Raw genomic sequence first — 125,217 nt, 5'->3', positions numbered from 1 at the left:
ACAGCATAACAGTCGGTTCCTGGAGTAAAAACTCCATAAGGAAATTGAGCATTCACCATTATAAACCTTTAAAGACGGGCCTGTGAGCTCCGAGGCTGTTTATCAATGGTAGATGCTTTTGTTGAAGCCATTCGTTTGCATTATTACAACTTATTTTTAAAATAATCATGCTTAACAGCTGCCATTTTGAAGTGCGCTCAACTTCTGAAATTACTAAAACTTGAAATAAAAATGAAAAAAAAATTGGTAAAAACCATGTAAAAAAAAATTACTAAAATGGAAATTAACTAAAAAACTGAAAATAATAAAAGCTTATTCAAAATAATACTATAATGGAACTTCTTCTTACATACTTTATTTTTACGTAAATTATCATTTGATTTTAGTAACGTATAGTTTTTATTAATATTTAGAATATATATATATAATTAAAAATAATAAAAACTACATTTTAATAAAACTAATATTAATAAATATTAATAAAACTAAATTTAAGAAGATATATATTTAATATATATATATATATATATATTGAACATAAATGTATACAGTCAAACCAAAAATTACAGACATTTTTGATATTTTTGATATATTTTTACTAGTGTGTGCAGGACACTATAGTTAATTTCTGTGAGGATAGCAAAATAAAGTAAACTGTGATGTATTATACCCAAAAATTCTTCATACAGTGGACTACCAGTAAAATTGATAAAAATTAAGGACCAAAAATTATCCAGACACTTTGACCTGACTATGTTTAAGTGTTATCTGACATAATTAAGATTATTTTTTTCTCACAGTTATTTCTGACACAAACTCTGAGATCTTGTCATATTTTATTACCATTTTTTTTTTAAACTATAGTGAATGAACTGAATTAATGAATGAAATGTTCAATAAATTTTGGTTTGACTATATATATATATATATATATATATATAATATGCAGTTTTTATTAATATATTTTTTATTATTTTTAATTCAGTTTTAGTTTGTTCTTTTGGTACATCAAAATAAACTAAATGGAAATGAGAAATGATGCAACTAGCTGAAAGGTTACTTTGTTTTACTTCAGTTAAAGTTTATTCTATTTCAAGTAATTATTTTTTTTTTTTTTTGATTTTAGTTTTAGTTAACTATAATAACTGCTGCTCTGGTGTCTGCGCTGCTCTCTAGTGGACATATCTGCTCACAGAACTGCAGAAGTTCCTGGTGATAATAAGACCCAGGGTGTCCAAACAACACAAAACACGCTCATGATGCCTCCTGCTACTACTACACGGTTTCTGTAGACTCAACCTGAACACACATGGGTTTTGAAAACACAGGATCCAGTTGTTTACCTCCAAAGCTCGAACACATCTGTCGGAGAGGACAGGAGAGGCTGCTGAAATCATCACATTCTCCTCACACTTCATTCGCATGCTTCCCGTGAGCTGAACAACACTTCTCCACAGGTATCCGGCATATCCTCTGAGGAGGAGGAGGAGGAGGAAAACAGGAGGATGTGTCCTGAACAAACGTCTGTAAGTGTTTTTACAGCGCAGCAGGTTATGTGTGGAATGTCACATCCTCATAGACGGATACCTGAAAACATCCAGGAAGGAAATGTGTGTGTGTGTGTGTGTATATGTGTGTGTTCAGGTGAGCTGCTGAGAGTCAAATCCACAACAACATACTGGATGAAAGATGCAGCTTATTATTATTTCTGCTGGACAAAATGTGTCACCATTTGCAAATACCTTTCATAACCTAAGATATTTCATTCTTGAACATTTTGAACAACTAAACATTATGGTGCAAACAAATAAAACAGTGTTTTGGAGCCACGTTGGATGTTGTCGAGGGGGGCCTTTATTTATGCATCCTTACTAAAAAATGCTCCAACATCAGTGAAACTGAAAATGAACAATCTTTTGTCTCAAAAATATACAGTATTTGATAATTTCAGGGTTTTGCAACTCAAATTCGTTCGTTGCCACCGCATAGATTAGTGCTATACGAGAGAAAATCCATCACCATTTTGCAAATACTTTTCATTAAGCAAGATATATAATTACTGAACATTTTAAAAAATGAAACATAATTATTCAAATGGTTTTCACAAGGGACTTTAGCCTCAACAAGGTGGCTTTTATTTATGCAACCTTACTGAAAAACTGACAATCAACACATCTTTTGTCTCAAACATGTACAGTATGTCATATAACTCAACTTTATTCCTTGCCACTGCATGCGATGACCTCATGGGTCAAGAAAACTGTGTTTACATACATATGTTTTCAGTCTTACAGTCAGTAAATCATAAATCAGCATCAGTAAACAGGCTCAGTGTGACCTCAGTCTAAACAGACACATCAGGAGTAAATTCCTGCCTGTCGCTCGCGTCCTTGCCCGGATCCTCTGAGGGTCATAAGGAAATCTAGGACCTCGTGCAGACACTTTCCCTTTGTTTAATGTGTTGTTTGCTGATGACATGGAAACAAGTGGCACCGCACTGGAAGCCGCATTCAGACAGACAGACAGAGCAGCGTTTCCTGTGATTGACCGTGTGTGGACGGGATACGTGCAGAATGCGGCTTCATGTTGTTTGTCTACGTACATCAGAAGCAGCTTTGAAGACTGAAGGTCACACAAACTCACTTTTATGTCTTTAAAACAGCCACATCATTTCTAAATACCGAGTGGACATATCCTTGTTTTCTCCACATGTGGAGAATGTGAAGGTTCATCAGAAATTGGTAACAGTCAATTAAAAAGGTTAAGTCAGTTTCACTTAAGAACTTGTTCATAAAGGAGTGTTCACTAAATGCACACAGGGCTTGTTGATCAAAACTGATAAGTTGATTCTCTTCAAACTCTTCACAACTTTTAAACATTCTTTCATTGAGTGAGCCATGTGCAATATGCCATACGCAAAATGATTAATTCAGTTGTCAAAAACTGTCAGACATGCACGTTTCATTCCATAAATATCTGGCATGGAATGTTTGTAATGTCCGCTAAGTTTGCATTGTAATGAAATAGGAATCACAATATTGCCAATCAACCAATAAAGTTTGGAATCATATATATGGAGTTTGCCCAGCACAATCACTACCATTTTTGAACATGAATAGGACTGGAAATTCCTCATATTGTGATGTAGGCAAAATACATTTTTGGCTATATATCAGAGGAAACACTGTTTTAAAAAAAACACTGTTTTGGATAGATAGATGGCAACGGCAATGGCAATTTGTTTATATAGCACAATCAAATACAACCTACATTGTCCAATGTGCTTTACAATAGCTAAAAACACAGAACACTAAAAGTAAAAAAAAGACAAAAAATTATTTAGCAATAAAACACATACACAGAGAATTGTAAAAACATACCATAAAATCGACTAGAATTAGTGCTTCAGCGTTAAAATATAACAATAAAATACAATGTAAGAGTGCTTCAACATGTATTATATGCTTTGTCAAACAAAAATGTTTTTAACTTAGATTTAAAAACAGATAAAGATGAAGCCAGTCTAATCGAAATGGGCAAATCATTCCAGAGTCCAGGGCCAACTACAGAAAAGGCACGGTCCCCCCTACATTTTAACCTTGATTTAGGGATAGACAGGAGTCTCTGATTAGATGACCGAAGTGATCTTGTTAGATGGTGCTCAGTCAAAAGGGTGGAAAGGTAAGGTGGAGCCATTCCATTTAGAGATTTATAAACGAGAAGTAAAATTTTAAAATCCACTCTGTAGTGTACTGGTAACCAGTGTAGGGAACATAAAATAAGAGTGATACGATCCCGCTTCCGTGCACCCATCAAAAGTCTAGCTGCCGATAGATAGATAGATAGATAGATAGATAGATAGATAGATAGATAGATAGATAGATTCAGTCTATTTAAATGAGGAAAAAATTAAGATAACATCAGTAAATTATGGAGTGCCACAAGGATCTGTGTTAGGCCCTCTGTTGTTTTCAATAGATAGATAGATAGATAGATAGATAGATAGATAGATTTTGTCTATTTAAATGGGGAAAAATTTAAGATAATGTCAGTAAATTATGGAGTGCCACAAGGATCTGTGTTAGGCCCTCTGTTGTTTTCAATATATATGATAGATAGATAGATAGATAGATAGATAGATAGATAGATAGATAGATTTTGTCTATTTAAATGGGGAAAAATTTAAGATAACGTCAGTAAATTATGGAGTGCCACAAGGATCTGTGTTAGGCCCTCTGTTGTTTTCAATATATATGATAGATAGATAGATAGATAGATAGATAGATTTTGTCTATTTAAATGGGGAAAAATTTAAGATAACGTCAGTAAATTATGGAGTGCCACAAGGATCTGTGTTAGGCCCTCTGTTGTTTTCGATATATGCTGCCACTTGGTAATATTATAAAAAAAAACATGGAATTAGTTTCCACTCTTATGCAGATGCAACTCAGTTATATATTTCAACACGACCTGATGAAATCTCCAAATTATCCAAGCTGGCAGAGTATGTTAAAGATATAAAATGTTGGATGACCTGTAATTTCTTCTGTTAAATTCAGATAAGACTGAGGTATTACATACTGGACCAAAAATCTGCACACAAAATCTCTTACATTTTGCATTTAGAAGGATGTACTGTTACTTCATCATCTACAGTTAAAGACCTGGGTGCTATATTAGACAGCAACTTGTCCTTCGAAAATCATATTTCATATGTTACAAAAACAGCCTTCTTCCACCTCAGGAACATCGCCAAGCTACGGAAAATGTTATCTATTTCTGATGCAGAAAAGCTAGTTCATACATTCATGACGTCTAGACTAGATTACTGTAATGCATTACTAGCTGGTTGTCCTGCATCCTCAATAAACAAGCTACAGTTAGTCCAAAATGCAGCTGCTAGAGTTCTTCAAGAAAATATGATCATATAACACCAATTTTATCATCTCTTCACTGGTTACCTATGAAGTTCCGTATCGATTATAAAGTATTGCAACTGACCTATAAGGCCCTAAATGGTTTAGCTCCTGTGTATTTAACTGATTTTCTATTGCTCTACAATCCTTCACGCTCTTTAAGATCACAAAACTCTGGACTTCTGGTTGTACCTAGGATATCTAAGTCCACTAAAGGAGGGAGAGCGTTTTCGCATTTGGCTCCTAAACTCTGGAATACCCTTCCTGATAATGTTCGGGGTTCAGACTCAGTCTCCCAATTTAAATGTAGATTAAAGACGCATCTTTTTGCCAAGCGTTCACATAATGCATCTCATAACCTTGTACTCCAGTTATATCAGATTAAATGCACGTGATTATCTTTGTTTAATGTTATGAACAGCAGCTACGCTAATTATTCTCCATTTGCACGTCAGCTCCAGTTTGGATCCAGCCTCTTATGAAGACTTCAGATTCCTCAACACCCATGAAGAGATGACCCAACCCCTGCGAGGACTTCAGATGACACAAACTCTGGATTAACACGCACCAATGCAAATTTTTCTATATATCCTAATCATTTGTTAACATGAATTCATTACTTCAGTGAGCTCATTGTTTCTACATTGTTTAAATGAATAGATTGTTAGCTACCTGCATGATTTGTATATGTACATTTCTGAAATGACATAACTTGCCAGTCACCTCTGATAACAGATCACTCTAAATTGTAATGTTGACATGCATTCTCTGTAAAGCTGCATTGAAACGATATGAATTGCGAAAAGCGCTATACAAATAAATGTGAATTGAATAGATAGATAGATCGATACGCTAATAAATTCGAAATAACATTTACTTTTTCTTTGCGCAGTATATTTTTGTTATTTTTAGCCGATAATTCATAATAATTTCAATGAGCAGCAGAATTCAAACTCTCACAAGGAAATGAGTCGCACTGAACAGATAATCAGGGCCGGAATACATTTTTGGCTATATATCAGAAGAAACACGTTTTTAAAAAAAAAATAATTAAACACTGTTTTGGATAGATAGATACATACATACGTACATACATACATATATACATACATACATACAGTAGATAGATAGATTTTGTCCATTTAAACGGGGAAAATTTTAAGATAACGTCAGTAAATTATGGAGTGCCACAAGGATCTGTGTTAGGCCCTCTGTTGTTTTCAATAGATAGATAGATAGATAGATTTTGTCTATTTAAATGGGGAAAAATTTAAGATAGCGTCAGTAAATTATGGAGTGCCACAAGGATCTGTGTTAGGCCCTCTGTTATTTTCGATATATGCTGCCACTTGGTAATATTATAAGAAAACATGGAGTTAGTTTCTACTCTTATGCAGATGATACTCAGTTATATATTTCAACACGGCCTGATGGAATCTCCAAATTATCCAAGCTAGCAAAGTGTGTTAAAGATATAAAATGTTATTACTTAATAAAATGTAATAAAATGTATTACTTATTGGACCCAAAACCTGTACATAGATAGATAGATAGATAGATAGATAGAATAAATACTCTAATAAATTCAAAATAACATTTTCTTTTTGTTTGCGCAGTATATTTTTGTTATTTGTAGCCGATAATTCATAATAATTTCAATGAGCAGCAGAATTCAAACTCTCGCAGGCGGATAATCAGTGTCAATAACTGTGTTGCGCCTGAAGAGGGCGATTCATTAGAGAGACATGCAGTATTTAGCCCGTGAGAACGTCTGCGCATGCCCAACAATCCTCTTCATCTTCATCAATCAGTTCATCCGATCATTATTGATTAGTGTATGTAAAATGCATGTGATCATCACTCCATATGTATGGTGATTTGTGCACAGGAATGAGGCTGTGTGTTGTTGTGGTGTGTGTGGCTGTGGGAGGGTCAGTGTGCTGACGTCAGTGCCGGGGGTTCAGCTGGACTGACTGACCGCTGGATCTGCCGGATCACTGGAGGAGCTGCTCACTGTGCGCGCGCCCGTGCGGAGTTTCCAGCGCAAGGTAAAACTCTTTCTCGTGTTTTCTGCGTTTGTTTGTGACCATAGAGGTCTTTGCTTTCATCTGCTCGCTCTATAATAACTTTCTAGATGCGCCGTAATGAACTTTGAACAACTTGGTTGAAAGCAGTACAGTTCAGTGTCTGATGGTCAGTGTTATGAATCAGATCTGGACTGTCTCAGGATTACTCTAAGTCACGTTAATTGAGACTTCAAAACATGAATGTCTATTTACATCGGGATTATTATTTACATTAGGTGTTAAGTTATTTTGTAAGATTAAGCTCCTTTAAAGTTAACAGACAGGCATATTTAAATATAAAATCAGTATAGTATGTTGTATGTTAATTTAGTCTATAATATGTATGTTATAGACTATATTAATAAATGTAAAAGTGTCTGAATATCCCTAACTCAAGAAAATGATATACATATATATATATATATATACAATTAGTCAATACTGCCATCAAACTAATGTTGATTTCTCTCTCAGGAAGTTTTGAGTGTGGAATATTCTGGTCACTGCTCTGAAATCTCAGCCGAATCGAGTCCATCAGAACAGACACTTTAACACTGAACATGAAGAGCTTCACATGTCTTATAGCTGTTCTTCTGTGTCTGAGAACTGCAGCTTCAGGTAAGAGCTGATAGACTGACATATTAATACATGTAATGGCAATTTGTCAAAAAATGAAAACTGAGATGTGTTGGTGTTTTTATGAATTATGTAGATAGATAGATAGAGACCTATCAGACTGTCACTATTTTGTCTGTTTAAACGGGGAAAAATCTAAGATAACATCAGTAAATTATGGAGTGCCGCAATGATCTGTGTTAGGCCCTCTGTTGTTTTCAATATATATGATAGATAGATACTTGATCTTAGTGCTGCGTTCGACACTATAGGTCATAAAATACTCTTAGATCAACTACAAAATTACATTGAGAACTGAGACATGCTGGTGTTTTTATGTAGATTATGTCATCAAATGTCGAAGCAAAGAGCCATTGGATATCTAATGCCAATTTAACCTTTGTATATTGGGCTGTCAGGTTTAAAATTGTAAAGGCAACACATGTAGGATGAGTGAAGGATGGATTCTTGATTGTGACGTTAATTGAAAACCTTTGACGCTTTGAGATTGAGTCAGTCCAGTTTGTTTCTACAGGTGTTTTGTGTTGGTCACTATCCAGCTAACGACGTTCGCTATCCAGAACGTTCTGGCAAAGTTCTTTCAGTAACATTAATAGAACAAAAGTTGTCTGGTCTTTAATAACATTCTCAGAATGTTCGTTCATGGAGTGTTTTTTCTGAATGTTACACATTGTTTTAGAGAACATTCAAAAGTAACAATTCCGTAATGTTTGCAAAATGGAATGTTCCTTTTAACATTCGCACATTTAAAAAAAAAAATTGAACGTTCAGAGAACATTCCGAAATAAGGTTTTTCGTTTGGTCCCACTTACTTACATTTAAATTAATCACTTGATACAATGCACTTATTGTGTACATACATGTTTTTACATTGTACTTATATTTTAAAAATGCCTGCACGTAATTGCATCTGTAATTAATTTCTGTAATTACATTCGTAATTATGCTGCTTACACCTTAACCCACCCTTAAACCTATCCATACCACCAAACCTGTCTCAAACCTTACCCGTATCCACCTCAATAGCAGCACAAGTGTTTTGCAATGCAATATGAACACAATAAGTACTTATGTTTTGACATAAGCACATAGTAGTTCATATAAAGTATGTTTTTTCTCGGGTGATGCTCAATGTCTGGGAGTAAACACAGTGATCAGATGCATTAGTGAGAAGACATGAAGCTTTCGAGACACAATCATCTGCATGTCTGAATGATAACCGACAGCATTGTACATACTTCTGTCTTCCAGTCTGTACTGTGTGTCATGAGTGCTTTACTTGTACTTTCACTTTGCATTTTACTGGAACAGCTCTGCTCAGCAGTTTTTTTACAAAGTGTTTTTAGTGTTTCACTCTTGTCAGCTTTATTTCTATAACGCTGTATACAATATAGATTGAAAGCAGTCATATAATAGAATCAGTGATGCAAACTTCTTATCAAATATGAGACAATTAGTGTCATTATTCAGATCAATTCAGTGTTGATTCAGTTATGAAACGAGTTAATTTCAGCTATAAGCAGCTCAATATGAAACAAATCGTCGATTATGAAACAAAGTCGGTCTGTTTGTGATCAGAGAGGCTCTTTAGTCACTTCTGGGCAGCGGGGAAGTGCTCAAGATGTGCTCAAGATGTGTGGATGTTAGTGACTGTTAACCAATGGAAAACAAGTGACATCCTCAGGAAGAGGAGCGTTATGTAACTACCTGATAATACAGTCATCGTTACTTTAGCAGCACAGACACCATGAGAGAGAGGGAGAGACAGACAGTACCTCAGTGAATAAGCACAATGATCGTAACAGGAAAAATCCCCGTGTTAAATATGGCGTGTAGCGTTTAAATGAGGCACTTCCGCCCGCTGAAGGACCGCCGGCTGGTCTGGGTGGCAGTGAGACCCGGTGACGCGACCGCATGGAGACCGATTTCTATCTCGCGCTCGCAATTAACAATCTGTTTTTTTCCTCCTCTGACTGCGAGCTTTTTTCCCCCTCATTCTTCTGGTTGTACTTGAGATTTGCTGGATAAAACGCTTTCATTTCTCAAATGTTTGAATTTGTCGTTCAGGCTTGTGTGCTCAATTAGCACATTTTTGTACAAACTGGAAGCTGTTGGAAAGCTTCTGCTGTAGAGACGTGAAGAAGTGTGAACAAGAAGATCTTATTAAGACGAGACAAAACATCAACGAAACACACACAATCCTCAAATTAGGCCACACACAACGTCTGTTCTCCACATATCCATCCAGATTTATGCTCCTCACTTTTAAACTCTAGAGGATGATCTGAATTAAGGATAACACCTTTTTTCAATAGTATTACTATAAATAACTTTGCATCTACATGTCAACTAGCAGTCAGTAAGTTAAGATTTTTTTTTTTAAACTATGGTTACACAAAACCACAAAACACACACTCAGCATGCAAAACATCACACATATCTTTCAAAAGCAAACACTTTTTAGCACAAACTATTTTAGCTCTTCTAAAAATGGTATTTTTGTGTTGTAACTCTACAAACAAACATCAAATGATTAGCCACATAACTACACACAGATGTGAAAAGCATAAAACACTACTCTTTTGTGTCTTTTGTATGTTCAGAGTGCAGTGGAGTATACAGGAGTTTGTCAATGCACATGTATATTCACAAATACACTGTATATACAGTATGTATACACAACTGATGAATTTTACACAGGTATGGAACTGAACTGAATCAATACTGAACCAACTTGAGTGGTATAATGACACTATTGGCTTGTTAGAGCTTTACAGCAGAATTTACAGCTTTTTCAAATTGTTTACACACTAAAAGTGGTACTTGAGGCCCACTCAGTGAAATCATTCACTCACACATGTACCGAATCTTCAGACCAAGTTTGCAAAACTAAGAGACTGAAAACACTCAGTGTGCAACTGTAAATGCAAGGGGGTAAAAATAATTTCTGTCTTTCTCAAAACACACATAATCAGGAAATTAGTTTGGTATTTAAATGGCAGCGTTTCCCAAATAAAACACAAGAGCTGTTCGTTTTGAGTGATGTGTCTAATGTAGAGAACAGTGTTTAGAGTTTTGCAAAAAAAAAAAAGTTTGTTTTACAATAGCAAACTGAGTGTAAAGCAAATAATGTGCTTGTAATTTTGCAGACTTTGGGCCCTATCATACACCTGGAGCAATGCGACATCAGTTGCGACGCAAGTGTTTTTTGCTAGTTTCAGCCCGACGCAGTTATCATTTTCACGTCCAGCGCCACGTTGTTTAAATAGCAAATGCATTTGCGCCCATCTGTTCGCCCATGGGCATGCTGGTCTGAAAATGAGGTGTGTTCAGGTGCATTGTTGGCGTATTGCTATTTTAAGGCAAACAATGTCAATGGCGCAGTAATTTTTTGTTATTTAAAAGGCGTGTTAGTAATATGCGCCTATATGCGCACAACGCACGTACACTCTGCTTGTTACACACACAGGGATGCGCAGCAGCACACAAACATGCCAAATATTGAAAAATAAAAGGATTACAATGTAAAAGATTATTGTGTACATAAAGATAAACATGCCTACATGTCATAATGGATAGTCATTGCATGTATCAGAATTACCTATTTGCAGTAATGATGAATGAAATTGGCTAATTATTTGACCAATCGTGGAAATACACATATTTAAACTGACTCGTCAGGTTGAGGGTGTCTATATACCACCATGTAAATAGCGAATCCGCCATGGTGCGAGAGCAAATGGCTTTTAAAGGGAATGGGAGATGAGACTCTGATTGGTTTGTTGCACGTTACACCCAAAACACACACATGACTCATTAAGAGACTAGGTACAACCCTTTTGGACCATTCTCCTGGCGTGCCGACAATTTTTTTCGTTGTTAAGCTAGCTAAAGTGGATTCGGACACGCACTAAGTGCACCTACGCCATGCGCTTCAGACCATGTGCTTAGATAAAATAGGGCTCTTTGTCTGAAGATTCAGTACACGAGTGAATGGTTGAGTGGGCCTCAAGTAACACTTTTAGTGTGTAAACGATTTGAAAAACTGTAAAAGCTGCTTCACTTTAAAGTCTGAGATTTTCTCCATATTTGAGGTACTGTTATTTCATCCAAAAAGGGACAAAAACCTAGTGATTGCTGTTGTATGCCATCCTCCAAAGCCAAACAAAGACTTTAAAAATGAGTTTGCTATACAGTTTGATAGACTTTTGATTGTCGGGGATTTAAATATTCATGTCTGCTGTGATACAAATCCGCTGGCTAAAGAGTTTATCAGTCTTACTGACTCTTTTGACTTAATTCAAGTGGTTACGGGGCCTAACACACTTACTCGGCCATACACTTGATCTTGTTATATGGTGTCACTATTTACAATCTTGAAGTTTTTCGGATCACAAACCTGTGATGTTCACCTGTTCTATTTCAGACAGAAGCTTATTATTTGGTCGCGTATGTTTAGCTCTACTTTTAGTGAGGATTTTACTTCCCATTTCGATGAGGCATGTCAGCTGGTCTCTCTTGACTGTCCCTCATATATCTTAGATGCTGAACAGCAACTCATTTTATTTAACTCTACCTGTTCTGAAATTTTAGACTCTATTGCTTCATTTCTGAGTAAGCAAATTAAACCTAAGGCAGAACCGTGGCTTAATAATGATACACAAGTATGTTGTGCGCAGAACAGAAGTGGAAAAAAGATAAGAGAGATATTATGTACTTCATTAACAAACGATCAAAGAGTACTTTACAAACAAGATACGTGACAATAGACAGCTTATTGTCCCCATAAACTATGATCCCTCCTCTCTTCCAGTTTGTACTTCATCTTTTAATGCCTTTGAAACTATTTCTAAAAACTCTCTTCATGAACTGTTTAAGTTAAAACTAACCAGATCTGTAACTGACATTATTCCAGTGTACTTATTCACGTTTTTGATGTCATTGGGCCTTATATCCTGTCAATAATAAATAAGAGTCTTTCTGTAGGATTTTCTTCCAGAATATTTAAAGCATTCTGTTGGTAAACCTCTGCTGAAAAAGTCAAACCTTGATGTGACAGTTCTCTTGAATTTTAAGCCAATTTCTAATTGATCTTTCATTACAAAAATCCTCGAGAATGTAGTTTCTGTCAAATTATTACATTTCAAATTGAGTCTTTGAATCTTTTCAGCCTGGTTTTAGGAAACATCACAGTACAGAATCTGCTCTTTTAAGAGTGTCAAATGATATTTTATAATATGTTGATTCTGGGAACTCTGTAGTACTTCTTTTGTGTGGTCGATCATGATTTTCTTATTTCTCCTCTTGAACATTCAAGGTAATGCACTGAATTGGTTCAAATCCTATTTGAACAATAGAACTTTTTCTGTCTATATAAATGGACGTTTATCCTCCAAATCACGTTTGACCTGCAAGGTTTCCCAAGGGTCTATTCTTGGCCCCATTTTGTTTTCTTTATATATGCTTCCTTTGGGTTAAATTCATTTCATTGTTATGCAGACGACACTCAGACATATGTGCCCATTAAGCATAAAGACAATGCTGGTCTAAGTGCTTTAACTGCTTGTTTGTCAGACATTAAAGGGATAGTTCACCCAAAAATGAAAATTCTGTCATCATTTACTCACCCTCAAGTTGTTCCAAACCTGTATGATTTTTTTCTTCTTCTGCTGAACACAAAAGAAGATATTTTGAAAAATATGGGTAACCAAACAGTTGATGGTCCCCAATGACCATTTTCATAGTATGGAAAAAAAAATACTATGGAAGTCAATAGGGACCATCAACTGTTTGGTTACTGACATTCTTCAAAATATCTTCTTTTGTGTTCAGCAGAAGAAAGAAATTCATACAGGTTTGGAACAACTTGAGGGTGAGTAAATGATGACAGCATTTTCATTTTTGGGTGAACTATCCCTTTAAGGCATGGATGTTCAATAATTGTTTACATCTCAACGAGAGTAAGACTGAGGCAATTGTGTTTAGACCGATAGCTGTCTCTGGCAGCTTAAATCAAGTGTTGGGCAGCTTAGCTGCTTATGTAAAGCCATCTGTTAAAAACGTGGGTGTTTTCTTTGACTCTGCCCTGTCATTTGATATACAGGTAAATTCAGTAGTCAAATAGTGCTTTTTCCAGCTAAGAATACTGGCTAAAGTTGGCTAAACTTTTTAACCCCTGCTGAGTTTGAGAGAGTAATACATGCATTTATCTTCTCATCTAGACTATTGCAATTCAATTTATATAGGCATTAGTCAATCCTATATGAACCGTCCTATATTACCCGTCTTACTCTCTCTGCATTTGCTGCTGGTGTGTTTCAGAATAGAGTTTAAGATTTTACTCTTTGTTTTTAAGGTCTTAAATGGGCTGGCACCTTCTTATTTATCTGAACTTGTGACTGTTAACATATCTGCTAGATGTTTAAGGTCATCAAATCAGAATCTGTTTGAAGGTTCCCAGATCATGGTTAAAAAGAAACAGAGACCAGGCTTTTGCCATAGTCAGCACCAAATTGTGGAATAGCCAAACGTTATCTGTTAGGGTAATCGTTACAGAATCTCTGTTTACAGCAAAACTTAAAACTTACCCTTTAGAGAAAGCTTATAATATGTGAGTTATGTTGTTTCTCTGTATCTAATATGTCTTTGTATGCGTTTTTTATTGTTTTGATTGGTGTTTATATTGTTTGTCACATTTTTTGTACAGCACAATGGTCAGTGACTGTTATTTTATTGTGCTATAGAAATAAACTAAACTATTAGTAGACTGTCTGCTTAATATCTGCTAACACTTTATTTTGATATTCTACTGACTCAAACCCTAACCTAACAGTCTACTAATACTCTAATGAGAGTTTGTTGACATGTAGTTGCAAAGTTACTTATAATTAGTAGAATGTCTAAAATGGATCTTCAAAATAAAGTGTAACCGAAGTAAGTTCTGGCATTATAATTAGATATATTTAAAAAAATAAAGGTTTCATTGGTCCTAACAAACAGAGCTTTTCAGGGAATCTGACTTGACTCTGTGTATTATACTGTACACCTTTATTGCCTTGTTTTATATCTTAATATTTGTGAAGGAATTGAGGGCAGAGATTGAGCAGGACTGATGAGCAGCAGAGCTGTTTTAAGATTTTTTTTTTTAAAGAAAAGTCTCTTCTGCTCACCAAGGCTGCTTTTACTTGATCAGAAATAAAAACAGTAAAATTGAGAAATATTATCACGATTTAAAGTAGCTGTTTTCTGTGTGAATATATAATAAACTGTAATTTATTCCTGTGATCAAAGCTGAATTTTCAGCATCATTACTCCAGTCTTCAGTGTCACATGATCCTTCAGAAATCATTCTAATATGCTGATTTGCTGCTCAAGAAACATTTCTGATTATTATCAATGTTGAAAACAGTTCATGTTTCTGTGGAAACCGTGATGCACTTTATTTTCCAGAAATCAATGATGAATATCAAGTTCAAAAGAACACTGTTCATTTGAAACACAAATCTTATAAAGGTCTTTACTTTCACTTTTGATTCTTGCTTTTGATCGTCAGTGATTTGAATGATGATTTCATGTTGACTTTATATTACCGCAACCCGTGACTCTTCATCTCTTTGGAATCTCTGAAGTGCTGCAGATAAACTCTGGACTAGGACACTCAATCCTCATTGTGGGTGGCGTCTCTGTGTTTGTCTGTCTCACGGTCTGTCCCGGGTCCCTCTGGACGTGTCCTGTCTCTGGGACCGCAGCTTCAGGTCTCTCGAGCCGACCGGCCGTAGCGTGACTCATGAATGGCTCATTAGTGTCAGACAGAGATAAACTACAACGCTCTGAAACTCAGCACTGCCAACGACTGCCGCACCGTCACTGATAAGAGCTGCGTTATGAGCGCTTATCACCGCCCGTATGACCCATACACTGATCTAGAAGCAGCTCAACAGAATAATATAGTGACTGCCTCAGAGGGATGTTTAAGAAAAAAGCATCAACAGAACTGAATAAGAACATGTGCATAAAGTCGTTAATTATCAAAAGATATCACCTTATTGAAGGAGCAAACTGCACACTCAAACATCACTTATCGCATTCTGCATTTTTCACATTCGCTGCTAATTATCTTATCATTTACTGCCAAGACGGCGGTGATGCGACCAATAAGCCTGTCCATGAATCTGAGTTGGGTCAAAGTCATTAGCAGCTTCTCCAGGAGCGCCGGAGGGATATCTGCGGTCTCCGTCGATGCTTTGGGAAGCATATGTTGTGTGAAGCTACATCAGATTTGAGTGATTAGAAGCCCCTCCTGTGCGCTGAGACCGGGTCGCTTCCATCTGCTCGGAGGAACCGGCGAACAGCCTCCACTAAATGAGCCTTTCCTCCCCGAGTCGCCACGCTAATTAAGGCAGAGAAGATAGATCGACTCTCTGTGAGGTGCATCAGAAATATCTCATTATTTGCTTATTTATGCGTGTGTAGTTTGCATGTTAGTGTGGAATATCTGCAGAAACCTTGTACGTTTTGTGTGTGTGTGTGAGTGTGTGTGCCTGTAATTATAATGGATCGCCTAATATCCAAAAACCTGAATCAGAGAAAGCATGAAACTTGGAAGATAACTTGCAAACTTGCTTTCGAGTAGAAAAACGCCAGCAAATGCAGTAAAATCTGCAAGCAAATGCAAGTATTTAAATAGCATTTACAGAGGGCTGAAGCAGCTTTTATTTTTTAGCAGAGGAAGAAAGCACGTGTCAGGGGTGGACAGCTATTGTGCTCCTGCCTCACAGACAGAAAATGACTAACTAAAAAAAAAACAGTCTCTTTTTTCAGTGTGGCTTGACACAGCCTTGCCGTGAAGTTTAAAACAGTTTGAAGGTTCGTTTGAAGTCTGAAGGTCTTATAGGCCTTCTGTAGTCTGAATACTTCAGTGGTTTGAAGAGATTTGAAGTCCGAAGGTTATTAAGACCCTCTGTAGATTAAACACTTCGACAGTATACACATATATATGTGTGTGTGTGTATGTATATATATATATATTGTACAGATCTGATAGAGCCTGTAGATGTGGTGGAGTAGCCACTTATGTTTCTGTAAATCTTATTTCTGAATGTGTTATTCCTAACATAGATCCTGTTAACTTTGAGTGCCTTTTTATTATAGTTACTCTTCATGTTAACAAAAATGTAACTATTGGTAATATCCACAGTTGAGGTCAAAAGTTTACATACCCTTGATTCTTAATACTGTGTGTGGTTACCTGGATGATCCACAACCTTTTTTTTTGTTTTGTGATGTTGTTCATGAGTCTCTTGTTTGTTCTGAGCAGTTAAACTGAGCTCTGTTCTTCAGAAAAATCCTGCAGATTCTTCAGATTTCCAGCAACTTTTACGTATTTAAACCCTTTCCAGCAGTGACTGAATGTTTTTGAGATCCATCTTTTCACACTGAGGACAACTGAGGGACTCAAACACAACTATTAAAAAAGGTTCAAACATTCACTGATGCTCCAGAAGGAAACACGACGCATTAAGAGTCGGCGGGTGAAAACTTTTGAACAGGACGAACAGGATAAATTGTACTTTTTTTGTCCTCTGGGAAACACATAAGTATGTTTTGTAGCTTCCAAAGGGCAGTACAAAATGAAAAAATATGATCTTTAAACAAAATAAGAAAAACTTGCACATCATCTTTTTGTTCAAAAGTTTTCACTCTCCGACTCTGAACTCTCAAAGGCATTTGATATGGTCAGTCATTACCTTCTTCTTGATAATCTGTATTCTGTTGGTGTAACTAGAAATGCTCTTCTTTGGTTTAATGCTTATCTTCATAACAGGCGTCAGTGTGTTGTTTTCCAGGGTTTTTAGTCTGATTATGTAATTGTTGAAAAAGGTGTTCCTCAAGGTTCTATTCTGGGACCATTACTTTTTTTCTATCTTTATTATTGATTCACCTCAAATAAGTTTAAATTGTTCTGTACATTTTTATGCCGACGACACTGTTATTTACACCACTAATTCTGATTTGCTACAAATTCAGGATTCTTTACAATCTGATTTTAACTTGCTTCAAAAATTGTTTCATAACAATATGCTTATGTTGAATAAGAAGTCATGTTGTATGATGTTTGGTCTTCTCCTTTTGATTTGAATATTATTTTTGATGATGGTTTGTCTCTTGATAATGTTGATTCATTTAAGTATGTTGGACTTTGGATTGACCCTGAACTTTTAAGCCCCATATTGAACATGTTGTTTGCGTTTACTTTATCGGTCAATTAATTGTTTTATATTTCAAGTCAGTAAAATAATTGTTTCTCATTTAATATTACCTCTTATTGCTTATGACCCCTTTTTTTTGACCCCATATAGATCTTTTATTCACTTAGACATATGCAATATCCTTTTTTTCTTGTTCCTAAAATTTTCAGTGAAGTCGGTCGTAGGTCATTTCAGTATAAAGCTGGAATAATCTTCCTCTTTCTTTGAAATCTATTACTTCTTTTAATCGCATTAAGCTATATTTATTTGTGTGTGTATGTATATTTTTTTATATATATATATACACACACACAATCACACACTTAATTATTTGACATAGTTTATATAATAAATGTATAATGACTCTATGATGGGTCAGTCCTCTAGTCTGGGGTTAGAAACAGGGCAGCAAGTTTAAAATCTGCCCCACACTTTGTTTGTTGCTCTGTTTATTTCCGACACGATGCGACGGCCGACAGTCGGCTCCCCGAGGTTTACACAGACCTACACAAAGACAGGCCGTCTCCACGAATCCCGGCGAGCCGTCTGGGTGAAATCGTTCCTCGGCAAACCCTTCCAGCGGCTCCTCGATGACGACTCGTAACTGCAATGATAAGGAGATGAATCTGGGGGGATTTGTGATGTGGCGGGAGCGGGACGGCCGCAGGGGTTAGAGGCCACGGGACACTGCAGGGCTCTGCGCGCCACTGATAAGAGTTTGTTTGTCTTCCTGTGGATGGTTAGGCCTCAGTCTGCAGCCGAGGAAACGCTGGGACAATAGGTGTGCTGAGCAGCCTGTGACCTCCCTCTCTCCCGCTCTTCCTCTCCCTGTCTCTCCCCCCGTCCACACCTCACCGTTTCTCTTCCGTCTTTGCCTGCAAAAAACACTTTCATCAGCCTCCTGTCGCCTCCCCCTGCCGTCTGACCGCTTCAGAAGCAAGGATAGTCAACTACAGCTGAAACACTAAAACTAAAATACATCTCAAATGTAACTTTTTTTTAATTTTTTTTTAAAAAAATCATCTTGTTGCCAAAGCAGCATTTCTCATTTTCGTTTAGATTAAGTACTAAAAAAAATAAATAATAAAAAACGAAAAATAAAACCATAAAGAAATGCATTGCTTAAAATAAAATAAACATTGACTGAAATAAAATACAATATAAAAAACCCCGTAAACGTACTTTTTCATCTTGTTGCCAAAGCAGCATTTCTTGTTTTCATTTGATGTAAAAAGTAAAAAGATTAAACTAAAATCATAAAAAAACATTTTCATGACTTGAAATAAAATAAAATCCCCCCAAAATATTACTTTTTTATTTCTTCTTGTTGCCAAGGCAGCATTTCTCATTTTCATATATTTTAAGTACTAAAATAAATAAAACAAACAAACAAAAACAATTAAACTACAACCATAAAAAAATTTATTACTTAAATACTAAATAAAAGTTTAATTTGAGAATAATTTAAGTACCAAAATAAATCAAATAAAATAAGCTAAAACTAAAACTTATATACACTATATATACACACATTTAAAAAACTAATAAAAAGGACAAACAAATTTACTAAAACTTTAAAATTAAATAGTCCTGTCAAATTGAATAATCATTATTATTAATCATATTTAACATAGAAGTTTGTATGTATGTATATATATATATATATATATATATATATATATATATATATATGTGTGTGTGTGTATATGTATATATATATATATAATTTGTATGTATGTGTGTGTATGTACACACACACATATTTACAAATACTTTTTCATTAAGTTTAAGATTTTCATGATTAAACATCTTAAAAAAAATATAATAGTGCACTAATAACACTAAAATAACATTGTTCAGAAGAAAGAGCAACATAATCATAACTAGTTCCTTTTAAACTGTCTAATTCACTGACAAATGAACAAGAGATGCTCCAGATCTGCTTAAAATGTGTTAGTTTTCAGAACAAACGACGAGACCTGTTTATTGCCCGAGTGTTTAAACTGAAAACACAACATGTTCTGCTTGTATCTGCTGAGGAAACCAATCAAGAGAGTAAAATATGTGCTTCCTGAAATCTATTTCTGTAGCGGAAATGTAAGTGGAGGTGTTTTCCACACAAACTGCAGAAGGTTTTATGAGTTTTACCTTCAGACCCTCCCTAACCTTATCTGAACTCAACTTGATCCACGTCAGTGTCGTTCCACAGACAATCCTCCCAATCTCGTATTATGTTCTTGACAGGAAACATTTGTCCGGTTAACCGGTAAAGGAGTTATTCATATGAAGGAAACCGGCTGCTGGTTGAAGAGGATTCTGGCGCCTTTGACCTCTGACGAGACTCAGAGCCGGAAGTGAGCGTTTCCAGGACGCCAGATCAACATGCTTTCTTAAAAACATCATCGTTATCTGAATTGCTCTTGGACTGACTCAATACTTTTGCTGTCTGCTGTTTTTTGACCTTAAAAACAAGGAATGATTATGTGAGAAGAAGCTGACACATAGGCTTGAGCAACTCTTAACTCTTTCCCCACCATTCAGATTTTCCATCATTTATGACCAGGCATTAACTTATGACATTAACACCCCCCAAATGTGGGTTGTGGGTTGAATTTTATATATAATGTATACATTTTTCAATTGTAGTCTTTTAAAAGGCATCTGAAATAGTAAACTAAGTGCAATGTAGTGTTGTCAAAAATATCGATTTTTCGATACATATCAATACTGAAATATCTTAAATGCTTCCAATACTCATTTTCCACAGAATAGTTACACAATACCAGCTATGCTTTCTTGCTTCGAGTGGACACACAAACCTGCTTCGTTTCATTTGCTCCGGATGAATATTGTCGATGTTACAGGGCTTGAATTTCGGCGTGGGATTGCGCATAATTTTACTCATTACCACAGATTTTGTTCTCACACCCAAAGCGAGAACACATAAAGCCGTCTCTCAGTACTAAATTGAGTTATTTTTTGCTGCTTTTTGCGCTTAAACAGTCAAATACACATAAAATAATGTCAAAATGCTGATCTTGGCGAGTATTCATGTAAACACAGTCAGTTATGTTTAAAGTGAACGTAAACAGTTGAGAAAGAAAACGCACGTGTCACAGTATATTGGATCCGTGCATCAGGTCTTAAAGTGACAGCAGCCTAATATACCTGCTGCCAAATTATGAGATAATATTAATAAATTAATTAATTGACGAAGTTGAACACACTTCAAAATGGTGGCGGGGAAGTGCTTAGGAAAATTCTTTATGTCTAAAAGTGGAGTTAAACGCAGCCCAGAAGGAGCTAACATGATCGTCAGACATTCAACAGCATATAAATCAAAACTGCCTAAAGTTACTGAATGAAATGTCGAACCTATGAAGACATACACGACTGTGAAGCTTCAGGGGTGTTGATGGACTCAATCTACTCCATCTGTGTTCTGATCGTTCTGAATCCCATCCGGATGAAGTCTTCCACAGAAATGGGATTTTCTCAGCTTTTTTGTGTGAAATGTTTACCCACATTTAAGTGTTTATAAAACAGAACGAACTAAGCTTTAATAATTTTAGTTTAAAAGCAGAGACTCTGTACTTTCTATTGATATATTGACTGTTTACATATTCACACGACAAAATATTCATGAAAGTTTTATGGAAATTCTGATGGTGGCGGGGAAAGAGTTAACATCCATACCTGACTTGAGGAAATAAATGCTTCTATGGTATTATGAGTGTGATCATGTGATGTCTGGACAAGCTTCAGGACAGTTACTTTGATTGATTTGATGCATTTTCCCAAAATTTGAAGCCTTCGCTGGAAACCCACAGCACTGCGTGACCTTCTCTCGGCTCATAATGCTAGAAATGAAACTCATCTGTTGGTGCCCTACTGCTGTGCGTGTGTGTTTTCCAGTATTAAGCAATTCCTCTGTGAGCCGCTCTGATATTCAGCCGAGTTTGTGTATGTGTGTGTGTGTGTGTATGTGTGTGTGTTGCTTCAGACGAAGGCCTGAGGGTCAGAATGTAAGATGAAGCCTCTCTCACACACGCACGAGGGCAGAGAACATAACAAACGAGGTGGTGTGATGGATGGCAGGGCATTATTTGTGTCTGGGCTCAGAGAAACAGGCCCGATTGGATGTCTTAAACAGCCTTAAACATTTCATTGCATGGGAAAGAGCCATCGCCGCTTCTGATGAAACTAGATAAAGCCATGGCTTATAGCTCATTTAACACAGAACCGCTTAGTGAAAGCTCTGGCATTTCCGGGTCAGCGCCGCCACCAGTTACGTCCCACGAGTCCGACTGATATACGTAAGGTCATTCATTATGAATGTCAGTCTGTCTGACGGCCCATCAAAACAGTGTAATGAAGATGTACGAAGAGAAACGCTGGTGTGTGTTTTGTTAACAGTTTTGTGTGGTTTTATATGAAGCCATTCAATGACTGGATGATGGTAGTAAGATGGAAAGACCAAAATTGAGAGTGTTTGAGGCTATATTCAGAATGGTGGTCAGTCCATATTGGTTTTAAAATGTTTAAATCTATCAATCTATTGCACAGTTTAAAAAAAAAGTTGTTTCTTTAACTTAACTTTTTGAGTTATCTTTTTACATTTACTCAGTTAAGTTGTATTTACTTAGAATTTTAACATAAACTTAAAAAAATAAGTTCACCTTACTTTCATAGTTATTCCAACTAAACTTTATAAACACAATTACCTAAATTTGTCAAGCTGAAATACTTAATATTCTAAGTAATTAAAACTTAAATAAGTCAGTAAAATTGGTACCTCAAAAAGTTAAGTTGACTGAACAAAAAACATAATTTACAGTGAACATTTGTACTGAAAACTTAAAAAAGTAAGTTCACCAACATTAAGTTTTAGTTAATCCAACTAAACTTTATAAGTTCAAACAACATTAAATTTGTCGAGTTGAACATACTTAATATTCTATGTAAATACAACTTAACTGAGTCAATGCAAAAATTGTACAGTGTATATTGTTGGATTGGCAGTTTTTTTTTTCGTTTAAAGTAAAAACAGAGTTGCGATAGTCTTTTCTTCCCTATTATGGCGTATATCCTAGTGAAATGGCTTCTCAAACAAGAACAAATGTAGGGCAGGGCTTGATTTTATTCGTGGGGAGCTGATGGTTGTGGTTTGCTATTGGTGGATCTCATGTGAGTGACAGGTTGCCCCGCCCTCATCTTTAGAGAAGAGATGTCGCTGAGAGAGGGAGTTGAAGTTTTCTGATTCAAGATTACGAGGAACATGAATTTAAAACAATAATGATGTGCACAGATATGCAACATTCCATAAAAAATAAGAATTGTCAATTTTGATTTCATGATTTCAAGTGCCATCATATGCAGTTTAGCAGGTTAATGCACCTTTTTTTTTTTAGATATTTAGATATTTTTGCTGGAAAACAATACAAAGATACTCATTAAGAATATGCCGTGTATTTACAGTGTTTCCCCATTCAAACTGTGCTTACATCCTTGATAAGCCCGACTTACTAATACAAAGACAAAGCCTGGATTGCCGTCACCATCAGCTTGACGTCTAAACATGGCACTTCCTGTTGTCCTTACAGTTGTTGTAGCTTCCTGTATTTCCTCCCACTCTGTCCTTTGTAAAAGAGCAGAGAGTGTGTGCAGTGTTGTGTTTACCTGAGTCACTAAAGACACATATACACTAGTATTTCTGAAAGAGTCTCTTCTGCTCACTAAGGCTGCGTTTATTTGATCAAAAATACAAGTGTAATTTATTCCTGTGATCAAAGCTGAATTTTCAGCATCATTACTCCAGTCTTCAGTGTCACATGATCCTTCAGAAATCATTCTTATATGATGATTTGCTGCTCAAGAAACATTTCTGATTATTATCAATGTTGAAAACAGTTGATCCTTTATTCATAACTACTGCTTGTTCAGATTCATATCATTAAGCTTCATTCTCCCTATAATTACATTATTTTGCTTCTTTTAGATTAATTTTGTGCATATAAGTTGTTCATTTAGCCCTTAAAGCCTTTGTGTAGATTTCCATTTGACTTTTGCTAATGCTGGATCATTCTTTCACACGATGATTTGTCGAGTTGAGTGATGTTTTCTTTAGCAATGCTGCATGTGTGATTCATCGTTTTACCTGTAGATCTTTTGAAAACAGTTGAAATTGATTTGGCACATTTATCTCAGTTCGTTACACATTTCCAACAGAGTACAGGAATCATTTACTGGAGTCAGAATAAAAATCATCAAATTCCTCACGTTTTCTGTCAAATGAAGTCATCATGGTGAAAAAAGTTTTTAGTGTCTCTAGGTCACGTTTGCAGTCGTGGCCTAAATATAAGACTTAAGCATTTGAATTGCACATAACATTTTCATGCATTTGGATTACATAAACTTAATGTGATGCATATTTGTCAGTCATACATAAGTGAAATGTGTAATATTTCTGAACTAAAAAAAAAAAAAATAGTTAAATGATCATATATTCAAAATGCATTTTCAAATGGCTTCTGTTCACTGTGAAAACAATGACCCTTATTCAGTTAAAAAGTATGAACATGGTTAAAATATGGCTAGCTGTTGAATGAGCAATATTCAGTTGAGCCTGAAAGAAATTGGATTTGATATTAAATATGTCAAACTGATTGTTGTGTGTTTAAAACACATTCAGATTATTAGTGCTATTACAGAAATCTGACCTGTTTCATTTATGCATGACTGATGAATGTGCATCACATGTTGTTTATGCATCGTGTTTATGTTAAAACTGTCCAATCCAAATGGAGGGAAATTTCATATGCATTTCAAATTAATTTAGGTCTAAATATTTTTTAGCATGCCTTAGCTCTGATGGCTCCTGACCCGTGTCCTCCAGAGGAAGGACGTGGTTTATTCTGGAGATGATTTATGAGCTGCTGGCAGGATATTTTTCCCCAGGGCTGCAGATAATTTCAATAACTCTTTTATTCTCTTTAGACTCCAGTGCGATCTGTGAGCTGGAGAATGTTCAAGGAAACAGCAATGATTGGATCGACCTGCAGAAAATGCATCAGGGATGCTGGACGGACTTTACCACCCAGGACGGGGCAGAAGTCCACATCCTCAGCCTGCTGTCCTCAAAAGTGAGTTGGCTTTGGGATCACTGTGTGTTTCATGGATCCAGTACAAACCAGCTGCTAGACAGACTAGCTCAGACCAGCATGAAGTGGTTCAGTGCTGCGCTGGTTCAGACTTTTAAAAAGAGTACTTAATACAGAAATAATATACTTCATTGTGTACTGAAAATGTACTATAGTTTAAATTATATGCAATTAGCTGAACTTCAGAGTGTTTTTGACCTACTTAAGTAGGACTTAAGTACATCGTAATGCATTTTTAATTACACATTTGTAATGATGAAGTTGCAATTTGGTACTTTTAAAACATATTAACTTTAAATGTAATATTTCAGTTTACGTTGCTTTACGTGTAGTATGTTAGTCAAAACATCAAAATACATGCACTTCTTTAAAAGATTATTAAAAAAAATGACAATGGACATTTTAAAAGTGTGTTGAGAAACTCTTTTTAAGTGCACTTAAGTGGCCTTTTATTTCCTTCATATTATATTATCTGCAAGTACAGTTTTTTAAATACATTAAAAAACGCTGGGTTAAAGACAACTCAAGTTGGGTTGAAAATGGACAAACCCAGCGTTTGGGTTGTGTATTAACCCTGCAGTTGGGTTAAATGTTTGCCTAACCTGCTGGGTAGTTTTATTTAACTCAACTACTGTATTTAAGCCACATTTAACCCAACCGCTGGGTTAAAACAACCCAGTTGCTGTGTTTGTACATTTTAAGCCAACTTGGGTTATTTTTAACCCAGCATTTTTAGAGTGACTTGTAGGATTTGAAGTACACTACAAGTGCACTTTAATACAATTAAGCGCACTTCTATTTCACAAGTGTAGTCGTGCTGTTTACAAGCAATACTACGCTCTAAAACATGCTGCGTTGTTTCAAACCCAAATTTGGGTAAAATTTTGTTTTTTATTTATCCCAACCATTGGGTTTGTCCATAGCTGACCCAAATTTGGGTTGAAACAACCCAGCATTTTTTAGGGTGTAGGTTATCTGGTGATGCTGGCTTGTCAGTGATCAAAAACACAATTAGGCCTTTGTTAGAACACAGCAGATTGTAAAGTCATAATGAATCTCTCACTAACAAAAAAGAACCAAAAGCTAAAATAACAGTTTGCTGGAAGCCGAGCACAATGACTAGCAGATGACCCGATTTCCCATGATGAACATTTGGGACATCTCGTTTGAGCAAGAACATCACTAATACACTCCACGTGGGGTTGAGAAAGACCAATGCAGACCATTAGTAAGCATCTCCCATGATGCAACACTCAAAGCAAGAGGGTTTTGTGTGTCAGCATCATCTTTTTTTGTGTCTGTTTGCTCTTTAGCTACACTCATCACGTCGATGTTGGATGATTAATTATCAGCATCTGACAGCTGGAGAGTAAATGCCTTCACAGCGTGAGGATGATGAGAGGGATTTTAGGATGATACACAGTCGAGACACACTTGTTTCTTCATCTTTGATGTACGAGTAAATGCATAATAATTATTTCAACACAATGCTGTGGAAACATCCTGTCCTTTAAAGGGGACCTATTATGCCCCTTTCACAAGATGTAATATAAGTCTCTGGTGTCCCCAGAATGTGTCTGTGAAGTTTCAGCTCAAAATACCCCACAGATCATTTATTATAGCTTGTCAAATTTGCCCCTATTTGGGTGTGAGCAAAAACACGCTGTTTTTGTGTGTGTCCCTTTAAATGCAAATGAGCTGCTGCTCCCGGCCCCCTTTCCAGAAGAGGGTGGAGCTTTAACAGCTCGCGCTTCGGTCGCTCAACGACAACAAAGCTGGAGAATCTCACGCAGCCAAAATGAGGATTGTCAGTAGGCGGTGTTCAGCCTTACATTGTTCAAACCGGAGTCGACACTGATGGAGAGACTCAGGAAGAAGTTACAACTTTTAGACGTTTCTGAATGGTTAGTGGATAAATTTATGTAGTTGCTGTGGAGTTGATTCAACTCATCCACTAGCATGTGCCGTCATGTTAATCTTTTGTGCAAAACCTGTATGGGCGCCCACTATACATTTTTGCCAAACAGAGCCATATACACCAGGCTAACGTTTATGATTGCTATCGAATGCTGTGAATGGTTGAATAGTTTTTTCCAAAATATCGCTCGGACGGAAACGCTCCTTTTTTAGCAATCGAGCTTGCCAGGGTCAACTTGCAGGCTATCCAAGCTAACGAGACTCTAAATAGTGTTCAGTGCTCGTCTGTGCAGCCAATGACAGAACAGTTATCATGCTTTGCTCCAACTTTTGTTTTGCGTTAGAACTGGTACACCGTTGTCACTTGCGAAAACAAAATGGCGGCGCCGTGGGTGGAAACGTGCAGATTAAGGGGCGGTAATATTATAATAAGATGCCTCTTCCTACGTCACAAGGGGAGTGAAATCTGAGCGGCTCGTTTTTTCACATGCTTGCAGAGAAAGGCTTACCAAAACAAAGTTACTGGGTTGTCCTTTTTCACGTTTTCTGTATTGGTAGATGGACCAGGCACCCGATTATAGCACTTAAACATGGAAAAAGTCAGATTTTCATGATATGTCCCCTTTAACTTCCAGAGTTCTGGAGTTGAATTCAAAAAGTTGAGTTGTCACATGTTTTGGAGGAAAAAATAAACATCTTTTCTATTCTGTGATGTTCATTCGAGACACAACTCATTTGTGTCCAGTTTTAATTCTCTTGAGGAATTTTGTGAAACTGTAGAAGATATCAGCCGGTCCAGAGAGCACAGAGAGTAGCTTTGGTGATGAAAGCAGATGGTTATATGAAAGAAACTTCTTTGTTCAAACACACTGCATAACTGATAATGGAGCAGATCTACAAACCAGCAAGAGCTCAAATAGAAGTGCACTTACTGAATGTGTACTTGCAGTGTACTTCAAATCTTCAAATAATATTTAAAAAAAAAAAAAACTGTACTTGCAGTTAATATATTAAAGATTTAAAAGGCCACTTAAGTACACTTTCATGACTGTTTCTTAACACACTGAAGTACACCTTTTTTAAAAAGTGCACTTTATAATAATGCCAAATTAAGTTTTTACTTTAAAGTACATTTGAAATCATTGTTATCATAATCATAGTGCACTTATTTTGATGTGTTGACTAACATACTAAAGCACATGTAAAGCACTTGATTATAATTTTAACTATAGTGTGTTATTCAATATTACATTTAAAGTTAATATATTCAAAATGTACTAAATGCAACTTTGTCATTACAAATGTGTAATTAAAAATAGATTTAAATACAAGATTTAATAGAAATGACATTAAAGTATATTTCAGTTTACCATAAATGCTTGTCATTACATTCAGCACTTTAACCATATTTCAAAGACAATAGAATTATGATATTAAAATATAAAATGTACTACTTAAGTGTTAAAAAAAGCACTCTTAAATTCATCTCATTTGATATGCATTTAAACTATAGAACATGCACTAAAGTGTCTGAAAACGTTACATTCATTTCGCACTTAAGTGTATTATTTTAAAGCATATTATTTCTGTAACAAGTACTCATGCTAAAGTGCACATCTTTTTCACAAGAGCCTCTTCTTCCAGGCAGATGTGTTTCATCATTGTTATTTTTTATGTGAATGATACCTTTAATACATTGGAGGAAGCCACCAAACACACACACGCGCACACACACACACTCACACACACAGAGGAGTGGAAGTGAGTTGTGCTGGAGTGGGCGGAGCTTCGGGCTTCATTGATGTCACTGTCTGGCCGAGAGCCGAGTCTGGAATACTGGAGCCGACCCGGGTCGAGGGGAGAGCCGAAGAATAACGGGAAGCTGTTATGCATCAGCAAAGCCCTGAAAAAAAGTGCTCTTGAGAAAAAAAATGTGCAAAAGGAAAACAATTGTATCTTGAAAGTACAGGAACAAAAATAGCAAGGGCGAGTGATCAGGCACCACGGTGGACATTGTTTGACCCAAACGGAGTGAGGTGGACAGCGATGGATTATGGGAGGTCTGCATTTTTGTAAACACCATTGAGGATTGGTGCAGATTATTAACATGGCTGGATTGTTTCCTTCAGCACGCAGTTTCCATATTAAATATAGAAGCTCGCTCCTGCGGAAATCAAACTAAAGCCGTTTGCAATGAAAATTCAGAGATTCACACTCATGATTCAAAGACACAGATGAGTCAGTTAGTAATGCAAAGGAGAAGAGTTGTAAAATGTTGTCAAATGTATATGTTTTCTCTGCTTAAAATACATTTATAACTAAAAAACTAAAAATATTGTAAATATACAGTGTACTACCATACTACATTTTGGAGTCAGTAAGATTTAAAAAAAAAAGAAAAGAAATGAATACATTTATTCAGCAGTCAATTGATCAAATTAATCTAAAGTGAGAGTAAAGACATTTATAATGTTACAAAAGCTTTCTGTTTAAAAAAAATGCTGTTCTTTTAAACTTTCTCTTCATCAAAGAATCCTGAAATAAATAAATAAATAAAGTTTTCAACATAGATAATTATAAATGTTTCTTGAGCATCGAATCATCATATTAGAATGATTTCTGAAGGATCATGTGACACTGAAGACTGGAGTTGTAATGATGGGTCGAATGCGTGAGGATCCATTTGCAGCTTGTTTATTAAAAGTACTTACAGAGTAGACAGGGCAAAGGCAGAGACACAAACAGGGACAGGCAATGGTCGAGGCAGGCGGCAGACAAGCAGAGTCCAAATAACAGGCAAGGATCAGGGCAGGCGGCAAACAAACACAGTCCAATAAACAGTCCAATGGCAACAGAAATACAATCCACAAGAAAACGCTCAGAAGTGATCACCGGGGCAAATCAAGACTTCGCAATGAGGTGGTGTGTGTGTAAGTCCTTTATAGTCCAGGTAATGATCTGCAGGTGTGTGTGGCAATTGGTGATTGGTGCATGTGATTGGAAGGGAGGATTATGGGAAGTGGAGTCCAGGAACTGACAGGAACAGACAGTGATCGTGACATAACGCCCCCCTTCCGGAAGGCGCGTCCTCGCGGCGTAAATGGCACAGATAGGGAGGGGGGGTGGGTACATTGGAGACCTGTTGGCAGACGGGAACGGGGTCTCCAATGCAGGTCCAGGAACTCGGGCAGCCACGGGGGGTCAGGTGCCACGGGCAGCCACGGGGGGTCAGGTGCCACGGGCAGCCACGGCGGGTCAGGTGCCACGGGCAGCCACGGCGGGTCAGGTGCCACGGGCAGCCACGGCGGGTCAGGTGCCACGGGCAGCCACGGCGGGTCAGGTGCCACGGGCAGCCACGGCGGGTCAGGTGCCACGGGCAGCCACGGCGGGTCAGGTGCCACGGGCAGCCACGGCGGGTCAGGTGCCACGGGCAGCCACGGCGGGTCAGGTGCCACGGGCAGCCACGGCGGGTCAGGTGCCACGGGCAGCCACGGCGGGTCAGGTGCCACGGGCAGCCACGGCGGGTCAGGTGCCACGGGCAGCCACGGCGGGTCAGGTGCCACGGGCAGCCACGGCGGGTCAGGTGCCACGGGCAGCCACGGCGGGTCAGGTGCCACGGGCAGCCACGGCGGGTCAGGTGCCACGGGCAGCCACGGCGGGTCAGGTGCCACGGGCAGCCACGGCGGGTCAGGTGCCACGGGCAGCCACGGCGGGTCAGGTGCCACGGGCAGCCACGGCGGGTCAGGTGGCTTAGGCAACCACGGCGGGTCAGGTGGCTTGGGCACCCACGGCGGGTCAGGTGGCTTGGGCAACCACGGCGGGTCAGGTGGCTTGGGCAACCACGGCGGGTCAGGTGGCTTGGGCACCCACGGCGGGTCAGGTGGCTTGGGCAACCACGGCGGGTCAGGTGGCTTAGGCGCCCACGGCAGGTCAGGGTCCGTAGCCGGCCACAGCAGTTCACAGGCGGTTGAAGACCGTGGGCGTGTAAGGTCCCCACCCGCAAGCTCAAGCAATTCGGAGGCCGCTGATGATCGCGGCCGTGCAGGGTCCCCACCCACAAGCTCCCCACCCTCAGGTATATGGCCCCCCCCCAAAAAGTTCTTGGGGAATTCAACGGAGGCCGTGGCGGTTTCGTGGGTAAGGAGCTCAAGTGACGCCGGTAGGGCAGAAAGCTTGGGTGGCGCCGGCAGGGCAGACCAAGGGGGCTCCGTGACCATATCAGGGAGAGCGGGCTGCTCGGTGACGGCCTTCGCGGGTGAATCAGGAAGAGCAGACTGCTCTGGGACGGCAGCGGGCTGACAGACTGGTCCAGGGTCGAAAGAGCTTGAGTGCGACCTCCAGGCACGCAGGACCACCAACACGTAGAAGGTGAAGATAGCCCTCTTGGCCATGACAGGACTGACAGGAAGAGCATGCAGGGTTGGAGCGGACTCCCGGGCTGGAGCGGGCTCTGAAGCGGACTCACTGGCTGGGACGACCCCTATGTTCACAGACACTGGCGGGGCGGCCATCTTGCCCGTGGGCACTGGCAAAGCGGCCATCTTGTCCATAGCATCCCGAGAGTTTGAGGGCGTCGCAACCGGCGAGCTTGAGGGCGTCGCAACCGGCGAGCTTGAGGGCGTCGCAACCGGCGAGCTTGAGGGCGTCGCAACCGGCGAGCTTGAGGGCGTCGCAACCGGCGAGCTTGAGGGCGTCGCAACCGGCGAGCTTGAGGGCGTCGCAACCGGCGAGCTTGAGGGCGTAGCGGCCGGCGGGCTTGAGTGCGAAGCGGCCGGCGGAGGCTTAGGAATGCCAGCCGCTCGTGCTGAAGTCAGCGGTGGATCAGCCACACTGGAACGCAACCCACTCCGCTCCCAAACAGATCCAGAGACGTGATGTAATTCTAGAAGATCAACGGAGACTTGACTTGGCTCTGGAAGATCAGCGGAGACATGATGTGATGATGTTGTGGCCGCCATTTTGTGAATGCTCTCTTTAGAGGCAGCCATTACATGGGGGGACGAGGTGTCGCGTTCCTCCGCGACACCCACAGTAAACAGTGAACCAACAGTAAGCAGAGCAAAGTCCAGAAATTCCACGAACGACCCTCGGGGACCATTAATAAGTAAGTAGTCCTTCAATGGTTCGTTTAATCCATAGCCAAAGAAGTCAATGAGGGCACAGTCAGGCAGGTCAGATAAATAGGCAATGTCTAGAAACTTCTGAATGTGGTCCTCGAGTGTAGAATTACCTTGCCGAAGGCGGACGAGACGTATTGCTGGGTCCATGCTGGGGCTGGAAGCGCTCGTAGAAGCTGCTGGATCGTTTGATGGCGAAGTCTTCTGTAATGATGGGTCGAATGCGTGAGGATCCATTTGCAGCTTGTTTATTAAAAGTACTTACAGAGTAGACAGGGCAAAGGCAGAGACACAAACAGGGACAGGCAATGGTCGAGGCAGGCGGCAGACAAGCAGAGTCCAAATAACAGGCAAGGATCAGGGCAGGCGGCAAACAAACACAGTCCAATAAACAGTCCAATGGCAACAGAAATACAATCCACAAGAAAACGCTCAGAAGTGATCACCGGGGCAAATCAAGACTTCGCAATGAGGTGGTGTGTGTGTAAGTCCTTTATAGTCCAGGTAATGATCTGCAGGTGTGTGTGGCAATTGGTGATTGGTGCATGTGATTGGAAGGGAGGATTATGGGAAGTGGAGTCCAGGAACTGACAGGAACAGACAGTGATCGTGACAGGAGTAATGATGCTGAAAATTCAGCTTTGATCACAGGATTAAATTACAGTTTATTATATATTCACATAGAAAACAGCCATTATGAATTGTAATAATATTTCACTATTTTTACTGTATTTTTGATTAAATAAAAAATATTATATTTCTCTTTAAAATTAATTTTCTTCTTTTTTTAATGATTTATTTATAAACTTTATCAGAAAGCTTCATACAATTAAAGTCATAACTTTTTCCCCATAATAACCATTTCCACCGAAATAATTAAACACATAAAATATTAAGGCAACAATATTAATTAAAAAAAAAAAAAAAATTATAAATACAAATGGTAAATAAACTTTAAATAATGTACTTATTTACATATAAAGAATATCACTGTAGGAAAAAAAAAAAAATAATTAAAATAATAATTAAATAAAAATATATAAACAATAATACAATTCGAATCTCTGACATATTCGTGGTCTGTAAATAATTCTTATTATTAATAATTACAATGTTCAGTAGTGTATTCCGAGAAATTCTGTAATCTTTTTTAATTTTCTGTAAATTTGACATCTTTTTTTTAATTTTATTTATTTATTTTAACTATTTTCTATATTTCCTAGAGCTATTAATACTGAGAGAGATCTCACTGGTGGTTTGTCCCCTCAAAGGCCTCACACAGGAAAGATTCTTCTGGATTTGCTTCTTAGTGCTCATGGACGTCTGACAACTTTCCTCCAGTGAGATTAATTAATGCTCGTCAATCTCACGCTCACTGATGATGTTTCACACTCACACTCCACAGAGATCAAAACTGGGATCTTCTGGGAGCGTTTGACCAAGAAACATGCACTGCTGAACAAAAGCTGCTTTGTTCAGATTAGACTTTAAAATGTTCTACACATTTGTAACATTCAACACCGAAGAGAAATGTGTAGTTTTTAGTTTTGTGTGTGAAGTCAAGCATCACTGTTACTAGAGCTCAGACTGAACAACCTCATGCCTCAAAGTACTAAAGATGAGCAATTGCAATATATTTTTTTTTTTACAGTGGAAGATCTGGTTTGTGACTCTTTTCACACCAGACAGGAAGTAAACAAGTAGAACATCCTAGCAACCAAGCAATGCCCTAGCAACCACCCAGATTTTGCTCAAATCTACAGATATCTCTTATATCACTTCAGAACCTTCATGGCGTTTTCATACACACACACACACACACACACACACACACACACACACTTTGTCCTCCCTAACGGCCACCACAGATGACTGCGTGTGTGCGAGTCGAGCGCAGCGGAGAGTGTGTGTTGAACATGAAACACAGCTAGACTGACCGCCGAGTGCCTTGATTAACGCAGCGGTGGGACGGCGCGGCGCGGAGCTCTTTGTGAACCTCTGGACCGGTGGGAGGCTGAATCCTAGTGGAAACCCTGCGGGCAGACGCAGCACGCTGACGACCCATCGATTGAATGAAAGCCAAACAATGTTTGCCTCTGCTCTGTTCCTTCAAGCAGAGCGCTGAGAGCTGAAAGCCCAGATGACTGACAGGTCAACAGATTATGATCTGAAAGCTTCACTTTTAACTGCATGTCAGTCTTAATTATCAGGTAGAGTTTCTCTGAAGTGTTAAAAGCTCAGTAAAAGCCAGCATGTGCTTCCTATCAGCAGCTGCGGTATTCACAGGAAAGCACTCTTTTTTCTTTTTTTGAGATTAGACTTTTTTATAAATTTTTTTTTGTCTCTATTCCATGTTGAAATACTACTGGGCCCCTAAAGGGACATTGTGATTGAAAAAAAAAAACTACATTTAAATACTTCTGTGATTGCTCATGATAATCATTGAGTTCCCCCAAGAAACTTTGCATTTGCTCAAATAACATTTGCATTTTCTCACAAAACGGTTGCGTTTCCCCCCAAAAATTTGTGTTTGCTCTAATAACATTTGCGTTCTCTCGCAAAACTATCGCGTTCTCCCCAAAAGAAATTGCGTTTCGCTCTAATAACATTTGCATTCTCTCATAAAACATTTGCGTTCTCTCGCAAAACTGTTGCAGTTCCCCCCAAAAAATTTGCGTTCGCTCTAATAACATTTGCATTCTCTCATAAAACATTTGCGTTCTCTCGCAAAACTATTGCGTTCACCCCCAAAAAATTTGCGTTCGCTCTAATAACATTTGCATTCTCTCATAAAACATTTGCGTTCTCTCGCAAAACTATTGCGTTCCCCCCAAAAATATTTGCGTTCGCTCGAATAACATTTGCATTTTCTCCTAAAACATTTGCGTTCTCTCACAAAACTGTTGCGTTCCCCCCCAAAAATATTTGCGTTCGCTTGAATAACTTTTGTGTTCTCTCGCAAAACTATTGCGTCTCCCAAAATATTTGCGTTCGCTCAAATAAAATTTGCATTCTCTTGTAAAACATTTGCATTCTCTCGCAAAATATTTGCCTTCTCTCATAAAACATTTGCGTTCTTTCACAAAATTATTGCGCTCCCCCGAGAAACTTTGCGTTCTCTCGCAAAAAAAATTGCGTTCTCACATAAAACTATTGAATTCATACGAGAAACTTTGCATTAACTCAACAGCGAATGCACAACTTTTGTGAGAGAACGCAAACGCATTAAAATATAATTTATCTTATCAGAGGCTCTGTAAAATACAGCATCTTTGTTTCAATGCACTTGCACTGCGTTATTTTATATTCAATGCATATATAAACAGCATTCAGACACTTAGAGCATGAAACCAATGATGAATTTAACACGTTTAATGCATGCATGTCACTCATCAAACACCCTACAGGTACACATAAAACATAATTGCCTTACTAACAATGGCATAATTATTTCCCAAGCACCATTAAATTGTATGTGAACTGTCATTTTCAAATCAATCTCCAGGTTCTCCATTGATTGTGTGTCCTGAATGAAATACTAGCATACTGCATGCAACAGTTTCCCTCATTGTAAACAGTAATGTGTTGCATTAGTGTCACATGACCTTATCATGTTGCATTGCTGCTTTATTCAGACAGTGGCGTCCAGTTATCATCTCTCAAATAAGCAGGTTCTTTTGCATTTTTAATGCACTGTTCCCAGTTCAGTCAAATAATGAGCATCACGGTTGATATTACTTCATGCAGCACGCTGGAAACCGAAGCTCAAGTCCAGCAGATTGCATTATGGGATACAGTACTGTATCCCACGCAGTGCGCTCTGTTGCATAAGTGACCTGCACGCAGCACATCATGCATGCAAAAAATTGGTGTACTGTAGAAATAGAATGAGTAGTTTACTGTTCTGACCACAGCCAGTGTCAGGTCAGTGTCCGGTTGGAAGTGTTTTAGTGCATTGCATCACATTTCGCCGCAGGGTTTAGCTGTAATTAGCACATCATTTCCTGCACTCATGAATCTCCAGAGCTTGGCGCTCCCATCATGCTCCACTGGATGGTTCTCAGCGCTCGGTGTGTTTAGTTTGTGCTAGACATGACATGTTTCTCTGGGGTTCAGTGCGGGTCCCATCAATCCTCGTCTACATTCTCATGTGGTCACAACTCTCTGTTGGGAAACTCCAGCTGAAATGTGATGAACGTGTTATTTCAGTCAGATTTATGAAGTGTGTATTATTGATGTCTCATAGTTTCTCCATCTCTGTCAGGGAGGACTGAAGCTCTTTAACACTGCTGTAGGTCTCTGTTTTAGGGCAGATTCACAATGTTTCTTTAACTCTGTGTTTGGAGGAAGCCTTTATAGTTGCACTGAATGGAAAGTTTCTTGGTGTAGTTGCACAGTTAGTGTTTATTATTGCACATGTTGATGCTGATCTACTAATGGAGGTAAAGTAGGTGGTCCAAAGCAACAATCATTACATTACAGTCGTTCTTCTTCTTTGCGTATGACTTTTGTAAATGTCTTTGACATTGTAGATGATCTGGTGTTCTCCAGGGGGCAGTTTGTAGTTTTCATTTACTCAGACTTCATTCCTGTGCTGATCTGGTCTAGTGATGAGGAAAGTGTCGAGATTACGAGATTCGCTCCCAGTATGAGCGAGCCCGGGTTTGGCTCGCCTTCTGATTTACTCCAGATGGAAGCTCTTTCTCCAGACTGACACAGTAGTTGCTCTGAAATCTTGAGAGATGGATTTCACCACCTGACAGTCAATATGCTCAAAGTATGTTTTTTTGAGGATGCGATGCATTAACATGATCTGATTGATCAAAGATGATGGATTGTTCCAGCTGTACAGCATGTTTGTGTATTAAGGAGTGCCGTCTAACACCACATCCTAACCAGACACGACATCATGACATGAGATAAAGGGCATCTTTTCCATGTTAATCAAAATTTTTGTCCAAATCAGCCATGACAGCGATATGCAATGGGTGACAGGTGATTGTGCAGAGAGACTCCGCCCACACGCTCTTCTGATTGGCTGTGATTTTTGATTGATTTGGTTGTGAGTGCAGTACGCTTGCAGAGACTCCGCCCACACGCTCTTCTGATTGGCTGTGATTTTTGATTGATTTTGTTGCGAGTGCAGTGCGTTTACAGAGACTCCGCCCACACGCTCTTCTGATTGGCTGTGATTTTTGATTGATTTGTTTGCGAGTGCAGTGCGCTTGCAGAGACTCTGCCCACACGCTCTTCTGATTGGCTGTGATTTTTGATTGATTTGGTTGCGAGTGCAGTGCGCTTGCAGAGACTCCGCCCACACGCTCTTCTGATTGCCTGTGATTTTTGATTGATTTGGTTGTGAGTGCAGTACGCTTGCAGAGAGACTCCGCCCACACGCTATTCTGATTGGCTGTGATTTTTGATTGATTTGGTTGCGAGTGCAGTGCGCTTGCAGAGACCTCGCCCACACGCTCTTCTGATTGGCTGTGATTTTTGATTGATTTTGTTGCGAGTGCAGTCCGTTTGCAGAGACTCCGCCCACACGCTCTTCTGATTGGCTGTGATTTTTGATTGATTTGGTTGCGAGTGCAGTGCGCTTGCAGAGACTCCGCCCACACGCTCTTCTGATTGCCTGTGATTTTTGATTGATATGACTCGTCTGGTGTGGACAGACAAACTTGCCTGTTGCTGGAATCTTATCGTGTTAGGTCTGGTTAGGTGACGGTGTAAAAGCTACACAGTGGACAGTGTCTCAGTCTCGTAGAGTCAGATGTCGATGGTACAGCAGCTCTGATGAGACACCGAACACACCGTTTCTCTGTTTATTCCTCCATAAAACATTCATGGCTGCTCTCCGCTCACAGTCTCTTCGATACATTCACTGCATGATAGCAACAAACTTCTCAAAGAAGCGTTTCTCTCAAACATGGTTGAAGCGCCGGCAGCAATCGATGTGCTGCTCACTGGGTCACTTGTGCTGGGATTGGCCTTCTGCTCATCTCCTGCACTTCACAAAGTCTTGTGTTTTTACAACCCAGCCAGGAAACAAAGTACACAATTCACCAACCCTTTAGGGATGTTAAAAAACATAAATATGTTCTGTATATTTCAAAATGCATTTTATCTTAGGTCAAAAGAAAACTCTCAAATCCTTGATGGTTTTATTTCTGAAAGTTTACAATATTGCTACCAGGTTTGGACAAATCAGAATTTATGAACCATCTCCTTTCATTGTGAATTTGAATGAAATTGGTCACTTCACATTAAAAATTATTTGGATGGAGAGGAGGAGAAATTCATGCAATTGCAATTCAAAGAAATTCAACAGCCCCTTTATTTGTGAAACACAACAAAACATAAATAACTACAGCATTCATTTTGACTAATTAAGCTGATTTAAAGGTGCACAATATGTAATTTTCGCAGCTAGAGGTCGCTTATTCAAAGCAAAGGCGTAGCTTGATGATGCCATGAATGAGCATGGAATCATGGGAGTTGTAGTCCCCGCCTCCACAGCCAATGGAAAGCAATCCTGTTTTCCAATTTAGAAAGCATTCTCAATTCAATTCTGAAGGGCTTACAGTCCTGGTATACTGGGTACAAACTTAAAAATGTGTTATTGTGACATTTCCAGCTTGTAGAAAAATCTATATGCATTTATTCATTTAAAGTCAAACTTAAAAGAACTCTTGCTGCATTTTTCTTTTTCTTCTAGAACCATTAGTGCATAGGTAATATCTTGCAGCGTCATATTTTTGTGCGTTAATAGTATTTGACTGTCATCTTGATGCATTTTTACATATTTGTCAGCAACTTTGATGATGTAATTAACACTTTTTTGTGGCATAATGAATAATATAAATCTGAAAACAGTGGTCATAATGGGTCAGTCGTGTTACTGTCCGCTCACCAGCTCCTCGACACAAACTAGTATCTCTTTTCCCAATAAATGATGCATCTTCATTTTCTCTCCATAACTCATCCTCCCGTCTATCCCGAACCCACACGTGTGTAACGCCACCATTCAGCAAGGCATCATGGGAGGCACTGAAAGATCAAGATCATTCATGCTTCTTCAGTGTCAGTGTAGCTCTCAATGCTGACCTGATAACTGTGAATCAATGTCATGAAATATGGAAACTAAAGAATGGCTTGTCATTCAAAGGGGACATTGGATGGAATTTTCACTTTTTTAGCTTTTTTTGTATTTAGTCAGGTTTCTGGCATGTCTGCCAACTGAGAAACGCTGAAAAGAAAATACGCAGCCAGTTCGTTCTGGGCTGTCATGAGTCTGAAACTGTGTCAGGGAGCTGTTTCATTTTGCAGCCAGTTTCTACGTAGATAGCTAGCTATTTGAATAAGACCATCCACGACTGCTGACGGACTCTGCCGTATTAGCATAGGCCCCGCCCTTAGTGAGTTGTATATTTGAAAACATATTTTGTGTGATGTACAATAAACTTCATAAAACTCATCAGTAAAGTAAAACGGGGTCCAGTACAACAGGCTTGTACTAATATAGTGGTAAACTAAACTATACCTGTTCTGTCTCCATGCAGCATATATTCTCTGGTTCTGTAGGCATCATTGTCTGACTCCGGTTCGAACTGAACACCGCTACTGACAGTTTCTGACATTTTCAATGCGTGGGATTGTCCTGTTTTGTTGTTGTCGGTATGCTGGAGCATGAGCTCTTGAAGCTCCACCCACTTCTTGAAAGGGGGCCGGGAGCAGCAGCTCATTTGCATTTAAAGGGACACACACATAAATGTGTTTTTGCTCACCCCCAAAAAGTGGCAATTTTAACATGCTATAAAAAATGATCTGTGGCGTATTTTGAGCTGAAACTTCACATACACACTCTGGGAACATTAGAGACTTATTTTACATCTTGTAGAAAGGGGCATCCGATGTCCCCTTTAAAACAAGATACCATATATTTATAGTCTTATTAATGCCAGTCATTTACAGTCTATTACAGCGAAGCATGTCAATATTCTGTTGCACTTGTTGACCCTGTAAAGTCTTATTTTTTTAATTGAATTTGAAACAGTTTATTGAACCTTTAGACAAAATATTTATGATATAGTGAAGACATGGAGTAAAAAACACCTCCGTTTTATTCAGAGGCCCAAACTGAGCAAAAATATGCAATTTGGTGCAGATGCTGATATTTATATGGCCAAAAAGTAAGATGAGTTTATCTTGTAATGTAAATTAATGAGATCTTTATAACATTATACCAACTACTTATATAAAATGCATATAAATATCAATATCTGCCAATAATATGTCTTAGTAAGATATTTAAATGCTCTATAGTTTTAAAACATATAATGAAAGGCAATACAATGATGATTGAGAGATGAACAAATAAAAAAAAAGCCTGATGATCATATTTGATTCTCATGATTTTTCTAATAAATTATGTCTGGATAATCATGTAAACCAAGTTGCTTCAGTCCAGTTGAAATGTTACTAACAATATCAAAGTTATTCTTATGTTTACTTAAAAATCAGTAAAGATTTCACAGCACAGACACGTGAAGCACAAGCTGAAGGAGGACGTTTGTACAATTATACTGAAAGAGTTTTACTTGCTAAAAAAGTCTAAACTATCAGTGTTCAACAGGTTTATCAGCAAATCATGTTGATCATTTAAAGGCCTTAAAAATTTGGCTTTATAGGGTTAAAACTGACTTGGCTTGATTAAGTCATAAGGTTTGTGCCAATTTGTGTACTTATGCACTATTCTTTTCCATTGTTTAGTATAAATAGTGTTCCAACAAGAAAAAGTGCACGTGAAATACCCGGATGATGCACTTAATTAACCAAAAAAAAGGAAGTGAGGAATGTTGGACACTTCATACACTCAGTCAATGCTGGATGACAAAATAACTTTATAAAATTCATACACTAGACAGTTGAGTATAAGTGCATCATTTAGTTCAGTTGTACACTGTGTTACCGCAGTAAAGCAGGAAGCATGAGGTAAAACTCGGGCTGAAGCAGAGCAGCCGGGCTTCCACTCCTCACTACAGCGCGTCTGAATGTCTGCAAAACAACAACGGCACTGCCAGACCAGCACAAATGTTTATGGTGCGTGATTTCTGTGCTTCCTAATCACAGGAAAAGTGCCTGTGGGAATTTCTGCCGCCTGGATCAGATTGTGTCTCATTTACTCCAGCTATATGCTGCTTTCAGACCCCTCGTTCTGTGCATTTTGCAGGTCTTCAGATTCAGATCATCAGCTGGTAAAGAAAGAGCTCCGTGATCTGAGTGTGTTGGATAAGAAACGTGAAATGTGCTGCGGATCAAATCACTGAATTGTGCTTTTCTCTGCTGCTGTCGTTTGAGTGATGCTCTGACTGTTACATAAGAAAACATACAAAAACATCTTCACAATCACCCAGTGCACTCAAGATTATAATGTTTTCTGAAGAAGAGTATTGTTTGTTCATGCAAAACTCACCGACACAATTCTATTGTGTTCTGGAAGGTTGCCAGGACATTGCTATTGGGTATATGTTTTTAAATGTATTTTTGAAAAATGTAAATTCTTCATTTTTTCCTGATATATATTTGTACAACATATACAGTGTCTGTGTATATATATATATATATATATATATATATATATATATATATATATATATATATGGTCACACTTTAGTTTAGGCTGCATTTCTCACCATTAACAATTAACTACAGCTTTTCCCTCAATAAACTCCTAATTACTCCATATTAATAGTAAGGTAGTTAAGTTTAGGTATTGGGTGGGATGTAGAATATGGTTATGCAGAATAAGGCATTAATATGTGCTTTACAAGTACTAATACACAGCCAATATCTGTATGCTAAAAAGAAACTAGTTCATAGTGAGAATTGGACCCTAAAGTGTGTGTGGTCCAGTTCTGATGCTCACTGTTGGTGCTTTCGGCGGTGGACAGGGGTCAGCATGGTCACCCTGACTGGTCTGTGTCTATGCAGCTCCATACACAACAAACTGTGATGCACTGTGTATTCTGACACCTTTCTATCAGAACCAGCATTAACTTCTTGAGCAATTTGAGCTACAGTAGCTCGTCTGTTGGATCGGACCACACGGGCCAGCCTTCGCTCCCCACGTGCATCAATGAGCCATGACCCTGTCGCCGGTTCACCACTTTTGATAGATACTGACCACTGCAGACCGCTTTCCTGCTTCTAACACAGACTTCAGTTTTTTACAACATATTTGCAGTTGGTTAAAAAATATATTTTTTTTTCTGCCAAATGGGCTAAGATATTAAATTCAGGAACCATTCTTGTATTTTCACAGGAACGACACGTGATGTTCTCACTCAACGTAACTGCGGAGAACTGTATTCTGATCATCACCTCCACCAGCACACAAAACTATGTCCAGCTTCAGCACAACCCCACAGTGAAGATCTTCGTAAGTACCAATGCATTCAGATGAAAACAGTCAGTGTATTCATTTCTAAATCCTGCCAGAGTTCACTAAAAATAAGAGATGTTGTACACAAGCATGCATCCACATTTGTTGACGAGCTGCCAGCACAAAGACACTTCCATCCACGTCTTTATATTTAACAGTGGAACAAATGGTCTGCCACGTGGGAGCCGTTGGCAGGTGTCTGACAATAAAAGCAGCTACAGCTGCGCAGTTTCAGCTCTGTTTCGAGAGGCAATTAACCCTGTTTGTTTAGCCTGTGACCCCATGAGAATTTGCAAACAGACTTAACTAGTGTAGAATATGGATGTGCCAGAACACTGAAACAAAACAGCCCGGTATGACAATTTGTTTCTTCAATTTGTTCTTTCCACCGTCGAACCTTGTTAACCTTTATTAGATTGCTGTGGAACAAAGCACACTGGAATTACAGTGCAAACCGAAAGGGAGCGAACGTTTATTTCAGCTCCACCCCAAATGTGAGTGAATTCTGAGCCAGGCTGCAAAATATTAAAAATGTAGTGTTTTATGGTGGGAGAGTTTAATGGCCTGGAGGAGAAACAGCTTGTTCTTATCAATGAGACACAAAGAAACACTGCTGACCATTTCCAAGCCCAAATCCATAATGACCCCTTCGCTCAAACACATCAGACTGTGTAGGTTGTACAGTTTATATACAGAATATATCAACACTGTTTTAACCAGTCATTAGGTGTCTGTAACTAGTATGTATTGACATAAAAAATAAAAAAAATAGCATGTGAGGTACAATGTATTTATTGTGTTGATGTTGTATTGCAAAACACTTGTGCTGCTATTGAGGTGGATACAGGTAAGTTTAGGACAGATTATAGGTAGGTTTAAGGGTGGGTTAAGACTGTAATTATAGATGTAATTACAGAAATTAAATATAGCTGCTAGCAGCAATTATCAGGGTCCAAGTGCTTTAAGGCCTTTATGCACATGCGGAAATGTTTTAATTAGCAAGTAACCATCTTGATCATAGATGGAAAAGACCATTACAGCAAATACAGGCAATTTACCATAAGAAATACATAGTTTTTAAAGTTGTTGGGTGACAGAGTTGTTGTCAACTCATGTAGTGTGAAACTCCCTGTTGCAGATCATTTACGTAGTGTCACCACAGCGACTTCAAGACTCCACAGCACGTCATGTAGTCTGAACAGCACAGCGATCTGCCGACGTTTAAAGTTCTGTAGTGTGAACTTGGCATAACGGTGATGTAGTTATAGCCATTTTCATGTGTCTTTTTCACACGACCACATAATGAGCTCTTACATATGTGTGCTGAGTTTGGTGAAAATATCTCATTCTGTTCTAAGCCATTTTAGTAAAAGTGGCTCCACCCACTTCGAACGTTTTGGCGGCCCTTAGGGACCGTGAATTGAAATTTCAACTTTTTTTTGATAACTATTGACAATCAGACTCCAGAAAATCTCACTGCACTGGTTTGGTTCTGATCAGGCCAAAAACCTAAGACTAGTTCACAAAAGTAGGTTTTTCAAAAAATCCAAATACCCAAAAGAACGAAATCAGAGTTATGAGCCATTTCATACTTTTGACCACTGCAGCGCCCCCGTCAGGCTGATCGGGGTGAGCCTTTGTGACGTTGTAGATGGTGTGAGTACTACCAGCCCTCAAAGTTTCAAGTTTCTACGAATTACGGTTTGGTCTGCCCGATCACTATTAGGGGAGAATGCTGATCCTTGGAAATTTTAACAATTTCAATAGTTAATAGTTAAGGCTTGAACCCCTAATTACAGCTAGAATAACATGCAGATATTTTTGAAAGATGAGTGTAAAAACAATGTGCACTGTATGAAATTATTAATTTATATGTTAGTTCCTAGTAGTCAAAGACACTTAATATAATGTGAGACCTTAATCTCTTTCTGGTAGAATCAATATTTCACATTTATGGTACACTGAATATTGTCATAATTTATCACTTTATTTTTAGTCATATATCACAAAAAATATACTACTGTATTTTCTTGTAACATTTAACAAAAGCAAAAATTATGATGAATTGATTGTGCCTAAAAATGAATTTTTTGTAAAAAGTTAAGCCTTTTGAACATTACTAACTATCGCACGCTGCCCATGACATTTTGTTTTTTGAAAGATGTCTCATGTTCACAATGCTGCATTTATTTGATCTAAAAATAGTACATTAATATGAAATATTATTACCTTTTAAAATAACAGTTTTCTATGTGAATATATAGTAAAATGTAATTTATTCCTGTGATCAAAGCTGAATTTTCAGCATCATTACTCCAGTGTTCAGTGTCACATGATCCTTCAGATCCTTCACATGATCATTCTAATATGATGCTGAAAATTCAGCTTTGATTACAGGAATAAAATACAGTTTACAACATATTCACATAGAAAGCAGCTATTTTAAATTGTAAACATATTCACAATATTACTGATTTTACTGTATTTTTAATCAAACAAATGCAGCCTTGAGCAGAAGAGACTTCTTTAAAAACAGTTTAAAAATTTGACCAGTAGTGTGTGTGTGTGTATATATATATATATATATATATATATATATATACATACATATATATATATTTATTTTTTTTTTTTTTTTTTTTTCTTTCTCTGACATTTTACTGTAATAAACATTCCTTTTCAAATGTTTGTCTAGCAGGCAGACAGGTAAATGCTGCCAACTGTTAAACACTGCCATCTAAGAGAAAGTGTCTGAGTGTAAATCACAGTCTTTAAACAGCAGTGCAGATAGTGTTAGGAAAAAGATTATATTAAGTAATGGTTTTATTATTTGTATTTAGTATTTTGAGCCTCCGCACCACAGAACTCTTTTCCATCTATTTTACAGGTGACGAATGGGACTGAAATAAAGTTTTACCCAAAGATAGGATCTTCAGATACACTAGCTGCTCCGTCCGCAGACGGAGATTCTGAGCTTCTGAAATGGGCAGTAGAGAAGTTTGGAGGAGTCACATCCTTCACCGTGGCACAAGATCCCACAAGCATCACTTTCACTGGGATGACGGGTAAGATCTCGCTCTCTTCATCATTGGCTCTGAAGTTGTGTACGTTATCAGTGATCCAATCAGTGCCTCTTTCAGGCAAGCACGTCCAGCGACCCTCCACATGTGACCTGCAGCCGGAAACACCTAAAGATAAACACTTCATCAAGCTGGAGCTGTTTGAGCCATCGAATGAGCTGAGATCATGTTACATGAAGCATCCCGGAGTACAACTGCACGTGATTAATATTCCTGATGACGACAGAGCAAGGTAAATGTTACCTTGGAGGTTGTTGGAGGAGGTTTCTAAAAATGGCATGCTAAAATAAGCATCCTTAATTTCTGCATCACAAAATGCTTTTTCGGGCTTCTTCACTGGTTACCAGCACAGTTCCTTTCAGTTGTTGCTGTTGCGGTCCATTGTTTAGCTCCATCTGACCTGCTCTCACATCTTTCAATGAATCTCTTCTGTCTACACAAAGAGTCAGAAGTTTGAAATAATTAAAGTGCTCCTATTATGCTATTTTAAAGGTTCCTACTTTTGTTTTGGAATCAATGAGTTTACATGGATCCAAAAAAACAAAAACAAAAAAAAACACTTTCATTTTCTCATAATATCCACTGCAGCATCAGCTCTTTTCTCAGTGTCTGAAACGGTTCAATCAAGGATTCGGTCTCTCTAAACCCCGCCTTTCTGAGAGCTGCTCTGCTCTGATTGGTCAGATGGCCCAGTCTGCTGTGATTGGTTAGAAACCATACACTTATTAGCATATCTGAATTTCAGCTCTTCCTCTGCGCTTGATACTCAGTGATACGAACAGTAACGATGGCGTCGGTTTTACCGTATCAATCTTATCAAAGTGGATTTGCTTTGGCAGCAGAAAACAGCATCTTCTCGACATGAACAACACGAACCAAACTCTTCCAGTCTCACATACAACGACAGTGATTGAGGGCGGGGCAAAGCAGATGCTGTTCAGCCAATGAAGACCAGAGGCTGGCATTATGCAAATTAGGTTCGTAGGTTCAGCAGGAAGAATTACTGACGACTCATTTCAGCTCAGAATCACTTCTTTCTTTTGAGAGACAAAAACTCCATTTATTTGCACTTTGATCTGTGAAACTTTGCAGAGCTTTTACATTCACAAACAGCTCTATTAGACACTACATGAAATATATATCCCAAAAAGCATAATTAAAGCACTTTAAATCCAGCCTTGAGCATAAGGTCATCTTGCAAAAATAAACTTTTGACCGGTAGTGTAAGTCTCACTGATTTTTGAAAGATGATGTGGCATTTTCTTTCAGGAAGGTGTCTGTGCATTTGTCATCTGAGTCGAATCTACTCCTCAGAGGTCCACCAAAAACTGAGTGGACAATCCACACGAATCACAGTATCAAATTTGTGGTGAGAAAGCACATCAAAAATGAACTACAAAATAAATATTATTTTTATGGTAGAACCTAACAAATACAATGACAAGTATCCTGTAGATCAGCTTCTAATGCGTCTTTCCTTCTTACAGTCTAACAATCTTATAACCTTCAATGGCAGAAGTGTACATCTAAAGAAGGAGATCTCAGATAATGCTACAGACATCAGACAGAAGGTGATGTCACTTTTCAACAGCACCATCAGCAGCTACTCTGAGATCCGTCTGAACGCGCCACACATCCAGCTGCGGATCACAGACAACACCAGCTCCTCAGGTAATGTGATGTGGATTTACCTTCTCTCTCAAATGTGGTCAACTGTACTTGCTTGACGCGTGAGAACAAACCTCGTTGGTTCTTGCGCATCAAGCAAGTACAGCTGAGCTTCTTTTGACAATATGTAAGTGCTCTACTGTATGTACCTGTGCAGCTCCGTCCCAGACCGACATAGGCCATACAATTCATACAGTTGATTGGTGATGAACATAAAGCAGGGCAATAACTCACTGCGTGATGAAGCCCATAGAATGCTGTTAAAATGCCCGTAAAATTCAAGATATCAGGGCAAAAATGCCCCTGATTTTTGTCTCATATTTATATCACATGATATAGTAAAGCAATGTCACACGAGTACTGTTTTTGTCCCGAATAGCACGAGTGCAAATGTGATAGTGATTTTATACAACAGTTCATAGTTAATATTGTGTTATTTTAGACACAATATTATATCTTTTTGCTCAGTTTTGCCAATGAAAATATTACCTATAAAGCCAGAGCAGTGCTGTTGTCCGTCTCTGTTTTGAGTGAATCAATTTTAGCCATTTACTTCATTCCTGAATGAATCAGCCGTTTGAACAAATCAAATCGAATGAATGAATGACTCAGTGACTCACTCATTTAGATATTTACCGCAACCTACTGGCAGTTTTAGTTTCTTATTTAGAGTATCATTTCATTAAAAAAAAAATAAATAATAAAAAATCATATTTTGGGGATAGTTTGACCAAAAATGAAAATTCTGTTTACTTACATTCACTCACCTTCATGTCGTTTCAAACCTGTATGACTTTCTTTCTTTTGCGGAACATAAAAGATAATATTTTGAATAATGTTGGTAACCAACATTTTTGTCTGTAAATATTTCTAAATACCAATTCAGATGCAGCTTCTGAAATACATCATGGCTGTTGTAGCATACACGTTTATGTGTAATAAATTCTATTTTGAATCAAATCAAATATTTCTTTCTAAAGCTACTTTTTGTAATGTCTATGTGATGCTTTTCTCATTTAACACAATAATAACTTTAAATAATCTTTTGCCGGTAATTACAAACAAATTACAAAGTTGATGTGGGATTAATTTGCAATTAATTAGATTAATTATAATCAGCACATCATGTGATTAATTAGATTAAAAATTGTAATCGCTTGACAGGCCTAGTCTAAATTAAATCGGTTCATCATATCATGTGAACGTGTGTAAAGCATCTCTTTATGAATGTTTTGAAGCGTCAAGGTTCTGGGTTCTGGGACTTTCAATTTTTCAGTCTTAATCAAATCTAAATCTTGATGACAGATTGTTTTCATTTTTGGCTGAACAATACCTTAATGATTTTGTAATGTTTTTGAAAGAAGTCTCTCATTTCACAAGAAGTCTCTCATCAGTTTTTCACTGAAATGAATGTGGATAGCAGCTCAATTCATTTAATCTGGGAAAGTCTTGAGTTCATACCGAATCTTTTTCTCAGGAGAAAAGCCAAAGTAACTAAAGCAAAAGTCTCTGTTTAATCTCATTGCTGTCTAGGAGAAGCAGCTGAGATGTTAAATATATAATCACATCTGAAGAATTCCTTTCTTTGCTCTTTTAGCAAAACCAGTGTTTCCTCACAGGACACTCAAAAGCATTTAGGGTCAATCTGTTGAATGCTTATTAACATGCATGAAGACATAGGCTTGTTGATCTGCTGCTGTCGTCTATCAGCCCGTGGCGCTCAAGTGTTCCTGAGTTTACACGGCTTTTAGCCTCCAGCTGCAGAAATGTTGCTTTTCAATTATGGAAAGGGGTTGCAATTATGTTACAAGAGTTGTAAACCTTTATTAAATCTATCATTGCATCATTATAGTTGACTGTCTCTGCTGTCCATTTTCTGTCCCTATAGTACCAGCAGAAGTGAAGTGCACCACACCGGCACCCACTACTTCTTCGGGTCCTTTGGAGATGAAGCTGTACTCGTCTCCAGACTACAAGTCACCTCTGGATCCCAGCAGCAAAGTTCAGCTTGACAAAAGGGTCTATGCGGAGGTAGATTATTCTCATGTGTTCAAGGGCTCATTTTCTATATTTATTCTACTTATATTGTGACGCATGACCCATCGTTGCAGTGTTCAGTAACAGGCATGTGATGAGCTATAGACAAAAAAAAAAAAAAAAAAGCAAAAACATTTCCCCCCGATTCAATATGCCTACAACATAATTATTATTCTTCTTATTATTGATGTTGTTATCAATATAATATAATATAATATAAAAATATATTTTTTTCAATAATAATAATTTATATTATTTGATATATAAATATAAATTTTTAAATTATTATTATTCAAAATAATATTTTAATAATATAATCAATATTTTTCTTTTATAATATTTTTATTATTTTGAATACTACTAATAATAATAATTGTATTTAACTGAACAAAAAAAGTAAAATTACAATAGTCTTAATTTCTTTGCTTTCTATTTCTTTGCTTATTATTGTTAGTATTATTTTATTAATCAAAATAATATTTTATTTAAAAATTAATTAAAAAAGAAATATATTACTGTTGAAATAATACAGTTGTACTGTCAAAAAAATAGTATTTAATAATAATAATAATAATAATTGCATTTTACAGAACAGAAGTAAAATTACAATACTAATATTTATGGCTGTCTTCATTTCTTCTCATTCAATTACTTTGTGTATTATTTTTATTATTCCAAAAATATTTTATTTTTTTATAAAAAAAAATATATATATATATATATATATATATATATTACTGTTGCAAATACTATTGTACTGTCAAAAAAAAAAATAAATAAATAAAATAATAATAATAATTATTATTCTATTTTAAAGAAAAATACTAATAAATTGTTTAACTTTAGAGTTTTTATTTTGGCAGAAAACCACTGGGAGACTTTGCATTTCTTTTGTTGAAAATAGATTTATAAACAATCCTCATTACACATTTGGGAAGATGGTTGCGTTGCGTTTTCAAATGCATGTTATAAGCGACTGAAGAGCTTGCAGAGATTGAGTTCATGAGGATCAGTGTTTCCTGTGAACCGCGACGCTGAAAACACCGGATCATGAGCTGCTCGTGTGTAAAAGTCAGACAATTCACGTATTTGAAAACAGCAATTTTTGCCTTGGTTTTACACAATTTATGTGGGTCGTACTTCAGGACAGAAAATTCGGAAAAATCACATCCCTGCGATAAATGTTCTTTATTGTGCTGAAACACACTGCAAATGCCGTAGAAAATGCAAAAATCTAGTTTGATGATTGAGGTTCTGTGTGCATATATACCACAATCCAAAAGGAAATATCTTAGTTTGTTTGAACATGCATGTCTTTCTCTTCACCAGATCTCATACACTGGAGACCTCAAGTTAAACATTATGGTCAGCAGCTGTTTGGTTCATTCCATGCCAGAGGTGAGGAACATGCCGTTCAAAGAGGAGGCGTGTAACAATAAAGATTGTCCCAAGAGACTCAGCTTCTCCTTGGAAATGCTTCAGGACTTGCCATCCAGCTCATGGGACCTTGAATGTGCAGTTAAACTTTGTTCGAAGGGACAAAACATGAAGGTTTGTGGAGCTCTGTTCTGCACACAGTGTAAAAACAAGACTCTTTACAAAGACCAGATTATACAACCATCTCTTGTTGTTTTCTTTTGTGATTTTAGTGTGCAAGTAAAACAATGAAAGTCAAGAGGAACTTGCAGGTCAAGCCATATATACCAACCCTTATACCAAGTATGTATGACTTACAAAACATCAAATTTCATCTCAAATATTTCTGAAGTGCAAAAAGAAAAATCAAATTAAAAGTCCATTTAAAGCACTGCTCGGCATTCAAATGATATGGGGTTGGCAGTGCCAATAACTGCAGGGCCAGGGGCGTAGCCATCATTTCAGAAGTGAAATGCTTTTAATTTGAAATCAATTTGATTTTAATAAGAAATCAAATGAACAATAACCAATATCTAATATTTTTTTCCCTATATTTTATGACAATTTTATGTAAAAAAACAAACACTTGTGCATTAAGTCCTCATGGATTTTATACAATGTAAAAAAAAGAATATTAGTGTCAGAAACAGGACTTTTATTTTGACATCCAAAACTTCTTTATTCATGAAAAATATTACAATAGGACTACAGAATCAAGAAGTTGTAAGATGTAATGTACAAGTCATTTTTTTTATTTATTTTTTTTTTATAATCAAGATCAAAATAATTTTTATTTTATAATTTTCTAAATATTTCTAAATTAGGTTTATATCTAATTATGGACACTCAAAACATTAAACATCCTTTAAATTGCTTTTATTAAATGGCAGTGTGATAACACTCTAATATTCAATGAATAATTACAATAATTAATAAGAATGACGGAGCACAGTGCATCAGTGGGTAGCACTGTCACAAGTCCCAAGTTTAAGTCTTTCCAAGTTTAGGTTCTCCCAATAATAAGCACACAATCGCAGTTTGTTGGGTCATCTGTGTGCGTCAGCTGCTACAAATTAATGTCTCCGATATTCAGGAAACTTAGGATACCCTATAACCTTGAACCCTGTTATGCTGGATAACCTTGAGTCCTAATTTGGAAACATACAGGAAATAAATCCTCCCATTCCATTCATTTGAGAGCACAACAATGGGACGACACTCCATTGTCCCAGATTCCAAAAAACTCCCAACTCGCCTCAGCAAAACTGGTGCTATTCTGGTGGAGCTGGAGCTGGTGTCGCCCACCTCCGGCTGACGTCATCAGTCGTCATGTAGATGAGGTCGGGAGACGAGGACGAGGAGGACGGGAAGGGGGTGTTTATAGGAAGGCCTGCTCGCTGACCTTGTGGCCGCAATCAGAAATAATGAGCCAGTAGGGGATTTATTGTGTCCGAGGTCTGGTATGTGTGGCCTTTCCGAATACGGGGCCTGGGTCTCTATTGTCAGCTGCACACAAAGAAGGGAATGTGTTGTTCTTCAAAAGGGAAGACGGTCCCCAGGAAGATGAGTCAAGAACAAACCCTTGCATTCCTCGCCACCGGCCATAGCGAAAGCCCACTGCTCTCTGCACAAACACTGACATGGGGTCAAGTTTCTGCAAGACACTACGTGCTCCAATCCGTCTTCATACACACGTTTTTTCCTCCACTGTTGTCCATTCGAGATAATGGACGAGGCTTTTATAGTTTGGTGCAGTTCTTGTTGTGTACTCTTCTCTGGAGGCGTTTCAGACCTCATCCATGGTACACTATTTGTTTACATTTAGCCATCTTAATTCAAACTCGCCCCTTTCACACAGTAATCCCAGTAAATTAATGTAAAATTACCAGAATGACTTTACCGGTAAAAACACAAATGTGCTGTTCACACAAGCAACAGAGTTCTGTTTTTTTAGTTTAAGAGACTGTTCACACATCAGCACCAAAACTACCACTAAATTATGTGATGTCAGTCATCAGAAATGATCTTCAAACGCTGCGCCGTTGTCTTCATTCGCCCGCATGAGGAGAAGCACTTTAGTTTCACTATGTTCAATTTGACACCAATTTTTTTTTTTTTTTTTTTTACTTCTGAGTGACAGGTGTAAGGGGATAATCACACAGAACGCATTACAAACACGAGACGCTAGGGATGTAACGAACAGTCACAGTACGGTGCATACATTCAGACGACGAATACAGTCACAGGCGATTCACACTCCAATCCAGAAGGGGGCGCGCGGTAATGCTACGCTGTTTGCTAACTGCCACAACAGGAAAAAGCATAAAAGAAGAACAACAAACGCAAAAGTGTTTCAGTTGTGGAAAGACATCAATAAAACAGCTTGAGAATAATCTCTCACATAGCATTACATTCACCTCAGGCAAGTCGTTTGGTGTCCACAGCATGTTAGTTCACTAGAGAAATGAACTCTAGAGGAAGCATTTCACAAAAATTGTATGCACTATATTGGCTTATATTTTCATTATATTTACTTTACCTGTTAGTAATGTATTATTGAATGTGTTTAAATAAATTTGTCATGAAAACAAGTTATGACAGTAACTGTGTAAATGATTACATTTTAAAAATGATTAGATAATGCAAAACCTGCCTTGTGTACAGTTTACATTTTTTTTTTTTTATTTGAGTTGATTATTATATCTAAAAATAAATAGCAACTGAATTTAATAGTTTGGGCTCTGTTGTTAATTGTAACCTTAATATTATAGTAATGAAGAAAGGGCTCCCTGTATATAGTTTACAGCATTAGCTGAGATACATTTTTATCATTAAGAAAATGTTAATTATAATTGAATTTATTTAAAGAGTTTTCTCCCCCCTGCTGTACCGATCCCTTACCGAACCATGACAGAGGTATGTACCGAACGGTCATGTTTGTGTACCATTACTCCCCTACAAGACGTGCATAATAATATCCAACTGCAGAGCCGCAGCGCTAATGAATGGAGAAGAAGGCAGGGTCTCGAGCGCAACATGCTGAAAAAGCTGTGAAATGCCCATCTAGTGCACATTTACATAGAAAAACTATTAAAAATCAGCGGTGCTTACTGTAAACAGCGTGGAGTAATCGTCATCTCCATAAGAACTTTATGATTGGCCCAAAGCAGACTTCTTATGCCAGCGTGTTCAGACCTCGTACACGCTCATACTGGTAATCTTCATTTTCATTTCTTCACACACAGCATCCTACCATACTGGTTATGTTACGACTTCTCATACTGGTAAATTGCCAGAACCAATTTACTGGTATTTTTGAAAAGGTCCTGTTCACACATAATCACTTAATGGTAATTTACCAGTACAGTCTTTCTTTGGCATGGCCGCCACTGGTCCAGAGATCATCACTGGGACACGGTCAGTTCAAAAGCTCTAGAGTAGAAAAAGGACTTAAGATCTGTTAGTAGTCACTGTGTTTTGGAGGATGCGAGTCCTCGGGCTGTCCTTCCTGTTTGAGGGGCCGAAGTTCATCCCCTCCTGACCACTTGCTCGGTCGTTTCCTGCCTCTATTTGCTCAGCTCAGACTTTCTGACCAAACACACAAATAAAGCTGATATTTGGTGGAAGCTCTGCTGCTGACTTAGGGAAGAAAACAAATAAAAAGGGACATAAAACAGACCCTTCCTGTGGCACCAAACCAAGAGTTCTTCAAGGCCCTTGGGAAGCATTATTTGAGCAGCCGAGGTGTTTTTGGTAAACACTCTTACCGTCTTTGCTAAGGAGCTTGGCCTTTAGCAAACACCTTGCCATCAAAGTGCACGATTACAGAGAGACATTCAACTTGAGCGAAAACAAGCAGCTGCCATTGACCTTCCTGCTTCCCATCATTGTCATGGAGAGGAAGATGAGAGCGTGTGTGTGGAGCGGCACACATGGACACTGGAACGTGGAGGTCATACACTGGAGGGGTAGAGAGGAAACCACAGGAGTCAATCCACCCAGGAGACAAAAGATCAGCCTTTAATTCACTTGCATCAACGCCTGGACCATTGAGAAGTTCTGTTCTTGATATCATCCAGTGCTGGCGAGTAACTTACTAAAAGTATTTATGCTACTAGCTCAACTACATTTGCCAGTAGCGTGACTGTAGTTCAGCTGTTTTCAAATGAGTGTAGTTTTTTCCAGCAACAACACTCAGAAAAAAAAAAAAAAAAAAAAAAATGAGCAGTAAACCTTTAAAGGAAAGGTACAACAGGAACAACTTCGTACCTTATTTGCCCCTAAAAGGTTCATAGTATACCTTAAGGGTACATAATACCACTCAACGGTACTAACATGCAACTTAGTTAGGGTACAAAGTCTCTTTAAGGGTCCTGCCCCAGTGATGAGCTACTGAAACTCTGAAAGTTTATTGCACATTTTCTTTGACAGTGAAGCTGTTTTTTCCTGCGAGTAGTGACGAAGCACTACTCGGCTTCACAGCTGAACAAACATGGCAATAACCCCGCAAAGTGAAGGAAACAGTTTGATCAGTCGTCTGAGACATGAATGATTGAATAATTTTTGACTGTGTAGTTTTTTACGAATCACAGTGTCTCCCTTGTAAGGGATAATTCACTTGTTGAGCTTAGATGAAATTAAAATTTCACCACAATAAGACTGCTTTAATTTGCATCCTGTCTGGGTTTGATATAGAAACAAGTGATCAGAAACAAGAGCTTCTGTTGCATGGCTTGCATTAAAATGTTAATAAATTGTATAATGAGAAATAGGGTTGGGCAATGTCTACCAAATTGGCATCAGACAATGTCTACAGTGACACATCTCGATGGATGATTCCAGCTGACATCGGTGGAATCACGATGCCGGCTCAACATTGTGATGTCTGTCAGCCATCACTGATGGACGATGGCATCGTCTATTGTCCCAACCAATAGGGGATGATTTTCTGTAAAGCTGCTTATGCAGTATGTCTTGTGAAGAGCACTATATCAATAAACTGGACTTGACTCTTCCCAATAACTTTAGTATAGCTAGCAACTTTTTCAAGCTTCTTTCAGAGTAATTTCACTGTAGATGAACTGCCCTATTTTATGAGCAGCTTGTAGCTTGACAAACTACAGTTTCAAAGTAACTTCCCTCACACTGATGTCATCTAATGCTGACTGGCAACAATAATCAGTACAGCTTAGAGTGAGGGTATGACTCTTGCCATGTGGTACCAGAGGTTTGAATCCCGGACGAGCCCCCAATCTATGTTTGTCCTATTTATTATTTTCAACTGATCCATGGGGAAGTTAATGGGTTTACAAAGTCATGAAAATGCTGGATGACAATTGCCTTACACTGAATGAGGGAAACTGAATGCTTTCTTTGTTTCAGATCCGTGTTTTGAGTTCAGACTCTCGGCTGTTCTGGGAATCGCGTTCGGAGGATTCCTGATCGGGGTTCTCCTCACCGGCGCTTTATGGTTCATTAAGATACGCACAGGTAAGTGGAAAATGAGTTGTGTGTAGCGGAGGTTGTGACTTATAAAAATACTCAAGCGTGAGAAGATGTATTTGGTAGAGTTTTCTCTGCTCCTTTAGCTTATGAGGGAAGAGGTGGAGAGAGCTGCTCTAACAAGCGTCGCGATGATTTGCCACTAGAAATAAGATGAAGCAGTTAAGTAAGGCTGCTGCCGCAGTATCTCCAGACTGATGATCTGGACTTTTCGAAAAGTCCTGAATATAAGTGATCCCTTCATGAGGTTTGTAGACTCATGATATGTTTGCATGTGTTTCAGGGCATCCTGTGGCTCTGGGAATGAGATCAACAGCGGCCGAGCTCTCAGGTAAACCTCAATCTTTTCTTCTGCACACTTCCTCTGCTCTTTTCCTGTCGCATTTCCTTTTCATGGTGCGATCACTTCACCCGATAGTTGCCGTGGAAATCTGTCCTTATTTGTTTTTGTTGATTGTGCTCAATGTTCCCTGTCTTTTGTCCAGTCCTCTCTCTATCAGGATGCCCATGTGGTCTGACCAAACGCCAGCCCGTGCCCACCCACTCGTCTCCCTCAGAGGACAGCAGTGCCAACGCTAGCATCGGCAGCACCCAGAGCACGCCCACCAGCAGCATGGCATAATGCCGTCGCCATCCGTCCCTCCACACCTAACACTCCCCCTCTTGCTCCACGCCTCCCATCGTCCCGAGCGAGAGAAAACAAGAGGCAGTCCTGAAATGTTCCCTGTACCTCACACTACTCGATTTGCTCACCCGGCTACGGGAAGTCAGCAGGGACAAAGAATAAAAAAAGAAAAAGCTTGGCTCCCAGAGACAGGAAAAACAATGCATAACCCCCAGGAACTAACAGGAAATTCATCGCATTCTTGCGCCGGTGCCTCTCTGATGGAGGCGAAATAAGATTTCACAGACAAACAGAGGTCTGACGCATCAGTTCGCTTTCAGACACGGCTAAATGTAGCTCAAAGAGACGACCAAACAAACGTCAGACCGCCTCGTATCCAAACACTCAGCTGTGGAGTGATATGATGAAACATTAAAAAAATCAAAACAGTGGACACCAATAATAAAAGGAAGCATTTTTATGTTACTGAAAAGGCTGTCTCGCATGGGACAGACTGGCTACCTCGGAGTCTCTGTGGATGTAGATTTGTTAAATATTTACTTGTCCAAAACTAGAAACAGTGGCTGAATCTCATGAAATCTGCCAAAACACGTCATATTTAACCCTCAAATCAATACAAAGACAAAATAAATTGCATTGCAATCTCATTTTTTTGGATTATAGTAGTATTTGTTTAAATGCTTTTAATTTGCTAAATTGAAAATTGTTAATTTAAATAAAATATTATTAATAATATTATTAATAATAAATTATAATAATCCATTTTCTTTATGCAAAATGTTTTTTTTTTTTTCTTCTTTTGATTATGGGGTGAAATATGACCCAACATGTTTTCATGAGATTTGTATGTTTTTTTTGTTTTTTTTCCCCTCTCAAATCAAACACTTACCAAAGATTAAATGGTATACTCTAAAAAATGCTGGGTTAAAAACAACACAAGTTGTGTTGAAAATGGACAAACCCAGCGGTTGGGCTAAATGTTTGCCCAACCTGCTGGGCAGTTTTATTTAACTCAACTATTGTTTAAAAATGACTATATGACTGGCTTAAAATGAAACCAAAATAGGTTGGAAATTAAAAATCAGACACATAATTACTAGAGGCAACAATAATAATCAAAAGGTGAACATTTATTAATGAGCAATTTAATAAATGTTTATTGTTTAATTATTATTCATTAAACATATTAATAAATGTTCATTTATTAAACATATTAATAAATGTTCATTTATAGCAAGAAATATAGTAATTTTTAAACAATAGTTGGGTTAAATAAGACTTCCCGACACGTTGGGCAGACATTTAACCCAACCATTGGGTTAAAACAATCTAATCCCTGGGTTTGTCCATATTCAACCCAACTTGGGTTGTTTTTAACCCAGCATTTTTTAGAGTGTATGTTCATTAAATTTTGTAATTTTGTCATGGAAATGTTGTAATTAGCAATAGTAATTAAGCAACTTCAAATATGTTTGTTTTTGTGTGTGTGAGACTATAATATGTTTATGCTGTAGATTCAGTATATAGTAAATTCATGACTTCAGCAGCTGGCCTGAGGTTTTTATATTTTGAATATTTGAAGAAAAAACATGTCCAGTGAAAATGAGCCCAACAAAACCAAAAACTCTTGTGATGTAGCTTATTTTACAACAGTATACTGTATACTACACATTTCATGTGAATTTATTCATGTATTTGTAGATTAATTTTATTTGTCTGTGTATGTGGGAAGAGCACAAGAGACATAAAGTTGGTCAAAAATTAAAGGGTGGTTCACCAAAATCATCATCAATTATCAACCCTCATGTTATTCCAAGCCTGTATGACTTTCTTTGAAAGGAGACGTTTAGCACAATGTTCATGCTGCTCTTTTGCAGACAGTGACCAGATGCTGTCAAGCTTCAAAGAGCATAAAAGTATTCATGCACCACATCCCATGTCTTCTGAAATCACGTGGTAGTTTTGTATTGAGGAACAGAGCCAAATTTGAATCGTTTTCAGTGCGTTGCTGAAGTATATATGAAGCGTACAGCTGTGAACTGTTCCTTTAACATCAGGTGGATGTGAAAAGCAGGAAAATGCCACTTGAGCATTTGTGCAATATCTGTGGTATTATTTTATGTCCGTATAATTGTTTGTGTCTGTATGTAAACTTTTATACTGCATTTTTATATTAACTTTTATAAATAATATTTGTACTGCATGTTCTGTCCATTTCCATTTAAAGCACTTACAGAATGGTCATTATCTGAAGTCATATTTGTTCAGTTCCACCCCATTTTGAAGAATTATTTTAATCCAATTTGACATACTTTAAATTAAATCATGAAAATAATGTTCTAGCATGTCTGCTTGATCAATTACCAAAGAAGCATGTCAAATTATTCAGGAAAATAAGATTTTGGATAAAATATTGTGTTGCAAAAATGTGTCAACCCTCCTGAAAGTTATTAAATAAAACTAAATAAAAGAAATTTTCTGGTGTAAGTTTAAGGCAATTTTTGATCAACAGGTAAGTATTTTGAACCACAACATTTAAATAGTAATTTCTTGACAATTAAAAGTGTTATATAGCCCACTGAATCATTCTCAGACTTAATGCTGACAACAGTGGAAACACTTGGGAGAGAACTGTCATGAGACTTATTTCTTAGCACAAAAGAGGACAGTGGTACAAGAGGATTACAAAATCATTGTTTTAAGTGTGAAAATATAGCAAAAGTGGACTTGTGACAAGGCCCTTGAAATAATCAGGTCTTCATTAAAAGCTTTCATTTAGTTATGAGGGATTTTTTTGCTAGACAAAGAGCAGGAGAAATACCAAGCAAGTGTCTCAGAGCCAGCAAAAGCTATAAAAAGAGTGACTGTTTATCTCACAGAGTAAGATGCGGCCTGCAGAAATGACATGCATGGTTGTTCTCATTGGAACTACCTACTGTAGCCAAAGCTCAATAAAGTCATTTAGCTTTTCCCAAGGCCCATATTTACAAATTATAGACTTCTGGGAACCCATGCTCTGGTCTCATGAGACCACGTCAATCATTTTGGATCTAACAGCATTCAAACTGTTATGGTGTTGCTTAGAGGAGGAGTACAGTGAGAAGTGCCTGGTTCCCACAGTAAAGTTCAGTGGTAGTAAAGCTCTTATATAGGGATGTTTGAGTGTTGAAGCTGTGAGGGTCTTGTGCTTTATCAATGCTGTCATGATTTCACACACCGTGTGATGTAATACAAAAACTTGAAACAGATGTTACACTCTCCTCATTCCCTGTGTTGTTGGGCATTTTTTCAACATGACAATGATGACATGTATTCTGCCAAGGTGAAAACCCTTCTGTGGACATGTATTTCACCCAATCTTAACACTTTTGAGCATCTGTGGAGGATTCTGTAGAGACGAGTTGACCAACACTCCACATTAAAGATCAGGGCATTTAAGGAGGTCGTCCTCCAGGAGTTAAACAGGACAGATTTGTCATAAACTTGTACACTCCGTGCCAAGAAAGGTCAGAGCAGTCTACTTAAAATAATGGAGGACATACTAAGACCTAGAATATTATACATTTGTTGAATTAAATCTAGGGTGTATTCATTTCTGCACTCCTTCATTTAAAGAAAATTGTCTAATTTACTTATTTTATGGATATTAAAGGATTAGTTCACTTCAGAATGAACATTTCCTGATAATTTACTCACCCCATGTCATCCAAGATGTTCATGTCTTTCTTTCTTCAGTCGAAAAGAAATGAAGGTTTTTCTCCACATAGTGGACTTCACTGGGGTTCAACGGGTTGAAGGTCCAAATGTCAGTTTCAGTGCAGCTTCAAAGAGCTCTACACGATCCCAGACGAGGAATAAGAGTCTTATCTAGAGAAACCATTGGTAATTTTCTAAAAAAATAAAAATAAAAATGTATTTAAAAGAGATTTTGCTGTTACTTTCACATTCCATTATTCCACCAGAATTTGGTGATTCGGGTAGTCAGGAATAGTTTTTTAGCCTTTAGTGAGATATGAGTGTTATTTCTATTTCTTATGCATTTTTTTTGTGATTATTTTAATTCCTTTTCTATGTAAATCACTTTGAATTATCATTGTGTATGAAATGTGTATGTAAATAAACTTGCCTTGCTATTATCATTAATTTCACACATATTACCTGATAAAATCCAGAATCTGCTGCTTAAATATTAAAAATATATTCCTCTGCTGATGCTGTTAAAACCACCAATGTTTTTAACATTTTGAGATCGAAAAGAACACAAATACATGAATAATGACCCAAACAATTACTTCACACAGATGCTTTTGTTGTGAACATCATCACGCTCGTGATTGAACACATTATCACACATGATACTCTATCAAGAGGATGATGGGAAATGAACAAATCAGAAATATTGTCATTATCAGTGTGAGATTCATCCCAAACCCTCTGCAGGGACAGATAGGAAGTTAAAACAGACAAGAGAGTGACACATATCCTGTTTCTCACAGAGATAAAGACGGTGAGTGGAGACAGACAGCGAGTATCAGCTGATATTAGACACACGTTTCCTCTGAAATCATCCAGAAATCAAGAATTCTGGAGTTTCTCTCAGACACAAGACTTCTCATGATGGGTGTCTTCTTTTATGTCCCGTAAGCTGATTAGGTAAAACTTTATTTTGGTGACCCCAACAGACATTCTACTGACTGTAAGAAATATAATTATTTGACATGTAGTTACTGACAAGCAACTAAATGTCAAATTATTCTAATAACCTGAACCCTAACCTAACAGTCTACTAATAATGAGAATTAGTTGACATGTAGTTGCAAAAAACAGACCAGAGTCAAGGTAAATGTCACTTGAACAGAATCATCTCCATTCAAACTAGCATAATGACAAATGGTGCAAAAAGTGTGAAAATATGAATTAATTTGGAAATGTATCCACCTTATTCCTGACGAGCCTACTGCGTTTTGAACTATGGGGGGCACTTCTGGTTTGGGGAACTTCCATTCAAAAAAACTGAAAAAAAAAAAAAAAAAAAAAATCATTTAAGATCATAAGGTTGCCCTAAAAATAAAGCTGATCCGTCAGTTTGACTGAATGAGCTGTCAATTTTCCTTCATGTTTTATTTTCAGACATCATGAGAATGATGTAACGTATTTTAACGTGACGTATGAATAGCTCTTTTCAGTCGCTGCATTCTTTTCCTATTGATGATTTTTTCCCCTTTGCATTCCACTCTAATAGTATGAAAAAGGACAACCTACTGTATACTGCACATTTGTGGTCTGTTCTCCCGATTTAATTCACGGTATATCCCAATAATAATTCATTGGAATGCACAAAGAATCTCTCGTTTTTTTTCCCCCTCAAATCCTTACGTCTCTTTCCAGGTTTGTTTTCACAGGTAAATACAATTTATTATCTGTTAAAATGATGGAAATCACTTTGAAATAGTATCACACAATGCTGAAGTTAATGAACATTTTTGATTAAGGCAACATATGTTACATAATACAGATATATATTACTACAGTGATATTTATCCCATCCGTTATTGCTGTGGAAAGAATCACACTTTTGGGGTTATTCTTCATCTGTTGAAAGTACCTTGTTGATGCTTTTACACTTTTAAATGTCTTTTTTATGCTTGGTGGTTGAAGGGTGAGTAGAATAATGTCATCTCATTGTAACCAGTTAAAAAACAAAAAAGCGTATTATTGCATTAGTAGAGCTATGGAAACTTGTTTCCGCCATGAAATAAAAAATAAAAAATGGTAATTCCGACTTTCTGAGAAAAATTCTGAGAAAAATGTCAGAATTGTGAGATATAAACTCACAACTGTGAGTTATAAAGTCAGAATTTTGAGCTTTAATGTCAGAATTGACTTATAAAGTCAGAATTGCGAGATATAATGTCAGAATTATGGTCAGAACTACGAGTGCGAGTCAGAATTGCGAATTATAAAGTCAGAATTGCGAGTCAGAATTGCGAGATATAAAGTCAGAATTGCGAGTCAGAATTGCGAGATATAAAGTCAGAATTGCGAATTATAAAGTCAGAACTGCGAGTCATAAAGACAGAATCGCAAGTTATAAAGTCAAAATTGCGAGATATAAAGTCAGAATTGCGAGTCAGAATTGCGAGTCAGAAAGACAGAATTGCGAGTTATAAAGACAGAATTGCGAGATATAAAGTCAGAATTGCAAGTTATAAAGACAGAATTGCGAGATATAAAGTCAGAATTGCAAGTTATAAAGTCAGAATTGCGAGATATAAAGACAGAATTGCGAGATATAAAGTCAGAATTGCAAGTTATAAAGACAGAATTGCGAGATATAAAGTCAGAATTGCAAGTTATAAAGTCAGAATTGCGAGTCAGAATTGCGAGTTATAAAGTCAGAATTGCAAGTCAGAATTGCGAATTATGAAGTCAGAATTGCGAGATATAAAGACAGAATTGCGAGATATAAAGTCAGAATTGCAAGTTATAAAGACAGAATTGCGAGTTATAAAGTCAGAATTGCAAGTCAGAATTGCGAATTATGAAGTCAGAATTGCGAATTATAAAGTCAGAATCGCAAGTCAGAATTGCGAGTTATAAAGTCAGAAATGCGAGTCAGAATTGCGAGTTATAAAGACAGAATTGCGAGTCAGAATTGCGAGCTATAAAGACAGAATTGCGAATTATAAAGTCAGAATTGTGAGCTATAAAGACAGGATTGTGAGTTATAAAGTCAGAATTGCGAATCATAAAGTCAGAATTGTGAGCTATAAAGACAGAATTGTGAGTTATAAAGTCAGAATTGCGAGTTATAAAGTCAGAATTGCAAGTTATAAAGTCAGAATTGCGAGATATAAAGACAGAATTGCGAGATATAAAGTCAGAATTGCAAGTTATAAAGACAGAATTGCGAGATATAAAGTCAGAATTGCAAGTTATAAAGTCAGAATTGCGAGTCAGAATTGCGAGTCAGAAAGACAGAATTGCGAGATATAAAGTCAGAATTGCGAATTATAAAGTCAGAATTGTGAGCTATAAAGACAGAATTGTGAGTTATAAAGTCAGAATTGCGAGATATAAAGTCAGAATTGTGAGTCAGAATTGCGAGTTATAAAGAGAATTGCGAGTTATAAAGACAGAATTGCGAGATATAAAGTCAGAATTGCAAGTTATGAAGACAGAATTGCGAGTTATAAAGTCAGAATTGCAAGTCAGAATTGCGAGTTATAAAGTCAGAATTGCAAGTCAGAATTGCGAGTTATAAAGTCAGAATTGCGAGTTATAAAGTCAGAATTGCAAGTCAGAATTGCGAGTTATAAAGTCAGAATTGCAAGTCAGAATTGCGAATTATAAAATCAGAATTGCAAGTCAGAATTGCGAGTTATAAAGACAGAATTGCGAGATATAAAGTCAGAATTGCAAGTTATAAAGACAGAATTGCGAGTTATAAAGTCAGAATTGCAAGTCAGAATTGCGAGTTATAAAGTCAGAATTGCAAGTCAGAATTGCGAGTTATAAAGTCAGAATTGCAATTCAGAATTGCGAGTTATAAAGTCAGAATTGCAAGTCAGAATTGCGAATTATAAAATCAGAATTGCAAGTCAGAATTGCGAGTTATAAAGTCAGAATTGCGAATTATAAAGTCAGAAATGCGAGTCAGAATTGCAAGTTATAAAGACAGAATTGCGAATTATAAAGTCAGAATTGCGAGTCATAAAGTCAGAATTGCAAGTTATAAAGTCAGAATTGCGAGTCAAAGTCAGAATTGCAAGTTATAAAGTCAGAATTGCGAGTCAGAATTGCGAGCTATAAAGACAGAATTGCGAATTATAAAGTCAGAATTGCGAGTCATAAAGTCAGAATTGCAAGTTATAAAGTCAGAATTGCGAGTCAGAAAGACAGAATTGCGAGTTATAAAGACAGAATTGCGAGATATAAAGACAGAATTGCGAGTTATAAAGACAGAATTGCGAGATATAAAGTCAGAATTGCGAGTTATAAAGACAGAATTGCGAGTTATAAAGACAGAATTGCGAGATATAAAGACAGAATTGCGAGTTATAAAGACAGAATTGTGAGATATAAAGTCAGAATTGCAAGTTATAAAGACAGAATTGCGAGTCAGAATTGCGAGTTATAAAGTCAGAATTGCAAGTCAGAATTGCGAATTATGAAGTCAGAATTGCGAGATATAAAGACAGAATTGCGAGATATAAAGTCAGAATTGCAAGTTATAAAGACAGAATTGCGAGTCAGAATTGCGAATTATAAAGTCAGAATCGCAAGTCAGAATTGCGAGTTATAAAGTCAGAAATGCGAGTCAGAATTGCGAGTTATAAAGACAGAATTGCGAGTCAGAATTGCGAATTATGAAGTCAGAATTGCGAGATATAAAGACAGAATTGCGAGATATAAAGTCAGAATTGCAAGTTATAAAGACAGAATTGCGAGTCAGAATTGCGAGTTATAAAGTCAGAATTGCGAATTATAAAGTCAGAATCGCAAGTTATAAAGACAGAATTGCGAGTCAGAATTGCGAGTTATAAAGTCAGAATTGCGAGATATAAAGTCAGAATTGCAAGTTATAAAGACAGAATTGCGAGTCAGAATTGCGAGTTATAAAGTCAGAATTGCGAGTTATAAAGTCAGAAATGCGAGTCAGAATTGCGAGTTATAAAGACAGAATTGCGAGTCAGAATTGCGAGCTATAAAGACAGAATTGCGAATTATAAAGTCAGAATTGTGAGCTATAAAGACAGAATTGTGAGTTATAAAGTCAGAATTGCGAGATATAAAGTCAGAATTGCAAGTTATAAAGTCAGAATTGCGAGATATAAAGACAGAATTGCGAGATAGAAAGTCAGAATTGCGAGATATAAAGACAGAATTGCGAGATATAAAGTCAGAATTGCAAGTTATAAAGTCAGAATTGCGAGTCAGAATTGCGAGTTATAAAGTCAGAATTGCGAGTCAGAATTGCGAGTCAGAAAGACAGAATTGCGAGATATAAAGTCAGAATTGCAAGTTATAAAGACAGAATTGCGAGATATAAAGTCAGAATTGCAAGTTATAAAGACAGAATTGCGAGATATAAAGTCAGAATTGCGAATTATAAAGTCAGAATTGTGAGCTATAAAGACAGAATTGTGAGTTATAAAGTCAGAATTGCGAGATATAAAGTCAGAATTGCGAGATATAAAGTCAGAATTGTGAGTCAGAATTGCGAGTTATAAAGAGAATTGCGAGTTATAAAGACAGAATTGCGAGATATAAAGTCAGAATTGCGAGTCAGAATTGCGAGTTATAAAGTCAGAATTGCGAGTCAGAATTGCGAGTTATAAAGTCAGAATTGCAAGTCAGAATTGCGAGTTATAAAGTCAGAATTGCAAGTCAGAATTGCGAATTATAAAATCAGAATTGCAAGTCAGAATTGCGAGTTATAAAGTCAGAATTGCGAATTATAAAGTCAGAATTGCGAGATATAAAGTCAGAAATGCGAGTCAGAATTGCGAGTTATAAAGACAGAATTGCAAATTATAAAGTCAGAATTGCGAGTCATAAAGTCAGAATTGCGAGCTATAAAGACAGAATTGCGAATTATAAAGTCAGAATTGCGAGTCCTAAAGTCAGAATTGCAAGTTATAAAGTCAGAATTGCGAGTCAGAATTGCGAGCTATAAAGACAGAATTGCGAATTATAAAGTCAGAATTGCAAGTTATAAAGTCAGAATTGCGAGTCAGAATTGCGAGCTATAAAGACAGAATTGCGAATTATAAAGTCAGAATTGCGAGTCATAAAGTCAGAATTGCAAGTTATAAAGTCAGAATTGCGAGTCAGAATTGCGAGTCATAAAGTCAGAATTGCGAGTTATAAAGTCAGAATTGCGAGATATAAAGTCAGAAATGCGAGTCAGAATTGCGAGTTATAAAGACAGAATTGCGAATTATAAAGTCAGAATTGCAAGTTATAAAGTCAGAATTGCGAGTCAGAATTGCGAGCTATAAAGACAGAATTGCGAATTATAAAGTCAGAATTGCGAGTCATAAAGTCAGAATTGCAAGTTATAAAGTCAGAATTGCGAGTCAGAAAGACAGAATTGCGAGTTATAAAGACAGAATTGCGAGTTATAAAGACAGAATTGCGAGTTATAAAGTCAGAATTGCGAGTCAGAAAGACAGAATTGCGAGTTATAAAGACAGAATTGCGAGTTATAAAGACAGAATTGCGAGATATAAAGTCAGAATTTCAAGTTATAAAGTCAGAATTGCGAGATATAAAGTCAGAATTTCAAGTTATAAAGTCAGAATTACGAGATATAAAGTCAGAATTGCGAGTCAGAAAGACAGAATTGCGAGATATAAAGTCAGAATTCTGAACGCAGCTCTAAGAAAAAAAAAAGTTATTTAGTGGCAGAAACAAGCCTTCATATAGAGCCTTTAACTGATAGTTTACAGCTTAACGGAAGTTACACCCATAATTCGCGCAAAGCGCCACTGGGCGTAGGAATAAGGTTGATAGATCTTCTGTAGCCCCGCCCCTTTTCAGCGGTGCGCTCGTTGTGTTCTGTCTTCTGGTTTGTATTTCCACAGCATGAAGGTAATATGAAGGCATGAAGGATTTATGAATGAACCACTTGTTTTAAAATCTTCCCTTATACTGACATTTGTTATGACATCCGCTTCAAACATTACAATGCTTATGATAAGTAAATCCACTTTACCAGCTAATTAGTCATTGACAGCGATGCCATGGAAATATACAGAGCTACCACAAAAACTGAAGTTCAAAGACAATATTTCTAAAGATGGCTACACGCTGTTTCTCTGTTGCAAAAGGTCTATAACAGGACAGAAGTCAGCCACTTTAGGCTATTCCAAAACTGTCTAAAATGCATTTTCATCACAAGTGTTTTATTAAGATGTGACAGAAACAGTAAAAATAACTTCATGATTTTCAGAAAAAGAAGTCAGAATTCTGCTGTGATCATATTTGTCTTTTGCTGGATGTTATTAGTAGACAGATGAAGTGAACTAGTGAGGGAGTGAAAGTGTGTTTAGGAGAGTTTATTTTCTAAAAGTCCATACTGAAGAAACACTCATATGCTGCATAATGAATGCTATTGCCCTGACTACAATTCATAAGCAGCTTATTTCCACTTTTCCTTTTTTTTTCTGTAATTGGATTTTTTTTTTTTTTTTCACATATATATATCACCAGTGTGTAGAGGAACAAATACAGCACGTTTCCATCAACCTCATGCGGCGTCTGTGATATTCATAATTCATTATTTCTTATTAATGAACTTCATTTCACATGCAGGAGACTGCAAATGGAAAGGAGGAAAATATGATGCTGCAGCAAATCCATGTCTTTCTTACTTTGGGAATAAAGCAACATTTATAGTCTTGAGGCAAGAGCGGTGTGAAGAGAGGGAATATTAATCACAGAGCCTTTAATAAACTGCACGCTGTTTAATTAGAAATGAAAGCTGCTGTTGAGCCCGTGAGACACATCTGGAGGATTTGTTCTGCCCTCCTGTGGTGGATGAATGTATAGCTGTTTGCTCTCGAATCAGTCTGCACTGCTCTTCCATTCAGCCCTGTATAGCCGAGTCATTATATTAGCAACAAATCTCATTCATATTGAATAAATATTATGGTGTTATGGTATATAACATGCATTTTAATAATAATCTTGAGAATCCTTGTAGGAGGCTCATTCAGAATACACATTATATATATATATATATATATATATATATATATATATATATATATATATATATATAATGCAACTAAATAATTGAATGTAATATAATACATATGTATATAATTCAGAAATTGTATTATATTACTATACATATTCACTCTAAAAACACTGGTCTGGAAAAAAAAAAAAACAACACAAGGGCTGGGTAAATAGGACAGAACACATATTGGGTTAATTTTACCCAGCAAATTGGGTTGTTTATTTAACCCAGCATAATATTTTTACTATAACACTAGTTTTTCTTTTTTTCTTTTTTTTTTTTTTACTTCATACATGAATTAATGTATACAGATTAATTTAAATCCTATAAACTTCTTTTACACAACCACTGGTTTGATTGATAACTCCTTTATTTTCGATCATATTTTATAAATTTTTTTAATACATATTGCCTACATTTAAGCTCCTTTAACAAATATTAGAAGTAATAATTAAACATTTAGATGTAATGGACCAGTCTCTGTTGTCCAGTTTCCACCGTGACGACGCTGGATCTCGTGCCAGAGACGGCTCGCATTAGGCAGGGGAACTAATAACTTCAGACCACCGCCTGGGTTTCACTCGTAGCCGAAAAAGGCTGTGACTGACTCCATAACCTGTCCATAAATAATCAGTGTACAATTCTGAGAACATATTTTAAAATCCTAAGTATTTATATTCTGTATCTTTTTGAATAAAATCATACAAGCGACACTCGTTAAGGTGACTCACATCGCTCCCCTGTATGTTGCTTTACATAAAATTAAATGATATACAGAACAATAATGAATTTTTTTTTAGATAAAATAAAACAAACCTGTATTTTACCAAAGACATGTACCAATTTGACGGAGCTGCGTAACACAAAACTACCCAAACACTGGTTTGTTACATCTGACCCAGGATCTGAGTAACACAAAAACTACCCAAACACTGGGTTGTTACGTCTGACCCAGGAGCTGAGTAACACAAAAACTACCCAAACACTGGGTTGTTACGTCTGACCCAGGATCTGGGTAACACAAAAACTACCCAAACACCGGGTTGTTATGTCTGACCCAGGAGCAGGGTAACACAAAAACTACCCAAACACTGGGTTGTTACGTCTGACCCAGGAACTTGGCAACACAAAAACTACCCAAACACTGGGTTGTTACGTCTGACCCAGGATCTGGGTAACACAAAAACTACCCAAACACTGGGTTGTTACGTCTGACCCAGGAGCTGAGTAACACAAAAACTACCCAAACACTGGGTTGTTACGTCTGACCCAGGATCTGAGTAACACAAAAACTACCCAAACACTGGGTTGTTACGTCTGACCCAGGATCTGGGTAACACAAAAACTACCCAAACACCGGGTTGTTATGTCTGACCCAGGAGCAGGGTAACACAAAAACTACCCAAACACTGGGTTGTTACGTCTGACCCAGGAACTTGGCAACACAAAAACTACCCAAACACTGGGTTGTTACGTCTGACCCAGGATCTGGGTAACACAAAAACTACCCAAACACTGGGTTGTTACGTCTGACCCAGGATCTGGGTAACACAAAAACTACCCAAACACTGGGTTGTTACGTCTGACCCAGGAACTTGGCAACACAAAAACTACCCAAACACTGGGTTGTTACGTCTGACCCAGGATCTGGGTAACACAAAAACTACCCAAACACTGGGTTGTTACGTCTGACCCAGGATCTGGGTAACACAAAAACTACCCAAACACTGGGTTGTTACGTCTGACCCAGGATCTGGCTAACACAAAATCTACCCAAACACTGGAAAAATAACATCCCTAAAAATGACCCAACAACACAATTTCCAATATCAATGTGTGCGTGTGTGTGTGTGTGTGTGTGTGTGTGTGTGTGTGTGTGTGTGTGTGTGTTTGTATATATATAGATGGCATGATCCCAGCCTGTGTTTCCCTGTCTGGTGTAAGGACTTTTGTGTTATTTCCTGTTTCGTGGCATGTTTTGTAGTCCTTTGTAGTTTTTCTTGTTGATTAGTTCTTGACTGTTTCCATCTGTGTATTATTTGCCAATAACCCCTTGTGTATAAATACCCCAGTGCTTCTTATGTTCCTTGTCTAGCGTTGCCAATATATGCTTGTATCGTGTGTGTTTGTTGCAGTTGCAGCTTCATGTTCATGTGCCTGGGTTCATCTTGTTCCTTATTTCATTTGTCCTGTTTCAATAAATTTTTACTGCATTTGTATCCAATGCCTCTTGTCTGCAGCAGCTGTGTTACTATATATATATATATATATATATATATATATATATATAAACTTTTACTGTAAGTCATTCTGTATTACACTCTAATCAGAGTTAAATCAATCAGAGGTTATACGTTGACATTGTTACACTCAGGGCTTTACATTAACTTTTTTGCTCACCAGCCACTGTGGCTAGTGGTTTTCCAAAGTTACTAGCCACTCAGCATTTTCACTGGCCACAATTTTGCTGTTGGGAAATTACATTATATATGATTAAAGTTGACTTTGACATGCTAAAATTACTTGATTTTGAGTCATTTTACTTGATTAGTTAGATTTAAAACCCTTTCAAACTTTCAAATGCAGACTGACCACCAAAATCAAGACAAGGGCTACTTGGTATATCAGCTGGTATGTACAGGTGGGCAAGGGGTGGATAATATGACCATAATATAAGTTATTTTTGTTAGGCTATATAAAAAGAACAAAGAAGCAAATTAGCAAATTACAAATACAATAGTAAATTAAATAGCCTAAACTCTTTTTTTTTTTCCAGATACAGTACATTTATTTAACTTTGTTGTTTGATTAACATTAATGACAGACAGGTATTTAATTGGGCTGCTGAATGCATGTAATATACTGACACATATCCTGTTTTTACCAACCTGTTTACGTCCACTTAAGCCATAACTGACTGTATTCACGCGAGATATTGCACATGATGGACATTTTGACATCTGTGTGTGCGTGTATTTGACGCAAGGAGATCTGATCGTGCGCGACAGAGAGAGCGCTTTTGTTGTGTGTCATTCAACGCGATCCCGCCTTCACTAACTGCAAGTTAATCGATAAGGAATTCTGATCGGATTGTAATTTTGTGCTACAACGAGCTTGGCTACCTTTGATTAGGCTGTAGGCTGAAATTATATTCAACCTGCCAAAGTAGCTAGTGGGAGTGGCTGTCCTACCCGCCACAGCTGAAATCTACCCGCATTTGGTGGGTGTTAATGTCAAGCCCTGGTTACACTGTAATTACATAAATAATATTTTGGCATAAAGCATTCTTTAAAATTGAGTCAAGAACCCTAGAGTTCTATATAGAACCCCACTGAACCCTTATTTGTAAGAGTGTAGAATCAGGGTTAGGGTTTGTTGCTTCTAAGTATGCATAATTTACTTTTTATTTTTTTTATTTACACATTTAAAAAAAGTGTTACCTGATCAAATTATGTGAGTATATTCAGTATTAAGTCACGAGGACACACATACTGTTTCTTAAGAGCGAGAAACTGAGTTAATTTGCGTGCGTGGTTTCACATCGTCTTTACGCTGCTAGAGTCTCACTTACACTCCGCATGAATCCAGCAGGATCTATTGCTATGCTCCATATTAATTAAAAAAAGACTGAAATTAAAATCAATTAGCGCTGATGTAAACAGATGTGTGTTTCTGAATGTTAAAAGAGTTTCAGAGGAGGTTTCTCCAATGTAATTATGGCAAAGTTAAGGTTGATGTCACTGATTGTTAGTTAGTAAAAAATATTTCATGACATGATTCTCAGAAATATTGGGCTGTGTTCCATTTACACAAATAAAGAACAAGTGGATCATTCCACAATGGCTGTATAATCCATTATGAAAGATTAATGTTCAAAGGGTTTTTTTTTTTTTTTAATTTTAAACATTCTGTCAAGAATGTATTTAATTGGATTGCAATATATGCTTTGAAAGTTCATAACGTTCATACTTTTAATAACCCTACAAGTTTGATTAAACCAAAAAAATTAGGAAAATCATTTATATTTGCCCATAATTGTCCATAATAAAGATACATCCACATACAACCACTGTCACTGTTTCTACCATGAACAAAATTACCAAGAGTAGGAATTTCACAAGCCCTTCATGAACTATTCCTGAGAAAAGGAAACGCGTGTCACCCGGCCTGTCATGCATATGACATTGAACAGCAAACTAGGTCAAAGCTATAGAGAAGATAATAACCTTCCCTTTAGGGAGAATGTGAGTGTATGTGTGATTTGAGAGTGTGTGTGGGAAGCAGTGTGTTTTTGTATTAATTGTGTATTACAGTGCTCTCAGCCTGAAGTGCTGCATAACCATCTCCTTCTATGCATCTGATCAGCCTACAAACAACCTTCAAACGGTCTGTTTTCACAGAGCAGCTGCAAGCACATATACAAACAGATATGCTGTAAAAGTGCTTATGCCACATCAAACTTCTTTTTCTTTATAAGCCAGGCTGTGGAGTGAGCGAGTGAGGAGGTGAAGAGTGCAAAGGCCTGATTTTCCTGAGGTTGTACAGCATGAAGCAACAATATCTGCCAGATGACTGTCCTGCAATATTGTCCACAAAGGAGGTTTGGTCTTCTAGGATGAAACAAGACATTATACATGACCTGGAAGTGTCTACTTTGTGACCATCTATTCAGGTTGACACAAACACTTGGGCAAATCAAGTACTCGAGTAAAAGTACAGATTTCTTATTAAAATATACTTATTTTCATATTTTTCTCGAGTAAAAGTAAATTACTTGATTTTTAATGTACTTAGGTTTTAAAAGTAAAAAGCTCTGATCGATGAACCATATATTTATTCTAGCTAGGACGAGTCAGTAGTCTGCACTAATAAGAAAGATTAGTGCAGACATTTAATGTCTTTCAAATAAGCAAACTTTTTATTTTATTACCAACACTTATTATACACTATCAAAACATTAAACTTTAACATACTAGAGCTGCATGATTCTGGATAAATTGAGAATTACGATTTTTTTTGTTGTTGTTTCAAATAAAAAGATCATGATTCTCCCACAATACTGAACACACAACTGAACAAAATGACATCTAATTTACTAGAGGTTCTGACAAAATGTTAATTGATGCAGCCTATTTAAAAATGTTTAATTAATTTGAACGAATTATCGGTTTGAATGAATAATTCAATGACTCACTCAAAAAGACTTAATTTGTTTTATTACTGGATGAATCAGCGTTTTTGAATGAATCTCTTGAATGAACGATTCAATGACATACATTTTTTAACAGTCACTTGTCACCACCTACTGGTGAAACGATGTAATTGGTACAATTTTTATTTGAAGTATCAAGTTACTTTCAAAAGGTGATTTACTCTATTTTGATTGCTACTGTAGACATCAGTGTTTATATCCGAACTATAAACTTTTATCCCACTACTTCTGTGATAATTTGAATATTTGTAACAGAAATAACCATACTGCGATTGTTAAAAAGATATTTGTTAAGCCGTTTCATACCTATACATGACAATTGCTCTCTCTGGATCAGAAAACAGATCTGAATGTTCGCTGTGATCATACTTGTCAAAGGTTTAATAGATGAATAACAGTGCAAGCTTTTAACGATTGATCATGTACACTATATTGCCAAAAGTTTTGGGACGTCTGCCTTTACGTGCACATGAACTTTAATGATATCCCATTCTTAATCCGTAGGGTTTAATATGGAGTTGTTCCACCCTTTGCAGCTACTCTTCTGGGAAGGCTTTCCACAAGGTTTAGTAGTGAATTTATGGGAATTTTTGTCCATTCTTCTAGAAGCGCATTTGTGAGGTCAGGCAGTGATGTTCTATCGGGTTGAGGTCAGGACTCAGTGCAGGCCAGTCAAGTTCCTCCACACCAAACTCGCTCATCCATGTCTTTATGGACCTTGCTTTGTGCACTGGTGCGCAGTCATGTTGGAACAGGAAGGGGCCATCCTCAAACTGTTCCCACAAAGTTGGGAGCATGAAATTATCCAAAATGTCTTGGTATGCTGAAGCATTAAGAGTTCCTTTCACTGGAACTAAGGGTTCAAGCCCAACCCCTGAAAAACAACCCCACACCATAATCCCCCTCCACCAAACTTTACACTTGGCACAATGCAGTCAGGCAAGTACCGTTCTCCCGGAAACCGCCAAACCCAGACTTGTCCATCAGATTGCCAGACAGAGAAGCGTGATTCATCACTCCAGAGAACACGTCTCCACTGCTCTAGAGTCCAGTGGCGGTGTGCTTTACACCGCTTTGCATTGCACTTGGTGATGTAAGGCTTGGATGCAGCTGCTCGGCCATGGAAACCCATTCCATGAAGTTCTCTACGCACTGTTCTTGAGATAATCTGAAGGCCACATGAAGTTTGGAGGTCTGTAGCTATTGACTCAGCAGAAAGTTGGCAACTTCTGTGCACTGTACACCTCAGCAATGCGCTGACCCCGCTCTGTGATTTTACGTGGCCTACCACTTCGTGGCTGAGTTGCTGTTGTTCCCAATTGCTTCCACTTTGTTATGATAACACTAACATGGAATATTTAGTAGTGAGGAAATTTCATGAATGGACTTATTGCACATGTGGCAACCTATCACGGTACCACGCTTGAATTCACTGAGCTCCTGAGAGTGATTCATTCTTTCACAAATGTTTGTAGAAGCAGTCTGCATGCCTAGGTGATTGATTTTATACACCTGTGGCCATGGAAATGATTGGAACACCTGGATACAATGATATGGAGGGGTGTCCCTATACTTTTGGCAATATAGTGTAGCTCTAATACTAAAATATCAATTGAAGTTAATGATAATTAAGTGTGAAAACAAGTGAAATAATATACCATATAGTATTTCAAAAATGGGGGAAAAAATAAAACAAAAATTATGTAAATATGTGGCGTATACTGTAGTACTGTATAAAAACACAAACGTCACATGGGGCAAAATGCATTATCATTTTAAGAGGAACACTATGCACATACTAGTTTATATCATTTGATATCGCTACAACAGTGGGGAAGATGCATAGGCATTAATTTACGTAATATTAGACAAATTGAAATCACCCCATACAGATGGTGATACAGAAATATGTCCACATTCAAGCATATCTATGTGCTTTAACTGTTTGCCCTTTTACAGGAGATTTACTTCACAAATAACTGACAGTCATGACCTAATATATGATTTCACTGACAATAATCAATAGTAAAATTAATTAGTAACTTACTTTTCGTGCCAGCATGCACATTCAAGCTCTGGATCATTGAATCAGTGAGTTTTTGACTCAAGAACAGATGAAATCGGATCAGCCCAATTCACGAATTCATGCATTGTTCAGTGTTATTTGTGAACCAGTTCAGCAGGTTCATTTGAAAGAATCAACTCATTCACAAATCGGAGACCACTTGTGCATTCCAGAAGAGATGGCGATTTCTCCACTTTAAAATAAATATGTTTTTATGGAATGTATTGAAGTAAAAAGTATGATATTATGCTTTGGAATGTAGCAAGTAAAAGTTTTTGATGTTATACTTGAAAAATATCTAGTTCAGATATGAAACTCTAGATGGCATAGGCTGATAAGTCCTTTACATGCAGTCTGCAAGCAAACATATCATTGCCGCATGACACAAGCTGATTGGCCTCTGCTGATCCTGCAGCCAATGAGATTGCTTGCTCAACATTCAAATAGTCTGGTTCAGTGTTTGCTGTAGGCGCAGAGTTCCTCTGAACCACTCCACCTCCTCAGCTCCACCTGCCTAGATCTAATGTGGGATTGATGTATGCCTATTCATGCAGCAGCAGCATATCTTACATGCATAAAGCAACATGTTTGTGAATCTATTAGCAGTAACAAGTCCAGCAGCAGCAATAATCAGCAGCAGCGCAGCAGATCTAGTCCGCCAACACATTAACATTGCCATTCAGTAAAATGCTAAAACTATTCAGAAAGTTGTCATGTTTGAAATGTGGTCCATTTAAAACAAAACAACCTGTTTGAGAAATTCCAGTCTGGTTTCTGCCCCGGCCACAGCACAGAAACTGCTCTGGTCAGGGTGACAAATGACCTGCTGATAATGGCAGATGCTGGCTCCCTATCTCTTCTTATCCTCCTGGATTTGACTGCAGAGTTTGACACTGTGGACCATAACATTCTCCTTCACTACCTACACTCCACCATTAATCTTTCTGATTCTGTCTACAATTGGTTTTCATCCTACCTCACTGGGAGAATTGAGCATTTCGCATTGGGAGAGGTTAAATCCATGACACACAATGTCACCTGTGGTGTTCCTCAAGGCTGTTTATCCTTTACATGCACCCCCTCGGTCATGTCATCATTCGGCATAGAATTTCTTTTCATTACTATGCTGATGACACTCAACTCTACCTCAGGACAAACTCAACCCCCTCTGCTGCCCTGCCATCTTCCACTTTGACCACCTGCCTGGAGGAGATAAAGGCATGGTTAAAGCCAAACTTCTTGCAGCAAAAACAGCTCCAAGACTGAAGCCATCCTAGTCAGCACTCCAAACCGGGTCGGGACAACTCTCTTTTTCAGCATTACCTTATCTGGGAAGGATATTCCACTTTCAACATCAATTACTAACCTGGGAATTAAAATGGACTCTCATCTGACCTTTGAGGCCCATATCAAACATCTGTGCAAGACCTCTTTCTTCCATCTTAGGAACATCTCCAAACGCCCCACACTCTCTCTTGCAGATGCAGAAAAGCTTGTCCATGCCTTTGTCTCCTCCAGGCTGTACTCCTGCAATGCGCTCCTCATTGGGATCCCCAGCATAAGCCTCCAGAAGCTGCAGTACATTCTGAAAAGCACTGCAAGGATCCTAATGAGCAAAATACGCGCAAATACGATCATACCACTCCCATCCTCAAATCACTCCATTGGCTTCGTGTTTCATTCAGGATTGAGTACAAGGTTTCCCTCCACACCTATCAGTGTGTCCATGGTGATGCGTCCCCCCATACCTCAAGGAACTCCTCTCTCCACAAACCTCCACACATGCCATCCATTCAGTTTCAGCATATCTCTTGAAACCCCCCCAGGACCAAGCACCGTACTATGTGAGATAATGCTCTCCCTGACCACCTGAGGACACCACAGTCTGTGGATGCTTTTAAATGCAGCCCTAAAACCCACCTTTTTAGCAGAGCTTTTGGTTGATTTTTAACCTTTTTCCTTGTTCTTTTGTTTTGTTTTGTTTTTTAACTTGTAGCACTTTGGGATTTTGTTAAATATAAAGTGCGTTACAAATAAAATGTATTGTTATTATTATTAAATGTACAAATACTTTGTTACTGTCCACCACTGCACTTGGAGAGATGGCTTGGTGGCCATCGTACCGCTTACAAAAGATTTATATTTTACCCACTATAAAAAAAAAAAAACGAATACAGGAAAAAAACCCATGAAAATCCAAATATCCTCCCTTCTCCGAAATGAGAACAGTCAACTATTGATGTACTGTCTCCACCTCTGACATGTGTAGACAGCTGTGCAGATCGGTGCCAGGGGCGGGTTTGATTGACTGAGATGGAGACAGATTTATTTGAATTAATAGATACAGACGACATCTTTCAAAATAATTTCAAACTTGATGCTCAGCATATGACAGACAAAGCTTTATTAATAGCATCAGTCCATTAAGTCTGAACGAAGCGGCCTTCCAGCAGTGCAGTGGAGCACATTGTATTTTTATTCTGCTCAGTCTTTCTGGTAAATTACTTCTTAAGCCTCTGTTATGCTTGATGGAGGGCAGGAACGTGTCAATAGCAACGGCAAAATCAGAAGAAAATCCATCCTAAAGGAATGAGAGAGCAAATGAATTTGAGGGAGAGTAAAACTTCTGGAACTGAAGTGATTGCTTTTGATATTGCTTCAGACGGGGTGGTCGCACTACACTTTGCATTCCATGCACTTCCGTTCACATGCAACATGTTTCATAGATGTTTTTGTTGCTGTGCACCAAGGCTTGAGTTTGGTGAACTCTGACCTGCGAGTTTGTGTAGTGAAAAGACATGCATGACCATTCAAAGACCCATTTGAACCAAAATTCTGTTGGTACACAGAGTTAGATTTTATGTATTATATGTACTGATTATATGTATGCGTGACCTTATGAAACACCAAGAGCCCTATCATACACCAGGCGCAATGCGGTGCCAGGTGCGACGCAAGTGTTTTTTTTTTTTGCTAGTTTCAGCCCGTGCCACGTTGTTTAAATAGCAAATGTGTTTACACCCATTTGTGTGGCCATGGGCTTGCTGGTCTGAAAACAAGGTGTGTTCAGGCGCATTGTTGGCGTGTTGCTATTTTGAGGCAACTGAAACTGACTGCGCCATTGACCAACTGAAACCTGCTCTAAAGTCAATGGCACAATATTTGTTTTGTTATTTAAAGAGCACGTTAGTAATATGCGCCAATAGGCGGGTGCACAACACGTGTACACTCTGCTTGTTACACACACAGGGACGCACAGCAGCACACAAACATGCCAAATATTAAAAACAAAAGGATTACAATGTAAAAGATTATTATTGTGTGCATAAAGATAAAAATGCTTTGGTGGAATCCAGCTTGTCCCGTAGATGGGTCCGTTTCCTCGCTAGAGAAGCGCTCAATTTTTCCTCTTGCAAATTCCACCATTTAAATAGCGAATCCGCCATGACGTGAGCACAACTGGCTTAGAGATTAGTTTATTGCACGTTACACCCAAAACAAACCCATTACTCTAAGAGAATTGGGACAACCCTTTTAGACCATGCGCCAGGCACGCCGACCATTTTTCCCGTCGTTAAACTAGCAAAAGTGCACTTGCGCTTTAGACCATGCGCTTAGATCATTAAAATAGGGTTTTAAGTGCATAGGTTATTTAAAGACCCCCTGTAGTGAAAATCAAGTTTTTAATGTTGTTTATATGTCTATGTGGTGTTTTTAATATGCTTTGAGACAAACCATGTGCAAATTCATCAGTCAACATTGCTGAGTATTTTCTCCTTAAAACTCCAGTGAACCAAAGGTTACAAAATGGTTACAAATATGTTGTAACCAATCACGCCTGCATTGGTGCGGCATATTTTTCTGTATATTCTGTATGTAATGTTCATATCCCGGAATATTTTTCTGTTGATATGAAAAATCGGTTACATTTAGCATCATAGCGGGTGAATTATGTATATGGTGTGAGTGAGTGGAGGCGGGGCTAATTTGCATATTCATAGGTCCGTGTATACTAAATGAAGCAAGGGTGGAGTTACATCTAAGCTATTTTACCGCATTAAGAAATCTTTTCCACAGGGGGGAACAAAAAAAAAAAATAAATATATTATGTGATTTTGGTGAACAAAGATGAGTTTAAAGGGATAAAATTATTGACTAAATGTGGACTTTAAGACAGTATTGGCTATGACTCGATGACAGATGCTAGACTGAGACAGACAAACTGTGTGCAGCACTTGATTCACGATAGAGGCGGTTTGACTGACAGTTTGAGGAGCCAATGGAGTTATGAGGTTTAGTCACAAGCTCTTTTCATTTGCAAAACCCTCAAAGAGGCGTAAAGTATGATCTATAGTAATGATTTATGAAAAAAATAAATAAATAAAAATGATGAAATAATATAAGATGACAGCAATTATATGTTGCCTTATCGGTTGATTGTTGGTGAGTGGTGGGGAAAGAGTTAACAGATTCAATAATGCATGTGTTTTGATGATTGGGAGTGTTCATGACACAAAGATAGGAGCATGCAGATTATGTGTGTGTGGGGCGAAATGCACAGCCATCGAGATGGTTGGGAATGTGAACTGGTTCTTGCATTTCTCTTCATCTTATATGCAGTGGATCTAAATGTTGATTTGGCACAGCAGTTCTGCTGAAGTGGCTTATTTTGTCTCTCGAGTCTGCAATTGCATCAGATCCATCATACACTCCATATACATTTTCTCCACAAGCCACCCAACCTAAATCTTTTTATTTGGTCAAGAGAAGCAAAAATGTTCTGTTGAATCACCAACTCATTATTCATAGTAAAGAGCCGTTCTGCCCACTGACACACTGTACGTTTCTCTCTCTCTGTCTGTTTCCAACTATATCAGAGACACATCTGAAAATAAAAGACATCCATATTCAGGATTTGCTTAGAGCGAGGAATATATATTTCATATGCCCTTCAGCAAAGATTAAAATGAAACAGGAGCAAAGCATTCACCTCAATACAAACGAATCTGCAGAGCTGCAAATACTCACTTTTTAAGCATGTCCTCTATAGTCCAATGCTAGTTTGAGCTTGATGGAAAAGGCAATAATTATTCTGATGACATTATAATGATAATCAGTAGATCATTTAGTTTGTAGACAGTCTTCTTTGTCTACAAACTAAATTGAACCACCAAATATACAAGAAATTAATTAGTGTGGGATGCATTAAAAAAAAAAAAAAAAAATCAAGAAATGTTAAAGAAATACAAAGTAATTTCCATTGCATTAATTAAAGAGTAAAAGTTATTTTGTACAGAAATGATATATATAAAAATCAGCTTTTTGCAGTTTTGTAATTCTTCAACTTCAGGGACTATTTGTGCCATGGGCTAATGTTTCTCAAAAAAAAAAAAAAAAAAAGGAGAGAGAAGAGAGAGATCGCCTGAGCAAGCATTAACTGTGTCTGATATAACATTCATTTTTCAGGTTGATGTCCACAATATTAATGTTATATCCATTATAAAAATTCTCTTGGATGTCCGCTGAGGAAAGCGATCTTTGTATTTGTCCTTTTTACAGTTAAGAGAATTTTTCATAGCAGCGCTAAAACAACATCCTGTTTACAAAAGTCCCTTTCAATTTAAAAGTCTCTTGCGACTGACTCATTCACTCATAAAGTTTGCCGCCATCTAATGGCGTATTTATGTAACTTTAATTCAATCCATATTACGCACTAATGGACCCTGTTTCAATCACAAATACAACATATTTATATAAAATAATATTTATTGAACAATATTAAAATTAACAACAATAGCCATTATAAATGACAATAAGAAATAAACACAATTGTACAATTCAGTGAAATGTACAAAAGCAGTGCTCTACAGGATGTTAAATATAGCCTGAATATTAAATTATTTAATTTAACAGTAATATTCAATTTGCTCAGGAACAAGTAATAGATTAATAAGACCAAAGATTGCCTGTTTTATGTACCTAAAATGAGTTATATCTCATGTTTAACCACTATAAGAGAGAGCAGCAAATCCCAGAAGCACTGGCCGAGATGAAGCTGTTCTCGGCGGGTACACGAGCACTGAACGACTGAGCTCACATCTCCGAAAACGTCCAAACAAATTGTAAAATAGGCGCTATGATTAAATATGAGTCACATATTTTAGGTCTAAACAACTACATTCTCACCTAAAAAAAACTTAAAACTACAGTTTGTGGTGCGACAAGTGTAGTATTTGTAAAAAAAAATACGGTGGATTTGTTCGGCCGCCATGACAGTCGCTTCAAGTGGAGTGATACAAACGGTGAAAAGTGCTGTTATCACTAGAATATCACACGGCTCTCAGCTAATCAGATTTCAGATTCGAGAACCAGAAAGAACTGTTGTGTGTGTATATATATATTTGAAAAAAAAAAAAATATTCTGAACTTAAATGATCTCAAAATATATATATATTTTTTGCACACATAATGTATTATGTGCACAGATAGAGGTTGCACAATCTCCTTACACCCCAGTGATTGTGGACGTTCATGCTCACGTTTTGTCAACAAATTGTATGTTTCTGTACAAAGCACATTAAACTAATCACCATCTCCTAAAATAGTTACGTTTTCTCATAAGATCATTTAAGTTCAGAATAATCCCTTGATCATATACGTCCAAATGTAGACACTGTTCTGAGACTAACTAGTTAGAGTTCACTTTCCTAAAGTCCACAGGGTTGAAGAAACACCCTCTAACAGACTGACAACAGTAATAAATATGCCTCTGAACATAAACGCTACGACATGCTGCTGAATAATTAACTTGTTCCAGACGCTTCTTCCAGACTCTCCCACATCTGAACGTATTCAGATTATTTCAAACGCTTCTATCCATCCTCCCTTATTTTTTTAGTCGGCAAACCTTATTACGGTGAGAGAAAAACATGATTGATGTCCCTCCACCCGCATTCACATCCCTCGCAGCAGATATGGAAATAACAAGGCAAAAACATAAATGTAAATTAGTAGGAGTTGCTTTAGGTAAACCTTGAGCTGTCTGTGAAGACGACTGGTTTCACTCTCAGAATGCTAAGCAGCCGCAGCCGCGCGTAAACAAACCGGCCTCTATTCAATTTCAATGGCCGTAATTAGAATGAATGAGACACGCGCTTCACGCCGAGAACAGGAGAAGAGAGCAGCAGACGGAGGCATGGACTGAGAGATAAAGACCCTAAAAGTGATCTTGCACGCACACGATAAAGAATAAACGGTGCTTTTTGATGAACTTTCAGAGTCTTGTAACTGGATCACAGCGTGGAGTTTGCCGATTCGCTCGCTGCATGGCTGAGATACTGTTTGCAGTCAATGTGACAAATGAATTTGATTTGCCCACATGCATTTACAACAACATGAGCTCTAAATTGTGATATGCATCATGCATTATAGAAATAATGTATAGGAATAATGTAGGACTGACAGGAGGAAATGTGCCTGGTAATATAACTTAATTTGGTGTTGGTGTAACAGAGTCAGATGATGCTTCAACTGTTCAGTATGTGTGGTTTTGACTGGTCCAGTTAGCTGGAAAAATGAAACGAATGCTTATACAATGTTCAGGATAATGCCGGAAGAGCCTTTCTGTACTGTAATGTCAATGTGTCATGCAAAGAAAAGGGATTCATTCAAAAAATAGTCTCATTGAGCCAGATCTATATAGTCTATAGTTTCAAATATAGGTTATAATCAAACTATCATAACAGTGTAATTTTATTTACCTCATCTGTCGACATGATTCCGGTGAATCACATCACTATGATCAGATGCTTTCTGAACCTCTGTTTTCTCACTGCTGCCATTTTTGTGTGTTTATTTTGTTATTGAGAGGAAAGTGCAGCACATATTTACATATTCATCTAAACGTCACTCTCAGCAGCATGGACGGTGTCTGGATGTTCATTACAGTATGGGACTGTTTACACCTGGTCACATGCGTTTTCTCTGATCAGATAGCTATCCGATCTTGAAAAGACAAGGTGTAAACGCCCTACGAAACGGATTTAAATACGATCTCTCAAACCACTTCAGGAGGTGGTCTGGAACGCATTCCAGTCAAAACTGAACAAGTCTAAATGCATCTGGTTGTTGAAACCACATATATTAATTTTACTCCTCCCAAAAATACTAAAAAATAAACTTGTGAGAGCATGTTATAGGCTAAATAACATGTTATAGCCAGATATGACAGCGCTACTGCAACACGCATTTATGTGGTCAAGTGTAAATGGAACAACGCTCACAACCAATTTGTACGTATTTTATGAGGTGACGAATTTATACGATTTGTCTAAACCCCAGTGACGGGTAGGTTTAGGGGCGGGGATAGGGGTAGGTCATTCGTATGATTAGGTTGTTTGCAATCACGTGGTTCTGGTGACGCAAGAAGTTCGGGTGGAGGGCAAGAAGTGAAAATTAGAATGGAAGAGATGGGGGAAAATCTGTACTGTGTTGGTTTAGAAAGATATAAACAGAAAGTCACAACATATGTTCGACGTGATCCTTCTGTTATGAAGAGGAGCGATTTTTCTACTGAATTAAAGACTTTCCTGTCATCGAGGAGGTAGATATAGAGAATGTGAAGCTGCCGTCAAACCGTGTTCAGTTGTAGTCTGGTTTGTTTATATCGCGCCGTCTTTCTGCTAGTGACTTTAGGGCAGTGTTTTGATTTTCTGTCGTGATTGGGAAAAATGTCGTCATTGTAGGTCATTTGCTGAACCGAGAATTGCAATAGGAACGCACATCATCGTTCAGGGAAAAAAAAATGGATAAATTGTCTTTTCTACATGTAAAAACACTAAGAGAAGCGGGTTGACGGGAAGACGTTGTACAGCAAATCTAATAATGTCACTGATTAAACCCACTCAATAAAATAATCACATAGCTGAGGGTTTTTGAAAGTGTTGTATTTTGTTTGGTTTAATAATTAACATTACATTTGTGAGTATGACTCTCACTCAGCTTGTGAATGAGTATAACTTGCACACAGCCACTTCACACCTGTTCACGAGCTTCTATGGGTTTGATTTTGATTGTCATTTGCTGAAATAAATACAAAAACATACAGTGCGTCGGTGTCTGTCTGCTGAATGTCACCCTGAATCTCCTCCGTGGTCATATGGGAAAGTGAATATTTACAAAGACAACATTAAAACTACAGTTACATTTACACCCTTCCAACAAAGAAATGGATCAACTTCTGTCAGCTTGTTGAACACATTTATTTATTTGGACATTTTCTACCATATGATGGCTGAAGCAGCAGCGCGTGACACTGTTTTCATGGTGAACAGATTAACATTGTGAACGTAATTCTACAAAACTTGAGTGAAAACACCAAATAATAAAGCAATAGGATAAAATAGCTTCTCTTCCCTGCAAACGAGAGCATGAAGAATGTGAATATTTAAATCAAGTCAAACAAAGAGGTAAGCAGGTATCCATAGGTATTCATTTCAGTATCAGCTGACGCAAAACGCTATTAAAGACGACAACTTTTAAAGTTAAAAAACGATAAAAAAAATTACGTAAACGATGAAAGCTCCTTGTGGTTTCTCGGTTTGATTGATTTAAGCAACCATAAACGACGCAAAACATAGGAATTTTGAGTTTGTGATAGCGATTCCTATATAGAAAATTCACCCCCTGCCCTCCAGCCTCATTTCGCGCCACAGCAATGACGTCATGTGCAAACAACCTATTCATACAAATTTGGAAAACTGTAAAATACGTACGATTTAGCAAAAAACATACAAATTCGTACAACCTCACTCAGACGAATTTGTACGTTTTTTGATAAATCATACGTATTTTACGAGTTGCCAAATTCCACCTCATAAAATATGTATGAATGGCCATGAGATCGGGTTGAAGTGGAATCGTTTTGATAAATCAGATAGCTGTCCGATCAGTAAAAACACATGAAGTGACCAGGTGTAAATAGTCCCTATATCACTATTTCCAACTTCTTTTTTACGTCAAAGCGAATAACAAAAAAGATCTTGCACGAGCAGTAAGTTGCTGGCTGCAGTTCACTTAATGACCACTGGTGTCACCAATAACAAGGATTTCTGAATTATACATACAATCCCTTGAAATGTAATTGGAAGTGAAAAGGAAAAAAAAAAAAAAAAAATCATATAATTTACAGTTAAAGCTGTGAACTGACATTCCCAGGATTCCTTGTGTGGCACTTCACATTTGATTGTTTTTAATTTAATAATTATGTTTTTTTTTTTTTAAACATTTACGTATGGTTTTATGCTCATCTTATGTTGTTTAATGAATGGTTATTGCATTATTTTAGTGTCATGTGTGTTACCATGATGGTGTTTTGTATTGTTTTGTGGACTTTTTATATATATATATACTGTATTAATACTTACCTCAGCTGGAAAATCTACTTGTGATTCATTATGTCTTTTTGTTTACAATCAGTGTTATTATGGTGGATGTCAGCATATCTTAAAGGTACAAAACAGATTTTAGTTCTATTCAGCAGATTTTGTTTAATTTTTTTGAAAATTACAGTTTTAATTTGTCAAATGTACAGGTTTCTCTATCAACATGTTTGTATTTTTACTGTATTATTACTATTATTATTATTATTTATTTATTTTTATTTTTTTACAGAATTACTCTGGCAACCACAGCTGCTAGTTATTCCCTGTACTACAGGGTTTAGTACTGTAGTTAGTACAAACTACAGGGTTTCTTACACTGTGCGTCTTATACTTCTCCTGTCTGCTGTGTGTGACGTCACAGATGTGTTTGTTGTTGAACAGAGACCGTGTGCTAGTGGAGAAACAGGCTTTTTGGCAGAATAATTGTGAAGTTGCAACAGCTACGGTGTAAATGCTGTGACCTGTTAATATGGGTGCTGAACATCTGCTTATGTGTAAACAGGCCTTAAATAATCAGGGAGAAGCTTCATTTGACTCCATTACGTTGGCTTGACACAAATTACTTACACTAAACTAAACCTGTAAATGCAAGCTCAGTTCTCTGTTAACAGGAACACATTGGGTAACACTTTATTTTAGTGTCCTTGTTGCATGTAGTTACTATAGTAATAACTAAAAATAATGCATAATTGCCAGTTAAACCAAACACTAATCCTAGCCCTGTAGTAAGTACATGTTGTGTACATGTTGAGATTTTATCGAGTAACATTTATTTTATTGAAGACCACAATCAATATGAGTTTACAGATTTCTGTGAATGAACGCCCTCTTGTGGTCAGTCGAGGCAGGTCTGAGAATGAGCTGAACAAACACACAATCATCTTCACACTCACGTGTTTCTATCTGACATGACAGACACATCTGATGGGGTTTAAGCCAGCTGTACTTCTGGAGTGAAAATGCAAACGATGAAGATGCACAAAATTCCTTCTGCATTATGTTAATTTGGCAGAAGAATGGATGGTGTCTCTGAAGCCCTCCAGCACAAGTGAGTTTAGGTGTTGGGGAGGCTCATTAGACAGTGCAGTAAAATAACACTGAATCCTGATTGCACTGAGATGCATTATACAGTGTGTATGACTCCTTTGTTGTCAGATGAGGGTGTAACTTTCTTTGTTTTCCTGTTAAAGCAGGGTGTCAAACTCATTTCAATTCCAGGGTCGGATTGGAAAGCGTGCCACTTTAGAGGGGTCGATTTTTTAAGCAGTTAAATCTGGGTATCTGTGCAATCCCAGCTAACAGGGAACGTTCTCAGAATGTTCTGCCGAGGTTCTCTTAAAGTTATGAACAAACGTTCTTCCAGTAATGTTAATAGAACATTCGTTCAAAGTTATCTCGTCTGTAATAATGTTCTCAAACTTTTAGCACAAAAACATTAATTATGCATTGTTCATGGAATGTTTTTTTTTCTGAAATGGTTTAGCTGTATGTTCATCCAACTTTTTTTTTTTTTTTTTTTTTTTTTTAAATGTTACTATTTGTTTCAGAATGTTTAGAGAACATTCAAAAGTAACTGTTCCAAAATGACCATGTTTGCAAAATTATAAAATGGAATGTTCCATTGACATTTAGACTAAAAAGAGTGTTTAAAATGTTTTTTAAAAAATGAACATTTTGAATTTTTTTTTTTTTTTTTTTTGTAGTTGGAATGGTACCATATTTTTGTAAGCTGAGAAGGTAAAAAACAAAATCAACCATTCACCTGAAGTCTTTAGATTGCATATAAAGTACATACAAAATTAGTCATTAGACATTATTATTAATAACTTAACTTAAAGGGTTAGTTCACCCAAAAATGAAAATTCTGTCATTAATTACTCACCCTCATGTCGTTCCACACCCGTAAGACCTTCATTCATCTTCAGAACACAAATTAAGATATTTTTGATGAAATCCAAGGGTTTTTTTTATCCTCAATGAAAAGCAACGTAATTAACGTCTTTCAATGCCCAGAAAGGTACTAAAGACATCATTAAAACAGTCGACGTGACTGCAGTGGTTCAACTTTAATATTAAAAACGATGTTAAAAACTCCAGCTTATGCCAAGTTTACACTACAGGATTTTAAGCCCGATTTAAACCCGATTTGCAAGTTAACGAGCTTGCCGACAGGTCGGGCTGTGATCGGGGGAAAATCAGCGGGTGATCGGTGCTCGCCAATCTTTATGTGTGAACTACTCATCGACACATCAAAGAGGTTCGCTGACACGTCGCCGACACCTCGCTGACACCAGACAAATATCTATAGCATGCTAAACATCTGAGCTGTCGGGCAACTCGATATCCTGTGGTGTCACAACAGCCAATGAAATATACACTGATGTCTATGGAAGCGGCAATAACAATCCATTCAAATAGCCTATAATTTGCCAACATTTATGCATCAGATACACACTGTGTAAGTAACTATAAAGCTCACTCTATTCTTCTACCAGTTCACCGGCCACATGTATTTCGGTACAAATGGATGAATTCTCGTGCTTTAGCCTATAAATCTGACTGACTCTCTGAACTAAAGCGCAAACAAACAAGGTGGCGCCCATTTCGCGTTAGATCATGATGTAGGTTTTTAAATGACAAAACACTCACTTGCAAATATATGAGAATCGGAATATCAGATAGTTGATGACATGGTGAGAAAAGCAATACATCTGTCATACAGTGTGGCTGCGGTGTGTCACGTGACAGTCATGACGCGTCGTCATGGAAACAATAAAAGAAACATTGTAATAGTGGCCTTAACTCTGGGAGGTCAGACAGAATATTTTAAACTTGTGTGTGAAAGGGTTAATTTAATTTAATTTAAATTCAAAATTTAATCTAATTTCTTCCCAATGTCCATTTTCAAATAAAGTCGTTGGGTGACAGAGCTGTTGTCAGCTCATGTAGTGTGTAACCCCGTTGCCGATCATTTACGTAGTGTCTCGTAGTCTAAACAGCACAGCGATCTGCCGGCGTTTAAAGTCCTGTAGTGTAAACTTGGCATTACTTGTCTGTGTTTTCAGATCATCTGCGCTTCTTCCTCAGTGTAGAGAGAGTGCGTGTGTGCGGTTGCCAAATTGCAAAGATTAAGTAAAACGTGTTCTTTTAAACAGGAAATCTCTGATTGGGGGGTTAAATTCTGGAAATCTGGCAACCGTAAAACAGTCTGTAATGTTTTCTCCTTTATTCGACAAAAACAAAACGTGATTTCAAAAGAGGGTAAAGATTTTAGTCTTTTAGCCACATTTCAGTCTCGTCTTTTTTCATCAATGATATTGCACGTGTTGATTTAGTCACAGTTATCGTTTAATGACACTGGTGTCGTCTCTCATCGTCTCGTCTTAGTCATGGAAAAAAAGGTCGTCAATGAACATTTTGTCATAGTTTTCGTTAACGAAATTAACACTGCTCCAAACAATGGTATTGTATCACGGTTTCCACAAAAATATGAAGCAACACAACTGTTTTCAACATTGATGATGATGATGATAAACTTTTATTATTATTTCCAACTTTTGGCCAGTAGTGTAAGTATACTACTAATAATGTTTATTTTAAGTGCTTTCAAAAACATGTTTCAGTCAGTGCTAACAGCAGTGTAAATACAATAATGTTGAAACACGCTTGAAGTGATGAAACAAACTGCAACGGGTCGAGTGCGATTCTCATACAATGATGTTGCATGTCAAACAATACAGCATTTGGATGCACATGTCTTAATTCGAATCATCCCGTGTCTTTTGCCTGTCCTCACACACTTACGGCCACCTTCATTCAAAGTGTAAACAAAGAGGTCACATGACAATATGCTCAAATACCTCTGCGCCTTCGCTATTGACTTTGTGTCAGGCCGCCACTTGCCCTTTTGTTCCAGAGGAGAGTCTGCCGGAGCTGTGAGACATGAGGACGAGCAGAATCAAGGAAAGGTCAGTGTGAATGAGAGGTGCTTTTAATGCTGACCACCTCGACACACACTGAGGGAATATCAAAGTTGTCGCGACTGGCCACAGAGACGAGTAAAAGTCAACTTTCTTTCTCACATGCGTTTTCCTCAGAGAGAACCGAGGAAGAAAGAGACAGTAAATGGAGGTGGTGTTCACGAGAGCCCGGGGTCTGTGACTCGCTGCTTTCATGCTCGGAGTACTTAGAAACCGCCAATGGCCCGTGACGGCAAATAAACCTCGGCTCCGGCACGGGACGTACACAAACAGTTGCTCACAGTACACAAACTCACTTCAAGTGTGTTATAAAGTACTTCTATTGTAAGTTTTTAATGGCTTCTTTTAGTGTAATTTCTTGGTGACTTGATGAAATGACTGTAAAAAAATATTTTTATGATTTATCACAACTTTTTTTGCTTCTGTCAAATCAACTTAGATAATTAATGTGGTTCAGATAACAATATTTTGAGTTTCTGTTGATTAAACCAATCACCTTCACTGTATTAACTCAAATTTTTCATTTCAATGCACTCAGGATACTTGGTTTTTTAAGTTAAACCAACAATTCTTTTTTTACAGTGTACTTACAATAATTTATAATCTGAATAGCTAATTTAAACTATATTAGCCAGCTAAAAGGGGAACGTTCTAGCAAGGTTCTCTCAAAAAAGTGATGAAGAAACGTTCTTCCAGTAACGTTAATAGAACATTTGTTTAAAGTTATCTGACTTTTACAGAGCCCTGCACATGACATGCAAGAAAAAAAATAGTAGGTTCAATCGTGCGCATAATTTACTAATTCGTTCCCTCGATTTATAAAATCATGTGCGTGATTTATAAATCGAAGGAATGTAATAGTAAATCATGTGCACGATTAAGCAAATCGAGAGAATGAAATAGTAATTTGCATGCATAATTTACTTTTTTTTCTTGCATGTCATGTGCGGGGCTCTGTAGATTTTTAATAATATTCTCAAAACATTAGCACAAAAACATTATCTATATGGAATGTTTTAAGTAAATGTTCAAACATTTTTTTTTACATGACTACTTGTTTCAGAACGTTCAGAGAACATTCAAAAGTTCTCTCAATTTTATAATGTTTGCAAAATGGAATGTTCCTTTATCGTTAACGGAACATTCGTTCAGAGTTATCTGGTCTTTAATATTGTTCTCAGAACGTTAGCTGAAAACATTATACATCGTTCATGGAATGTTTTTTTTTTCTAAAACAGTTGGATGTTCATCTAACATTTTTTTTAAAAGATAACTAAAGAGAACATTGAAAAGTAACATTCCTATAATGTTCCAAATAGGAATGTTCCCTTAACCCCTTCAGACCTGAATTATGTTCCACTGAGCAAAAAAAAATTATCCACTTGATATTTGCTCTTCTTTAATGTATAAATGAGTCTAAAAAAAAGATTTGTGCAAACTCATTTTTTTTATTAGATTCTTTTCATGTCCACTAACAAAGAACAAAGAAAAAAACGTTTTAAAAACATTAAAAAAAAAAAAAAAAACTGGATGTTTTGAACGTTCAGAGAACATTCAGGAATAACTTAATGGGAACATTGGCTAAATATTCTTCGAATTAATTTTTGTTAGCTGGGTAAATGCTCATGAATCTGAGATTAAAGGCTGTATTTATTCATAATCCTGCTGAAAAAGTAGGTTGATATCATTTGTGTAATGTAAGAGAAAATGGAATGTAATCAAATATCTGAAAAAACAATAGAGAATAAAAATAGCAAAGTAGTCCTCAGATGCCACGTTTAATACATTAAAATTAAATAAAATTGGTCAATTAACCTAACCTAATCATAACTGACCCTCATAAGTCACTGATCTGAAACTCTCTACAGACAGTTAATTCACACACATCACAAAAACAGCACTCGTCACATGAAGCACACACAGTTACAATTTTTAGTGTGAAATTACAGTATATGTGAGGTTAATAATTGCATTACTTTCACACTAATTTCACAGTAGGACTTCTCTTGTATCTAATTGCACTCTCAGAAATTTCTTGTAAAATCTACAAGTTTATAATGGGAAAAAAATATATATTATGGCCAAAAGACAGTTTCTCATAAAGCAAAGTGTTCCTGGATCAGCCTCTGTAACGGCATCACACCATTGATACTGATGATGCCTTGAAATGCTCCCTATGTAGCTCACTAGGTTATGGAACATGGAGCTTCTGTTATCTATAGGGTTGGGCAATCAATCAATAACATTTCTGGTATAATTACAAAGTATCATTGCTTTCATCACAGATATACAAAACACCATTTAAATTTGGCTGTTCTGATCACATTCAGTCACTTACATTTAGTTTGAAAGTGTAGAGAGACCGACTCGTTACATTATTTGCAGTGCTTGATGGGATGATGAGCTATTTTGATGCAGTTCTTGTTTCCATAGTAACAGCAATTTCTCTGATTGGTGGATCCAAAGAACTACTAACTAACTAACTAACTAACTAACTAACAACAACAACAAAAGTAACTGACTTGTAACTGACAACACTGACTTGTGGTTTCTACAGAAGCATATATCATGCCTTAACAACCTCAGAGCTCATAGTTGGTCTGTCTTGAAAGGTTTATATGTTATAGTTAAAAATCAATTCCTCCATGGAGAAAATGAATGTGATTTTTACTTCCGGAGCCCAACGGTTGTGCTCTATTGACCCACCGCTAAGGCCTGTCAGTCGCAGTTACTGTTGCTAATGCTGTCAAGCTTTATTCCCAGCGCTTGTTCTCCTGCTGATTCAGACATGAAGAGAGAAGCATTCAGATTTACTGAGTGAATTACCTTTTTAAATATCATCTACATTAACCCCTTATATCTAATAATGCTACATATGCCAAAAGGTCTCTAGTAAGGCTACGGTCAAAAAAACAAAAACACTTGACAAAGTAACACATCATTTAGTGTAGCATGTGTAATATTGTTTTAGTTTAGTGTCAATGACTTTTCATAATTTTTTTAAAGTTTGGCTTTTATGCTCACCAAGACTGCTACAGTAGCCACGCCCCAAACTCTCACTATTGGTTAAACTGGAAAGTGATTGACAGATCTGAGCGGACACTCTCAATAGCCGCGTTTCCACTGTGGGACCTAATGTGCTAGTGCGTGCCAGGGCCAGTCGCGTTTCCACTGTCACTTCAGGGGCTTGATCGTGCCTCGTCGGGGCTTCCTCTGGGCCAACGGCCAGGGTTTTTTGGCCCGCCGAATACCTTGGTCCAAAGCGGGCCAGCTCGGGCTTGAGGGAGTGGTTACGAACAAAGGCGGAGTTAATCTGTGTGTGGAGACGGAGGCACCATGGATGATTACATGTAGGTGACCAGCTAACATTAGCATTAAAGACTTTTAAAAACATTTTAGCTCAAAACTCACTTTCAGACAGCAGCAAGTGTTTGAAATAACTTTGTGACCCTATGTGGTTTCAGAGACTATGCCATACCAAGACTATGCGCGCTATTACCATAGTAAACTTGGTAAATACGACGGCTCGAAGAAATCAGACAAATCATATATGTAGGCTATCACAATCATGTATTTATTTTATCTGTCAGCACGTCTCATCTCTTAAAGGACTGTCTAATATCCATATTTAGCAACTCCAGTTTTTCGGGATTCCTCTGTTTCTCAGACTGAAAATACAACTGTTGGGACTGTCACTGGAGAGAGTGCTAAAGCTCCTCAGGTCGTATTTTTGGTGGAAAATTTGTAGAAATTATCATTCTTCGTAAATGTGATGTAAACATACTGTCCCATGACTACAAATAAACAGAAACAGACACGACTGAATAAGTGCTGTGTGTCCTCTTTCTTTTGTGAAATAACAGTAAATACCACTTTATTTCTATGACTAATGTTTAATCTTGACACAAATGAATTCATTACGATCAATTTGTTTGGTAAAACATCGATGCTTGGGTTTCTAAATCTTTAAGTAAACAACAAAATGCCAACAAACGCCTGCTTTTATCACGTTCATTTTACAATCTCGCTAGTTTCCAGTGATTTCTTTCTGATTATTTTTCTGATAAAATTTCCATTTGTTTGTGAAATGACGGGTTTGTGTGACGTTGTTCCACAGAGGTGTGTTACGGGCGGGTTTTAGTGAAGCGCTGTGGAGCTTCTGGCCCGACGGTGGAAATGCAGCGTGGTTTTGGGCTCGGTGCTACAAGTCCGGGGCTATTAGCCTAGCCTGGCCCGCTGAAAGCCCTGGCTCGCACTGGCCCGACAGTGGAAAAAGCGGCTAATGTTCTGCTCAATATTTACACTTTTGGAGGAGAAGATAAATCTATGAATTTCATACTAATAGTAGTCTAATAAACTGGGTTAAGAGAATGTATTTTAACATAAAAAAAAAAATAAAAAAAATCCTACATCACCTTTAAGTTTGAAACAGAGATAGTTACATCTAACTTTGAGCCACTGCTCCTTATAGTGGCTGTGTCGGCTATTACAGTGTAAATTTTAAAAAGTGACGTGCTACTGTACACAACATTTGAAAACAGTCATCTGATTATGTAATGTGCATTACATTTCCAACACTGACAACATTATCAGGTCTCGGTCGCTCTCTCTTCTACTCGTCTCCAATCTGAAATCTGAAAATGAGCCCTGTTGTTTTGATGGTGGAAATGTTGGCTAAGCATCTTGGCCCAGCAGTTTACAGTTGCTCAGCTCCCTCAGGATTGGCATTGCCAGTCCATTAAGTGTGAAGTGGGATCATGTTTTCCACCAGGCTGGGCCCAAACATCCATCTTGTCACACTTTAACAATGCACTTCACTGAAAGGCCCAGTGCTTTAGGATGTCCGCTTCTTCCCCAGAGATGTGAAACGATCAGAAAAGTGTCAAAACTGCGTCGACCGGCATCCATACATGGCTGTGCGTGGCCACAGTTCAACATGCTCACCCCGTTACCAAGCAAAGTGCAGCATAGCGATGTGTGATTCCTACATTGTTGGTGTGAAACTTAATTTGGCCCGTGCCTGATAAAGTGCAGCTGTCTTAACGGATGGCATCAACAAGAAAAGCAATGCCTCAAAGATGTAGCAGAGTGATAATTGCCACACTGCACTTATTTACGTTGACTGAAAGAGGTCTATTTTTAGTGCGTGTAGACGTACATGGGTAGCAGCTTGATGCTCATTGTGACACACACTGCAAAACCTCCCTGATGTGCCTAAGCCCTTAACTACTTAACTAGTCATTCATCAGAAAATCATTGCTCCACAACCAGATCTAATTGTGTGCTGGCCGAGAGCGGGTTTCTGGGCTTGATTCAGAGGGAGCCACTCATTAAATTCAAGTCAGTTGTTATAAGAGACTGCAGGAGAGGAGAGATAGAACAGACATAATGTGTGCTTAACTTTTTTTTTTTTTTTTTTTTGCTTGTCATCTGCGCGGGTGTTTGCACATGCATGCTCACCGAAACATGAAAAGTGGTGCAGAGGCTTTTGAAGAGGCTGCTTCAACCAGCAGGACATGGCTTGTTTGTCACAAAACTTTCTCCACTGGGTGTTCAATGTATTCTCTCTTATTGCCAAGTTTGAATAGCTGTATCCGATTAATCTGATCAGTGTTGACATGAACCGATTAATCTGACTAGTGTTGTCGTAAACAAATTAATCTAACTAGTGTTTTCATAAACTGATTAATCTGACTAGTGTTGTCATGAACAAATTAATCTAACTAGTGTTGTCATAAACACATTAATCTAACTAGTGTTTTCATGAACCAATTAATCTGACTAGTGCTTTCATGAGCCAATTAATCTGACTAGTGTTGTTGTAAACTGATTAATCTGACTAGTGTTGCCGTAAAAAAAATTAATCTAACTAGTGTTTTCATGAGCCGATTAATCTGACTAGTGTTGTCATGAACCGATTAATCTGGCTAGTGTTTTCATGAGCCGATTAATCTGACTGGTGTTGACATGAACCGATTAATCTAACTAGTGTTTCCATGAGCCGATTAATCTGACTGGTGTTGACATGAACCGATTAATCTAACTAGTGTTTTCATGAGCCGATTAATCTGACTAGTGTTGTCATGAACCGATTAATCTGGCTAGTGTTTTCATGAGCCGATTAATATGACTAGTGTTGACATGAACCGATTAATCTGGCTAGTGTTGTCATGAGCCGATTAATCTGACTAGTGTTGACATGAACCGATTAATCTGGCTAGTGTTGTCATGAGCCGATTAATCTGACTAGTGTTGACATGAACCGATTAATCTGACTAGTGTTTTCATGAGCCAATTAATCTGACTAGTGTTGTCATGAACCGATTAATCTGGCTAGTGTTTTCATGGGCCGATTAATCTGACTAATGTTTTCATGAGCCAATTAATCTGACTAGTGTTGTCGTGAACCAATTAATCAGCATGAACCGATTAATCTGACTAGTGCTGTCATGAGCCGATTAATCTGGCTAGTGTTTTCATGAGCCTATTAATCAGCATTAACCGATTAATCTGACTAGTGTTGTCATGGGCAGATTAATCTGACTAGTGTTTTCATGAGCCGATTAATCTGACTGGTGTTGACATGAACCGATGAATCTAACTAGTGTTTCCATGGGCCGATTAATCTGACTAGTGTTGTCATGAACCGATTAATCTGGCTAGTGTTTTCATGAGCCGATTAATATGACTAGTGTTGACATGAACCGATTAATCTGGCTAGTGTTTTCATGAGCCGATTAATATGACTAGTGTTGACATGAACCGATTAATCTGACTAGTGTTTTCGTGAGCCGATTAATCTGACTAGTGTTTTCATGAGAATAAAACTTTTATTTAAGTTATGAATGATTTACAGTAAGCGAGCAAAGAGCACTCCTTTTATAATCAGTTAAGCTGATATATTCAGCGGCAGTGCAAGCTCACTGACTGAGTGAAAACTGAGTAAACAGCATGATCTCAAGATTCGGACATGTCTTCCTTCCTTCCTGCCTATGTCTGCTGCCTGAGGAGGCATAATTTTTCAGCTTTTGGACACAGCCTAAATTTGACCAATGCAAACAAAGACGGCTGCAATGACAAAGTTGAGATTTTCAGTTTTATCCCTCGTGCAACATTCAACCGGTGTCTTTCTCAATCCGGCAAGTGCAAGAAAGACTCATTAGGGATACAGAGCAGTGAGGGTCTTATCAGTGGGAAACACAAACAAGGCTTCTTTAGCTTGCCACTAACGGTCACTAATGGATTTAGAGCTCGTCTGCCAGGCTGGGAAAAAAAGACCCCGGTCCCCATATGTCCATTTACACAAAAAAGGTCTGATAAAGTGGGCCCGTCCATGACGCATACTGTAGGAATCACGAGTGTTCACTGTGAGAGTGCCTTTATTAACGGCACAAATTACGCACAATCCCAAACACCCAAGGTGCGCAACACAAAGCCAGTGTCATGCGTTTACAGCAAGGAATCATCTGTGCATTGACAGCTAGCAGTTTCTTTGGCATTGCAAACAGGATTAAATCAATTTTAAGTGGTGCATTCTGGAAGAATGTCTGCAGCGGATGCCATTCAGACGACAAATGCAGCGGCGAATCTGCGGATGCACTCACCATTGATTGCATGGACGACTTTAGCATCTGAAAAGCTTCCTTAAGTGTAAGCGAGCACGTGCCTTTCCTGAGTTATGGCATGTGTGCTCGAATGCTGTATCCATCTGTCTGCTTTGCACCTTCTCCTGAGTGTTGGGGAGTTCTGCTCCCTCTTGAGCGTGTCAGCCCTAATCGAGAAATTGTAATGGAAAAGCTATTCTTTCTCAAGTGCTGCACTGTCAAAAAATCAGAACAAGGAGAATGATGGAGGGCCATAAAGCAGAGAAACATCTGATTACCGTGGCCCGCTGCAGTATGGAGATGCATGACTTCTCAGACGAGATTGCACTGCCAACGCAAAACACTCCAAACAAGATGGGCGCTTTCTGGTGAAAGCCATTCCTCAGCATTATTGATTAATTCCTTGTGAGAACTGAATTAGATTCGATCCAATTTGCTTCACCACACACTCACCCTGCAGGAGAACACGCTTTTATTTGCATGAGGAGGTTCAGGTGAAGATGCGAGTGTTGCTAAAACACAGTCTGCAAACGAACCAAAAGAACGATCGCTGTGCTGGGAGGTAATGACGACCCCGAGGACACTGGCGTAACGGGGACCCTGCTTGCATTTTCTAGATCTGCGTTTATGTCTCGAAGGCTTTCGAAGGCTGTTTTTTCTTCGAAAATGCGTCATAAGCATGCATTCGGTGATTTATTATGTATCAGCACACTTAAAGGTTAATTGTTGTGCACAGAAGTCAGAAAACAACACGCTGACAGACAGTGCCAGGTTGGCTGCCAGATTTAACCTTTTTGTATGATAGAAACTACTAGTAGTACTCACTATATCGTTTCTGCTGCAGACATCCACATATGTCACACAGAGCCCCATCTCAATTTTTGAGAGGGGAATCTCACAGATATCGTTCAAAGAATAGATATAGTATCGTTCGAAGTTTTGGGGTCAGTAAGATTTTTTGTAAGAAATTAAAGGGGTGGTTGATTATGAGTCCAATATTTAACTTAGTGTTAAGTTAGTGTGTAATGTTGCTGTTTGAGCATAAACAAAGTTTGCGATGCAAAGTTACGACGCTCAAAGTTCAAAGCAAAGGGAGATATTTTCTTCTAAAGAATTTGCTGTTTAAGGACTACAACAAACAGCTGGTAAGGACTATAACAAGCTTCTTCCTGGATTGTGACATCACTAACTCTAAAATTTACATAAACCCCGCCCCCGAGAACACACAACAAAGGGGGTGAGGCCATGTTGGGCTGCTTTAGAGAAGAGGAAGAGTTGTTGTAGTAGAGTGTTGTTGACATGCCGTCATTTTACGCCGGACTGTTTCACAAACGAGGGTCAATTCAACACTGGATTTGCACAAAAGATTAACATGACGGCACATGCTAGTGGATGAGTTGAATCAACTCCACAGCAACTACATAAATTTATCCACTAACCATTCAGAAACGTCCAGTTTCATTCTAAAAGTTGTAACTTCTTCCTGAGTCTCTCCATCAGTGTCGACTCCGGTTTGAACAATGTAAGGCTGAACACCGTTACTGACAATCCTCATTTTGTCTGCGTGAGATTCTCCAGCTTTGTTGTTGTTGAGCAGCTCATTTGCATTTAAAGGGACACACAAAAAAGGTGTGTTTTTTCCTCACAGTCACTCTGTGGGGTATTTTGAGCTGAAACTTCACAGACACATTCTGGGGACACCAGAGACTTATATTACATCTTGTAAAAGGGGCATAATAGTTCCGCTTTAATACTTTTATTCAGCAAGGACGCATTGAATTGATCATAAGTGACAAAGACATTTATAATGTCACAAAAGATTTCCATTTCAAATAAATGCTGTTCTTTTGAACTTTCTATTCAAAGAATCCTGGAAAATAAAAATGTGTCATGTTTTTCCACAAGAATCTGAAGCAGCACAACTGTTTTCAACATTGATAATAATCAGAAATGCTTCTTGAGCAGTATATCAGAATGATTTCTAAAGGATCATGTGACACTGAAGACTGGAGTAATGATGCTGAAAATTCAGTTTTGATCACTGGAATAAATTACATTTTACTATATATTCACATAGAAAACAGCTATTTTAAATTGTAAAAATATTTCACAATTTTTACTGTATTTTTCATCAAATAAATGCAGTCTTGGTGAGCAGAAGAGACTTTTGAACAGTAGTGTACTTTTATTCAGCTAAATGTCTGCGTCTCACAGAGTTCAGACGGGTTTGAAATTACATGATGACAAAACCTGTTTAAAAAGGTTTTTATCTTTAATTACAACACAGAACCTCTGTCATAGCTGCTTGTGCCTGATGCAAAGAGGTTACAAATATGTCAGTGGAGTGAGCCAATTAAGAAATGTCAGTTTTTGTGATGCTGCCATTAAATGTCTCTGGCGCTGTCTGGACGTGTCTAATTACTGGTGGCATTGAATGACAAGTTGCCATCAGCCCTAGCTGTCTGATTTAAAAGACTGCAGAAGTTTAGTGTCCAGATCTTCCTTTGTTGGATGCCCACCACACCTTCTGTGCCCAGTGCAGTCTGAGGCATGTGACAGAACGAATGCATCTGACTCAATATTGGCCAGCTGTTCTACATGCATGCAGCCAGAGCGGGCGGCCCATTAACGATCATCTGCAGCAGGAGGGCATCAATCTCCATATCCCTCGACCTTTACCTCTGGAAGGGAAAGTCAATGACTTGCACTGCGCACAGTCGAGCTTCAAACAGGTCAAGCGGAACTGCCGTTCCTCCATCGATATCATCGTGATTTGTTTCCTTAAAGCAGGATATCATTCATTGGCTCTAATGTACTGAGTTCAGAGATGCCAACTCAACACCAAGAAGAGCTGCAATGGAGAAACGTCTGTTTGATTGTCTTCAGGAACAGCCAGCACTGAATTTACTTGTACACCGGATACTTTCAACAGTAAACACTGGGTTTTGATGCACTACAAGATCATCATTGCACAATTTCATATTTTAGGCTACCGAGAAACTAAATAACACCACTTTATTTTATATTTTAAAAGAAAATTGTCTCATATGCTGTATATTATCATCAGGTTATAATTGCTAAGAACATGCAAATCACTACTAAACGTGTTTATCTACAGTGAGGTTTTTCACAGAGAGATGAGAAATTCGGAAATCACACATTTGCAAACAAAACCTCAACATCTGCAAATCCACATATTATAATCAAAGGAAAATGTGAAACATTCCCAATGTATTTATTTCCAGAAATATCACTCACCCAGTGTTATTTTAATATCACTTAGATACTATTATTGTTTTTATTGATATTCCGAATTAGTGTTTGGTTTTATTTTTGTTGTTGTTGTTGTTGTTAATCTTTTTAAAAATATGTCTACACCGTTTTTTAAAAAGTGAAACCAAATGAAAATGAGAAATGTTTCTATGGCAACTAGCTGAAATAAAAACAAGTTTAATCTTTTTTAATATTTAACAGTATTAATATTAATAGTATTCTAGTTATCGGAACCAAACTTTAAAGACAGCCCTACTGTTAGCTACAAGGTTGTTAATTGATGGTATGTGCTTCTGATGATAACGCCACATTATTTCAACTTAGATTTAAAATAATCGTGTTTAACAGCGGAATTTGTGGTTAAAAACTACATTACCCATGATGCTGTACAGAAAATTTCACCAATCAGAGACTTATGTATATATGCATACATATGAAATCAACATTTTTTAATGAGTATTTTAATATTTCTCCATCGTTTTTAATCCGATTTTGCTATTTGCAATGCTTCATGGGATTGTAGTTCTTTCCCTCACTAAAGTTGTTAAGTTCACAGTCTTGGATCTTTGTATTTTTGTCTGATTTTCCAAATATTTGCTTCAAATCAAAGTTTGTAATGTTCCTTGTATCTGGTTGGATTTGTTCATGGCTCATAACACTTTAAGAAAGACTTTTTCGAAATCCCTATGGGAGAAATGAATGGAAAAGTGGATGGGCACTAATGCACTCTATTATCCAAAACCGAAAATATCCCAACATACAATAAAACATTGTTGCCAGGGCAGTAATTATAGTGACACAAGGTTCCAAATGGTCCTTTTCCAAATCAATACGGTGGTTGAACATACTGTATGTATTGCCTTCATTCCCGATATGAACACATTTCATTTATGTATTGATTCAGGTCATGTTAAAGAGACAACAGAGTTTAAATTTGGTAATGAAACAGTTCTGTTCACTTTCACTAATGTTATCAGCTGTAATCACACTGAAATGAAGCTTTTCTCTTTTCAGTGACTGCATGTGAAAGCGTATGCCTCCGTGCTGATTCAGTCACACTTTGCAATCATGTTACTGTGTAATTTAACAATTTGTATGGGAAGAAAAAAGGCTTTGCAACCCTTTTGCAATGTCACACTTCATTCCAGCCCATGTTAGAATAACACCCATTCAGTTTACGAGCACAGCTTATTAAAAAATCTGAACTGTTTATGGAAATTCCAATCCATTCCTATGGGACGGTCTGTAAAGCTTGTCTAAGTGAGCAAAAGTGGGTGGAGCTTAGTGAAGTGTCAATCAATTCCCAAGCGAAATGCCTGCAAGTGAACCCAACCTGCAAATATTCGCCCAAAACATTCATTAGCAGAATATGCAAAAGGGATACAAAGCAACATTTTCCTTCCAGTCACGAGAACAATACACTGTAGATAAATCATAATATTGCATTGCTTTCAAGCCGTCCTGCAATATTTTGCCCACTAATCATATTCAACAGAACAATATGTTTCAGGCTTTTTAATGTCAACTCTTGAGACCAACATGCACTGCATCATAACATTTTATAATTACCCTTCTGAGAATACATTACCGTGCCCACTCCGTGGAACATAACTATTTATTTATATAACTAAAATAACTCTTTTTCTTTCTGTTTCAATAACAGCTAATGACCAGTGACTAATTGCACAACAACACAAGCGCTAGGGCTCACAATCACTGCTGTCCTTATCTGAAACGCACACATACGGTGCTGTATCACCTCAGAAGGAGAAATCGGAGACCCTGGATCCTCATTTTGGCTATTGCCGGAATCTCAGCAAATTTACAATTATTGTTAGCAGAAAAATGCAAACTCAGCAGCTTTATGGAGTTTTTCAACGAATGAGACAATATGAAGAGAGAGTCATAGAGCCCAGTTATCCATGTGACTCTGAAAAAAGATCTCACTGGATTCGTCGCTGGCTCCAGGCACTAGTGGAATGCCACAGATCTCCATAGGAGTGACAGATGATGCGTCTTTTTGCGCTTTAAGGTGTTGAAGCGGCACGTCACCTTAGTGTCACGGTTGATTGTAGTGAAATGCATGACGATAGGAGATATGGAAAAATACAGTCTTAAATAATCAATCCAATAACAATCTCAGGAGGTCACAACCATGTCAAACACAAAGAATACCGGACAATGAACTGAGGGCGTAAATGCAGTGAATACAGTAATCAACGGAAAACAGTGTGGACTAATAAACAACCAATGAGACTAACTGGAGAACAGAACCAAAACAGAACATACATGTTACACTCAGAATGAGCATTATTTTAGTATCACTGAGATACTATTATACACTATAAAAAATGCTGGGTTAAAAACAACCCAAGTTGAGTTGAAAATGGACAAACCCAGTGATTGGGTTGTTTTAACTCAGTGGTTGGGTTAAATGTTTGACCAACCTGCTGGGAAGTTTTATTTAACTCAACTATTGTTTAAAAATGACTATATGGCTGGCCTAAAATGAACCCAAAATATGTTGGAAATTAAAAATCAAACACATAATTAGTAGAGGCAACAATAATAATCAAAAGGTGAACATTTATTAATAAGCAATTTAATAAATGTTTATTGTTTAATTATTATTCATTAAACTTTTAACTATTGTTCATTTATTAAATATATTAATGGTAATTTCCAACATATTTTGGGTTCATTACAAGCAAGAAATACAGTATTTTTTAAATAATAGTTGAGTTAAATAAAACTGCCCAGCACGTTGGGCAAACATTTAACCCAACCACTGGGTTAAAACAACCCAATCCATTTTCAACCCAGCATTTTTTAGAGTGTAGCATCTGATAATATTTTAATTAGATTTTCTTTTTATATTTTCCACATTTTCAGTTTTAAAGTTTTAGTAATTTTATTGTGTTTTTGTCATTATTATTATTATTTTAAATATGTCTAGATATTTTTAATTACGTTTTAGTTTATTTTGTTTTCATTGTTTTAGTACTTCAACTTAAACTAAAAGAAAATAAGAAATGTTGCTTTGGCAGTTTTGTAACACTTTACAATAAGTAATGCATTGATCGACATAAATTTATAAAAACACAGTCATGTCAGCTCAGGTCTATTAAATAATATTAACAGATACAACTTTTGATTTTATTAATGTATTAGTAAATGTTGAAATTAACATTAACTAAGATTAATTAATGCTTTAGAAGTATTTTTTAATGTAGTTAACTAATGTTAACAAATGAAACCTTACTGTAAAGTGTTACCAGTTTTTTCACATTTTATTTTATTTCAGATCATGTTTATTTTATTTCAAGTAATATTTATGGTTTTAGTTTTAGTTATATTTAACGTAATAACCCTGCTCGCAATTATCACTAACAGACAAATGAGCTGCAAGCTTGAAGTATGATGAAAAAAAAAAAACAAAATCAAGAGTTATGGAAAGTTATGAGTTATGTGGAATCAGATATGAAAAAAAAAAAAAAAAAAAATCAGATGTCATGTGTTTTTTTTTTTCTTTTTCTTCGCTCTTCAGACTTTCAAAAACCCATCAGGATAAAATCTCAATATGCCAAAAAAAATTCAATTTACTGGTATTTGCACGATTATTTAACGCCCCAAAAAAAGCATGTCTTAACCCATTTTGCGACATGGCTGCAATTGTTGCTGCTAGGAGGAGACACTGCAGAGAACAGAGAGCGCGTGGTAGAAGGGAGAAAATAGGGGGAAGGCGTTATCCGTATATTACATGTAAGAAGTTGTGCCTGTGTCGACCACACCTGATGAGCATCAGCTCTGCTTATTTGCGACTTAACGCTAATTTGCGCTGCTCTTGTTAGATTGCGTTGGTCATTATGTAAATGATTTGACTGCGTCCGTGTTCTTTAATTTGCGTATCAGCAGTAGATCACGCGCAAATCTTGCCGCTCCCATCGGCGTATTTGTGGAATTGTGCTCTCATGCTAATTTGCCCGTTTAGTAAATCTGGCCCTATATGTTCAGCTAATTGTCAGCCTCTTACATGTCTGAATCTGGAGAGATTGCAGAATTCAAGCGACAAATGATGTTTTATAAACAAAGTTCGAGAGGAGCGCGTTCAAATGGTCTATCTAATCAGCTTGAGAGGAGGCATATATGTATATACACAGCCGACTCACCTAGTTACCTCAACAGTTTTCTGCATCCCTCCACCACTTCAACTCCTCAGTCTTGGCTGGTGGGGGAATACTCTGGGTTTGGGCTAAATTCTGAGCTCGGAGCCCTCGATCCCTTCGGACAACACACCAAATACAGTTGTTTTACTCTATTTGATCATTTGTAAGTGTGAACTCATGGAAACAACTGCCACAGGTAATCGAACATTATTTTCTTTTTTTATTTACATATTTATGTATTTTTGGCATTTTTGCCTTTTTATTATGATAGGACAGTGAGTAGGCAGGAAGTGAAGTGGGAGAGAGGGGGGACGGGATCGGGAGAGGTCCAATAGCCGGAATTTGATCACTGCCCTAAAGGCTCTCGGCGCCGACAATAGGATATTGTTTTCAACTTGACTGCAATGTTTTATTCTCCATCACTCAATGCATTTTGCCTGTAAATAAATGAACCTTTATGTTATGTATTTGCAAATCTATAAATTAAAATATTTTATGAATTTTATGAATAGTAATAATATATTTATAAAAAAAGGCTCAGCACTATTGCCTCAATGAGTCCTAAATTTAGGATTGACACATTATTTTTAAAAGTTTCTCCTAAATCAGCAAGTTAGGAGCTTCTTTTAGACTTAAAATGTTTTGTGAATACGGCCTCTGATTTTTTCTGGCAGTCTGAATGTCAGGGTTGCATCTGTCTAGACTTTTGTTCATGTTTAATTTTTTTGAGTTCATGTTTTTCTACTGTCTTTTTTACTGAAATTCCTCATTGTCATTGTCTTGTTTATGGTTTCATGTCATGTTATCTTTTCCCACGTGCTTCTCGTGTCATGTTTTCATTGGTTTATTGTCTTGTCATCAGTTCTGTTCTCTCATTGGTCCATGTTCATTGACTTCTGTTTTTTCATTGATTGTTTTGTGGTTACGCTTAGTCTTGTATTATTGCTGCCTTTCACGTTCTCTCTGAATTATCGTAAATACGAGTTTCCTAGGCGAAAATTGCACACAAACACCTCCCCAATCACGACTTCAGAAGTGGGAATTATCAAATTTCCGATAGCATGTGCAGGCAGCATTATTCCTTCATGTTTGCCATGTTCCAGGTCATGGTTTATGTTTTGTTCCACGTCTTGGATTAAGTTCATGGTTCATGTTTATGTTTTTGGATCATCACCATTGTAAATACACTGCAACTGGGTTAAGTTACAGTCAGTGTGACAACAACCGCACCAACAGACGGCTAGAAACAAGACAGTTTACAAAAGACAAGAGACCTGAAAATTGTGGGCTCGCTGTGACCTAATGATCCAAAGTTATTAAAACGCTGTGCTGTGGAGACTGTGCAGAAACACTGTGAATCATCTTGTGCTATCTTTTTAGAGCACAAAAACACGGTTTTATTTTAACACAGAAAACGGCAGTGTTTGCATCATATCTCAAAAGTGGCAAGAACGCTCACTAAAAATAAAAAAGATCCCGTTTGAGCTGCAATCGCACCGTGTCATTTCCACAATGGTGCATGTAAGAGCAGTCTCACAATTTAATAGGCCTATATACTGCGTTCGAAGGAAGGTCAGAAAAAGACAGTAAAAACACAAACGTTCACAGCATTAGCAAACAGATTGAATGTCCACTTCAAACCAAGCAGACAACATCACACCAAGAGGAACAAGAGGAGAACCTGCAAATTGAGCGGGAGATTGATGGAAGTGAAGCTCGTTCTGTAACACACGCCGCCAGAAGAGCATCTGAACGATGAAGCCTTTTAGTCAAATCAGATTTAGGAGCAATTATGTCCATGACGCGCCGCTTTCATCCGTGTCCCAGAGGATGGCAATAGATACAGACAGCACATGTCTGGCAACTTGACTGTAATGGGACAGCTATTTAAGACATATTGCATCATTTCCCCACTGGATCCGAATGTAATCTCATACAAATGGATGGAGGATGTTGTCCAGGGGCGCAATGGCGAAATATGGGCATGAAATCATTAACACAATTTAATCATTAGAAGACTGCGATGTTGATTCAAACACCCACGCTATCTTGTTCCTAAATGACAATGATTCAGCAATGTCTACTAAACCTTTGAGAAGTACGATCACAGTGAACATTCAGATCTGTGTTCTGATCCAGAGAGAGCCGTTGTCATGTATAGGTATGAGACAGCTTCACAGTCTTTTCAACCTTACGATAACTCAAATGATCATAGAAGAACTCAATAAATGTTTATGACATGCAGGAAAAAAAAAAAAGTAAATCACGCGCACGATTTAGCCTACTATTTTTTCCCTGCATGTCATGTGCAGGGCTCCATTATAATAATAATAATCTTTACAAACAAATTTCTTGTTCAGTGAGGCACATACAACGTAAGTGAATGGGATCAAATTTTGAAGGCCATAGGGTCAAGCCATCATACACTGAACTGGACTAGATCCAAAAAGCAACAGTATGAACACAAAGAGGTCTGAGACCACATTCCTACTTAAGTGGACCAAAAATGGATCTGAGTCCTCTTTCAGGGACAGGGACAGTGTGAACGTAAAGAGATCTGCGTCCTTTTTCACTTGAATCACCTCTTGGTCCACTTAAAGAGGTCTGAGTTTGGTTCTTTTTAAAGATGACCCAAGTGTGAAAACACGGATTCATCAAGTAATGAAAAAAGTGAAGTCTTTATGAGTGAGTCAGTGAATCATTCATTCAAGAGATTTTCAAAAGCACCAATTCATTCAGTAATGAAACAAGTTAAGTCTTTAAGAGTGAGTCATTAAACCATTCATTCAAACCAATTTGTTTATTTATTTTTTAATAGAATGACACAATTATTTTGTCAGAACCGCTAGTAAATATTTGTTTAATTGTCTATTCAGAATAACGAGTGAAAATGTCTCAATTTATCCAGAATCGTGTAGCTCTACTACAAGGAGTTCGACTGTAGTTTGCATCAATCAGATGTTGTATGGAAGAACTGTTTTACAAAATCTGCCAAACCTAGCTTATTTACAAGACACTTGAGTTTATGTTATCAGTACAAGGACACAAAGAAAAGCATCTGCAACAGTGAAGAGCATCTCCTAACAATATCAATGTGCTAACAATATCATAAAGCAGCCTTTCATTGATCTGCTCCGGGTTGGAGACTTACTGACGTCTATATTAAAAGGATGTTCTGGGATCAAAACAGGTTCAACTCCATGGACAGTAATTTCACTGACAGCAACGCTCTTATAAGAGTTTAACGTCTAAATGTTCTTGTGGCGGTCAGACTTTTCTAGATGGATGAACGTCTGGTTATGTGTTTCTGATCATTTTTGTATTGTCAGAGACAGTATTGCATTGAGACGGCATTGCACTGATCACAGCAATTAGTAAAGGACAACACTTTCATTCTCGATGAATAAAATCAAGTTCTGTCCTACATTCTTGTCTAGTCCAGATGAATAGCATCATAAATTGCGAACGCCCGTCGAACAGGTCGCTGTGCTGGTTTGCACTCTTCAGACTCACTGATGTGCGTGCTTTGCATTGCTGCAACATTATTCACTTTGTTTTTTTGTGCTGTGCTTTTCCTGACGGCATGATTATAAGGTGCAGGTGTCTGTCTCCAGGCAGGATCTGATCATGTGAGCAAGACATAGACAGCCTGATACTGTGTTTACCGAGCACTTCATTGCTTGTAATTGCTGGATTTGATTGGTACGGGCTAATAGCAAAGCAAATGCCAAGGCCTAGCTTTTGAGAATAGTTCCCTAGGGGGAAAAAAAGAGCATTGAAAATGGCATAATATTCTGCTGGAAATTACATGGACATATTCAAGGTTGCTGGTTTTCACAATATCTTTCTGTGTGTGAAAGAAGATTCTCTAAAGATTCTACAGAAGAGGTAAAAGATTGATAAACCTCAAGGCGTTTCATTGTGAACAGCACACTCACCCACACACCAGTGCGTTTCACAGAGAGTGTGGAGCGGATGTGCTATAGTGTGCTCTGCGGTGGATCTAGGTGATCTTTTACGTCAACATCAATGTTACATTACATGCAAGACATTCCACATACAGCGGGTATAAAAGTCTACACACCCCTGCTAAAACAGCTGGTGTTTGTGACGTAAAGAAATGAAACAAAATCATATCAGAACTGAGTTGAAAATGGACAAACCCAGCGGTTGGGTTAAATGTTTGCCCAACGTGCTGGGTGGTTTTATTTAACTCAACTATTGTTTAAAAATTACTATATGGCTGGATTAAAACGAACCCAAAATTGGTTGAAAATTAAAAATCAAACACATAATTAATAGAGGCAATAATAATCAAAAGGTGAACATTTATTAATAAGCAATTTAGTTTAATTATTATTCATTAAACTTATTAATAAATGTTAATTTATTAAACATATTAATACAGTGGGGAAAAATGATTTGATCCCGTTGATTTTGTAAGTTTGCCGACTTACAAAGAAACGAAAATAACACATTATATAAAGGTTATAAATTGATTAGCATTTGATCAAGTGAAATAAGTACTTGATCTCCTACCAACCTGCAAGAATTCTACAGATTGTTTATGTGCCCACGTCGAACACAGATTAGTCCCGTCACTTTAAGAAAGTACCCGTAATGTCAGCTCGTTATGTGTTTAAAAGACACATGTCCAAAGAATCTGTATCTTCCATTCAAACCTGCACAAGGCTGGAGTGGGCTACAAGACCATCAGCAAGAAGCTTGGTGAGAAGGTGCGATTATTTGGAAATGTTGTTTTTAACCCAGCATTTTTTAGTGTATCGAAAATCAGTGGGGGCTCGGTGAACAAAAGACGCCCTCGCAACAGATCTGGAACATTTTTGCAAAGAAGAGTGGGAAAATATTCCCAAGTCAAGATGTGCCAAGCTGATAGACTACAATCCAAACAGACTGAGTGATGTAATAAACTCAAAAGGTGCTTCAACTACGTATTAGTTTAGGCGGTGAACACTTGTGCAGTTAATTATTGTAAGTGTTTTATTATTAATATTATTATTATTATTGTTTTGGAATGCATTTATTCTTTTCTGTGTTGGTCTACAACCACAGAAAAGAATTATACACTTACATATAATTTCCTGTAAAAATGTTATTCAGTCAGATTACATAGCTACTGTCAATAGAAAAACAGGCTGTCGGTGTAGTTATGATTTCTACCATCGGGGCTAGCGGGACAATGTTAACCGGACAAACCATGAGCACTCAGTAGATACGATTACATGCACAAATAATCCATTTATAATCGGACTGAAAGGCCATCATTTAAACCTCTCAATCAATCCAAATGAGCTTGATCTGAATGAAATTTCAATCGGATTGAAAGGAGTGGTGTAGACCTGAAATAATAAGATCAACAGGAAAAAAAAATAAAAAAACCTTGACTATTTTCTCAATCGGATTAAATACTTTGAGCAAATGTGCATGCAGTGATGCAAATGTTACACACGCTTTATGTCATATGAGCATGAATATTTATTTACATCTCATGTCTTATGAACTGGTCAGTGGATGAGACTGAATGTTTATTAAATATTTGCTAAAAATGTTCTTCTGACATGAATGCCAGCTTTCTTTTTAGATGTGTCATCAGTGACATTATCACACTGTGTCCTAACCAGGCGTGATGTGATACGATTCTAGCGACAAGCAGTTTGTCTGTCCACACCAGACGCAACACCACTATGAGACGCGACAAAATCAATCAAAAATAAATCACAGCCAATCAGAAGAGTGTGAGGGCGGGCTCTCTTGGGAATCACAATGAAATGGATACATAATTAAATTTATAAATGTTACACCATTTAAACATTACTTGCAGTACACTCTCAGTGACTGAAACAATCTTTGTCATATAACACACTTGTTTAGTCACAATGAGTTGACAGTTTGAAAGTTCTTGTGCCCATTTATTTTTCACGATCTGAGGTAAATTATCCATGATTACTTTCAGTACGAACACAAAATGATATTCAAACGGACATTAGACGCTTTTAAGAATAAATAAAGCACATAAACAGTACTTGAGATTATTATTGCCATACTTTGTGTTGTTGTTCCAGCCGTGCCTTTGAAAATAGTTTCTAATGCCGGGTTCAGATTATACGATATTTTTGTCGGTTACGATAGTCGCTGTGTCAGATTATATGATTTTGACTCTTAAAATCTTGTCGTGTTGTTACCCGACCATTCATCGCTTGCCATCTTGTAACAGGCAAAGGCCTGTTGCCGTGGTCTCTCTGACTGAGTGTAATATTACTACACACCACCAGAGGTGCCAGGAGACTGGTGTATGGTATATACCTAGGTCTGTAGTAGAGTAAGTTAGATTTGTTGGGCAGAGGAAGCATGACCTACCTTCTGTGTTACCACAAACCACTTCAAGTCCTGATTGGGAAACTTTGGTTTTAAGCTCAATCAAAAAGGACTCTTTATTGCTACTAGCCATTTTATGGCTACCATTCATTGCTTGGAGTTCCAAAGAGGATGTCCATTCATGAACTGTATCTTTACTTCACCTTGTGGATCTTTTGGAAATCATGCACGAGGATTGTGAAGATTTAACCGTTCTTTTTGGGGTTGACTGCACGTTGGATTTATTCTTTTTGGATTGAAGCTATTCTATGTTCAAGACCACCATTGCCATCTTTACTGGTTTCAAGGACTGTGAAGCTTATTTACAGCTGAGCCTGCCTACATTCGTACAGTCTGTTTTATCACATGCTCATTGTTTGTTTTGTTTTCAGTATCCATTGTTGATTTATTATCTATATATATTTTTTTGTTTTTGTTTGTTTGTTGGTTGATTTATATAAAATTGCAAAAAAAACCACATTTTCATTGCCTGACTGTTTTATGTGATTTATACCTGGTTTAGATTATGTCTATGTAAGTTGGCGGTTCCCTTCCTTAAAGGGAACCACCCAGATCCCCAGACCTATAGCAGTCTTGTACTTAAAGTGATTGAGGCAGTTATAATCTTTAACCACATGTGTGCTGTCATCGAGAAGATGGGACTATCGACCGACAGAAGGTGTCGTGAGCGCAAACAAACAAAGGCTAGCAGTGTGTTTTGCTCGGCCTTGTCGTCAGAAAAGCCCAAAAGTGGACACATATCTGGATTGCATGAATATTTGGATTTCCTCCAAAGAGAACTGAGGTAACATGTTTTATTTACCCTTTTTCACTCTATCGCAGTAGTCCCTTGAGGAAACATCATAAACGCAGGAGTATTGTTGCCACAGCTCCACAAACCTGGAACAACAACACAAAGTAGCCTATGATAATGATAATATCAGGTACTGTTTATGTGTTTAAATAAATGTTAAAAGCGTCTAATGTGAGTCTGAATATCATTTTGTGTGTCTTTTATAGCTGTACTGAAAGCAACAATGGACAATTAACCTCAGATCTTCAAAATAAATGAAAGGAACGTTCAAACTCATTGTGAGCAGGCAATTGTATTCTATGACAAAGATTGTTTCAGTAACTCAGTATGTATTTTTAATAATGTTAAAATGGTGTAATATTCATGAATTTGATTATGTATCCATTTCGTTGCGAGTGCCGGAAGCTTGCAGAGAGAGCCCGCCCACACGCTCCTCTGATTGGCTGTGATTTTTGATTGAATTTATCGGGTCTCATAGTCGCGTTGCATGTGGCAGCGGACAGACAAACTGTTTGTTGCTGGAATCGCATCGTGTCTGGTTAGGACATGGTGAAACCGTTTCTAAAATAGAATTGTTGTGTGTCGCCATCGCGGCTGGTTAGGACAAAAACTCTGATTAACATGAAAAAGATGCCACTTATCGGGTCACGGCGTCACATCTAGTTTATCGTGTGTCGCAGCGTCGTGTGTAGTTAGGACACGGTATCATGGTGGTTTTCTCTGGTTCTGAATGATTTTTGTTTGGAATACAGTGCTTCCCACGGGCACAAAAATGGTCTACTACATGTGACAAACAAATAATGTGTGATTTTTAACAATATTTTTATTTATTGAAATTAATTTTAATTACATAGCATACTATTACATTTAATTACATACTAATATTTTGCATTATTATGCATTGTAAATTATGCAAAATTACAGCATTTAAATGGTTCTCCTTTTCCTATGTTCTCCTTGCTGTCATATAGTGTCTCTCTCAGTGAATGGGACACAGATTTTACTAGTAAAATTTATATAATGAATAATATATGTGTGTCAAATAATGTTCTTAGTCTTTTCTTCCTGTGGGGGAGACTACAATAATTTACTATGAATTAAATGGAAATTAAATTAAATACAATTTATTGTGTAACCAAAATACCAATGATGCCCCCCCCACACTTAGCGTGTGACTTTTAAATATAAACAAGCCCGAAATACACCAGGACTCTTATTTTGAAATGTCTACACAATTGCAGGCTGATCCTTCAGATTCTTACATTTAGTCATTTAGCAGACGCTTTTCTCCAAAGCGACTTCAGTACAATCAAATCAACATGAGTACAACAGTATGTAAGTGCCGTGTCAAGTCACAGTTTCGTCAGTAAAGTGCTCATAGCAAGGTTTTTTTTTTTTTTTTTTTTTTTAAATATACGCAAATAGATGGAGAAAGAGAATAGAAGATCAAAAAAAGAAAAGTAAAATAAAAAGTGCTAATATTGCTGGGTCAAGTGTTGACGAAAAAGATATGTCTAGCAGTTTTTTGAAAATGGCTAAAGACTCAGCTGCTCAGATAGAGAGTGGCAGGTCATTCCACCAACCAGGAACAGACCAGGAGAAGGTCCTTGAGAGTGATTTTGTGCCCCTTTGGGATGGCACCACAAGGCGTCGTTCACTTGCAGAACGGAAGCTTCTTACAACCGTCTAAAACATTTTATATAAAGGCCATGAAGTAGACAATGTCATAATTCATCAACTTGAGTTCATTAGCAATCGCTTGGCATAAATCTGCGCTTTTCATTGACTGAGAATCACTTTGAAGCAGTCTGAAGCGCTGTTGCGCGAGCTTGTAGAACGCGCAATAGCGCCGCCTTGTGACTTTGCAACATGCAGCGCTCTTTGTGAAATATCCACCGCGTCTCTGCAGCGCCCGTGGGAATGTCAGCGGGAGTAAACAGTTCTGACGTACACATAACGAGCAGGTACGAAACGCGTAGGGCGAGGGGAGATTTTCCACTAGTTAATCGATCGTGGATAGTTTCATTATCTTGGGCGGATATATAAGTATAAGAGGATAAAAATAATAAAAGCAAAAATGTGTCTCCAAATATACTTGGGCAGCCGTTAATATACCTGGCGGCCCGCCCAAGTAAAGTCTATGTGTGGGAAGCACTGGAATATATGTGAATTGAATATAAACAGAACTTTTAGAATCTCAAATCAGTTTGGATTCATTACGATTGACAAAAATGAGTGCATGTGAACAACCTAGTTCACATCACAATATTCTATTGAAGCTTACCAAATGAAGCGCTTGTTCTTGTTCTTCTTGTTTTTTAATAGCCAGTAACCTTTAGTTTATGTCTCAGAGCACACTTGACAGCTTGTATCATCATAGACTTTGGGTTCATTTGCACACACTCACTGTTTTAGCACCCGATTCACTAAAGGAATTATGCAAATTAGCTAATTATGCAATTTGAAAAGCACAAATCCTCATCTTGCCAGACCCGCGTTAGTTTGTGGAAGATGAATCAGACTCGCACTGGGACTGAACAGCATCACTCCACCTGAATAGACTTATTTCTATCACAATAGAAACATTTTAAAAGTTGATGAGCCTATTCATTTGGCCATCCTCATTATGCATGATTAGATTGTTACTTATCATTTTTCTTTGGATTCTTTTCCTCGCTGTCTGTGACCCATCACGACAGTCCTGTTTCATCTTGAAATGTTACTTTAGAAATGTGTGTTTCAACGAAGTGTAATGCAAAGTGTATGTTAAGAACAAAGAAGCTCAAATGAATATGATCAGCATTGACTATTAACTCTTTAATTGAAGTCAAAGTCACCTTTAGGGCACTTGAAGAGTCAGCAGAAGGAAACCAAGCGAAAAGTCGACTTTGAAATTATAGGACATTAACATAGATGTAAAATATATGAACATGAGACAGATGAGGGCAGCTGAGACTGTGGCCGGCCTCGGTGTTCCCATCAAACTGAAAAGGGTATTTTATGAGTTTATTTATATTTCATAAGACCTGTGTGGGTTGTGCACGGAAAGTGTGAGAATCAGAATAGGAAAGATGCACAAAAAAGGGAAATAAGAGGGCATCAGAAATTCCTTGTTGTGTTAAATTATGCACAACTACATTACAAAATGGTAGTCCAATTAAAATCTAATATGAAATATTATCCAGGGAAGCAGAAACTTGGCTAGCTGGCTACAGGCGAAAGTACATCCACCTGAATAACAACAAAAGGCCAGTTTGATACAGATATAAGACAAAGTCTTGATGACAAAGTGTCCGTCAAAATATTGTTTACATGTTTATCCTTACGACAGCAATATTGGGCAGCTGAGGAAGACAATATGCCAAAAAGCTTTGCTTCATTAAGGTCTTGATAAATCAAAGTAGTCCAATATGCTTTTCTTTTGCTACAACACATTCCTCTAACGAACGACGCACACCATCTGTTTCCACATACCAGCAAGGGTGTCGTGTATTTTTTGAAATCACCATAGTAACGTACGTTTTTAGCATTCAAAAGCCATGATTCACTCTGATTCACAGATCCACTCTTCTGTAAAACAATGCACTTCATAAACACGTCAGATTACTACAAGACAAGCTCTAAGAGGCCTCTTGCTTTCTCATAATCACAGCATCATTTTCTTGTGATCTTGACACAACAAAGCTTGCTTTCTCATGATAATTTTTCTCACTGGAAAAAAAAAAAAAAAAACGTTGCTCACCATTTGTCTGGCCGCAGATAATTGAATCACTATTTCTCAGGTATATAAGCACGCAGACGTCCAGCTGCATGTGAAATTGACCACAGTCTCTGTTGTAAAGTTAAAGTATTTCAGCTCGAGACCTTGATCAAAGCTCATTCACTATATAGCGTTCAAAAGTTTGGGGTCGGTAAGATTTTTTTATGTTTTTAAAAGAAGTCTCTTCTGCTCACCAAGGCTGCATTTATTTGATCAAAAATAAAGTAAAATAGTGAAATATTATTACAATTTACAACAGCTGTTTTCTATATACACCGATCAGACATAACATTATGAGCACTGACAGGTGAATAACACTGATCATCACTTCATCACGGGACCTGTTAGTGAGTCAGATATATTAAAGGCACAATATGTAAGATTTTTATGTTAAAATATCCAAAAACCACTTGCACAGTTATATTTTGTTCAATTGTGTACTTACATTATCCTAAATGTTTCCAAGAATTTGTAAATTCAGAGAAATTCACAATTTTAAATAGTGCCCGTCCCTCCCTTGTCACTTATCGCCTGTCAATGACGTAATATCTGCGTTATCCCTGGTTTCCTTGTACTGCATAGTAACCACGATAATAGACGCGGACAGCTGCGTAACGTCTAGCGGCACGCTGTTCTTGTTTCGTTCAAAAATGATGGACCATGGCAAGCAAACTTTGGGACAAAAGGAGAAATAAAACGTCGATCAATGTCGGCGTGGTGTTTCCGAGACGGCGAGAGCTTTGCAACAAACTTTGACTTGACAGAGACGCCGCTCTTGCACGTTATTAGACAGGAAAGCAAATGTGCATAAGACGAATTAATGTTATAGCTAACATTATAACACGATGAAATGTTAGAATATCATCAGTATGATATTCTAATGTTGATCTAGCTTACTGTTAAGTCTCATACAGCCAACAAACTAATACATAGAGTAACATTACAACTTTCAACACACTCAAATGCAGTTTAGTATGATAGTGTAACGTTAGACCAAGTGAAACAGTGCTGCTTTACCTCACATTTTAATTTGTCAAATAAACTGATCTGTATTAGTAGCATTTCAGCACTTGCGAGCAGTTCGGTAGAATGAAATGTCCTCATTCCTTTCCATCCCCTGGGACTGGCGTGTGGCACTGATATCTGTCTCTCATTAGCAATCGCGCCTGCGATTCTCGACCACACCCTGCTTCATACCACAGTCATGTTAAAAACATGCATTCACTCATCCATAAACATTACTTCCCCATAAACATTGTTAGATCCATCGGCATGACGACAAGTTCCATGATTCCACGCTCATTCACTGCATCAATCAATCTACACCTTTGTTATTGTTTTGAAGAGGTTAGCGACCCCTAGCAGGTCCTCAAAGTTGACGTGTTAGAAGCGGGAAAAATGGGCAAGTGTAAGGATTTGAGCGAGTTTGACAAGGGCCAAATTGTGATGGCTAGAAGACTGGGTCAGAGCATCTCCAAAACTGCAGCTCTTGTGGGATGTTCCCGGTCTGCAGTGGTCAGTATCTATCAAAAGTGCTCCAAGGAAGGAACAGAGGTGAACCGGCGACAGGGTCATGGGTGGCCAAGACTCATTGATGCACGTGGGGAGTGAAGGCTGGCCTGTGTGGTCCGATCCAACAGATGAGCTCAAGAAGTTAATGCTGGTTCTGATAGAAAGGTGTCAGAATACACAGTGCATCACAGTTTGTTGCGTATGGAGCTGCACAGACACAGACCAGTCAGGGTGCCTATGCTGACCCCTGTCCACCGCCGAAAGAGCCAACAGCGGACACGTGAGCATCAGAACTGGACCACGGAGCAATGGAAGAAGGTGGCCCGGTCTGATGAATTTCTTTTACATGATGTTTTCTTTTACATCACCTGGATGGCCGGGTGCGTGTGCGTCTCTTACCTGGGGAACACATGGCACCAGGATGCACTATGGGAAGAAGGCAAGCCGGCGGAGGCAGTGTGATGCTTTGGGCAATGTTCTGCTGGGAAACCTTGGGTCCTGCCATCCATGTGGATGTTACTTTGACACGAGCCACCTACCTAAACATTGTTGCAGACCATGTACACCCTTTCATGGAAACCGATATTCCCTGGTGGCTGTGGCCTCTTTCAGCAGGATAATGCTCCTGCCACAAAGCAAAAATGGTTCAGGAATGGTTTGAGGAGCACAACAACGAGTTTGAGGTGTTGACCTGGCCTCCAAATTCCCCAGATCTCAATCCAATCAAGCATCAATTTTATGCCTGATCAGTGTATAGTAAAATGTAATTTATTCCTGTGATCAAAGCTGAATTTCAAGCATCATTACTCCAGTCTTCAGTGTCACATGATCATTCAGAAATCATTCTAATATGCTGATTTGCTGTTCAGGAAACATTTATGATTATTATCAATGTTGAAAACAGTTGTGCTGCTTCATATGTTTGTTTATTCATTGTTTGTCAGGATTATTTGATGAATATAAAAATTCAAAAGAACAGCATTTATTTGAAATAGAAATCTTTTACTGTCAGTTTTGATCTATTTAATGTGTCCTTGCTGAATTAAAGTATTCATTTATTTCTTTACTCATTTCTTCAGTTTTTGAATGGTAGTACATTGCTTAGAAATTACTTTTCCTTGCAGGAAACACAATCAAGATCACAAGAAACTCATAATAATGCATGGCCTCTTGGAGCTCCTGTACTAATCATATTTTCAGCGATCAGATGCCCAGCAGTAAATTCTCCAGCATATTCCTGACTGTACCATCTTCCCTCGAAATCAATGTTCAGCAGCACCAAATTAAGGGATTATAGCCATGCAGACAGATATGGTCCCTCCGGACCGACCCACCGAGGAACCGCGCCGATAACAGTGGATCTGAACGCATGCCAGAAGCCGAGCTGAAGCTTGACATATGCCCTCATATTTTACTGGCCCTTCAGGAGGGACCAGCAGAAGACATTAATCAAGAGTCACGTGACAGCCATCGGCGCCACTGCCAGACGACCGGCCCATTCATTCTCCCTCATTTCGCCTTTCTTACATTTCTGCATTAGATATCGCATGCTCAGTGTTTTGGAGTATTTCCTGCGACTGAATCGCAGTAAGATACAGATGGAGTATCCGTCTGATCAGCTCTGGCCTTTACTCTCCCATGGGGCTGTTGGTCTCCGTGACTCATATTGAGATAAACTGAGATGCCTGTTGTTTGGTTGGGAGGCATGCACGGGGTTTCTGGACACATTTTAAGGCTAAACGCTCAGAGATATTTGAAAGGCATGTCCTGCAACTGTATCTCTGATGGTACAACAGAGTTGAAACATCCCTGGAGAAAAAGAAAGGGAAACTAAAAAAAAAAAAAAACCTCCCAACTAAACAACAGCACTGCAGTGACTAAAGGTTGAGTATGAAGACATTTTTGCTTCAGGAAGTGGAAATTAAAACTACAATTACTTGGAGTTTTACAGTATAATTCATCATATAATGTAGAGTTATTTTTGAAAATGATAGTACATTATTTTACTCCATAAGCACAGTAAAATGTATGTGTGCATACATGGAATTGAACATGAAATTGAAGTTGATTCGCCAAACCGTTCTCGAATAGCACGTGAATGAATTCGACGAAAAGCACGCCAAAATGAACATGAGGCTATATCTCCGAAACACTTTAGCATATTTTGACTAAAATTGGTGTGTGTTATGACAACTATGACCTCAGGGTACCTGCACAGTTTCGGTGCAGTGCCACCTAGTGGTCACGAGATTTTAATTTTTTGTTGGCTTATAACTTCTGAACATTTTGACCAAAAACCATGAGACTGGTCGCTTTAGATTTTGTGCAAGCATGCCTATTATAATGAAACTGGTCTTAATAGATTTCTTGGGTCATGCTGAGAACATAGATACCAATTTTGCCATAGTCGGCCAAACTTCCTGTCCGCCATTTTGAACTCCGTTGGTCCTATTTTCACCAAATTCGAGTCAGATCACAATCAGACCATGCTGGCTTAAAGTTATGGATTTCATGTAGAAACCATTTTCATATACCGCATCAACAAATTTAATGTGTGTAATTGTCACCCAACACTTACCAAACCAGTACAATTTGGTGTCAGTGCCACCTATTGGTCAAAAGTAATAAGCCATTTTGGCACATTACAAGTGACTGTATTTATGGCCTTTCAGCCATTTTGCTTAAAATCATCTCCAAATGTCCTTATTCTGCCTCTGTGGTGCTTGGCCCCAGCTATATTTACATCTGAAATTGGTTGTTTTGAGTTTTAATGAATTATACTTTCTAAGGGTGTAATGAATAGATTAGTATTATAATGTATTATAACTGTGTTTACAATTATTCATGAGATCATACCATGCATTATAAGGGGCATTACAAGGGATTATTAATGCATTGCAAATTCTATTATAATATATTATATATAAAGGCTTTAAGTAAAGTGTTACTATTTTATTTAATGGACCTGAGCTAACATGAACTAACAATGAACAGTTGTTGTTGTTGTTGTTGTTTTAAACAAAGATTAACAAATACTGTAACAAATGTATTGCTCTTTGTTAGTTGATGTTAGTTACTGCATTAAGTAATGTTAACTAATGGGAACTTGTAATTATACATACAGTTATCATGGTTTCATAATCGAGACAGATTGCATATGCAAATATTTGCTCTTGGAAATGTAATGGAAATTAATTTGATTAAAAGTAGTGCCCAGTTAAGTCTGGTTCAAACAAACAACAAGAGGCTGAAAGCACAAAGGTCAGACACAACCTGAAGACATGTGAACCAACGTATAAAAATATCCTCTAATATCTACAATTGTAAAACCTAACTTAAAAAATGTCCAGTTGTCAGCTATTCATTATGCAAACCTATGTTTGTACATCTATTACAAAAAAAAAAAAGAGAGAGAAAAAAGCACGAGACTGCATTGACAGCAGCAGAAGACAGTGAGTCGTGCTAACAGTGTTTCAGGAGTGCCGGAGCACTGGCCTCTTCTCCTCTGAGACAGACACCTTCTGCTCTGATTTCAGTCCCCACATTCTCTCTGACAGGTTCTTCTGTATTGTCAATTTACATTTCAGATAAAAGCTTTTTTCTTCATGCTTGTCAGTCTGTCACCTGACCCACTACAGAGGCAAACAGACCTGTCAGCATTAGCCAGACCTGCAACTGACTGGAGATCAGTGCTTAAAGGGAACCCCTGGTATTAAGACTTGTATGGCTTAATATAACGTAAATGATGTCTCTTATTGAAATATGTAGTAGAAAACCCATGAAAGATTTATGTTATTTAAAAAAAATCCATGACATATTTGGTCAATGGGGGGGCGCCATTTTGTTTAGGCGCACAGTGCGTTCTATGTCGATGACGTCAAATGGTTGCACTCATGAGCTACTGACACTATCCTGTTGCTATTTCTACCGCAACACAACTCGGAAATATAATATAAGGTATAATTTTGGTTGTAATTTTCAGCCGATGAGCCACAAGAGAAGTGATGCAAGTCTTTACTGCTTTACTAGTGATAAGAGGAGAAAAGAATGGGTGTTGTGAAGAATGTGGACGAATAAAACTTCCTAAAGATCCGCGTCTTTGTTCTCTTCACTTTAGCCCTGATGACTTTGAGGCTTTTAGTAGACCACAGCTGAAAAAGCTTACAGTTGCCAAAGGATATACAGTATCTCACAGAAGTGAGTACACCCCTCACATTTTTGTCAATATTTTATTATATCTTTTCATGTGACAACACTGAAGAAATAACACTTTGCTACAATGTAAAGTAGTGAGTGTACAGCTTTTATAGCAGTGTAAATTTGCTGTCCCCTCAAAATAACTCAACACACAGCCATTAATGTCTAAACCGCTGGCTATAAAAGTTAGTACACCCTTCAAGTGAAAATGTCCAAATTGGGCCCAATTAGCCATTTTCTCTCCCCGGTGTCATGTGACTCGTTAGTGTTACAAGGTCTCAGGTGTGAATGGGGAGCAGGTGTGTTAAATTTGGTGTTATTGCTCTCACTCTCTCATACTGGTCACTGGAAGTTCAACATGGCACCTCATGGCAAAGAACTCTCTGAGGATCTGAAAAAAAAGAATTGTTGCTCTACATAAAGATGGTGTAGGCTATAAGAAGATTGCCAAGACCCTGAAACTGAGCTGCAGCACGGTGGCCAAGACCATACAGCGCGTATGAGTGCTGCCAGCATTGCTGCAGAGGTTGAAGGGGTGGGGGGTCAGTCTGTCAGTGCTCAGACCATACGCCGCACACTGCATCAAATTGGTCTGCATGGCTGTCGTCCCAGAAGGAAGCCTCTTCTAAAGATGATGCACAAGAAAGCCCGCAAACAGTTTGCTGAAGACAAGCAGACTAAGGACATGGATTACTGGAACCATGTCCTGTGGTCTGATGAGACCAAGATAAATTTATTTGGTTCAGATGGTGTCAAGCGTGTGTGGAGGCAACCAGGTGAGGAGTACAAAGACAAGTGTGTCTTGCCTACAGTCAAGCATGGTGGTGGGAGTGTCATGGTCTGGGGCTGCATGAGTGCTGCCGGCACTGGGGAGCTACAGTTCATTGAGGGAACCATGAATGCCAACAGAGCATGATCCCCTCCCTTCAGAGACTGGGCCGCAGGGCAGTATTCCAACATGATAACGACCCCAAACACACCTCCAAGACGACCACTGCCTTGCTAAAGAAGCTGAGGTGTATGGTGATGGACTGGCCAAGCATGTCTCCAGACCTAAACCCTCTGAGCGTCTGTGGGGCATCCTCAAACAAAAGGTGGAGGAGCGCAAGGTCTCTAACATCCACCAGCTCCGTGATGTTGTCATGGAGGAGTGGAAGAGGACTCCAGTGGCAACCTGTGAAGCTCTGGTGAACTCCATGCCCAAGAGGGTTAAGGCAGTGCTAGAAAATAATGGTGACCACACAAAATATTGACACTTTGGGCCCAATTTGGACATTTTCACTTAGGGGTGTACTCACTTTTGTGGCCAGCGGTTTAGACATTAATGTGTGTTGAGTTATTTTGAGGGGACAGCAAATTTACACTGTTATACAAGCTGTACTCTCACTACTTTACATTGTAGCAAAGTGTCATTTCTTCAGTGTTGTCACATGAAAAGTTATAATAAAATATTTACAAAAATGTGAGGGGTTTACTCACTTCTGTGAGATACTGTAAGTGTGTGCTTTAACCAAATGCCCCGCCTGTCGTGGAGACTGACAATAATAAGCCTATAACACATCTCGACTGAGACAGACTGCCTCAAAGCTTGTGTGTGCTGTGATGCACGAGATATCTGTGATGGCATTAAACAGTAGCATCTTCTCAGCATGTTTAACTGTGTGTAATGCATTCAGGTGACATCAGACGATTTTTACACTTCAATCATACAACAGTAGTTCAAATAGCCACAGAGACATTGCACAGCTAAGCTGTTTTCATTCTCACTAATTTTGTGCTCTGGCTCAAATTGAAAAGTCTGATCGTGTTTTAAAAGGAACCCCGCGGATATTAAGACCTGTATGCGTTACTAGATTACCGTTGCACCAAAACATACAGATGAAAAGTATCAAAAGGCATCAGGGCTAAAGTGAAGAGAACAAAGACGCAGTTAGGAAGTTTTATTCATCCACATTCTTCACAACTTCCCATTCTTTTCTCCTCTTATCACTAGTAAAGCAGTAAAGACTTGCATCGCTTCTCTTGTGGCTCATCGACTGAAAATTACAACCAAAAGCTGCACAATGTGGCATCGTATATTATATTCCGAGTTGTGCTGCGGTAAAAATAGCAATAGGACAGTGTCAGTAGCTCACCGAGTGCAACCATTTGACGTCATCGACATAGAACGCACTGTGCGCCTAAACAAAATGGCGCCCCCCATTGTCCAAATATGTCATGGATTTTTTAAATAACAAATCTTTCATGGGTTTTCAACTAAATATTTCAGTAAGAGACATCATTTACGTTATATTAAGCCATACAAGTCTTAATACCAGGGGTTCCCTTTAAAGTCACCATGAAATCTAACTTGACATTTCTTGTTCTTTTTTTTTTTTTTTTTTTAATGGAATATTGCAGTGTTTATTCTAAATGATTTATCTGTGCACATCATTATTATTGTTTTAAATTCATGTTCCTCATAATCTTGAATAAAAATAACTTCCCCTCCCTCTTGCAGCAACATCTCTTCTCTTCTCTGATGAAGAGGGCGGGGCAACCTGTCACTCACATGAGATCCACCAATAGCAAACTACAACCATCCAATCAATTCCCCACAGACAAAATCAAGCCCCGCCCTACATTTGTTCATGTTCAAGAAGCGTTTCACTCTGATATGCATCACAACGAGGAAGAAAAGACGATAGCAACTTCCATTTCATGCCGACTTTAAAACTCACAGCCAAGAGGATCTACCAGCACAGAGCTATTCGTTTTATGCTTTTTCAATAGTCCTGGATCTTATGTTCTGCTTTTTTGTTTTATTTGTGCACTGCAGCAATTTTAGTTGCATTGGCAAGTGGGATGATTTAATGTGCAATGGCTGTATTTGAACACCCTTGAGTGTCGCTCAAGGTCTTTGATTATAATGTTCACTGGCGTTGAACTGCATGAATTGTCCAGTGTTCGCTGGAGTGTTTCAGTTTGCATCCATTTATTCTATCTGTATAACATGACTACAGCACAACTCATAAACTCATTTTAGGTGCTGCATGTTGGAGCTTATATTTAAAAGGGGTAATGACATAGACCTATTATTATTTTAATATATTACTTATAATTCACTTATAATGTTGATTAAGTTTTTTGCACAAAAAAAAACTGATTATTTTCAACCCTCCTTCTGACCCTCTGACATGAAGTGGCTCCTTTAAGGCTTGTCAGTAAATGGCTCACGTCTTTTCATAGGTAACGGTATCA

At 37.8% G+C, this 125,217-nt stretch overlaps 2 protein-coding genes across 40 annotated transcripts; both read left to right on the top strand.

The window, feature by feature from the left end:
- Positions 1–6,737: 6,737 nt before the first annotated feature.
- Positions 6,738–59,302, top strand: eng (endoglin). The gene is made up of 14 exons (XM_051894219.1): positions 6,738–6,964; positions 7,457–7,600; positions 24,862–25,133; positions 42,282–42,497; positions 45,388–45,565; positions 45,641–45,812; positions 46,850–46,949; positions 47,068–47,251; positions 49,137–49,279; positions 50,615–50,836; positions 50,935–51,004; positions 56,084–56,191; positions 56,487–56,534; positions 56,689–59,302. Exons 2-14 carry the CDS (start codon positions 7,543–7,545, stop codon positions 56,823–56,825), a joined length of 1,908 nt encoding a protein of 635 aa, XP_051750179.1. The 5' UTR covers positions 6,738–6,964; positions 7,457–7,542; the 3' UTR covers positions 56,826–59,302.
- On the top strand, positions 25,173–33,197 carry LOC127512028 (uncharacterized). Of its 39 annotated transcripts, none has more exons than XM_051892560.1 (4): positions 25,173–30,147; positions 30,202–30,444; positions 30,715–30,741; positions 30,796–33,197. In XM_051892560.1, the coding sequence occupies exons 1-4, from the start codon at positions 29,955–29,957 to the stop codon at positions 31,239–31,241; spliced, it is 909 nt and encodes a 302-aa protein (XP_051748520.1). In that variant the 5' UTR covers positions 25,173–29,954; the 3' UTR covers positions 31,242–33,197. The 39 variants fall into 39 exon arrangements, 38 of the variants coding, with proteins under 38 accessions (XP_051748520.1, XP_051748516.1, XP_051748512.1 ...); XM_051892556.1 differs by having other exon boundaries at positions 30,202–30,471; XM_051892552.1 differs by having other exon boundaries at positions 30,202–30,498.
- Positions 59,303–125,217: the final 65,915 nt, after the last annotated feature.

The sequence above is a fragment of the Ctenopharyngodon idella genome, chromosome 5 (genome assembly GCF_019924925.1).
Source record: "Ctenopharyngodon idella isolate HZGC_01 chromosome 5, HZGC01, whole genome shotgun sequence".
Taxonomy (NCBI): domain Eukaryota; kingdom Metazoa; phylum Chordata; class Actinopteri; order Cypriniformes; family Xenocyprididae; genus Ctenopharyngodon; species Ctenopharyngodon idella.
This window is presented reverse-complemented; position numbering and strand designations above follow the sequence as displayed.

Coding starts and splice junctions, on each gene's coding strand:
- eng (XM_051894219.1), top strand. CDS start 7,543: ATGAAGAGCTTCACATGTCTTATAGCTGTTCTTCTGTGTCTGAGAACT. Junction 42,498..45,387: donor ACCCCACAGTGAAGATCTTC/GTAAGTACCAAT, acceptor TCTATTTTACAG/GTGACGAATGGGACTGAAAT. Junction 51,005..56,083: donor TATACCAACCCTTATACCAA/GTATGTATGACT, acceptor TCTTTGTTTCAG/ATCCGTGTTTTGAGTTCAGA.
- LOC127512028 (XM_051892525.1), top strand. CDS start 29,955: ATGGGAAGTGGAGTCCAGGAACTGACAGGAACAGACAGTGATCGTGAC. Junction 30,148..30,201: donor GGGCAGCCACGGGGGGTCAG/GTGCCACGGGCA, acceptor ACGGCGGGTCAG/GTGCCACGGGCAGCCACGGC. Junction 30,661..30,714: donor GGGCAGCCACGGCGGGTCAG/GTGCCACGGGCA, acceptor ACGGCGGGTCAG/GTGGCTTGGGCACCCACGGC.